The 121896-nt window shown below is 41.5% G+C and overlaps 9 protein-coding genes and 1 long non-coding RNA gene across 20 annotated transcripts in view; 6 read left to right on the top strand and 4 right to left on the bottom strand.

The window, feature by feature from the left end:
• Positions 1–3987: 3987 nt before the first annotated feature.
• On the bottom strand, positions 3988–16429 carry hnf4g (hepatocyte nuclear factor 4, gamma). Of its 2 annotated transcripts, none has more exons than XM_079661747.1 (11): positions 16203–16429; positions 10862–11021; positions 10592–10686; positions 9592–9698; positions 9349–9498; positions 8759–8846; positions 7957–8109; positions 7189–7238; positions 6837–7023; positions 5726–5845; positions 3988–5342 (listed from the first exon to the last, which is right to left on the bottom strand). In XM_079661747.1, the coding sequence occupies exons 1-11, from the start codon at positions 16231–16233 to the stop codon at positions 5233–5235; spliced, it is 1251 nt and encodes a 416-aa protein (XP_079517873.1). In that variant the 5' UTR covers positions 16234–16429; the 3' UTR covers positions 3988–5232. The 2 variants fall into 2 exon arrangements, with proteins under 2 accessions (XP_079517873.1, XP_079517872.1); XM_079661746.1 differs by lacking the exon at positions 16203–16429 and adding an exon at positions 12653–13092.
• Positions 10897–35117, top strand: LOC307026387. Of its 2 annotated transcripts, XR_013804389.1 has the most exons (7): positions 10897–11032; positions 27724–27796; positions 29809–29923; positions 30416–30589; positions 32079–32225; positions 32546–32633; positions 34978–35117. It is a non-coding gene; the product is annotated as an uncharacterized lncRNA (long non-coding RNA). The 2 variants fall into 2 exon arrangements; XR_013804390.1 differs by lacking the exons at positions 10897–11032; positions 27724–27796; positions 29809–29923; positions 30416–30589 and adding exons at positions 30618–30757; positions 31317–31379.
• On the bottom strand, positions 16748–19385 carry gpr141 (G protein-coupled receptor 141). Its single transcript, XM_079661748.1, has 2 exons — positions 19097–19385; positions 16748–18335 (listed from the first exon to the last, which is right to left on the bottom strand). The coding sequence occupies exon 2, from the start codon at positions 18333–18335 to the stop codon at positions 17373–17375; it is 963 nt and encodes a 320-aa protein (XP_079517874.1). The 5' UTR covers positions 19097–19385; the 3' UTR covers positions 16748–17372.
• Positions 26433–38523, bottom strand: pign (phosphatidylinositol glycan anchor biosynthesis, class N). Of its 2 annotated transcripts, XM_079661744.1 has the most exons (29): positions 38383–38523; positions 37767–38018; positions 37485–37606; positions 37150–37248; positions 36803–36909; positions 35529–35653; positions 35301–35431; positions 35072–35191; positions 34811–34851; positions 34184–34243; positions 33976–34068; positions 33660–33715; positions 33339–33417; positions 33031–33213; positions 32786–32925; positions 32346–32445; positions 32118–32210; positions 31405–31496; positions 30655–30760; positions 30465–30573; positions 29795–29897; positions 29591–29693; positions 29000–29086; positions 28793–28848; positions 28160–28235; positions 27942–28015; positions 27721–27763; positions 27557–27609; positions 26433–27400 (listed from the first exon to the last, which is right to left on the bottom strand). In XM_079661744.1, exons 2-29 carry the CDS (start codon positions 37991–37993, stop codon positions 27277–27279), a joined length of 2802 nt encoding a protein of 933 aa, XP_079517870.1. In that variant the 5' UTR covers positions 37994–38018; positions 38383–38523; the 3' UTR covers positions 26433–27276. The 2 variants fall into 2 exon arrangements, with proteins under 2 accessions (XP_079517870.1, XP_079517871.1); XM_079661745.1 differs by lacking the exons at positions 37150–37248; positions 37485–37606; positions 37767–38018; positions 38383–38523 and having other exon boundaries at positions 36798–37040.
• A 387-nt stretch (positions 38524–38910) lies between these two features.
• Positions 38911–73332, top strand: relch (RAB11 binding and LisH domain, coiled-coil and HEAT repeat containing; the record flags this gene model as incomplete). Of its 6 annotated transcripts, none has more annotated exons than XM_079661739.1 (31): positions 38911–39565; positions 45404–45493; positions 47878–47949; positions 48100–48155; positions 48316–48429; positions 48625–48813; positions 49109–49203; positions 49560–49665; positions 49891–50048; positions 51025–51100; positions 53136–53231; positions 53933–53956; positions 57123–57235; positions 57335–57425; positions 58002–58073; positions 58172–58312; positions 58613–58777; positions 59149–59296; positions 59387–59543; positions 59729–59852; positions 60064–60112; positions 60704–60783; positions 61205–61311; positions 61770–61869; positions 64011–64093; positions 66087–66150; positions 66250–66388; positions 66478–66594; positions 69811–69899; positions 70762–70832; positions 72170–73332. In XM_079661739.1, the coding sequence occupies 31 exons, from the start codon at positions 38911–38913 to the stop codon at positions 72288–72290; spliced, it is 3762 nt and encodes a 1253-aa protein (XP_079517865.1). In that variant the 3' UTR covers positions 72291–73332. The 6 variants fall into 6 exon arrangements, with proteins under 6 accessions (XP_079517865.1, XP_079517864.1, XP_079517868.1 ...); XM_079661738.1 differs by lacking the exon at positions 64011–64093 and adding an exon at positions 63346–63428; XM_079661742.1 differs by lacking the exons at positions 47878–47949; positions 64011–64093 and adding an exon at positions 63346–63428.
• A 2608-nt stretch (positions 73333–75940) lies between these two features.
• tnfrsf11a (tumor necrosis factor receptor superfamily, member 11a, NFKB activator) lies at positions 75941–89573 on the top strand. 2 transcript variants are annotated; one of them, XM_079661586.1, is made up of 11 exons: positions 75941–76311; positions 80727–80814; positions 81693–81818; positions 82149–82295; positions 82382–82472; positions 83065–83141; positions 83615–83716; positions 83816–83865; positions 84094–84949; positions 85726–85796; positions 88229–88352. In XM_079661586.1, the coding sequence occupies exons 1-10, from the start codon at positions 76246–76248 to the stop codon at positions 85785–85787; spliced, it is 1665 nt and encodes a 554-aa protein (XP_079517712.1). In that variant the 5' UTR covers positions 75941–76245; the 3' UTR covers positions 85788–85796; positions 88229–88352. The 2 variants fall into 2 exon arrangements, with proteins under 2 accessions (XP_079517712.1, XP_079517711.1); XM_079661585.1 differs by lacking the exon at positions 85726–85796 and having other exon boundaries at positions 88229–89573.
• A 1621-nt stretch (positions 89574–91194) lies between these two features.
• LOC307025983 (retinol dehydrogenase 11) lies at positions 91195–96042 on the top strand. The gene is made up of 7 exons (XM_079661021.1): positions 91195–91583; positions 91939–92054; positions 92374–92529; positions 92610–92714; positions 93021–93230; positions 93746–93938; positions 95716–96042. Exons 1-7 carry the CDS (start codon positions 91570–91572, stop codon positions 95816–95818), a joined length of 897 nt encoding a protein of 298 aa, XP_079517147.1. The 5' UTR covers positions 91195–91569; the 3' UTR covers positions 95819–96042.
• Positions 96043–96191: 149 nt separating this feature from the next.
• LOC307025984 (retinol dehydrogenase 12) lies at positions 96192–105113 on the top strand. Its single transcript, XM_079661022.1, has 7 exons — positions 96192–96623; positions 97267–97382; positions 99467–99622; positions 99787–99891; positions 101665–101874; positions 103174–103366; positions 103508–105113. The coding sequence occupies exons 1-7, from the start codon at positions 96613–96615 to the stop codon at positions 103608–103610; spliced, it is 894 nt and encodes a 297-aa protein (XP_079517148.1). The 5' UTR covers positions 96192–96612; the 3' UTR covers positions 103611–105113.
• A 318-nt stretch (positions 105114–105431) lies between these two features.
• sec61g (SEC61 translocon subunit gamma) lies at positions 105432–107149 on the top strand (the record flags this gene model as incomplete). Its single annotated transcript, XM_079662281.1, has 3 exons — positions 105432–105590; positions 106003–106106; positions 107043–107149. Exons 2-3 carry the CDS (start codon positions 106013–106015, stop codon positions 107147–107149), a joined length of 201 nt encoding a protein of 66 aa, XP_079518407.1. The 5' UTR covers positions 105432–105590; positions 106003–106012.
• Positions 107150–108863: 1714 nt separating this feature from the next.
• The window catches only part of tpk1 (thiamin pyrophosphokinase 1), a 59900-nt gene continuing 46867 nt past the window's right edge, over positions 108864–121896 (bottom strand). For both annotated transcript variants that reach the window (XM_079662279.1, XM_079662280.1), the window contains exon 9: positions 108864–109149. In XM_079662279.1, the coding sequence (XP_079518405.1) occupies positions 109004–109149 (146 nt within the window). In that variant the 3' untranslated portion in view covers positions 108864–109003. The remainder of the gene's footprint in view (positions 109150–121896) is intronic.

Here is a 121896-nt window from a genome sequence, read left to right as displayed (position 1 = left end):
GAACAACAATATACCTGGCAAACATCCCTATGTTAGCATTAGCATTGAGCTCAGCACAGCGTTGCAGAGCTGCTAGCATGGCTTCATGTTGTTCTAAATAGAGATGTGAACTGAAGGTCATGGGTTGGACCCCTGCATTAGCAAGTGAATCCAATCCTATCACACTGAGGCTGTTGGGTCTTCAACTCAATGCTTTTAAGAAGGGTGTCCCGGAAGGTTTCTCATTCTTCCTGAACAAGCGCCTAACTTAGCCGGAACAACAAACCATTAACCGAAAAGCTGCTTGTTTGCAAAGAATGACAACTGGCCTGCATGTCACATGGTCAAAACAAAGTGAAGGCGTTTTGAAAAGAGAGGTATCCAGCCTTACTTATAGCTTTGATTCCACGCTGCTTAGTGTTTAAATAAGGGCGGTATTCATACACCCTTATTACTCTTTGATATCACCTCTTATGGTGCAAAACACAGCCCACCTACACGCTACAATTTGCAATGCATTTAGTGTTATTGACCAAGGTCCATATGCACCCTATCATTTAAGGAACCGAACACTGACTGTTACTGCGCTTCACTACAGGGTTCATAGTGTCCTTTGGATTGAAGCTGAAGGGGGAGAGAGGTAAGCATTTCCTTGATGCAGATGGAGTTATCTGAAGTCATGGCTCCAGTATTTAGTCCTCTCCCACCTTCTTCTCTCCTCTTCCCCTCCTCTTCTCTTTCGCCCCTTCTTTCTCAATTGTGTCCCTCGCCTCTGGCAAATGGGAGTCATTTGTTTGTGTGAACTTCCCATAACCCGCGGCGCGTGAGACACTTATCATTCAGAGTGGGGCTGCTTCGTCCTGAGTTGCAATACCTCCTCTCCTCCTCGTCTTCTTCTTCTTCTCCTCCATTTTTCCCTCTCACACCAGTTTGTTCCAGCTGACATCATCTTTCTCCATTCTTTCACTGCCTCTCATACTACCTTCTCTCTCTTTTACATATGCCCCCTTCAGCCCATCTCCCCCCCTTCTCTCTCCAATCTCATCCCCCATGTAATCTCGGGGTACACAGGACCGTTTTTTTTTTTATTACTGCACTACTCATCTTATCATCCTCCCTGTCATTTCCCCTTGCTCCGGACTTTTTTATATTCCTTTATTCTAACAAGCCTGCATCTCTGAAGCCATCAGTGGTCCAGCCCTTTTCATTTCCCTAATGTACCCCCCCCCCCCACACACACACACACACACACACACACACACACACACACACACACACACACACACACACACACACACACACACACACACACACACACACACACACACACACACACACACACACACACCCTTGCCTGGCCCTAACCCCTAGTTTCATTGCCTTAACCTGCTTCCCATCATCATGATGTAGAGCAGCCCAGTTTCATGCAACTGTGTAAATCACCGTGTGTGTCATCAGCATTATCCGTGCATGTATTATCTCTGCAGGCGAAGTGAGCAGTGTCAACACAAAACAGGGAATGAGGGAATAAAAGAGGAAGTCAAAGAGAGAGAAAAATAAAGATGGAGACAGAGGGGTGAGACAGAAAGAGTAAAACAAGGAGAGGAAGAGAGTGATTTGAGGGAGGGAAAGCTGTCACTGAAGGCCGAGGGGAGCCTTAACCCTCTTGCTTGCTTTAATCCCTCATTTATGTGAACTCAGCTTTGGAAATGAAGCCGTCACTGTATTTTCCTTCCATGCTGTGGTATAATCAGAAACCACAAATGTATGCCACACACACACGCACGCACACGCACACAGAGACAGTGGCAGGACAGAGACACCGAAAATCACTCAGGAGAGGTTTTAAATTCATTCCAGAGTTGGCGGCAGAGATTCGTACAGCTCACCTTGTCTCCTAGAGGAGGTATCATCGGATATGTTGGAGACAGGGGGGAATTATGGGTAAATGCACTGGTGAGGAATGATAGCCTGCAATCTCCGGCTCTAATCTGGGATCGCTGACACATGCCATTCATTTCAGACCGTGCCAATATTCCCCTGCATGGTGTCGAGCATACGTGTGTGACTTTCTCAATCTTTTATGCCAATTTCAGACGAAACCGATTCAGAACTGAGTAGCTAAATCACAGAATGCTAAAACAAACAAATTACAATATGTGTTGTTAAGATCATTTTAATGTATAATACTTGAACTGCAGTTGCAAATATCCAGATGTAACTTTTTAGTATGTGTCTCACTTTAGTTGAAAATAGTTTCAAAAACAATAATTGTGATAAACTCATCTTAAATGCTGCAACCAAGCAATAAATGTATTCTAATGGCAATCAAATATGAAAACACATTCTTTTTTTAAATTATTTGGATTTTTCGGAAATAATTTTGACATCAAATTAGCTTAAGACATTGTTTTCAGCCATTAAAGAGATGTGTTTCTATTGTGAATCCACAGACCTATACTGCCATCTAGTGTTTATAAGAGGAAAGGGTGGATGGAGTGGTGATGAGTGGATGGATGGATCAGTTATTGATGGACAGATGACCAGAGAAGTGGAATAACCTTCAATAATACAGGTCACACATTAATTGCACATGTAAGCAAATCGCTATAACGATTACATAAAAATATCTCAAAATGTGAACCACTTCCCTAAGGTTTGGTACTTACTTTATGGAAAGAATACATTCATGAATCGATTCACATTTAGTGAGTTCTTATTATTGTTTAATGATAATCAAGAGCCTCTTAAAATGTATATACATTCTCAACAAATACACATTATCAGCACTTAGTCTGAAAATAAAATCGGACAAAAAAATCATATTCCTGTCCATCCTTCGCTCCTCCATCCTCTTCCTCCCCCTCGTCGCCCTCCTCAGGTGGAGCGAGCGTCATACTGGTGTGTAATATCGTTCTGTCAGTGTGGGCAGCCGTGAGGTGTGTGTGTGTGTGTGGGGGGGGGGGAACAGTGCGCCTCAGATGAGATATGTGACTGGCATGCTAACACGCAGTTTTATCTGAGGAAAAAGACAGAGACAGGGCGCCCACATCTCCTCACTATGGGCCTTTGATTAAAGCTCCCTGGGTACACACACACACACACACACACACACACACCAAAAACACACACACACACACACACACACACACAGGAGCACACAGATTATAAATAAATTGCAGGTATAGGAGCATACACACACATACAGTATACATACACACATCCTCCCACTGTGGGTGGTATTGTTTTGACCTAAGCCAGGTAGCTTGTCCATTATGAAGTTGATAGGAGGATTTGGCCATGTTGATTCTAGACAGCATCATATCCTCCACCATAAATAACCTGAGTGTTGTCTCCGACTCACACAACAATATACAGAGAATAAGAGCTCTCGGCTTTATCCCCCAGTCTCATCCACTGCACACACACACACACACACACACACACACCCACACCCACACACACACACACACACACACACACACACACACACACACACACACACACACACACACACACACCGATAAAAATGATTGTGTATGGATGGAAGTAAACAAAATAACAGATTTAAAAGTACAGTTGGTCCCGGCACGGCTCAGTTTCATCTCCCATTGTCGTTTAACAATCTAGTTTGGCTTTAGGCTTGGTCCCAAAGTGTGTTTTCTCAGGTGGATGGAAAGTCGTTTGATTTTAGATGAGCAGCTGCATCCGGCAGTGCCGTCTCAATAGCGCCCAAAAAAGCTTTACATACACACCATACACACTAACCAATGGAACCGGGAGGCAGCATGATGAAGGAAATAATGGACGCACCACACTCTGTATTCTTGCATGTGGAGACACCATATTGAAATACATTCTATCAATTTATCATCATCTGTTTGTTTAAATTGTTTTTCCTTTTTGGATCAAATGTAAAAATGTCAATTTCCATTTATTCTTTAGCAATATCTATTGAAATGGTTTCCTTTGACTGCAGCGACAGATGCCTGTTTGATTGAAAAGCAATTTATCTTTTTCCATTTTACACTTTATTTAGTCCTATACAAAAAAATGAATCAATGCATTCTTATACAACACATGGTTTTCAAATGATGCACACTGTATACAATAAGTAGTCCATTTACATTTAGTACAATGCTGTATTTCCTCTTGTGACAGCAAGAGGGCGCTACTGAGCCACAACACACTGTGTCTCACTGTAGGTCTGACCCATAGACTGGTCTGACCCCACATTCAATGAATTCATTTCAAACCAAATAGTCCAAATGGCATTTTAAACAATTTACTGCATAAATTAAGAAATATACACATTATCAAAGAAATAACAGTTGATTCTAGAAATGTAAAATAGCAAAACACTTTTATATTCCACAAACTTCCATTTGTCTATATACAATAACAAATTACAATTTATCCATATTCCTTTTGCATTTATCTTGAGTTCTTTCAAATGTACAGTATGTATAAATTATAAGATTGTTGTTAATATCATGTTTACTCCGGCCACTCTGTTCCCATTTATATTGTATTTTAGCTGCTGAATACATGTATGTTTAAAATACTAGCGCCATAGTGTATGATATATGTATTCATGTCCCAGTATTAAATACAAACCAGTAAACTTTCAGAGTCTTTTTGGATAGAAAACCTAAATCCTGAAAATAAGCAACAATGTCCCTGAATGTCACACACATTTCATACACAATGACTGATGTATACATTCATTCATAATGTATAAAACAAAACATTCAATTTGTATTTGATGGCAGGAGGGATTTGTTGACAGCAGGCCTTGATTATTATCATTTCATTGCAGTTTTTTTAAGCTAGTACTTATACTTTTACTCTTTGTCAGAACTCGCCGTTGCAGTCTTTGCGGTATAGATAGACCGAAAGAAACATGTGCCCAGGGGCCATTTTTCTGCAAATATGTGCCTAATAAAGCAGAACATTAGTCAAGCAAACAATCAAAAACATTTGAGGTGTTTAAAAGAAGAATATCTAGTTGTAAAACAGAGATACTATTGTATTTGTTTAGGTAACCAGCAGTATGCACCGGAAAGTGAGATATTTAAGTAATTGTAGCTTTTATTACATCTGAGTAGTTGTTGCAACATGAGCAGGAGTCACAGGGGGGAGAGGCAGGGTAAAGTCTAACCACGGAACAGGGAGGTTTCATAATCTTTACAACATGACCACGCATGTTTAGAGGACACCGTGCCCGTGTCACGCTCTCTGACAGAGTGCAGGTCAGAGATCTGTCTGTGAGGGTGAAGGGCTGGCTGGAGGACAGAGGGGCTGGGGGAAGTGTTTGTACTTCTCTGGGGGGCTGGGTGATGGGATGGGAGTGTCAGGAGAGGCTGCAGGGAGAAAGAGACATTATATGTTTTAGCAAATATTAGGAAAAAGGTCATATTGTATGCACAAATACGGTAAAATGTATTGACTGTGGCCCACGGGAAATGTTACACTGCTTTATAGATACAGCCCCCATCAATCTTCCGTGGCCATTAGGTGGTGTAATATCGCCAAATGCATTTTTTATTTTAAATGAAATCATGCAATACTCATCAATTCTTCAGAATGTTACATTTTTATGGATTCACATTCAGGTGGCCTATTTATTCTCTTCAAGGTAATGGAAACACAACATGAGAATACTTTTTTGACATTTCACGCAGAGAGATGAATTGGACATCAATGTCGCTTTGATATTTCATGTGTGACTGTATGTGTTTCTTACCAATCTGTGGACTGTGAGTGACAGGCATGGTGCTGATGACCAGTGTGTGTCCAGTCAGAGGGTCCTGTGTCAGCTGGGTGTGTGTCGGGTGGTGCAGGTGTGTGGGCTCCAACGTGAGGCCTGAACACATACGTTTTAGTTAACAGAGAAATCTATATATTTATATAGATTTAATCAGGTTGCATTTAAGGGTTCACACACTTAACGAAACACTCCAAACACAGATTCCTTCTCTCACCTAACAAGCCCTTATCAAACCAAAAAGAACCAGTGCACGAATAAATCCCTATTCTGGACATTTTAATTAATTGAGGGAGTCAAGTTTTCCAAATGTATTCATAGTTTATTTCAAAAGTGTATTGGCATGTGTGCATGTTTTAGACAGTAATTGAGTCAGGCTGCCGTAACTTAATTTAAAAATCTGATGGATCTATGTAAGAAGCTCTGCATGCTAAAGTACATCCTCGTTTTATAAGGAAAAAAAGGAATTTGTTTAGTTTCACCTTCTTGATTGTGTGGCTTGGTTTGAAAATATATGTCAGCATCACATTCACATAACTAAATATAATCCCCACAATATTTCAATGCTAGTTGTTATCTGTGTTTGGTTTGTTCTGCATATCTACAGGATGCTGGAAAATAAAACACACATCTCTTTTTCTAAAGGTCTTCTAAGTCAGCTTGTCATATCGGGGGTTGTTTTTAGCGTATATGGAGAAGACATTTTTGGAGATGACTTAGCTTTTATTTCCCACCTCACCCGGTGCTTCTGTTGTCTGTCATGGCTCTGCTTAGAATATGTTTGATGCATTCTACCTTTAAATACAGATTTCCTTATTCATACGCGTTTCAATGTGTTTGCAGATGTCTATTTTGTCTGTGTTTGGATTATCTGAAGTTAAACCAACTCTCTGCAAACTTTTACCTCTTGTATATATCCAGGAAAACTTTGGAGATGTACTTTCTGTTTATGTGTTTCACTTCTTCACGCCTGCCCAGTTGCACACATTTATCATTGAATAGCTCCAGTGGAACTTTTGTTTTTCCTAGCTTAAGGTCACCCTATTTTTCTTTCTGCAGGTTTACAAGCAGTCACACGGGTTGCTCTCACCTCCCAGCAGCATCTCGTGCAGCAGGTTGTCTATCTTGGCCAGGCCGCAGAGCTTAATGAACTGGAGCTGTTCGATCATCTGCCATGTGATGCTCTGCAGGGTGGGCAGCAGGAGCAGCAGCTCTCCAAAACGACCCCTGGAGTCATACTGACGGTCATTAATGTAGTCCTCCAGACTCATCTGGACCTGCACAAACACAAGGCCAAGTCTCCTGGTAAGTGGGTGGATTAGTATCTATCAAAAGTGTTTGATACAATGCTAAGTAAAAGCCACAGTGGTAGTAAGGGGTCTCGTCGTAGAGCATATAGAAAAATAACCATCACTGCAATAAGAGTCAAATGTTCGCCCTACCTGCAGACGGATGGCCTTGATCTTCGACGGGTCCCTCAAAGACTTTGCATCTGCAGATTGAAAAGGCACGGTGTGGAAGTGGGGGGGTGGGAGGAGGGAGGGATTGAAGGACAGAAGGGGGAGAGAAGAAAAAAAATCTGAAAGATCAGGAATGGGATTGAGGATATGTGTGGAATTGATGGAATGATTATGGTCCAACTGGGGCATGGAGGTAGAATGAGGAGATTTAGTGAAGGGGAGAAAAAGGGGGGACAGGTAACACCAGATGGGGGAGGGGCTGCGCTCACACTAGGCCAGGGAGATAAAAAAGGGAAAGAGGGATTGGGATCTCACTTCGAGGGGAAATGTAACGAGATGAATAGGATTGGTTGGGAGAGGAGGGATGTGGACAGCAATATCAATGGGTCAAATATTTAGTTTGCTATTGTCAATACTTACTATGATATTCTGTCTTTAATGGTTTATTCTTTATTGTATTATCTATCTGGAGATGACACTTGAATGTAATGTTTTTAGCCCTTAGTATTAACCCTTTTGAAAGTCTGATAAATATTATACAGATGTGGGCCACTACTCAGATCAATCCCTGTGCCACGGAGATTACCAAGAGCAATTTACAAAATAGTATATATGAATCTTGCCTAAGTAAATTAATCTTGTTTTCTAAAGTGTTCAGAATTTACGATAAATCTAAATAGCAAACACAGACAATAGTTCCTGAAAACAGACGAAAGATATCTCTAAGAAGAGGGAAATCGTTTTAATTACCTGGGTCGAAGAAGACGATAGCCTTGAGCGCTGCATACTCGTTATCGTCTATTTGAATATCCTGAAAGGGATGCACCAGCTCACCCAGCACTCGGTTAGCAACCTTAAACATCTCCTGCTCAGGACTGTTCCTGTGGATCACACAGCCAGTTCCTGTAGACACAGAGAGAACCGTTTAGTACCGAGAGGGGGGGGGGGGGGTACGGTGTGAGAAGAACAGTTTTAAATCTGACTTCAGTGAAGTTATGGTCCTATATAGCAATAGACATTGTGTGTGTTTGAGTGTATGTATTTGATATATCTGCCTACACTATGATGTTGGTGAATGCCTAGGTAATGATTAATGTCGTTTACAAGAGACACATTTGAAGCTACAAAGAAATCACTTTTGGTTAATCATTCTCAGCTAATTCAACATTTAATCGCAAACACTTCACAATACAGTACTCACAACTGTTAGTAGTTGTCAAGGCAGGAGGGAAGAAATACCTGATGATCAATGAATTGCTAATAACTAATTCCTGGGTAATCCAAGGTCTATACTGTATAGTAGATCAAAGACAGGGGAATACTACATTGATGGATCATTAGCTAATGATTAGTTCAGTGTTCCTTCATCATAGCTGCTGAACTCAACGATTGATTAATGATCAGGTCGTTCCCCATTATTTACACGGTCGTTCCCTAAGAAACCACGCATATTTATGTTTACCCTAAAGTGTTACTAATTTGATCAGCCTTCAAACTTAAGAGTGCTTATGCCACGTTAAAATAAGATGCTTTTCTACTGGAGAGTTCATACCTAAAAGCAGGAAGTCCTTGAATGGCATTGACCTTTTAGCGACCCCGAGCAAAAGGTGTTCACCTGCATGAGCCCTGAGCAAACTCACCTGGAAACACACACACACACACACACACACACACACACACACACACACACACACACACACACACACACACACACACACACACACACACACACACACACACACACACAGACACACACACACACACACACACACACACACACACACACACACACACACACACACACACAGTTAAGCACAGACCCCAAGCAATGCAACAAAGCCCCCACTTTTGCCCTTACACACATCACATAGCTGTAGTTTAGGTACACTACTGTATATTTAGTCAAATCTATAATGTTGTACTTATATATTGCTTTTAATAATCTTTCATTTAATCTTTCTTTGATCCAAACTGAAAGTTATTTTTTATAATAAACAACTTGTTAAAGATGCAGGCACAAACATGACCAATATTCAAAGAAAACACTTTGAAGTCTGAGAGGTAAAACTAACAAGGAAGAATTATTTCCTGCAAGCGACAGAATAATCAAAGTTGACCAATCATGCGCCAAAGCCCCAATACCTGGTCATCCAATGGCAGTTCTCCAAATGCAGGAATGTACTTGGCCCACTCCACCAACACTAACAGCTGTTGTCTCATTGAATCACACACATCTCCCACAGTGGCCGACTTCTGCTCCGAGATGTCTGTTAATCCGAGTGGAGCAATGACCTGGAGGGAGAAAAATAATAGTTTCCAGGGTCAAAATCCACTGATTTCCTTGTCTAAGTAATTTAATCATGCACAGGAATAATGGATTGTCACCTGTTGGGCCAGTGATTCAGCTTGAGCCAAAATAGTAATGGGGGGCAAGTCTTGGGAGTCAGGGATACTTCTTCTGGAGCTGATCCGATCTCTCTCGTTCTGTACGGCTAAAACGAAACAGAGAGCTGTAAGGTTTCTGTGTGTGAAGCAGAAAAAGCAATTAACAGGAATTGCTAAAGTCCACTAACTTTTCAAACTGGAATACGTCTAGCTATCTTTCTTTTATTCAAGTGTCTGTCTTGGTTTAGTGTTGGGAATTTAGCTGTGTTAAAAGTTGGGGGTTAGTCCATAAATGCAAACGATGGGAGAGCCGCTATGGAAGTTAATATTTAAGAAAAATAGTTATACAGGCTGGCATCAGCAACCGGAGTCAAACGTTAACCAGTTGGATTCCAGAACAACATGTTTGAATAACACATGATTAGGTGTCATATAACTCCTAGCCAAGGTTATACCCCTCATAAATATACACACACACACACACACACACACACACACACACACACACACACACAGACACACACACACACACACACACACACACACACACACACACACACACACATACACACACACACACACACACACACACACACACACACACACACACACACACACACACACACACACACACACACACACACACACACACACACACACACACACACACACACACACACACACACACACACACTCACACACTAAGTAATCACCTAGTTTATTGCCCAGCCCATTTCAACCATCTTGAAGCAGCTTTCAGATTCTCTTAAGACAGCCTCTCCCTAAGGGCCACCAGGTTTATGTAAAGAGTCTACTTTGAGTCAGTGGAAAATATGAAAAATAATAATTTAAGATGAGCATATATAGCCTATACTTCTGACAATACGGAATAAATATCTACTGGGGTATCCAAATAGTTTAGACTTTCTATTTTGTTTATCTACATGTACACTTTTGGTGGAGTTTCAGGATGAAACATTGTTTAGAGAGGTTTCCCTACCTTCTTTCTTCATGCCAGCCCTGAAGCATTTGTTGAGTCTGCAGAAACGACACTGGTTCCTCTTATCTTTATCCACAATGCACTGCCTGCTGAACCTGAAGTAGACACATGTACAACGATATATAGGTAGCTTCACAGAGCAATACAACAATGTGCCATGCAATGACACGTTTTAGTTAGATCTGCAGGCTACAAGAGTATGTTACGTTACCTATGTAAGTGTGTCACGATATAATGTGTGCTCTCACAGTATATGTTTGCTATCTGTACCTGCAGGTGTATACGTGGCTCTTGCGTATGGAGCGTCTGAAGAAGCCCTTACATCCGTCACAGCTGGAGGCTCCGTAGTGTTTCCCCGTGGCTTTGTCTCCACAGATGGCACAGTTACTGCTCACCCCTTCTGGCAGGTTGGGCTCAGTCGGCATGCTGTCTGAAACACAGGTAAACACACAGAAACATACTCATACATCTGTATATTACCATGCAGAAGTGCCTTACACCTGCATTCTTTCTAAATGCCAGCAGGGGGCAACACCACTAATCGCAGAAAGAAGTGTGATTGTATAGAAGTCTATGAAAAGAGCAGTGCTAGTGTGTAGATACCTTATTGTTTGCTAAGGTGCTAATGCTAATGGTGGGCTGTCTGGACCTGCTGGGCCTCGTAACTCACCAGCTCCATTTCCTCAAAATATGTTTGCTTCTAAAAGTTTAGTATGGTCCAATGATAGGACTGTAACTGCATTATCTCAGATAATTGAAGCCACCATGTGCGGGATCTTAATACTCTAGTAAATGTATCCTGTGTAGATCCAATAGTGTAAACACAGAGGTTTGTTGGTGTTGTTTTAGGTATTTGAACGTAAAAGGAAAAAAATAAACATAAATCCGGGAAAAGAATGAATGGAAGACAAATCATCTGGCATTTTGATTATTACCGTTGCCAGTTTTTCCTCCTCATCTTCAGCATTGTCATAATCATTATCATCAGTGTTGTTATTATTATTATTATTATTATTATTATTATTATTATTATCAGAAGCATCATCATCATTACCAGAATAAAAACCATAACCATCATCAAACCTACCATTCATAGCAGGTAAAAGTTCATACTGCATTCACACACACACACACACACACACACACACACACACACACACACACACACACACACACACACACACACACACACACACACACACACACACACACACACACACACACACACACACACACACACACACACACACACACACACACACACACACACACACACACACACACACACCTCTCACCAGGCAGTGCAGATGAGTCAATGTTCGACTAACTTTCTGCTCACATGCTGAGGTGACATCAGTGCAGCGCTGCGTGCAAGCTCTTCAATAAAATAGATCTTTATGACCCATACCTGCCTCTCCTTCCTAAACACTTTCATGCTTTAACCACCGAATCCCAGCACTTTTCTTTCCTACACCACCACTGATTTTCACTTATACACAATACCTGTATAGCAATATAGAAACAACAGTGAAGTGAAATTATTTAAAAGTGTTAACAGGCAACCATGCACGCACTATTGCTCAACCTTCAAATGTCATGAGTTTCAAAATCAGTAAATATATTAATAGGAACCCACACTAATTTCCTTTTTCTGCAAATAGCACCTAATTTGCCTTTGTGCTGGTCTCACGCCACATCTGCAGTGAAGCCCCAAGTTCTTAAGAACACTCATCTGTAGATGCTTTAAGATGCTGCATATTCATTATATGCACAGTACATGACTCCTTTTATGTCTCTGTCCATATTAAGTCTCACTTAGTAAATGTATGATAAGGTGCTTATCATTCTGTATCAGTGATTATAAAGATGGTTTATCTAGACACCATTGTACTCTATGTAAGCAAATCTAATTTAACATGCAGGCTGAAAATCACAGGTTTTGTTCTCAAATAAGTGTTTTTACGTGCACGCCATGTATTGTGTGTGTGTGTGTGTGTGTGTGTGTGTGTGTGTGCGTGTGTGTGCGTGTGTGTGTGTCTGTGTGTGTCTACATGCACTTACCTCCTCCTCCTCCACAGAGCACCTCTGCATTCTCAAAGCCCAGGGTGCTGTATGAGGGATCCAGGCCTTCACAATAGTTTGCTACTTCCATATCTAACAGAGATTTACTCTGAGGAACAGACGGATACTTCATTACTGTTCTCCACCCTTTCTTCTTCTTCTTCTTCTCTTCTCAGACCACTCTATAGTCTCTCTTTCTGCTAGTCCATCTAATTCCTACAGACATGATAAGGGAGATCCCTCCCTGGCATAACAGATCTATAATCCCGTTTGATTGGGCCAGAAGCAGGGAGAGGGGAGGAGCCGTGGAAAAGACTGCTCACCTTATTGCACATTACTTATCTGTCCTTTTCTCTCGCACTTATCACAGGGGATGGATAGATAGTGTGGAAGGAGATATATCCCTTCACTCCCTCCACTTTTTTACATTTTATTTTCACCATGAGCTAGATTGTATCAGATTTTGAAGGTTGGATATGTATCTAGGGTGGGGGCGAATGGTGTTTTCTACAGGCACATACATTGTGTGTGTGTGTGTGTGTGTGTGTGTGTGTGTGTGTGTGTGTGTGTGTGTGTGTGTGTGTGTGTGTGTGTGTGTGTGTGTGTGTGTGTGTGTGTGTGTGTGTGTGTGTGTGTGTGTGTGTGTGTGTGTGTGTGTGTGTGTGTGTGTGTGTGTGTGTGTGTGTGTGTGTGTGTGTGTGTGTGTGTGTGTGTGTGTGTGTGTGTGTGTGTGTGTGTGTGTGTGTGTCCTTCCCAGGCCTCCTAATCTAATCAATAGTGGAGTAATAGCACCACCACCTCAGCAGATATAATCTATAAAGAAGTGGAAAACACTGATAACTTCCAGTACCTCTTCCACAAACACTCCCTCATCCAACATCCAACCCTAATTCATAAAAGTTAATAAAATATGTATTATGTAGGCCATTTTCTAAATGGCCACTGTAAACATCTCAAAAGACATTAACTCAGTTGAAAGACTGTATTTCTTTTTTTTTTGAATAGTTTAGTGGGTCATTTGTTCAACAATTTCTTGTGGGTCTATTAAAAAAAAAAAAAAAAAGGGATTGTATGCAGGTTTGCGTTAAAGTCATTGTTTGTAATCAGTAATTATCTACATTTGTATGTTGCTGCTGCTGAAGATGCATGAGCATTTTCAGACAGTGACACACTTAGAGAATCTTTGTTCTTTTCCTTTGATAATGATGAGCCAATCAGCTGAGGAAAACAAGTAACTACTGGAGAGCAGCCTGCATTATTGTTTAGCTGGAGTTCTAAAAATGCATGAGAGTAAGTGAAACTCAAACATACGGGTTAAACAGTTGGCTGCCTTTTCTTCAGTGCAGGAATGCTGTAAACACACCGTCATTTAGTACCATAAACCTGTAAAATGTCCCAACCCACCCATTTTACATCGGGAGTTTCATTGCACTAAATCTTATTTGTGTGGCTTACAGGTAATCAGTTTGGGGCATTTTGTTAGAGAGGGCCGTAAATGATAAGAGGCAGTATTATGGGAGATGGGATGCCCTACATCAGTAATGAGAGATAGCAACGCAGCCAGAAAGCGCGGGGGTAATATTGGCTGAGTAAATCAGAATGTACATTATCACAGATTACTTAGGGGACATAAAGGGAAAAAGAAATTAGTATCCGGTCACAGGGTAATAACTGACATCTTAGTTAATACGCAAGGCTGGGATAAAAGGGGTTGAGTGTCATAGCCAAGAGAGACAGATAGAGAGAGGAGTGATAGAAAGAAGTGAGAGATTACAGTTTAACCAGGCCTGCTGACTCATCAGGTTTCTGGAGGAGCAAGAATAATTTACTCTTTACAGCCACACACACACACACACACACACACACACACACACACACACACACACACACACACACACACACACACACACACACACACACACACACACACACACACACAGGACTGACACTGCAGCACGAGTGTGGTGGATTCAATGTATCGTCATCAAATATGGAAGTAAATCTGCATGAGGTTGAAAGAAGGGGTAAAGTGAGAATATACACTGCATGAGAGTGGTGTTTAGGGGCTATTGGTTTAAAATACAAAAAGAAAGCAAGGCGTGTTGAGTTTTCAGGCTTTGAGGACAGATGAAATTCCAGTATTCATTCAAGTGAAAATCATTTTTGCTTTTCTGAAAAGGTTAAAAGGTTTACAAAGCTCTTGCCGCCTCACCCTCCTCTTGTAAGTGCAAGGACAACACGCCTAGGAATTCAAGTCTTTATTATTCTCATGAGTGCATTTAATCTTTTTCTTTCTACCCTTTCAATGTTTGGCCAATCATACCCTCTTGATTTATCTAGATACAATGTCCCAATCACTCTAAGCTAATCAGCGGATTATAAAGACATGACACTCTGAATATTAACACTACTAGGTTAACATTACACACATTCATACAAATACTTGAAAACATTATGATTTCTTCAGCTGGAAGCCAAACAGGACGTCACTGAGAAACCGTGTCTGCTTAGCAACCAAAAGCTATACCAAGCCATAAAGCCCTGCGCTAAGAGGCTACCTCTGTGTGAACTGGCCATAATGCTGTCGCCTCTATTTAGATTAGAGGTTTTAATAGCTGCAGATGATGCTCTGCCACCAAAACTGACTCTAGTAAACCTCTACTTCCTGGTACCTGGGCAGCAGTAAAACACAGTAGAATATTGTTCACTCTTGAAACTCATCCGACTGATTAGCTTTTCTTTTGAAAGAGTTATTTGCTTTTTATTCATGTTAGCTGCTATGATATTGAGCAACTTAATAAAAACATATTAAAGAATCATTTTAAACAACACTCTTATAACACTTTACAATTTCCTGCATTCTTTATGTGTTATGCAAAAGGTCCTTAAAGTTCCCTCAAGTAACAACATGATAATAATATCAATAATAATATAATAATATCAACCTTACACTAAATTACAGGACTAAAAAAAAAGTTTTCTGTGCGTTTTATTATATTACACACTAATTTATCTATTTCACTTTTAGCATGTGTGTATTTTCAGTCGTGCTATCACAGTATAAAAACACAATGTGTCTGTATAACCATCTTTCTGCTTAGCAACCTGCTGCTCTGTAGCTGCTGTTCTTATTGATGACATCCCCTGCACAGGTGAACACGTTTATCACATGATCTTTACAGCACCGCATGCGGGACAAAGTGAGTCTCTTATCTTTTGTTTTACAAAATACTGTGGCGAGAACTCCATCTCATTAAATACACCGGACAAAACAAAACACATAATCTACACAATTTGGGCAACCCCATTGTTATCCTATAATTCAAAAGCATATTCTTTACAGAACACAAAACCAACTGAAGTGCACGGCGAGTAGAAGCATTACCTCCAACATATAAACCACGTGATTTAGCAGAAGCAAACTTCCTTCATTAAGAGCTCAAGGTAAGCTTCCTCTTCAAAACCTCATAATAACTCATAATGCTTACAGTTGGCGTGGATGTTTTGCATGTTTAGAACTATATATGTTCACGAGAGGGCTTTGACTTACCTGTGCTTCTGTTTCCGTCTGGAACGTGCATTTATCCAGGTGTACCGTGATCAGCCCTTCAGTGCGACATTAGTCTCCCGCTGAGAATAGGTCAATGATAAAACCGCTCAACAACATTAAAAGGGAAGGTTGGAGAGCTGAGCGGGATATCATTCATGGAGCAGCACATTGGATGGCGCCACCATAGCCCTGTCATTAGATCGATTTACTAAACAAACTCAAACCAGGGTGGGGATGTTAAACAGTAACCCAGAGCCATAAAAACCAAAAGGAAAGGATCACCAGGTGTGTGTGTTTGTGTGCGTATGTGTGTGTGTCAGTTAGGGCCTGTAACACCCCCTCTGAGGGCAGAAGGTAACAGATTCAAGAGGCTTGAGGTAATGTTTCACAAAATAATGGTGAAGAAGTAACTATTTTAGACGTTTAATTTCACTCTGTACACACACAGGGTTAAGTGTTAGCAAATATGTTGAAACACATGTCAACTGTGTATTTCATTCTGACTCTTATGTGTTTTACAATAAGTAACATATTGGATTAAACAATTAGGAAACCAAACAGCAATTTTATTAGTATAATGTTCGAAGCCTGTTATATCCACACACACCAGCAGATGGCAACAGTTCATTCATTTTGATCCAGGAACAGTTCACAGTCTCACATTCTTACAACATTTTCAAAGACCAATCCAATAAAAAGGCAAGAAACTGGAATATTATTGCATTTCTCACACAAAAAAAATACTGCAGAGGACACAACAGTGGTAGGATTTAAAAGTGGGAAAGCATGATAAATACAAAAAAATGCTCCAAAGAGATCAGAAAATAGCCACTGAGTAAAGACTATTTTTGTATGTTTTATACAAATCTCTTCTTTAATGTTTTTGAAGTTTTAATCCAATCAGTGGTAAAGATTGTTTGTAATTTGAGTAGTTATAACATTCAACTTTTTATAAAAATGCACAATGGCCATTTTGACCCTAACCTGATTCCTACTTCTTCCAAAATAAAGCAAATCAAGTATCCGGACCCCCTAACACATTACATTAGGGTGAAGTGTCTTGCCCAGGGACACAACGACATGCTGAGTGCCGTGGGGTTTGACCCTGTGACCCCCCTGATCCGAACACCAACGCACAACCCACTGCGCCACACACACTTCCAAGAAATGTCAAAAAGTCATTTTGGGGCAGCACATCAACCAGGTTCTCCTGCCCAGGAAGGTGAGCATGTCCAAGCAATTAAAAGTGGTCAGAGTCAGAAACACCTCGTTGACATTCTCCAGGTGGATGTTTTCTAAGTAGTTGAGCCGGAACATGTGGTAGGGCATGAAGCAGACGACCATGACGAGAGCGAAGCACAGACTCTTCTGCTGAGCCCCGTAGTCCTGCTGCGAGCTGCACCCCTCACGGTGCTTCTTGTATAAAACCCTCAGGGTGTTGGCTTGGAGGCCTGTCAGCACTGAAGCTACCAATATGATCGCTAGACTGACGATGTAGTTTAACACTTTTGCAGCAGCTATGTTGTTTCCAAACTTGAAGCAAGTGGTATTTGTGTTGTTTTGACTGCGCGTGTCCTTTCCCAGTGTGCCGTAGAAAGAATGCATGATGCAAGGGACCACGACGAGCACCACGATCCACACCGCTCCACTGATGAGGAGAGCGTAGAACTTCTGGAAGGATACCACAAGCTCAGTGTTGTAGTAGAACGAAATCAAGCGTGTGACGAGGATGATCACGTAGAAGAGGAAGGACATGTACATGTGGATGTGGATCATGCCGCTGATCACCCGGCAAAACCCGGGGCCCAGGTCCCATTGACGATTGGCGTAGTAGTAAATCCTGAAGGGCACGCTCAGGAGGAAGATGAAGTGGGTGAAGATGAGGTTGAGTACGGCTATGGAGGTGATGGATGTGGAGCTGAACCTCATGATGTGCATCATCAGGCTCAGGCTGACGATGCCACTGAGCAGAACCACCGAGTTGATGACCAGGAGGACGTTGTGGTACTCTTTGGAGTCTGACGTAGTTTCCAGGGGGGCTGCGGTGTTCGGTGAGGAGCTCAAGGTCATCATGGAGGTCATCATGGAGGTTAAGGCCGAAGATACCATGCTTTGGGGGACCGTGGTAGCCATCTTAGATAGGGAAAGAAAATAATAATATCTTGGATTTATATAGCGCCTTTCATGAGACCCGAGGTCGCTTTAAAAGGAAGAACAGGGCAAAACAAACATAACAAAACAAAAGGCAGTCAGACAGACAAAAACAACAAATAGATTAGGGGCCAAAGGCCTTAGTAAACAGATGGGACTTGAGGGCTCTTTTGAAGGCGTCAAGCGTGGGGCTGTTCCGGAGAAAGAAAGAGGGGAGGAGAGAGAACAGGAGGGATTGGTGATGTGATGGAGGGAATCAATCAGTTAAGGGCTTCTTTTTAACTATTTTGTCCATGTTGTGTGAATTTTTCTTTCCATGTATTCTCCTTAAAACGTTTTTTTAAGGGAGTAAAATTGTAAAATTGACTTGACCGTTAAAAAACCTCGAAGTAGGCTTAACCAAAAATAATACTAAATACAAAATAATGTAAAAAATTGGCTCATGTAGCTTATGTTTGAAACAACACCACATTATATTGACATACTCCACTGATGCTATTTGTTCATATTTGAACACAAAATCCAGATTAAGAGATTGACACCGAAGAATAAATTTGTCGGACATGCTTCAAGTGTTTTAACAGGAAACCAAACTTAAAACATACTAAAGATACTACATCTCAAAATACAAACCCTAAAATACAAAGATAAGAAACACACATTGTTCAGGCCACCAAAAGAACATTGTGAAACTGAAAAGGAAATAGCATTATAATCGAAAAAGAAAAAAAAGACGTACTTACTTTTTAGTTCTCAGAAGAACCGCCAGCTGAGTGCTCTTGAATGTGTGAAAGTGAGGCATCCAGAGCGAGTATTTCCTCTACATTAAATCTAATTATCTTTGTCATCAGGATTTGCCGGCACACATGAGGTAAGCTCTTCGTGTGGTAAACGCCTATGTGTGTGTCTGTGCACTTATTGGTAACAACTCATGTGGAAGTTGAAATTGTGAAAATCAACCTTGTCTGTGTTTCACCAACCACCGTTCTGTTTTGCATATAAAGTGTGTGCGATTTTATTTGTGCGTGTGTACTCCTTTAGCAACTGGAGGTGTTTCACACTACCAGGAACTTGGCTGCTTCCTCCTTCTGGTCAATACACTTCTCTACTTATTATTTTCTTTAATATTAAACTATATACAAACCATTATAATATGATCTGAAACTCTAGAGACAATGCCATGTAGAATTGTTGACTAGAAATAGAAATGTATAATGTAGGAGCAACATAAAAAATACTTAATGCAATAAACTCTATAAAACATTATGTTGTGCTTACTCAATACAAATCTAATAAATTGTTATCAAATGTATGAGTCCTTATAGCTATCTTCATTATGCCCTGTTACAAGCAGGTTATACCTAATCAAAACTATATTTATAATGCATTATAGTCATGTGCATAATAGAAAGGATACTGCTATTTGAAATCTCTTATGTGAGTTTTTTTGGATTACTGTTTTTTAGTACAAAAAGCAATCATATCTAAAACAGAAAGCATTCATATTCTGCAGAAGTCCTGTTTGTCTTGAGTGTCTAGGAACCACACAGAGTTCAGACAGATCACCCCTTACCCAAATAGTCTGCTGCTCTTAATTATTGCATGGAGGTCAGTGACACTGATACATACAACAACAGTTGTTTACTCTACATTACACTATGGAGTCAAAGTATTGGCCTGTGGAAATAGAAGAAGTGAGAGAGGATGTGGTACTGCTAGCTGTGATGTGGAGACTATGTTCATTCACTATTAAAACCTGTGCATGCACTTACTGTAGTTAAAAGGCAAATAGTGCCACTCCAGCTGGTGCAATGAAGCTGAGAACGTTTAGATATAAATATTTATCATATTCAGAAAAAACCCCACAGATGTAAGTACAGAACATCCCTTGTCCACAAAGCGAGTAGCAGTAATATTTGGCTATGTTCAGTCAGTTCATATTACTTTGCTACCCATCATCATGTCCCGAAGTTTGATATGGAAAACAATAGGTTACTTACGTAACCCCAGTTCTCAGAGTAACATGAAGTGAGATGTCTCACTATGGGATGCGCCTCATCGCGGAGCAAACAGAAGCATCAATTTCATTACGCTAATCCTGATTGGCTGGTGATCTTGACGTCAGCGTCAGGGAATCTAACCCCTATAAGTAGCTTGCGCTACGCCGCATGCATCATTCAAAATAAGCACCTCTTCTCGCTTCACCATAGCAAGGAGGGCCGTCTGGTGAGACATCTCACTTCATGTTACTCTGAGAACTGGGGTTACGTAAGTAACCTATAGTTCTCATTCGTAACACTCCGTTCGATGTGTCACTATGGGATATTGTAGCTCCCATATTGCCAGACGAGCTTATCTCGAAAATCACCAAACCCAACCAGAATTTAACAGTTAGAGCTCTAACTCAGCAGGGGGCCCAGCACTGCATGGGCCACACTGGGAGCAGAGACGTCTAATCTGTAAAAGCGGACAAAAGTGAGCGGCGAGGACCAGCTCGCCGCTGCACAAATGTCTTGGATGGAAACACCCCTGAACAAAGCCCAGGATGTAGCCAGACCACGAGTCGAATGAGCACGCAAACCCGAAGGTGCCTGCAGACCCTGACTCGTGTAAGCCAAAGCAATTGCCTCCACAATCCAGTGAGAGAGCCGTTGCTTAGTAACAGGCTTGCCCTTCTGAGGGTTAGCCCAGGACACAAAGAGTTGGTCATTATGACGAAACTCTTTTGATCTGTCCATATAAGTGCGTAAAGCACGGACTGGACATAGCAAATTTGGCTGCTGTTCCCCGGAGGGACACAGCGGCGGAGGAAATGCCTCAATGTCAATGGGGGTACACGAACCAACCACCTTAGGTATAAAGGCAGGGTTGGGCTTCAGCAACACTCTCGTTAACCCTCGGGCGAACTGAGTGCATGAAGGATGTACAGAAAGCGCATGAATGTCACTGACTCGCTTGGCGGATGCCAGGGCCAGTAACAGCACTGTCTTGAGTGACAGGTGCTTCATGTCAGCTTCTTCCAGGGGTTCAAATGGGGCTCGAGTGAGCCCATCTAAAACCACTGCCAAGTACCATAAGGGCACCAGTGACCTGGAAACAGGAAGGAGCCTGCGAGCTCCCTTCATAAAACGGCAGACCAGAGGATGCTGGCCGGCCGTCTTACCCTCAAAACCCACATGGCACGCAGCAATAGCAGCCAGGTACACTTTGATCGTGGAGAAAGCTCTGTGTTTATCAATTAGGTTCTGTAGAAATGATAAAATCACTCCCACAGGGCATTGAAAAGAGGTGTGCCCTTTTTGAAGGCACCAGTCCTCAAACACCCTCCACTTAGTCATAAAGAGACCTGGTGGAGGAAGCTCTTGCACTCTGAATAGTGTTTATCACCTTCTGCGGGAGACCCACTGCATTCAGATTATACCACTCACGGGCCAGGCCCATAGGGCCATACGCTCCGGATGTGGGTGAAAGATCGTCCCCCCCCGCCTGAGAAAGTATGTCTCTGCGTAGGGGGAGCTGCCACGGCTGACCGCACAGCAGCTGATATATCTCCGCCAGCCAGTACATTGCAGGCCAGTGCGGAGCTATCAGGATCATTGTGTGTCGCCGTTCCCTCACTCAAGCCAGAGTTGGGGGTATCAGCGCCAGGGGTGGGAACGCGTACAGGAAGACCGGAGGCCAAATGTGCGCGAGCGCGTCCACGCCTAATGGTGCGTTTTGATCGCGCATTGAAAAGAAAAGCTGACAGTGAGCATTTTCTTTTGATGCGAACAGATCTACCGCGGCTCGGCCGTAACGCACCCACAGCTGGCTCACAACATTTGGATGTAGAGTCCAGTCTGCATATAGTGGTACACCTCGGGACAGCAGGTCTGCCCCGAGGTTCATCACACCCGGTACGTGTGTCGCTCTCAGAGAGAGGAGACGGCCGCAGCTCCACAAGATCAGTTTGCGTGCCAGCATGTGTAACTGGAGAGAGCGCAAACCCCCTTGTCGGTTTATATACGATATTGTGGTCGTATTGTCCGTCCTCACGAGAACATGATGTCCTCTGAGAAAAGGCAGAAAGCGTTTCAGGGTGAGGAACACCGCTAAAAGCTCTAGGTAATTTATGTGCGACCGCTGGAGGTCTCTGCTCCAGAGACCCCTCACCGGACGACCTTCGTAAATACCTCCCCAGCCTGTCAGACATGCATCTGTGGTGACCACCTTCCGTGAAAGGACAGCACCCATAGGCACGCCCCGTACCAGAAAAGTCGGGTGCAGCCAGTGGCGCAGTGCCATTACGCATTTCACAGTAACCATCACTCTCCGCGCTCCATGACGCGCGGGGTTTAGTTTTAGAGCGGCTACCCAGCGCTGAAACTCCCTCATGTGTAACCGTCCCAGTCGTACAACCAGGATGGCTGACGCCATGAGCCCCAGTAACCGCAGGCATGATCTGAAAAGAACATGTTTGCGCAGCTGGAAATGAGCGAGGCAAGCTCTGAAAGCTTTCACTCTTTCCGCTGAAAGGCTGTAAAGGGCACCGAGTTCAGGTGTAAACCCAGGAAGAGTACAGTCTGTGCCGAGCACAACATGCTCTTTTCTGTGTTTATTATGAAACCCAGGTCGAGCAGGTGCTTTACGAGGACATTTGTCTGCGTAATAGCCTCCTGTTCCGACTGTGCGAGAAGCAGCCAGTCGTCTAGGTAGGTTGCCAGGCGAATACCCTGTTGTCTTAACGGGGCTATCGCGGCTTCCGTACATCGTACAAACACTCTTGGACTGAGAGACAGACCGAAGGGAAGTACTCTGTATTCGTAACAGATCCCCTGAAATGCGAACCTCAGATATTTCCTGTGTGGGTAATATACTGGGATGTGGAAATACGCATCTTTCAGGTCGACTGATGTAAACCAGTCGTTTTGTCGCACGAGACGCAGCAGAGATGTGTGAGTGAGCATTCTGAATTTGTATCTTCTTAGATATTTGTTCAGAGCCCTCAAATCTAGTATTGGCCGAATTCCGTTCCCTCCCTGTTTGGGAACGAAGAAATACTTAGAATAAAAGCCGCTCTGACTCCGCTCGGCGGGTATTATAGATATAGCCTTCTTTTCTAGAAGTGAGAGAATCTCTCTTTCTAGAATGTGGGCTGACTCCCCTCGGGCTTGTGAATACAGAACGCCCGAGAAGCGAGGGGGGGTGACAGCGAATTGGAGTCTGTAGCCCCGTGTAACTGTCTTGAACACCCAAGCAGACGTTGTGAGCATCTTCCACTGTTCGCTCCTTAGAGCCAGCGGAGATGTCACGTCTTTTGCCCTCTGAGTCTCTATGTGTTGTGTTATGGGGCCCTCTAGTGTCTGAACACGGTGGTACCCCGATTTGACAGTCCCCACCGACACTGCGCATGCGCGTGACGGAGGTGCCTTCACAACCCCAGCCGGCACTGCGCCTGCACGTGACGGTGGTAGCCTCACAGCCCCAGTCGTTACTGCGCATGCGCGTGGCGGCGGTGCCTTCACAGACCCGTTCATCGTCCGCCTTTTGAGAGCGGCCGTAGCTGCTCTCAAAAGGCGGGCTGTTTATTGGTTTTATTGTTTTTATTGTTTTCGCTTTCATTTTTCTGAGCTGCGCCCTCAGCCTGAGGCCTGGATGCGTCAGCGGAAAATGCTTTATCCGAGAAAACAGAACAATATTGTGACATGTGTTTTGGTGCACTTGAGGATGGCTTTGAGGCATCTCTCGAGGCAGCGGGAACACATCTGGAGCTGGGGAACCTTCCAGCTCCGTCACCGAGGGAAGAAGAGGAGGCTGTCAGGCCGCCCGCTTCTTCTTCCTCGCCTGCTGGCCGAAATTCCGGGTTGGCTGCGCCTGGGCTGCAGCCGGAACCGGAGACTTTCTGGGCCAATTCACCCTCGTCTCCTGCCTGGGCTGGGGACTCGGGGCGGGCCGTGACCTCTGCTGTTTCGGTACTTTAAACCGAGCAGCTGAGGTAGCTTGGGCGAAGGACTGCCGCTGTGAAGCGGCTGGACCCATCGAGGAAGACAGAGGTGGAGCCTCGTCTTCCTTCTTCTTGGACTCGCATCTCTTCTGCATAGAAGCTAGCGCAGATCCAAAAATCCCCTCGGGAACGATGGGCATGTCCAGCACATCCTCTCTTTCCCGGTCTGGGAGGTTGGTGAGGTTGAGCCATCTAGCTCTTTCCTGCACCACCATAATTCCCATTGCCTTTCCCGTGGCCTGGATGGCGCAGCGTTGAACGCGGAGACAGATGTCCGTGATCGCGGCTATCTCGTCCAGTACTGCCAGTCCAGGATTACTCGATAGATCCTCGCAGAGCTCCGCTTGGTAAGCGGTTAGCAGCGAGGAAATGTTCAAAGCCCTGGCAGACAATGCTGCGGCTCTGTAGGACCGTTCAGTCATGGTTGACTGGAACCGGTCCGCCTTTGCCGGCAGCGTGGGGTTCCTGCTCGGTGTAGTCGCCATCCTCAGGAGGAGGTGAGCTGCCACCAGCGGTTCCATTGGCGGTATGCGGAGCAGGCCGAGCCTCTCCATACCGTCGCAGTCTAGGGAGGAGGCACCCTGGATTGGGGCCTTGTTGCTGAAGGGCCGGTCTCTCCACGAAAACGACACCTCATCCAACATCTCCGGGAAGACCGGCAGGAGTTGCCTCTTTGTCCTCGTTGCTTGGGGCAAATTTTTCCCCTCGTAACGGGACCTGGAGGTCTCCTTGGCCATTTCGGGCCATGGGATGTCTAGTCTGGCTGCGGCACGCTGACACACGGCCTGCAGGTCCATACTCAGACAGGGCGAAGCTGGTGTGCTATCGCCCGGGAGAGCAGCCATCGCTCCCGGCTTTGCAGCCTGAGCTGATGACACGAAGACATCATCGTCTTGCTCATCAGTCGGACAGGAGGAATCCAGAGGTTTCGTCCTCTTCGTCCTCCATGTAGTCCAACTCCAGGACATCATCCGCGGGCGAGACCATGGTGAGGTCCAGTTGGGAGCCCCAGCTTGACACAGCACGGGGCTCCGCTCGCACGTCCCTCGCTGCCACCGAGTCCCAGCCTGACACGGCGCGGGACTCCGGTTCTGCAGCTGCCACTACTGATGAGCCCCAGACCGACACAGTGCGGGGCTCCATCTCAGTGGCGGACGCCCCCGTGTCCTGATTTCCGTCCGGTAAATCAGAGGACATGAGGGAGTCCTGACCCGACAAGCTAGCTTGGCGTGCTAGCCGTCGGTGGAGGCTCTTGATGGTGAAGCGGGCACAATGTCCGCACGAGCCGGGGTTGTCGATAGCCTCCTGGGCGTGTTCCAGCCCGAGACAGGACGAGCAGACCTGGTGTGAGTCTGTGCCTGATATCTTCAACCCGCAGCCGCAGAGCCGAGCCTCCGAGTCCCTGACTCCTCTGGTGTGAGGGAGAGAAGCGTCCATCTCGGTCGCCGTGGTGACGGCGTGGAGAGGACCCGCTCGTAACAGGTACGTTGCTGAGAAAAAATCCTTCCCCACCTGTCGTTAATCCGGAGAAAAAACGACGGTGTAGAATTTTATTCTCAAAGAATATTAACTGGTGTGTTAATACCCTTTTTATCTTCTCCTCCTCTGGTGTGAGAGAAAAAGAAAAAACCGTCCCCGCTACCTTGGTGTCGGTAGTGAGTAAAGGCAAGTTAGTAACAGGTGTGTTACCAGCTTGAAAAATCAAAACCTTACCTTTAATTCCGAAGAAAGAAACGGTGAGGTAGATTGCAACACTAACTGGTGTGTTAGTATTAACAGTCTTCTTGCAGAAGTATATATAGAAGTAGCAGGCGAGCGCCCGTCGACCGAAGTTAGCTTGGATAGCTTGGTTCCGTCTGTGGACTGTGTGAGCTCGCCCGGCTACCAGTAGAGATGTGCTCTGAAGCGAGAAGAGGTGTTTGAATGATGCATGCGGCGTAGCGCAAGCTACTTATAGGGGTTAGATTCCCTGACGCTGACGTCAAGATCACCAGCCAATCAGGATTGGCGTAATGAGATTGATGCTTCTGTTTGCTCCGCGATGAGGCGCATCCCATAGTGAGACATCGAACGGAGTGTTACGAATGAGAACTAAGTTGCACAAGAGAAAACCAGGTTTTTTAATTTATTTAAACAAACTATCCATAGGTTTTTCAAAACACATCTTAACAATCGTATGTACAGACATTTACAAGTTTGCTACCCACAATCCCTTTGCTGCCCACTGAGTGCAGGCTCTACACACAGAGCATAACATTGATACTGGCACCTGGTTTATTCTGTTAATGTTTAGTACAAAACACATGTCTCTTTCTGTTCATTCCTGTCCACAAACATATTATCACAATTTTCTTTAAATAAATCCCTTCTCCTTACCTTGTGAGCATGACACGTCTCGGGTAGCTTCCCAAGAAATACAAACTCAAGACAGTTATGAGTTGACCTTTCTTTGGTGAATCATGAATCCTTGGCAAAGGCATAAGTTACAGTCCGATATTCAAATGGCCTTAGTCCATCCGTCAATGATTAATGTAAAAACAATAATGTATCAACTCAGTGTACAAAAGAATACAGTGCAAACAGAACCTTGGACAACTCTCGAGCCACTTGAATATGTCCTATGTAAACCATCGATCTAAGGAGTTAGTGTTTGTTTACATTCATACAAGGAAGAACAAAGGAATAATGTTCTCAACCTGCACTAATTCACTATTGTAGACATTTTTAAAGCAGTTCTGAGAGGATAGTTGAAAGCATCTGACCATAAAGGATGTACAAGAGGGGATTTCCCTCAATCCAAAACAATGTAGCTTAGTGGACAGTACAGTATAATGACTCATAAAACAATATCCCATATCTCCTATAAACTAACCCTGGCTTCATAAGGTGAATGCTAAATGAAAAGCACCTATACACAACGCTTGGTTGCACTATACATGTTTAGGGGAAGTGGGTCTTGCGCCTCCTCCACAGAATGAGTCTTTGTGAGGTGAGAATGTGTGTGACCACGCTGAGCAACATCAGGAAGATGGTCATCGACATCACTATCACATAATGGCTGATGCTGAAAGAGACAGAAATACAGTTATAATCAAATGTATGCAGCACATTTAAAGTCGAGGCCGAAAGGATCATGAAGGAAAGTGGAGGGTAGTGTTATTGTGAGTCAAGTGATTTATTGGTAAGAATTAAGACACTTCAAAGCATGTAGGTAACTAACCTTGTTCCTATGTCCAACCAGCTGCCGTAGTCCTGCACCAGGAAGAAAAAGTGCTGAGGAGAAGAAGAATGAGTTGAAGATATGGAAAGTTAAAAGAGAAAAATGACTTGATAAAGAACAACAGTGCATAAAACATTTAACCCAAACATTTCAAACATCCTCACCAGAGCCATCAAGTCCGAGATGACCAGGACAATGAGGAACAAACTGGAAAACAAGAGTGGAAAGAAAGCGTCAAAAGTAAGATGTTTGAAATTATAAACCTCCACAACCACAAGTGTACGTCATACACAGCATGCATGGTAGAATGACCCCCACTTCGGACAGACAATAAATACAAGTATGTGAATAAATTGAGTTGAGCATCTTATTCTGGAGGACTTACCTTCTTGATGAAAGCTGTGTTGCAACCTGGATGGTCTCAAATGTACACATCACTATAATGAAAGGAATGATAACCTGGAAGTTCAGAGAAAACACATTCAAAGTTGATTTCTCAGACAGATGTATCAATGTACTACTCTCCTTTCTTGGGACATGTATTTCTTGAGTTATGATGATGAAAGTATACAGATAGGCAGCACAATCAATACACAATGGTACCTTCCACATCATCAGCCCTCCCATGATGAAGGGGTTGAAGACAGTGAGGAAACAATAAACAGACGCTGGGTCAAAACTAGACAAAAGGAGAAAGAAGGATTAAATCATTAAGAGAATAAATCTGTCTCCATTGTTTTTTTTAAAGTGTGACATTCGGACATACTGATCAGTGCAGTGTATGAAACCCCACATTAACACAAAGGCATTTCACAAAGATAGTTTACTGAGTCTACTGTCACTGGTTTCCTTTCTGTAGTGAAATGAAACATTGCTATTAAAAAAAAAAAAAAGCTTGTGTCATTGTTCAGCCACAAAGCAGACCTTCACATTGCCCAAGATGCACCCTGCACCGCCACACCACCCCCAAACACAACTTCCTGCCATCAACACACACACACACACACACACACACACACACACACACACACACACACACACACACACACACACACACACACACACACACACACACACACACACACACACACACACACACACACACACACACACACACACACACACACACACACACACACACACACACACACACACACACACACACACACACACACACACACACACACACACACACACACACACTTATATACAGTATTATGACAATGAGCTACATACCTGTTAATGGAAGCTATGTTCCCTGTCCCGAAGAACGCTGTTATTATAAAAAATACCTGAAGTGAAAGTATGGTCAAGGAAACATTTGGAGCATTATCTCAACTTTGCAAAATGATCATCTCATGCCATTTTCTAGTTCTGAACTAAAGTCTCCATTGGTACCAGTTTGAACAATGTCACTGTTGCAATATACTCTAGGCAGGATACAAAAAAATAAGATCTTCTGATGTCATCCAACTTCAGTTGTCGGATCTTGGTGATGTCGATGTTTGCAGAGAAATCGATAGTGGAGAGCTGAAAGAAAAAAACACACACAAAAGCATTATCACACATTCATTTACACACCCAGAGAGAAGATAACGCTAAGTTAGCACTCACACGTTGTGTACTTATGTAGAGCTTTATGTGTGTGTTATCACAAGCAGGGATTTCCTTGTTTATTTAACTAAGAAAATGACATTAAAGGAGTGAATCCAAAGTATAGAATATATATTTACATACACAAATATACAAATAGAAGGAAAATACGCTTACACAAGATCAGCCAGAGTATTCTAGTACATGCCATAAGGAAATGTGGCCGTTTTTGTTTTATACAGTTGATAACATTGAAATACTTGGATAATCTGCCTTTTTCCATGAAATAAAACATAGTGTTTCAGAAACCAAGGGGTGTGTAAACTATCAGTATATGTGATTTTAATTCTGTAGAAACCTATAGTCAAATATTTAGACACACACTTTGTTTACAGTGCTCTAAAAACTCTACATTTGGAGACAAACACTTGTCGTTTTCACCTCTTGTCTGCCAGAGACGCCCTGAGCGAGCATGGCTTCCTGTTCAATGTTGATCCACACAAACATCAGCCATGACAACACAGGGGGGAACAATGCCTCTGACCTGGGGGGGGGGGAAATACATCATAAATGATATAACTCTAAAATGTAATTTGACATGTAAGTGCAGCTGCATGATGTGTGTGTGTAATATTCGTGTCTCACCCGGTGCTGAGCAGCAGGTATGTGGCTGTGAGGGAGAGGAATATGCTGAGGAGTCGGTGGAAGATACGAGTAGAGCTCAACAACGGCAACAGCATGGACGACGCTGAGAAAACACAAGACACAAGTGAGGTGAATGCAATTGCAAAAAAAGGTTTAAAGAATTCCCCATGAATTTCCTTACTTTCTTTGAGTGACTGTGTAGATGGAATACCAGGCTGATAGTATGTATGTATGAATGTAAGCATTTGGATTTCAATCATGTGCCTAAACTTAAAACATACAATCAAAAATGTTCTTTCAATACGTTGTAGTCCTTTAAACTGTTCTTTTTGTAAACATCAGATGTTATGTCCTCACAGCTACATGACTATGATTGCCTGTTGCATTTTTCAAGTGTGCATTGTCTCAGGAAAGCAAGGTGGCTTTGATTTCACTTTTCAAAATAAAATGGTAGGCTGATATCGAGTAGTAAACTTATCCTAACCTCTTATTTCTGCATTTTTTACAGGCATTAATAACATATAGAACCCTGTGAGATCTAACCAGGAATTCAATAATTAGATTTCTGTCTTAGATATCTGATTATGTTTTTAGAAAATGACATAAATAACACATCCCCAGGAGATTCTGAGGTGTTGGACAGATGTTGGGCTCACTCACACCCGCCTACCTAACGTGGTCCAGCTGATGATCTGGTTCAGAAGCGGCAGGCCCTGTTTCTGCTGCAGGCTGGAGTGTGTGAGGGACGGCACGTACGCACACACTGCCACGTGGAGCATCTGTACAGTGAGACAGGTAATCATTTATTTCAGAAAATGCAATGACTCAATCTCACCCAACGTGACATGTGTTGTAGTTACCTGGGTGATGAACTGCTGCCGGTCAGTGAGGTGCAGCGGAGCTTTCTGCAGCGCGGACCACAGGTAACAGGTGGAGGTGAAGAGAGAGAGCACACCTGCACAGGTACTGAGCAAACACACAGAGTATGTTATTATAACAGACATGAGCCCAACACACAGATTAGTTTTGCACAATATGTTGAATATGTATTCTGCTGTTAATTAGCAATTCATTTGATAGTTTCTGCCTCTTCCACTTGACATCAATGTTTAGAATAATCCTCAGAATCTGAATTTATCCCTAGGAAAAAGTGGGTTTTGTTCAAAATGTAAAAAGTAATATTAAAGAAAAATATAAATATTTAGATGAACATAAGAAGTTAAGGTAAGAATGTGCATTAAAAATAAATTAAATAAAGGATATTTTAAGAAAAAACATAGGAAGGTAAAGTTAAATGTAAAAAAGAAAGATAAATAAAATTAATATTTATATAAAAATTGCATATTTTCTTATGTAAAGTACTGCTTATTACATTGTGATTATATACATATAATAATATAGGACAAATATTAGCATTAATATTTTGACATTGATTCGAACCATATCGCATATCTAAAAATGTTTAGCTAACATCACTCTGGTATGACATAGCGATATAATTATATTTCCTTGTAACCGACAGAGATTCTTCTGGTTGGAGAGTTTGGGCTAACGCTGGGACACTGTGGTTAACTTTCTGATAAATGTAAGCAAATAGAGGAAACACTCACACCAGATGTATGTTCGGCTCTCTGCCCACAACAGGCATCAGGGGGAAAGCCGCCAAACACAGACAGCCCAGACACCAGCTCACTGAGCGGAACTGCAGGGGGACAGAGGAAATGAGTTCAGATAGTTAGAAAAGGAAGAAATAAAAACTAGGTATTTATCAAAAAGAAGGCAGACTGTGAAGTGTGATGTCTTGATAAAACACTGATGTTAGCTACAAATCTATCAGTCACACCTTCTGTCAGCGGGACGTTTTGCTACTGTGTTCACACTCACAGATGTCATTTACACTGGGGACGCAGGGGACATGTAAATATAGAATACATTCATTTGCATGCCCCTAAGCTAAAAACCGACCCTAGCTGACTCAATATAAAAGGAGTAGTCTTTCATGCACTGATCAGTATCTGTACAAATGTTTCAGCCTACTTTTCAGTTTTTTCCTCAAATTCAACCTTCCGATTAAATTGCTTTAAAATATATGTTGTAGAGAATTTCAGCATCTTTTCTCCTTCTATCTCCCCTCCATTTTCAACACTAAGTGATGCCATTGTTCACGCTTCAGTTGTAGGAAACTGTACCCTTTTTTTCCCAAACTTTGTTGTGATACATCATTTTCCAAAACCTTTCTAGATAAGGTAATATTCAAATCCCATTACTTTTTCGTTGTGTACAGTGCTGTGAAAGCTGAAGCAGTAATCCATGACATAGTTACCTTGGCTTTTCCAAAAAGTCCCGAGAGGAAGGGCCAGAGCGAGAGGACAGCCAGGCCCACAGTCAGCATGGCGCGATGGAAGAAACTCACCACCTGGGGGCAGCAAAGGTACACACAATGACTACCCTTACATTGTTTGTCATATGTACTGTATGTGGAGGTCAACTAAAGCTGTATCAGTATCATGAAGCAGACATTTTTACATTAAAATACATGAAAGACTCCTACCAGTAGCTCGATCCCAAACGCCACCAGCACAAGATAGCCAAGACATTTCCACAGTGGCAGAGAGGGAGCCGAGCGAACCAAATCTGTCAGAGTTCTATACCTGAAAGGGATCATTAATTAATGAGACATTATTTTTCTGTTGTGAATTGCATACAAGAAAGAAACATGCAAAGACTGTCTGTCCTTTAATCCATTTCCAGAGGAGGAACATAAGTGGATACACTTCAAAGGATCTAATTAACACTTCACTGCCGCTGTGCCAGACGTGCATGAACATGTTTGTGTGAGGTAAAGTACAAATACAAATCTGAAATATTCATTGATTGTTGAGATGTCCATTGATGTGTGTTTGATATGTCTGACATCCTGTCTGTGTGAGGTGTTTCCCCACCTCTCTATACAAATCAGCATGCAGATTATTATTATGTGTATATACTCACTCTTTTAGCACCGAGTACCACACAGGAACAGGCAGCAGGCAGTAAATATAGTAGGTTACGGGGCTCCTTTGGATAAGCAGGAACACAGTGATCACCACCGTCACACAGACACACAGCCTCGTCAAAGTGTGGCTGCGATTCTGCACCGGGAAAAAAACACCAAAAATGTAATTTAGTGAGGCAATCAAGTAACTTTAATTTGCCTTGGTGGAGCAGAGAGAGAGGGATTGTTGTGTATGTCTCACCTGATTGAGGAGACTGGGGTGACGGTCGAGGCTGGCGTGAGTCTTCAGTATCACGAGCACAACATATGAGGTCCAGCCTACGAACCCGAGCACTACGCTGCAACCCAGGAAGAACCTGTCGTAGGTGTGGTAGTACACCAGGCCCTCCAGAGCATTCGATATCAGAGAGCGGCACAGAGAGATCTGACAAGAGGCAGACGAGGGGGGAAGAAAAACATCATTGGTGAATACATTCAACGTCATCCTAATGGATTTGTATACTTGCAAATGTGCCCATACACTGCACTATCCTTCTCCAAAATACTCACATAATCGTCATACTTCTCCAGCTGAATCAGTATTCTGGCCTTGTGGAAGAATTCAGCTTGTTTTGACTCAGTCAGGAGTCTGGGAAATCAGAGAGACAAAGCCATAAAGTCAGAGTGTGTGAAATTGCATTTAAATGTGGTCTGAAATATGGTGAAGAAATAAAACCGGTTTCTTTGCTTTAATACTCAGCAAACAGCGATAATATTAAACATGATCCCTTGGTAAAATAAATGCTTGAATTAAAAAATGAACACAGCAAATAAAATGTATGCAATTCATTGACAGCTATCACAATTCACAAACTCACTAATTGTACTTACTGGTATGGGGTGAAGAGAAATGACAAAGTTGTCTCCTTTTTCTGAGCCATTTTCATCTACAAAAACAAACAGAACAGCTCACTCACTATAGATTTAAAAATTCATTTATAATTATAAGACAATGAATGTAGGCTTAAAGAACTTAGAAATGCCAGAGTGCTTAAAACTATCCTTTTAAAGTTAGTCTTATTAATCAAATAAATAGAACAGAAAATAATACCAACATTATAGTATCAAGTATCATATCAACTTTAATTGATACTAATTTATTACCATAAATAAAGCTCAGTAATAGCATAGCTTAATGCATGTATACCTTGTACTGCTCCAGTACTTGAATAGCATTTGTGTAAATGCTCTCCGCCTTGAACTGGTCACTGTTGTTAAGGTAGAGAAGAGGTAACACACCCTGAAGAGACACAAATACACATAATTACTATTAAACAACTGATCCGTTTTTGACAACTTTCCTGATAGAAAGGACTAAAACATTTCCAGTTTCCTTAATTGATCTCTAGACTTACAACAGAGTTAACAGGAAATGGCACACCAATGAGAGAAGCCATGAGGGGAGCGATGTCTGCCTGTAAAAAACACACAATATATTTAAAAATATTACAATAACTGATTAAAGTGGACCTATCATGCTATATTTGAATAATATAGTGTAGGACCATATCTATATAAGGCATATTTATACTTTTTATTTTTCAAAATACCAAACAGATCATGCATTTTAGCCATTCGTCATTTCGCTCAATTTAACACTGTCTTTGCATCATGGGCTGATTCTGTGAGAACAGCACCATCTACAGGCCTGGCATATGTACTACAGCGTCTCCAGCGCTTTCCAACGGCAATGTCCGTGGCTGTCTCCTCCTGATTGGTGTAGTTGGCCCAATAGCCGTAGCGCCACTTCTGTGACGTCACAGAAGTGTTCAAATCTGGATCAGTCTGTATCAGATCCGTTGCAGCCCCTTTTTAAGAGATTTGGGTATGGAGGAAAATAGAGAGGGTTGTGTTTTCTGACACTTGGTGAGTTCCCTGGAACACCGGGGACACATGTTCATGCATAAAAGACGTACAAAGGTGCATTTTGCATGACAGGTCCCCTTTAAGCAAATAAAAAGTGACATTGCTATGAGCCTCACTTGATTGACGTCAACTCTTTGAAGGTGCTCCAGTTTCCAATCTGGAAGAAACAGTATGGATTAAAATCAGGACACAATAAAACATTTCAAATTAAACAATGAGAAAATGTGTGTTTGTCTTTCAAATTAAGCCGCTTTCACTAAATGTTTTCCTTTTTTTTCTATAGGTGTAGGAGAACCTGGGTCCTAAACTAAAGTCGAAAAAACACAGCTTGAGGAATTAAAGCAGGCAGTTGATAGAAGAGTAAATGAGTTTAGCACCTTGTAAGAATCCATCGTTGTATGGTTGGGCTGCAGTGACTTTTTGGGCATTTTTAACTCCGGCTCCCCACGCCACTAAGGGTGTGAGAGTCTCAGAGGGATGGCCTGCTCCGTGGGAACCTGGTGACACAACAGACGATACAAAAGGCTACTGTGAATTCATTTGAATAAGAAATTGTTTTTCCACTTGCTGACAGTTGAAGAACAACAACACCAACGAGAGTCCTACCCCAGTTTGTCATGCCATGATCAGAGGTGAACACATAGGCTGTTCTTCCATCATGATCAAAGAAGTCTTCCACCATAGACACCAGATCAGCTACACCAGTGTCTACCAGTCCAATATTGTCGAGGTACTCCCTAGATAAAGAACAGATACAAGACATTGCTTCTTTGTTATTTCATTATATCGTATGTGCAGTGCAACCTAAACAACAACTGATGACATTTCTCTCACTTGGACATTGGTCTGTGAGCATGTCCGTTTGTGTCGATGCCCAGCAGATGCAGGAATAAGATGTTCTGATCCTCCAGCAGACTGGCCCTCAGACTGGAGTTAGACTTGGCTGACTGGAAGAATGACTGGTGCAGAGAGAAAAATAAACATAGTAGGATCTGTTAAAGATGGCATGTGAAGGGGGGGGGGGGGTGACGACGTTGACATACACCGAGCAAAACCACACACACACACAGTGCATAACAATGGACTGCAGTGCACGCTATTACGGGCACTACAGAGCACGCACAAAAGTAGGCTATCTAGGCATTGCTAATTCCTGGCTACATATTACACAGATTCTGCGTAATAATGCCCTGCATCTTCTATTTCAATCTTTTTAGCAGATTTAGCGTTTTTAGTGAGAAAGAATTCCGAGATATGTTTTTGTGCCATGTCAGTCAGTGTTGTGCGTCACGTTAAAAGTAGCCGACTAAAACAAAATGCTTTTTTTCCACATCTTTTTTATTTTTCTTCCCTGAAACTAAATCTTTTACTATATAGTTTAAAAGTATCATTTGAATAATAATATATAATATAAAATATATCACAGACATAATCAAATTAAATAAATATATATATAAAATGTGCAGACAGAGGAGCTCCGCCTGCCTGCCGCTAGGGGGTGCTGCAGCGCCCTCAGCACCCCCCTTCCCGCGCCCCTGTCCAGAACTCTGCTGCCCGCCTCCTCACCCGCTCCCAAGACCACATCACTCCCGTCCTCCAGAACCTCCACTGGCTCCCCGTCCGTCAAAGAATCAACTTCAAAGTCTTCCTCATTACTCACAAAGCCCCCCCCCCCCCCCCCTCACAGACCTGCTGCACCACCACACCCCTTCCCGCTGACTCCGCTCATCAGAAGCCAACCTCCTATCCATCCCCACCCACACCAATCACCGGACCTGGGGGGACAGAGCCTTCTCCGTCGCTGCCCCCTCCCTCTGGAACTCACTCCCACAACCCATCAGAGACTGCACCGACCTCACCACCTTCAAAAAACTCACAAAAACCCACCTCTTCAATCTGGCTTTTAATGTGTGATTGCTTTTGTATTGCTTCTTGATTTTAATTTGACTTGAACTATATATATGTATTTGTTGTTCTTTTATTTTCACTATATCTTTAAAGCGTCTTTGAGCACATGTAAAAGCGCTAACAAAATTAATCTATTATTATTATAATTATTATTATTATCACAACATGCATCATTATTGTTAGTAACTCTACTACCATACTTTGACTTGAGTGAACACCCAGCTGTCCAGCCTGGAGGCGTCTGTGGAGGCGAAGTCTTCCTCCGCTGCTGGGTATGTGTGGGTATACACATGGTCTCCACTGGCACCTGCAAGAAACACAGCACAAAATACAATGATAGTTAGAATATGTAGATCTAAAATATCAGCACATTTAAGCTGTAATGAGTAATGATACAGTTTGTATCTGTAATATTTAGCTTATTGATTAAGTTGGTGGTTCTGTTGTGTGTGTGTGTGTGTGTGTGTGTGTGTGTGTGTGTGTGTGTGTGTGTGTGTGTGTGTGTGTGTGTGTGTGTGTGTGTGTGTGTGTGTGTGTGTGTGTGTACCTTTAGCAAACATTGGCAGAATATCAGGGCTGCCCCAGCACCAGGTGTGTCTGCTCTCATTAAACACAGAGTCAAACTCTACAGGATTCTCCTTCCAGCCTGAAAACACAGGTCAAATAAGGTAATTACACTTGCAGTCAAAAACGGACACAACAACAGTCACAAATACAGTACGAGTAGATTCATCCTTCACTTTGCATTGGGATACGGTTGTCGGTGTGGTTTGGTGGAAAGAAAATAGGTCCTACATGATACTACTAACACAGGGGTGTTTTGGGGTGAACTGTGCCTTTAATCTTTTACATAGCCAAATCTGTATCAACATGTACACCTACCTTTAGCAACAGCACTCACGTCCTCATAGAAGCCAGCGATGAGAGCAACGTGACCGGGACGAGACTCAGTGGGCACGCGTGTGTGTGAAACCCCCCAGGTACCTCTCTCCTCCATCACATTCCTGATATTGGGAAACACACACATACTTGTACTCTTATTCCTTCGTTATAACAGATGTATTAGCAAAGCATGGGAATAAAAGACCCAGAATAACAGTCACACACACAGAGGCACTTCAATGCAGATATATACACACTGCCTTCACTACACACACTCTCAACCTTAAGTATGGTGCTCTCGATGAGCCGTCGGGGAGCGGTGTGAAGAGACTGTCCGCTCTGAGGCCATCGGCCACCACCAACACCAGTCTGGAGGCAGGTGGGGCCAGCGGTGTGGTCTGGGGGGTCATGCCGTGGACCAGGGGAGAAGTGAAGTAGATGTCAAAGATAGAGACAAAGAAGATCACATGGACTATCAGTCCCACCAGGAGGAAGGTGATCATCTTCATTTTGAGGGTGAACACTGAGCTGGGTCTGCAGGGAAACAGGGGGCATGGAGAAGGATTAGGTAAGGTCTGATGTGTGTTCAGGTGAAATGGGAAGCAAGTATAAAGAAAGTATATAAATGACTGAGGAAAACATGGATACATATTTTGTTTTACAGTACAGGATAAAGAAGTTAGTTCAAATACGAAGGGAATACTTTATAAGGTTCAGCTTTGTATAACTAAGCCATAGTATGTAAGATTTAAAGACTGCTTAAGATCTGGGGTAATCCTTCTGTCACCATATGCCATTAGATAATATGCAAAAAGTGTAATGGTTAGTTTGGTACATCTCAATGAGTTACCCATCGGGCCAGCATCAATACATCTTTAGATCATACTCAAAGTATTACCTTTATGTGACTTCAGTGGGATCTGTCCATAGAAACCGGAGACTCTGTCTCGTTGACGAATGAATGGAAGAGCAGAACTATCTAAAATACTATCAACCGTTCAAATGGTTTAGCATCTTTTTTATCCTCGTAGTTAACTTATTATTATATATCCAGATAACACGACCGATAGAGGATTTGATTTACAGAACAGGATCCGCGTAATCTTTAAGTGCGTCCTTTTACAAAACCGACTGTCCCTCTTAATAAGAAGCTTAGTACAAGAAAACATGAGCATCCACTTCCTTGTTGTGACTCTGACGTCTTACGTTGACGTGTGTACTTTGCAGCTGAATTGTGGGTATTGTAGTTAAATACATTTATTTCATAGCGAGCACTACTTTTCAATTGTTTAAATGTCAAATAAATGCTTTGAGATCTTATTCTCTAAATATTTGTGTTACAGTGTAGTTTCAAAGGAAAGCGTTATTTTTGACAGCGTGTGGTTCTTTGACAACACATTAGCTAGCACAGGTTATCAGCTGTGAAATGTGCCCTGCCCAGTTTTCCTTTCTGTCTCGCCATTATCCAATCATCTCCTATAGTCCCATGAAAGAGGCGGGCTTTGGGACGACGTCTCTCAAAATTGACCAATCACAGCTTTGCATTTTCCCCCTTTTCAACCAACCTACCAAACCAGAGCTAGCATCCATTCAGGAAGAGGTCCGGTTAGCCAGGCTAGCTGAGAATCTTTATAGTGCAAAAATGGCGTCGGTCAACCCGTTTAATCTCAGTGACTCTGAGGAAGAGGCTGAACGGCGCCCCAATGAGACAGTTGACACAGAGAGAAGCCCGAGTGACGGGGCTCCAGGGCCTCCGCACGGTAACCATTTCTCTCCGTCCGCAGACACCGAGCCTCCGACGCTGTCTAGCAACCGGACCAGCCCCGGCGGTGAGGGCTCGGTATCGGTAGCGGTTACCTCCGCTATGGCTGCCGAGACACGGATATCTGTTGACGGTATCGCTGCACAGCTACTGCGGGACCAGTACATCCTCACGGCCCTGGAGTTTCACACAGAACTGCTGGAGACTGGCAGAGAGCTCCCGAGGTTGAGGGATTATTTCTCTAACCCCGGCAACTTCGAGCGACAAAGCGGCACTCCGCCTTCCAAGGACCAGGTACTCGGACCTGGAGGACCCCTAAGTAAGTACCTAGGGAAAGTCACGTAGCTACAATGTAAGGTTAGCACACTGGTTAGTTAATGTTTGCTGGAAGTCAATCGATCTTCTGCTAACGTTATCCGGTTTATGCACCTGTCCTCCAGGTCCAGGGCCCTTAGCCAACAAGAGGGTTTCAAAGGGTCAGCTGTGTTGGCTGGCATACTGACTGCATCACCACATTAATGTGATTAAGCTGAACCACACTGTCAGGATGGATCAGTGATACTTTGACAGAGCTGTGATAAACATCCTAATGTAATAAGCACAGTAGCTCTTAGGCCAGAGAGAGGTCAGAAGTCAGCATCAGCTACATGAATGGAAAAAAAGAGACAAGAGGAGAGGAGAAGGCTTGCACATGTCACTTTTGCAATACTGTATGGGACTCTTGCTGATAAAGCACATTTAAATTTGAAAAGAAGCCTGCAGTCAGTAGGAAATAGGAATGTAATGTCTCGCAAAAGAGGATGAAGCAGGATATGTTACATTCTACATTTGTTTTGAACCTAAATCCTCTTGCATGATCTTTTAGGGATATGTGTTGCTTTGTTGAGCTTGTTTCTCCTAGGCCAGGGACATGCATATTACTTTAGTATATTCTTCAAAGGTGTGTATCTGTAGTGTTCATCCAGCCTTCTGTGCAGGAATAACCTGCTGTATTTTATGGTCACTGGAAAGTCTGGACCAGTACTCAAACATGGCATGCAAATTGTAACCATGGTGACAGCCCAAGCCACAAATAAATAAAGCCTGCTTTAGAGCAGTAGGAGTAGTATTACCATAGACTTTAACCCAACGGTGACAAGGCACAGGAGCATGGCATTGAAGGGAAGGTGACTGACAACCACTTTGTTAGTTAAGCCATTTTACTGAGGTGAGTGGAGCAAATGTACAGTAAACATAAAGCTATAAGGCACAACAAATACAAACAAAAATACACCATGAAGGTATCATCATTATAGTTAAGCTTCTCAATGCTTTTAAAGTGTATGGACTGTTAGGGGAGGATGTGACTTGAAAGTGATATCGGATTATAAAATGCCCTTGTCTGCACATTATTTTTAATTGGATCCTCTTTAATTACTCTAAGGTTTTAATGGAAACCACTCAGCTTGGTATTCTCCATTGCCGTGATTGTATCCGCCCTGTGAAAGTATTTTCAACTCAGATCCAGGAGTAAGAGGATAGGAACTATCTCAGTCACCCCATTTATTAGATGTGCTCGGCCATTTTAGTAATTATTTAGAGAATGTCCTCCTCATCAATCCTAGGATCAGTGTGTTGGTTTCCAAATGGGTCACAGTATATAGCAGCGGTGTCATGAAAGTGGAATGTTTACTTCCTTTGTTGAAGATGAGCAACAAGACCAGATTATGGAATTGTCATTGTATAAACATTTGGAAGGTGTCCAGCTGAGGGATCCACAGCTTATAAATAAATGCTGAAGGAAGTGTTTTTTCTCTCCTCCTTTAGATGCAGTAGCAATTGACAATAACCCGATGTCTCAGGAGGCTTTTACAACCGGCCTGAGGTTAGACAGCAGATGGCAGACAGTCAGATTCACTGCAACCCATAGAACCCCGTAGAATTAAAAACTGGAATCCATTTTTTTTAGATACCGCAGCAGACAACTGTGAGCTGTGTGTGTGTTGCAAAGGTCTGCTGGTTGCATTACCATAGTAGCCCCCAAAGGGTTTGGAATACGGAAACAGAATAAATGTTTTATGATGATGTCTTTGAAAAGCATGACGGGACTCGACAGCACCCTGTTGTGAAACTGGAAGGAAGGTCACAAAGATCTAAGTCTTTCCCAGAAGTTCATGGGAAGTCAAATCTACCCTCTTGAAACAAACAAAGCATCTGATAGAAGTCATTGAGGGAGAAAGTGATGGACTCAAGGCAATGCCCCCTTTCATTCTAGCAGCATCTGATAGCCAAGACATCATGTGATAACTAGAGGGAATGTATGTTCCAGTGTTTGAGGAGGAAGAGATAATGACTGGAGTCTGTTGTTGTTCTGCAGCCAATTTCTAATCACATTTTTCAAACAGTTGTAACACAATTGAATTGATTTATTTAAAACAAGGGACGGTGTACATTAATCAACATATTAAAAACATGTAAAAGTACTTGAATTAACCAAAAGGCTAGTTTTCATCCATAGTCCCTTTGCCAGATGGTGATTGACATCCTAAAAGCAATAATAAAAATACCACAACATTGTTATACCATTGTATATATTTACAATAGATGACGGTACATTCAGTATCTTGCTTTTGGATGAGTGAATCTTTCAATTTTCTATTCATGCTATTTGAATTTCTGCTTAATTTAATTGTGACCAAGACCAACAGCAATCAAATAGGGAGAGAGCAAATCACACTCGGATTCTTAAGGAGACTTTTAAAGCCCTACAAAAGAGACACCCTTTCAGGAGGTCGTGAAAGGATGCATGGGGTTTTTATATTATTAAATTGAGTGTGTAACTCACTGAGACGTGGCGTGGCATGATAACCACACAGTGAGGGGTCTAGCTAGTGAAGGGCGTGATACATCATCAGCTGAGTGTGTTCCGTGGTATTGCACTAAAGAAAGGTTAGAATAAGAAAATGTTGAAATAAAATACACATGCACTCTAGCTAGGAACCCACTACAAGCTTATCTAAACATCTCACTTAAAAAGAACAATGCTAAACAAAATAACATGCATATCTTTTGAGCATGACTGTGTTCCAAGCATCTGCAGCTGTTGCTCTGAAGCACATGACACAGCAAGGCATCTCTCAGCACCTCGCTAATTTGCAGCAAAGGAGCATGAATGATTCCATCTCTTCACCCCTCAATGGCTATTCGGGTAGTTATTTGCTCATATGATGCGAGGAGCTTTTTAAATTTGCCATGCATGCGAGGTTGACGGTAAACAGCCACATGTAAGAAGCTGCTGAGGTTTGCCACATAAGGCTGTATAATCTCAGGACATGAATATGAAAGTTAATTTGTAGTTGCAGGCACCATCTGCTACTTCAAACAGAAGCTTCAAATGATAGATTTGATGTTGGGGTATTTGTAACTTGGGCTGCAACTAACCCTCAAATTGCTTATTGATGAATCTGCCATTTGGTCCATGAAATGTCAGGAAATAGTGAAAAATGTCCGTCCCACTTACTTCTCACTAATAGTAGCACTAGCACGGCCTATTAGGTGGCTCACCCTGACGTGCACTCTCTCTTTCTCTCATGTTTTCTCACTTTGTAATGTCCCTCCATCTTTTACTCCGACAGTGGCAGGGAGTTGGTTGGTTCTGTGTTGGAAGGCACTTAATGAGAGTTGGCCAGGCTCCATGTCGTGCTGGACTGGCACCGACTGGCCGCAGCTCTCTGCCTTTCATTAACTGCGTGTGTATGAATGCATGTGTGTCTGTGAATGCATGCATGTGTAAGTGTGTGCATATGCTTAGCAAGGGAGCAAATCCCCTTTGGGCTATTATTATTTGGAACGTTAGTTCTTTTTCAATTTGTGAATCACCATAGCATATTAACATATTGCCTATTAGCACAGCATATGTTGTGAGGTTCACGCAGGTTTATGTGCATGCCTGTGTCATCCTATGTAGGCTATATTTTCTAAAAAGCTCACACTCTTGCCAAAAGATCCTTCCCAGGAAAAGAGCTTGTTGACTGCCTCCTCCTGACCATCCATCTTCTCTCGTTTCCTTGTCTGTGTTTATATCAATCTTTGTAAATGTTCCACTTTGTTAGACCAAACAATCGCTACTCTCTCTGTCTCCAATGTATCTGCTTTGTTGTTATACTTACCAAAGCACAAAACACATCCTTCATCTTGTTTGCTTCCCTGCCTCCAAGAAGATCCTGTTGTCCTTCCAGTTGTTTTTGTCCGATTAGGATTTTCAATATCAGAGATACTGTGTGTGTGTGTGTGTGTGTGTGTGTGTGTGTGTGTGTGTGTGTGTGTGTGTGTGTGTGTGTGTGTGTGTGTGTGTGTGTGTGTGTGTGTGTGTGTGTGTGTGTGTGTGTGTGTGTGTGTGTGTGTGTGTGTGTGTGTGTGTGTGTGTGTGTGTGTGTGTGTGTGTGTGTGTGTGTGTGTGTGTGTGTGTGTGTGTGTGTGTGTGTGTGTGTGTGTGTGTGTGTGTGTGTGTGTGTGTGTGTGTGTGTGTGTGTGTGTGTGTGTGTGTGTGTGTGTGTGTGTGTGTGTGTGTGTGTGCAGTCAGTCAGTCAGTCAGTCAGTCAGTCAGTCAGTCAGTCAGTCAGTCAGTCAGTCAGTCAGTCAGTCAGTCAGTCAGTCAGTCAGTCAGTCAGTCAGTCAGTCAGTCAGTCAGTCAGTCAGTCAGTCAGTCAGTCAGTCAGTCAGTCAGTCAGTCAGTCAGTAGTGCAGTCAGTCAGGAGTGCAGTGAAGAGGTGGCCGTCTGAAGTGTCATATCTATCACAGTCCAGACAATACACGCCACAGGCGCACAACAGAAAGGTCACCCAGCAAGAAATACTTGTGTTTCTTACCAAATCAGGAACACACACAAAAGGCTGCTGTGGAACTACAGGTTTTCCCCCTCTCACACAAATGCATGCAAGCACTATATTGTCCATTGATTCACCCAATAGATTTCCTACACTCAGTGAACATCCATCACACTTAACAGGATTAACCTAATGTCAGCAATACACACACATACACACGCAAGCATGACATTACAGTGACACACACACACTCACTGTCACACACACTCTCACTATACAGTCACAGGACTCAGTGTGTGTGCTTTGTGAAGCTGCATGGTCATACTTAGCATTTGACATACGAAAGCACAGAAGCTTCTATTTGATATGCTTTTCTCCCCAACTGTAAGTTTTTTAACATGTGTTGGCTATGCAAACATTTCCTGTCAATCAATAAAGTGCGGTACCTATTGTCAAGCCTAGAAAATCATTAAGGGTGTCGGCTAATTTAGAAAGGCCTACTTGTTCATTAAAAAACGTATTTGGTCTTTAATGCCAAAGGTTTCTTTAAGCCAAAGGTTTCAGATATCAGTGTGTGTTTTACCTCAAGGCTAAATGCCAAATCAAAACATTCACTTCTGAACCAACAATGATTTAATTGTCTGCCTCATATTTTACACAGTCACTTCCCTGTAGCGTTGTAAAAAAAAAAAAGCAAGCTGGTTTTTAAATTAGTCTACATTTGGCTTGACCTTCCACTGTATCTTGATATCCGAGAACAAACAGTCCAATCTTGCACTTGTTTGGAGCTGGAGGAAAGCTAACACCATTGGCTGAGCTACCAGGCCAGCCTACCTCAGTGAAATAAGAGCACAGGTATGCTTATGTATCGGCTTCATCTGTTCTTTGAGTGAACAATGCTTTTGGCTGCCCTACTCCGAGATGTAAGGTTGTTGGTTGGAGTTGTTACTTTGGAAAAAGGCATTTGTCTTAAGTCGAGTTCTCAGCAAAGTTAACATTTTATGATTGATTTGATTTCCCAAATGTGCAGTGAGTCATGTTTCTTGGCTAAAGTGTAACCTTCCCACATAAAGTTCTCTGCTTTTAGCTGAATTTAATAGAGTTTCCATCTGTTTTGCTGAAGACTGGCCGTGTGGTTAGTCATCGTCCTTAAACTGAAGCCCAGTGTCAACTGGATTCCCCCGGTTAAGAGTCCTTGGGGAAATACTGAGTCCCTACCACAGTGGGGCTACTGTTCCATAAATCAACATTTCTCAAGGACCAGTGGTGCATTTATTGTCACACGTCTAGTGACAGTGGACTCATCGATGTGTGGATCCTCGTCTCACTGTTGTCTCTGTGTCTCTGTTCAGATCGAGCCGGCAGCATCAGCACCTTGGACTCTTTGGACTTTGCCCGTTACTCAGACGATGGCAACCGAGAGTCTGACGAGCGGGTAGTAGGTAAGATGAACCATACTGCCACAACGGGAAATAACAAGTCAGGAGAATAGGCAATGACAGAATGGGAGGGTGGCACAGAAACAAAGAAAATAAAACCTGACCGCTACACCAAAGATTGAATCGTGTCAGTGTTAGCCAAGCCCCAACAAATTTGCTTTGATTTGTCTCAGCGGTACTGCTAAAGAGACGTTTAATTAGGGATTACCAAAAAGAACAGAATCCACACAAAACACATTTTTACCCCATCATACTGCTCTGTTGCCATAGTGTTTTTAGTCTAAACAGGCCGAACTTAATTACGTTTATAGGCCTTTAAAAAATCGTGGATAATTGGCAACTCTTCCAACATGCTGTATGTTTCCTTTTTTCTTGGTTGAGGTGTTCGAGCCTCCTCCCATCACACTGTTGAGTCAGTCCGTGGTATTTTTAGATCAGGACCTGTCTCCGCATTGTTTAAAATGGCATCCCCCTTCCCTTTTTATTAGCTAGTGTTTGCAAAACATGTTAACAGTTAAGTTGCCCTATGACAGGCCTCATCATATATTGGTGCGTTTAAGAGCAGCTTCTCACATTTGGTTGCGATGAGTACCGATTGTGTTCTGTTACTTTAATCCGCCTACTGTTTCCATCTTTCTATTGTGTAACAGCCAACATGAAAACATCACTTTTTAGCCGTCCACACTTTGCCATAGTACAGTGGTTAACATGATCTGTTACCAGCTTTCTGTAGTCATCCTCTCATTCGGTCGGTAAGTGTTAGTCAATACATCCTGAAAAGCCCCAACCCATAACTGCAATGTGGATTTATTTAACTGTACACAAGTGTGGGATATTTTAGATTTATTATATATACATTATGTTGTTTTTCCCTCTGTACTTTACATGACTGATATTCATGTTACTAAATAATTATATATCTATAATAAGATTCACCTGTAGCGCTCAAAATCTGTTGTTGGAAGAACTCAACCACGATGTTTATTTCCAGAATTGATGATCATCTTTCTCATATTGGTAACAACATGCACCAAAACTTAAAAAAGATATCACGAACAATATGTGGTTTTAATTATTGGGGCGATGAGTTCCTTTTTTAAGTGAAGTAGATGAAAATACAAGGAGCTTGCTTTTGGTTTGGGGCTTTTGTCAAACATGAAAACATGCTGCACATTATTACATAGTAAGGGACACATTTGAAACCATGCAGCAGAGATTTTGGTTTCCATCCTCCCAACTACAAATGTCTTAAAAATGACTATTATTCCCCGATTTGGCACCTTCCTTCACCTCGTCACCCACCCCCACTACCATCCCCCCCTTAAAGATGCCTGCCCCCAGCTGTCTGACTGGGTTTTCTGGCTTCCTCCTGACGTTGATCAAACCCCAGTGAACAATACTGGACAAGTCACTCCATCCAGACTAGCCTTTTGCTTTTTTTTTATTTTTCTCCCCGTTCTTAGTTTTCCATTTTGTTGCGCTTGCATCCTGTGCACTCTGGATCTGCTAAGATAGGAGTCAGAGTTGGGGGGGATTTGGTCAGAACAAAATGTGTTGTTTTTTTTGCACACAAATAAGTGTTCTTAAAGTTATAACAACAGAAAATTGAGAATGACCTTTCAGGAAATGACAGTTGTTTGAAATAACAGTTGAATCTGCCTTTTGCACGCTCATACTGGCACGTTATGAATACCTGTTTACCCACAATCCTCAGCATTAGACGACAGATTTTCAGTGCACAGCTATGCAACAGAGTTTTCCTGCTCCATCGCTTCTTACTTTTTGCGTGTGTTTTTTTTTTTTCTAACTTGTCTAAGAATCTTGTGTGTTCTTTTTATTTATTGAGTATGAGTCTTTCAAATTTCAACTTCAAATCAGCAATTCTGTTGTAAGACATTAGAAGCAACATGCTATTGTCCAAAACATTAACTTACCACGTTCTAAATTACATTTTGATCCTAGACTTTTCTACAAACCAAATTATTGAAATACTTGTTACTAAGGCATTTGCCTGTAAAAAAAAAAAATCCTGTCAGACAGCTAATAGATTATCAAGGCTACATTTTTAGTAGCTTAAAAATATTTTTCCACCTCAGCTACATTTGAAGTAATATCCGTGTGTGCTGTTGATGGGGGGGGAAAAGGAGGGCAGGAAATCAGCATTACACACTCTTGTCATCCGGTCGGCTTTACCATGATCCTCTGCTGCATGCGTTTCCTTAGACTCATCATTTGCATGTGTCCCTTTTTCATTGTTTTATTTTATGACTCTTACAATCTTGCGTGTGGTTGTTTTGTTTTTCATGCCCATCTTTGTTTTATTTGTTTGTTCCCTGTCTTTGGTTGGATGCATTTCCTGTGTGTGTGTGTTGTCACTTCCTGTCCAGTGCTGGAGTTTGAGCTACGGAAAGCAAAGGAGACCATTCATGCTCTGCGCGCCAACTTGACTCAGGCAGCAGGTGTGGCGTACTTTTAACTTCTTCTCCACCTGAACCCTCTTATGTTAAAGTTTTCTCTCTTTTCTTTGAATCTAAGAGATGTTCCTCTTGATGAATAACACTCGGCATCCTTTTCAAACTCATCTAAAAAAAATCTTCTCAATTTCTCAGAGAGCGAAGTGCCCTCTCACGAGAGGAAAAACTACAAGTCGAGCGCTGAAATTCAGGTGGGAAATCTTCAAGTGTTGAGAATGAAAAGATTGTGGATTCCTCTCCTTTTTTGAACGAATCAAGGGAATGAAACTGTTCCTTTAAACCCCCTGTGATGACATTACTGCGAGGCTTTAAGTGAATCATTTCACAGCTTCTCTTCTCCCTCTATCTCAGGAGCCGATACGTCCGCTGGAGAAAAGAGCCTTAAACTTCCTTGTGAATGAATATTTATTTAAAAGTGAATACAAGCTCTCGGCCATCACCTTCTCTGATGAAAATGATGATCAGGTAAAGATTATTACTGCTGTTGTACGTTTTATAGACATGTCTTAAGTTAACCCTTTATTCCAGCAGTTATATCTGGCTGCTTCTTGAAACCACTTGAACTGTGAGCACGCGGGCATCTCTTTAACCAACAATTGCTATGCAGATGAAACGCCTACTTCCGCCACACATTCATATTGTTTATTTGTTTATTTCCAGGACTTTGAGTTGTGGGATGACGTTGGCCTCAACATCCCAAAACCCCCGGACCTCTTACAGCTGTACAGGAACTGCGGGGCCCCCCTCGCCTCTCCTCGGGACATGGCAGATGTGTCAGTAGGGGTGGAGCTTACCGATCTTCCAGGAAACTGCATCGATCCCTCAAAGAAGCCCGACCTCTCACATCAGGTGTGTGTGTTAATGCGTATGTCAATGTAAGGGGTGTAATTCATCAGAAGAGTATTGCTGATCCAAAGTAGAGAAAGATATTTCATCATAGCCACAAACACCTTACTTTATTTATTTGCATGATTTAAGTTAGTATACTTGAGACTGTGTTTCGAGTGGAGGCTGCGATACTAAATGATAGTGGCTGTTTGCTTTTCTAAATATGGAGATATCATGAAAAACTATGACTTGGTGGATTGCCTACTCTTAAGCAAAGGCTATAATGTTTCTGTATATTATTTGTGTCACCCTATAGCAACAGACAGAAGTGGTCCAGGAGTTGGAATACCAGATAAGTCTCCTCAACACTGAGAAGCAGAGCCTCGCTGAGCAGATCAAGAAGCTGCAGAGGTGAGGGCTTGCTTGTGCTGAACGATCCAGACCTCTACAGCTAGTATGCTCTGATGCTGACATCTTTTTATACAACAAGAACATTTACCACAACAGGAAGAATTAGAAGCATTCTAAAAATCTAGAAATGTGTTGTTTCAGTCCACAATAAATCCATAACTTAAACAGGTCATGGGGTAGAACCAGTGTGGAATCTTTTTCCCAACGCTTCATTACAGAAGAAATCTTGATGGAAGACATCTTTCTTCCATGCTCAATTTAAGATTCAGACAAATTGGCTTTACAATGAAAAGCTTAGAGCCAATTTGCTGTTCTACTATTGGATGGATCTGATTTATTTTTCTTACCTTTTACAGTGACATTCAAACGCTGAAGAGGACAGTCTCCTCCTCAACGCCGTCCTCTCTGGACCTGGGCACCCAGAAAACATCCAACCCCTTCTCAACAGACCCTCTCTCTGTGGTATGTGTGCAATTTGAATGTGTAATATACAGACGTCCGGTGTCCTGCCATTAAAAAATATTGAAATTGAACTATTAAGAACATTTACATTTTAATACAATTCACTATTTTGTCATATTCAGTAACTATTCCTTCAAGGCTGGTGAGCTATCTGTTCTTTGTGTGCTGAAAATCCGATGAGTCCTGTACTGAATGTTATTGACCTATAACTTTATCTCATTTCAGCCTCCTACAGATAACGGCCAGTATCTGGACATCCGAGGGGATTCGGTGCCTGAAACTAAACAGGACCCCCCGTCTGCTCAGATCATTTCACAGCCCCCCACACAGCCCCACAGCAAGCTAAAGAGTCGACCCCCCGTCAAGTTTGACCAGCCTAACAGGTTAGTCCTTAAAAACCTGTTCCACCCATAAAGATTGATATTGATAAGCAATACATTCCTGAGACATTTCCTACATTTTATTTATCTTTCTTGGTCCACAAATGTAATTCTCAGATATGTTCCTGTGAGGATTCTAAAACACAGAAAAGGATATTTAACATACTCAGTAGTACCTGTTACAGACACACAGCTCTTCTCAGTGTAGTTACGGAGTGTAACCACTAGATGGCGGTATTGATCAGCCTTTGATAAAGAACTTGTTGTGTGCCCTTTTGACTACAAATGGAATTTACTCAATTTATTCCAGTCCACAAAAACTTCCCTAATCTAATAAATGTGTTTTAATATTGAAATACTGAGAAGAATGTAAATTCAATTTGAATTTAGGGCTTTGTAAGTGGTTTCATTTTTAAAATGAAAGGCCAAATGCAGGAACTTTGATTACAAACAGTTTGATTTTAAATTGTAGATATTATTAAGATGTTAAGGGTTAATGTCCCCAGAGCACATAGCTGGTCTTAATTTAAATTAAACTTTTGACTTGAGCTCATGTATAAACATTTCATTCTGCTGTCACACACATGCTGTAGTATATTTAGCAATCCCGCAGTTAGTGAATATGATCAATGGGATACTGTGTTTCCCATTTATTCTTAACTCTAAATGTCCCCTTATCAGATTTATGTACGGCTCCAAAAAATGTGTGGTAAATACAGTTAGTCACAGTGTGCTATTGTTACTCATGTATTGTCTTCTAGCCAAACTCCATCTATCTATAGATAAAACATTTTTATTGCACTGAATTTTACAGCGGGGACATGGGAGAGCGGCTGCACTGAGCTCTCTGGCAGGAAGTCCCAGTCCAATCCTAAATCATTCAGTGGTCAAGGCAACCAACAGAGATTTTGTGGCGACACATATTAAGTGGTGTGTGCGGTGACTGTTTGCTGGTCTCTTGTTGTTTGTGGTTTCGCAGGAAGTTGTCCCCGGCCTTCCAGCAAGCCCTCCTCTCCTTCTGCAGAATGTGCACCGACAGTCGCCTGGGAGCAGAGGTTAGCACACTTTTTTAATCACAAACCTTACATTATATTAAAGGTCCCCTATCATACTGTTTCTCTCAATATATCACAGGTCTCAGATATATACAGAACCTGTCTCTGATTGGCTGAAACACCAAACAGATCCTTGCAGCATCCCATAATCCCCTCTGTTTCAGCCCTGCTTCAAAAGTGCTGATTCTCTGTCTGTTACTTTAGATGAAAATAAGGAGCCCCTCCCCACGCCCCTCTGAGAGACATTTGGTTAAACAGAACTCAATGGTGCTCTAGGAGGAGTTTCAGGTGATAAGGTGGGGGGGGGGGGTTCTGATTGGCTAATGGTTACTCAACATCATAAAGTGGCCAAAATCTGATCGGCTCATTTTCAGACAGGTTTTTATAGAAATGGATCAAAAAGAGAGAGAATCTTTGATCCTGAAACTTTCAGAGTCTCTTTCCACAGAGGGGACACATGTTGATGTAGAAGAGACATGAAGAAGAGGGGACACATGTTGATGTAGAAGAGACATGAAGAAGAGGGGACACATGTTGATGTAGAAGAGACATGAAGAAGAGGGGACACATGTTGATGTAGAAGAGACATGAAGAAGAGGGGACACATGTTGATGTAGAAGAGACATGAAGGAGAGGGGACACATGTTGATGTAGAAGAGACATGAAGAAGAGGGGACACATGTTGATGTAGAAGAGACATGAAGAAGAGGGGACACATGTTGATGTAGAAGAGACATGAAGAAGAGGGGACACATGTTGATGTAGAAGAGACATGGAGAAGAGGGGACACATGTTGATGTAGAAGAGACATGGAGAAGAGGGGACACATGTTGATATAGAAGAGACATGAAGAAGAGGGGACACATGTTGATGTAGAAGAGACATGAAGAAGAGGGGACACGTGTTGATGTAGAAGAGACATGAAGAAGAGGGGACACATGTTGATGTAGAAGAGACATGAAGAAGAGGGGACACATGTTGATGTAGAAGAGACATGAAGAAGAGGGGACACATGTTGATGTAGAAGAGACATGAAGAAGAGGGGACACATGTTGATGTAGAAGAGACATGGAGAAGAGGGGACACATGTTGATGTAGAAGAGACATGAAGAAGAGGGGACACATGGTGATGTAGGAGAGTCATGAAGAAGAGGGGACACATGTTGATGTAGAAGAGACATGAAGAAGAGGGGACACATGTTGATGTAGAAGAGACATGAAGAAGAGGGGACACATGTTGATGTAGAAGAGACATGGAGAAGTGGGGACACATGTTGATGTAGAAGAGACATGGAGAAGAGGGGACACATGTTGATGTAGAAGAGACATGAAGAAGAGGGGACACATGTTGATGTAGAAGAGACATGAAGAAGAGGGGACACATGTTGATGTAGAAGAGACATGAAGAAGAGGGGACACATGTTGATGTAGAAGAGACATGAAGAAGAGGGGACACATGTTGATGTAGAAGAGACATGAAGAAGAGGGGACACATGTTGATGTAGAAGAGACATGAAGAAGAGGGGACACATGGTGATGTAGAAGAGACATGAAGAAGAGGGGACACATGTTGATGTAGAAGAGGGGACACATGTTGATGTAGAAGAGACATGAAGAAGAGGGGACACATGTTGATGTAGAAGAGGGGACACATGTTGATGTAGAAGAGACATGAAGAAGAGGGGACACATGTTGATGTAGAAGAGACATGAAGAAGAGGGGACACATGTTGATGTAGAAGAGGGGACACATGTTGATGTAGAAGAGACATGGAGAAGAGGGGACACATGTTGATGTAGAAGAGACATTGTGAAGAGGGGACACATGTTGATGAAGAAGAGACATTGTGAAGAGGGGACACATGTTGATGAAGAAGAGGGGACACATGTTGATGGAGAAGAGACATGGAGAAGAGGGGACACATGTTGATGAAGAAGAGGGGACACATGTTGATGTAGAAGAGACATGAGGAAGTGGATTTTGCACAATAGGTGACCTCTATAAATACAGTGCATAACGCCCCTCTCATTTCCAGGTGTCCCGTATAGCCGACAGCGAGGAGAGCGTGATGTTAATGCTCGGCCGCTGCCTCCCTCACATCGTCCCCAACGTCCTCCTCGCTAAACGAGAGGTAAGCACACTTCTGCTGCTCCTCTTCCCCTCCTTCCTGCACCCCTTCCATTATTGTCATCATCACATCGTCTGCTCGCAGGGTAATAGATACACACAGAGCAGCAGGGATGAGCTTCAAGGGGAACACAGTCATCTCCAGCTTGCAAATCTTCCACGCAGATGGGCAGCGGTCCACATCTAGACAGCCTTTGCTGAAGGGGATAGACATCATTAATGAGGCTTTCTCTCTTGGCAACTTACTTATTTTCCAACCTGCTATTCTTTTTAAATATGGTTTCCTTAGAAAAAGCGCCACCCTTTTCTTAGCTTGAGCCACAACGTATTCCCAAATTGCTTCTAAGTACCTGCTAGCGACATGTAGAGGCTTGCAGGATCTAATTGGTGTGATTGCTTAATATAAACGTACTAATGTCTTAAACCCTAGCACCTTTCCCCTTGTTTACCCACTTATCTAACTGTCTTCTGCCTGTAAGCTGTATATATATAAAGAGATCATCAAGACATCTGCAAGTACCTGGCTGACTTGTGTCTATCTATTGATTTCACCGTCTTCTATGATGGCGTCAGTGTCGACATCATTTCTCGCTCCTCTGCTGTTGTTGTCCCCCACTCACGTATGTTGCCTTCACTGGTTTTTATTTTGACTCTTCTCTTTTCGTCTCACTCATTCTCTCACTCTCATGCATGCCTCTCTTCTAGAGAATGGTTGCACATCTTTGCCAGGTGAGTCTTTCACGCACTCATCTGCATGGTTATCACATGACCTGTGGACCTTTTTAATATGTAACTAACGCCCAGCTCCTGTTGGCTACAACTGCTGCCACTTTAGGGTCTAACATGAAAGAAGTATTACTTTTTTAATCATTTGCAGTAGCTCTGTAAAAGACAGTATTTGTGCTATCTTTTAATGTCATAAACGGGAATATCAGAAGTTATTTATGGCTGATATATGATTAAATGTGCACATATGGCTTAAGGTATGCAGTTTTAGCCTTTGCAGAAGGTGGGTCATGAACTGTTTGTTTCTTAAAGCCAGCGTGTGATTACTCTGTCCTCTCCTGATTGGATCCCTGTGTGATTTATTTGCTGAACTTCTAAGTGGCTTGTTAGATTCTGGAGTGATTTGTTATTCATCTTATAACATCTTCTAGCAGCCAAACAAACGTAATTGTTGTTGTTTATGGCTTCTTTTCTTAATTCCATATGAGTTGTGACGTAATTCCAGGTCACTTAATGTAAGCTTTTATTTACTTCCTAACTATTCTGGAACATGTTTGCTTTTATTTGCACTATTTGAATATGAATAGCTTCTGAGGAAGGAGATTTGAAAACAGAAAAGCAATTAACAAGCTATAATTAAGACAACTGTCTTCATAACTGCTTGCATGCAACGTTCTTGTCTGTGTGTGTATTCATGTATATACAAATACTTGTGTGTTAAAGAACAACATGGCGTGTTTTTAAAGAGGTAAGTGTTGTTGGAGTAGTTCTCAGTTAGGCTGCTTTGCATACCACCATTAATTGTTGTTTAACTCAACCTGACAGTTATGGAGAGCCTAATCTCTTTGCAAAATCAAGATTAACTAGAAAGGTTGAACAGACCTTTGCCAGCTGGGTCTCCCTCTACTTCCCTAAAACAAAGAATCTCACTCAAGTGTCCCTCAAGGCCCCTTTGCAGTCAAGATATTAGCAAAGATAAGTCCAATCACATAATTGTTCAACTGTTTAGTGCCTAACGTAACATATCACGTATGTTATTAATCTGCCGGTGCTCACGGTTAATGAGACAGCCTTAGCTGCTGACACGCAGACGAACACAGTTTATTTTGCCAACAAAAACAAACTGGTGAGAGGATGACAAAGATTAATACACAACATGTTGGCCTCTGGCTCTGAGTGGGGTGGACTTTGTACTATATCCGTTAGATTCACCAACCATGACATTGCACACACACAGCTGCTCACACTTCCATCTTGCAACTTGAAGCTTTCTTACCACCACACACCTCGAGACACACCTTTGTCTGAATATGACACCCACTTAAGAACAAAAGGTGTTTGACTTGAAACGTTGGAATGATGCAAAGAAACTCTGCCTGCCACCTGGCTGTAATATCAGTCACTGTAAATCATTAAACATGAAGTTTCTTTAATAACGGTGCTGTATTTGAATGCAATGTCCTATTTTCTATTTCCTTTAGTGTAAAAGACTTATCTTTAGGTCATTTGCTACGGCACTATTTTTTCTTAATCCTTTTTAATAAACCTTTTATAAGCAGTGTCCTAGGGAAGTGAGTAAATCTATGCTGCAACAATTAACTTCCTTTTTCTACCGGCCACATTCACTGTGATCTTTAACGAACTTCTGGCCAGACAAAGACACATTGGCAGTTTTATCAGGGCTGTTACAAGACAAAAGATTAGAAGCTAAGTTAAATGACAGTGTTTGCAGTATGCCATTTTTTTAATCTGATACGCTTGTAGGTCAGTATGGATTGAACACAAACGTAAAGAGAAAAAGCTCCTGGGACAGAATAAAATATATCCTTCTATAATATCATAATACATAAGATATAATAATACTGTCATGTAAGGACATTCAGCCCTTTTGGGGGGGGATTCTCCTACTGATGTTAATCTCAGCAGCCTACGCACTTCATTTGATTATGTGAATGTTTGCTTTATAAAGTAAGGGTTTGATAAGACTTATTAAAGTGGAATGTGCTACATTTGGATGCAGGTGCTTGCACATAGTGGCGTCTGGACATGAAACAGTAAAGTTGCTTTGCTCTCTGAAGTAATGCATCATGCCCTCTTGGCCTCTGGGTCCTGGCGTCTCGCTGTCCACTCTACCTGCCCACAATATTTATCCAGGAGCGGTCAGGAGTTGAACTCCTGAAGGACTCTTCACATCAGAAACACAGGAGTTCACACAGGAATAGAACAGGGCCAGCGTGTGCTTTTCAGATGAGCACTGAGTTCCTCTTTGTTTGATCAGGACAGAGCTGTTGGTATTTCAAAAGACAGGGCAGAATGTTATTGAACGTGACATTTCCCTGAATAGAGTTAATTTAAAGGTTGTTTCTTCTATTTGACGTTTGAACTGATTTTCAACCCCATTGATGTGTTCATGTCAACTCTTTAAATCACACTCAGATACATAAACTCCACATTTCCACTTTTAAAAAGATGGCCAACATGGCACTGACTTCAGAGTTCAGTGTGGATGGAGTGACTCATCGCAGCCTATCTTTACCCAAGTGTCTGTCAGGTCCGTGTGTCCGTCCAGCGTTGGGGTTTTGCTCGTTCTTCCAGCGCTTGGCAGGAAACTATGATATCTTCGTAGAAAAAAAACCGAGTTTGTTTGAAAAAACATATTTTTAACTCTGTGTGCACTCTCTAATTTGGGTGTGTGCAGCGGGAATTTAGAGCTGACCACAATTTGGCCATGGAGGCCCGGTATTAAGGGCAGCTGAGCTCTGCCTGGATGGGCCGTAAACTCTGTCTGAACTCTGGGAGAGAGTTGTGTCGCTGAGAAGCCAGCTCAAAACGTGTGTGTCTGAATGCAGCTGTGTCTGGGTGTGTGCATGACCCTACAGTACGTGGCTTTCATTGTTACCGTGTGACTCCGAAGCCTAAAGGTATAACACCAACAAGGTATTGAAGGTAAGCATGGTTTCCCTGCAGTTGATTCCAAAGGTGACCCCCTGTGGTTCCTTCTCCCTGTTCCCTCTCCCCTTTTCCCCCTCATCGTTTTCCAGACCTGCTTGACTGCCAGCAACAATCCTTTCCCTGTGCGTTTTCAACCTCACTCCAACCTCCTTTTTGCAAAGTCATCTCAACTAATGCCACATCTCTCTTTTTCCCTTTTTTTATTTTTGTTCTTCAGGAGTTGATCCCCCTCATCTTGTGTACTGCCTGCCTTCACCCAGAGCCTAAAGAGAGAGACCAGCTCCTACACATCCTCTTTAACCTGATCAAGAGACCAGATGATGAGCAGAGGTGTGTATCTGTACACAGAGTATTTATCACCTGACTCATACTCCTGTTATTCAGCAACTAGACGTTTCTCAAATGTTTCTGTTTGTCTGTTTTTAAAAGACAAATGATCTTGACGGGGTGTGTTGCGTTTGCGAGGCACGTTGGTCCCACGCGTGTCGAGGCTGAACTACTTCCTCAGTGCTGGGAACAGGTACAGTACACGCAGTACACCTGTATAATTGAATATGCTGTCTTTTTTCTGCTATGGTATTACAAACACGGCTAGACTTACACTTTCTCCGTCCTATCACAATACAAAGACTAGAGCATTTCTATGAAATATGACACTTTGTGCTGTAGATTTGACAATAATTATACTTCAGTTCTGCAAAAATGCTTAAATGCTCTAAAGCAAAGATGTTTCCTAGTACGATACATTAGAACCAAATCTCAGTTGTGGCTTGTACTGTTTTTATAAGCACACACTGTTGTTTTGATTATATATTCTGACTGACAATCACTACTATGAGCTCCACGGTGTCCCTGACTTGTATGTGATAGCATTCTAGTTTTCATCACCACCTGTGTCACCTCATTTGAGACATTGATGGCAACAACAGCTGCCAGAAGTCTGGAGGCTGAGAATCTGCTTAGAGGGCCCAATAGTGGTTTCCACAGGGTCAGCATGTCGATGTAACTCCAGTCGTTTCCATTCCACTGTGGCTGCCCTCCAGTCAACTTGTTTTCCTGAAGTACTTCTAACCTTATGTCCTCTCCACGTCTGCAGATAAATCACAAATATCCAGAGAGGAGATTGTTGGTGGCAGAGTCCTGCGGAGCCTTAGCGCCATACCTGCCTGTAAGAACATATTGTGTATACATAATTAAAAGGAGATTTCACATTTAGAGGAATAAAATATGAATCAATTGTGGGTCTCTTGCTTCGTGTCTCTGCAGAGGGAGATCCGTAGCTCCCTGGTTTTGTCCATGTTGCAGCAGATGCTCGCTGAGGATAAGGCAGACATGGTCAGAGAGGCTGTGGTCAAGAGCCTGGCTATCATCATGGGTTACATAGATGACCCTGACAAGTACTCCCAAGTACGTGTGTCAGATCATTTGTATCAATAAGGGAATAAAGACACTCGTGCAATGGCATTTGTTCTCTCTCTGTAAAAAGCTCATGGTGTGTGTGTGTGTGTGTGTGTGTGTGTGTGTGTGTGTGTGTGTGTGTGTGTGTGTGTGTGTGTGTGTGTGTGTGTGTGTGTGTGTGTGTGTGTGTGTGTGTGTGTGTGTGTGTGTGTGTGTGTGTGTGTGTGTGTGTGTGTGTGTGTGTGTGTGTGTGTGTGTGTGTGTGTGTGTGTGTGTGTGTGTGTGTGTGTGTGTGTGTGTGTGTTCCAGGGCTTTGAGCTGATGCTGCTGTCTCTCGGGGACCCCTCGGAGCGGGTGGTCAGTGCCGTCCACCAGGTCTTTATTCCTGCCTTCGCTGCCTGGACCACAGAGCTGGGCTCACTGCAAAATACACTAATCCCTTCTCTGTTAGCACGGATAGAGAAACTACTTAGTGTAAGTGCCTTGCCTTCATAGAGAGCTTTTCTCACTCTTATATTACAAAGACATCCAAACAATGTGTAGTAATTTGGAGGAAAGGGGTAAAAGTACGGCAATGATACAAACACTAACTGTGTCTGAAACTGGAGGGATGTGCATGTTTAATATGTATATCAATGACTCTAGTTGAACACACTTTATAACTAACTGTTGCCTACCTTGATCCTGTATACAGTACAAACTAAATTGACAAAAAAAAAAAAAAAAATGTGTGTTGATTGCAGACACATGTTTGTGTTTTCAAGCTTCAAATGTCCGCACCACAAAAACACTTACCGGTACTCACTCATTGCTCTGCTCACTTCTTTACCGCTGTCTTCCTGCAGCAAGGAGAGCATGGTCTGGATGAACACAAGTTGCACATCTACCTGTCGGCGCTGCAGTCTCTGATCCCTCCTCTGTTCGCCGTGGTCCTGCAGAACGCTCCCTTCACCAGCAGAGCACAACTCAACGGAGACATACCTGCAATAGAGGGTAAGACAACGACACAAAACAAACATGGAAGTCACTCGTAGAAGTTGTAGTACAGTTTCTGAGTTTCCTCTCTGGCCGTGTGTCCTGCAGTGACCCGGTTTCCGAGGCCAGCTTCTCCCCTCCAGGATGTGGCTACCATCATCGGCAGCAGGGAGATGCTCAGTGCGCTGCTGCTGCTCTACGACTACCAGCTGGAGCAGGAGGGAACCACCGGGTGGGACAGCCTGCTCTGGGTGGTCAACCAACTGTAAGAGAAACACACACACACACACACATAATACGTTCTTTAAAGCTTTGTTCAAAAAGTAAGGTTGACTTTTCAACTCTAAATCAACAATTGCTCAACAAACGTTTTTGAATATAAAGAAAAAACAGCCCTAGTTTCACCAAATCACTCACAAACACCTCACACTGATTCCCATCCGTCTCCAGGCTTCCACAGCTCATAGAGATCGTGGGTCGCATCAACGTGTCTTCCCCGACCTGCGTACATGAGTTCTCTCGATTCTTCTGGAGGTTATGTCGCACCTTCGGCAAGATTTTCACCAACACTAAGGTAAAGCCTACTAGCCAACATTAAACATTCTCGTAAGAGCAAAAAACTCAGCGACCACAACCCCCTCCGTTTTTTTAAAGTTCACCTTTTCTCAACAAACAAAAAACTACCCTCACATATCATTTAGTACTTGATGCATTCTGTAAAGCTTTCTGTGACATTGTATAAATATGCATGACATTTAGTTTACCCTGTATACGACACATTTCAGGTCAAACCACAGTTCCAAGAGATCCTCCGACTATCTGAAGTTGATGTTGGTGAGTACAGATTAAATGTGTGTACACACACACACACACACACACACACACACACACACACACACACACACACACACACACACACACACACACACACACACACACACACATGTGCAATTGTTGTCAAATGTTCTGGGCTCCCTCTGTGTTGTTAGGTGGAGTTGAGGCACAGACGCTGTTGATGTAAACAAACTATTTGTAGTCCTTTTATGGGTGTTTCCCTCGTTTCTTTTTTTTTTAGTTCCGGACATGTTTCTGGGGTTATTATAAGAGGTGTTTGGTCTCAGCTTCCTGCCAAGCAATTTAACTTTGGTATTGTGGCCATTTATAAAATATGTGTTTTTGTACTGGGTCCCAGTCTGTGTTTAGGTCACTGGGACTTTACATTTAAAAGTGTCCTTTTCAGTCGATGTTTGTAAAACCACAGCGATGTAATGGTCCCCATATTACAAACCAAGTGCCAGCCACAAAGTAATGAACTGTTCCTCATCCCTTCTTGTCCTGTCATGTTGTAATGTACAGGAGAATATAAATGTCTGAATTCTTAACATGTTTTTAACATATTTCATTCTGTTTTTATTCCTCTGTCAGATACTTCTTCAGCGAACGATATTCTCTGCAAAGCCACTGTCCCCATCTATGCCACCGGAGTTCTGACGTGTTATAATCAGGTAAATGAATATCAGAAGACAAATAAGAAGTAGCTTGGTCTTCTTAACAAAAAAAACATCTATGATTTCCTCTATACTTATGGCCCCTATTCTTCTGTGTATGTTATAATATGAAGAGTGTGAACCACACTTATTGTTTCTTCTCATGAGGGAAAATCCAGTCCGCACATCATGCCGCAACATGTTTTTGTTTTGAACTTAGATTCACAAAACGATGCAGCACTTGCAAAACACTGTTGGCAAGTCAAGCTGTATTTTGATTTCCCTTTCAACACCATGCTTCAACAAAACATGTGTATGTTGAAAGTGACAACATGTCTGCTGTACCAACCTACTGATCTGCAGGAAGACGGACACGTATTCAAGTATTGATGTATTTTGTGCGTACATAATTGAAGAATATGTTCTTAATTCTGTTCAGGATGAGGATCGCAAGTTGCTGGTGGGTTTCCTGGAGGATGTCATGACGACCCTGTCTCTGTCCCGTGCACCTCTGGACAGTTTAAAGGCTTCTTTTGTAGAGCTGGGGTGAGACACACACACACACACACACACGCACACGCACATGCACACACACACACACGCGCACACCCACCCACACACACACACACACACACACACACCTAATCAACAGTGGATTATCAGACTACACTCAGCAATTTTGAACCCATATCTCTTGTCATTTTCCAGTCCTTTTTTTATAGTGTAACCGTTAAGTATAGCTGAACTGTTAACTATGCAAGCAGAGAAAGCTTTCAAAGGAAAATCAATTACGGTAAATGAAATACTATTACAGGTGTTTACAAGCAGTGGTGTTTTAAAGTGGATTGAATAGGTTGTATTTTATTTCATATCTTTCTTAACACAGTATATGAAATGACTCGCCTTGCTGGTCTCAAAATAATCTCAAAACACTTTGGAAAGTCAGTTATTGTTTGACAGCTGCCCCAATAACAACCAGTATTTATGTTATGCTCTCTTTCCAGCGCCAACCCAGTGTACCATGAGCTGCTGCTCACTGTGCTGTGGTACGGGGTGGTGCACACCTCTGCACTGGTGCGCTGTACTGCAGCACGGATGTTTGAGGTAGGAAAAAGACACACAGATACACACAGATAGTGTATTGACCAAGCACAGATTGTTTACAAAAATACTACCTTAAAAATGTGTCATTGTTGAACAGTTTCTCTTTCTTTTTGAATTTTAGCAAGCCATACAAGTAAATGACTTTTCTATAAAGTGTATAACACAACATGGCTGCACAATTATGGATATCATTGTCATTTACATATTGTTTTGCATATTGTGATTATCTTGTTAAAGCATATTGATGTTATGAGTACATTTGAATAGAATTATACATGCTGTATTATTGAGCTAAAATATCAGTCATACACAATATCATTGATGCTATGTTGAAGTTTATCTATTTGCTGTCCATGTGCCAGCTCTGCTTGCTGTTGCTGCTGTTTGACATGCATTGTATATTTGACTCTGTCTTAAGACTAAACACAACTGTAACTTACAAGTGCCCGGTTCAAACTGCTTTACTAGACCCTCGCAGAGTTAACATCAGACCGCTCACTGTGCACGGCTCTCAGAACGCACTACATAAATATCTGCTGCATGTCAGCGAGAGGCCAAAGTCAGCAACCTCAAAGTATAATCAAAAGAGTCCAAGGCCTGTTTCTTTTCAGTGTTGTTGGAAAGTATCATTTAATCAGAAACGTTTTTTTCATGAATCTATTTTTCTTACTTATTAGTATTTCAGATCTGTTGAAATAAAACTACGGTTATGTTTCAAGAGAGACGACTATTTCCCCATTTTTGTGCTTGCCAGGTTGCCAAGGCAAAAGTCCTGTCCTAAACACCCAAAAGAAACACGTCCTTTGAGATCCGTGCACACTGCAGGTCACATATTGGACAGAGGGTCTAGGTATAGCTGTAGAGCCGGGCCTATGTTGATCTAAAGTTTGGGGGGGAGGAGGAGGAGGAGGAGGAGGTTTAGGCTGTATTCATGTCCCCCCTGTTTTGTGGAGTACTTTCCCAACACCCCCCACTGTCACCTCTCCATAGTGACTAGCTGTCCACCCTTGCAGAGGGTTGTAATGTGGTCCTCTTTCACAGATCCCAGATCAGATTTGTCAACTATTTGATCAATTAAAAGCTGAAATGAATGCTAATCTGACCTGGAGTCTGTGCACAGAGCCCACAGCTTTATGCTCACCATACTGTTAAAGTATTTGTGCAGTTTAGCTATGTTGGCTTCACATTCCTTCTGCATACATGCGTGTGCATGTGTGTGTGTTTGTTTGCGTGTGTGTGTGTGATTGTGTACTCATTTGCTTGATACATGCAGTGCCGTTCCGTGCCTTGCAGCTATGGTTTTGTCATTGTATATCACTTTCTTCCTATCTTTTTGTTTTTTCTTTATCCCTCCCCCCTTTTTTTTTTTTGCTTCTTTGTTTTTATCTCTCTATCTATTGGCGGTGTTGCTCGCTCTTGTCCCAATGCCCCGCCCACCTCTGTGACATCACGGCTGGCTCTGTCCAATCCGATCAGCTGCTGGTGAAGGGGGTGAATGAGACGCTGGTAGCTCAGAGAGTGGTGCCGGCTCTCATCACACTGTCCTCCGACCCTGAAATGTAAGTGGAACGACAACGACAATAAACCGCGCCGCGTCTCTCCTCTCCCCCCTTCTCTTTGCCGCTTGAGAACCATCACACTGAAACAAGTCTGTACCTGCCAGGAGCAAACTCAGCACAAAACTATTTCCCAAGACTCCAACTACATCGATATCTAATTTAACCCATTTCATTTTGAATCACCTTCTCCTTCCTGAGGCGTTGTTTGCTCGTGTGCAGGTTTAGGCTGGCCGTGTGGTGGTTCATCAGCATGACCAATGTTAACTGCATGCACGCACTAACCCCCGCCAGCTCTTCATCGGTCTGCAACTCTAACTAGTCCATCATTGTGCCTGCATGCAGCAATAGCACCGTGCCTGCTCCTCCTCCTCCCCTCCCTCACCGTTAAAGCAGAGCCTCTCCTCCTGACCGACCGTCAGCTAGTGGTCGGTTCTCCTCACCCCGTCAGTTTTATCCTGTCACTCTATTTTCCTTTCTTTCTCTCTGTTATCCATACCATCTCCTCTGTCTCTACCTCTTTCCTTCACCCCTCCCTCCCTCCCTCCCTCCCCTCTCTCATCCTGCTGTGTGGTGGGTTTGCAGTTGGTTCTCCGAGGCATGAGTGAAGCATTAGTAGATCGCCGTGCGGCTCCGGCCCTTATTACTCTGTGCAGTGGGCCTGAATTGTGAGTCAAACGACACAAAAGAACCTCTCTGTAAACATTGTCATTTTGAGGGCTGCATCCTTACAGTGTTAATCAGTGTCAGTCTTCTTGGAAATGTGTCTGGCTGAGCTTGAATGAGCATTACAAATATGTGAGCATGTGACACCAAAAGCCTTTTCTACATCTGAAGTGTATCAGCTCCGTTCACCACAAACATTCAGTGGAAGAGGAAGTTAAAGCATGGAGTAATTTGCCTCTCTTCCTTTAATCTGCCTTTAATTGTCCTCTGATGTGAAGCCACAGTGAAAGGCTAAACAGCTTAAAGTTAAATGAACACTCATCTAGTTTAATCTTCTGTCTTTTCAGTACAATAAAAACATGCCATGCTTTTAAAAGACGTTTAGCTCTCCTATAAGCAAGATAACTGCATCTAGTTTGTGATTAGACAAGATGATTCAATTAGTGGAAACACTGTTGGAATGCAGCCCTTTGCATCTCATTATTCTCTTTATTGAAAACCACATGCTATTGGGGACACACCAGACCCCAGATTCAACACATATATTGTTTTTATATGTCTGGCATGATATCCTTTACTTACCTCAGCAGATAACCGAGTCTATAGAAATGCCTGAAGTACCTTTTGGTCTGTCCTGCTCCTACTGACATTGGAATGAGTATCTAACATCACCCTAACAGCACCCAAATAATCTGCTTATTTAATATAATCATCACGTTTTGTCAGATATTTGACTATGTATTATGTTTTATGAATGAAATGCAATGATCCCCTTAAAAAAAGACCCATTATATGTCTTGTTAAGCTTAGTTTAAGAATGCTGAGATGAATATTCCTTATTGATGTAATCAATTTAGATCTGGGTTAAAATATAAATAGCTAGTTTGGTCTAATCAGGATGCACCAATGCATTTCAATATAACAACTGATCTACTTAAATCAGGAGTTACCAGATGATCATCATTGCAACTATCCAGTCAAATATAAACTTGAACATCAGAGCGGTTAGCTGTAAAACTGGCAGTCCACTATCTGAGGAACCACCTCAGTCTTCACTGCGGTAACTGACATGTCATTACTATGTAATGACTATATTTGGATAAAACCGAGAACATGTGTTCGCTAAAATAGTCCTACCTCTTTGTGGTTTAGAGTAAATGCTTACTCGGCATTGTAATTACAGATGTGCAAAAAATACATCATTCTAGTTAGGTTTGTCTCAGTAGCAGTATTGGATTTTGTTGTGGTCACTTGTTTATTTGGATAACAAACTTGAGATCATTAAGCACATGTGGAACTCCACTGAGGGATTTAGTCAGCTTAAATAGAAAGTTAAATGAAATGATGATAGTTTACATTAAAATGTCCCATAAAACTAAATCGGGTAAACAGATAATATTGTATTATAACTTCGCTTAAAGGGGACCTATCATGCTAAATGCACTTTTGTACGTCTTTTATACATGATCATGTGTCCCCGGTGTTCCAGGGAACTCACCAAGTGTCAGAAAACACAACCCTCTCTCTTTTCCTCCATACCCAAATCTCTTAAAAAGGGGCTGCAACGGATTTGATACAGACTGATCCAGATTTGAACACTTATGACGTCACAGAAGTGGCGCTACGGCTATTGGGCCAACTCCACCAATCAGGAGGAGACAGCCACGGACATTGCCGTTGGAAAGCGCTGGAGACGCTGTAGTACATATGCCAGGCCTGTAGATGGTGCTGTTCTCACAGAATCAGCCCATGATGCAAAGACAGTGTTACATTGAGAGAAATGAGGAATGGCTAAAATGCATGATCTGTTTGGTATTTTGAAAAATAAAAAGTATAAATATGCCTTTTTATATAGGTATGGTCCTACACTATATTATTCAAATATAGCATGATAGGTCCACTTTAAAGACCCACTAATGGGAAACTGAAGAATAGCTTAAATATGGATGCTTAGACTGTGATTGGTCAAACCCGTGTCTCTCCTGCTGCTTTTAGCTCAGTGAGGATATCCACTATCCCTGCCTTTGGTACCATCATGGAGACGGTCACACAGAAAGAGGTAGGAAGCGCACACCTGTCTATTATGCTGACTTATTACTAATAAATACAAAGAATCACTATAAAGCATGTATTAAACAATCTTTCTGTGTGTGTGTAGCTGCTGGAGCGTGTCAAAATGCAGCTGGCGTCCTTCCTGGAGGACCCTCAGTACCAGGACCAGCACTCTCTGCACATAGAGATCATCCGGACCTTTGGAAGGGTCGGTCCTAACGCAGAGCCACGCTTCAGAGATGAGTGTATGTGAAGGACATTTCAGTCGTGTATTTCTTATCTGTTATCTTTGACTGCTTCGTATGTAGGCTACTAATTATTTGTCTTCCTCTAGTCGTGTTGCCACATCTTCACAAGCTGGCGCTGGCTAACAACAGCCAGACGACGGAGATAAAGAGGATCGACGTCGCCACGCAGCTGTTTGAGGCCTACAGCGCCCTCTCCTGCTGCTGTATCTTTTTCAATCAAACTCAATGGTCTGTGAAAGCTGGGCCAAAACACTGGTCAGCATGGGTTTAGCTTCGTTAGGGGGACTTTAATTTGTAGTCATAAAACTAGCGATATACTGATAACATTTCAGTTATGCGTAATATTAAAATTGAGAAAAGGCCGAGTACGAAGGCCATTTTGCTTCACGTTTTTAATAATGCTGTCAAAATTATCGCGTTAACGGCGGTAATTAATTTTTTGAATTAATTGCGTTAAAATATTTAACGCATTTAACGCATGTGCAGAATGGCCTGCCCCATACATCCCACCAGTGGCAGCGCTGGGGTAGGCTACAGCCATTATACGAAGAAATGGCTTAGCCCCACCATGAAAAATGATGTTAAAGTAAACAAAATAAAGTCCGCCAACTCGCGCCGAGTAAATTGCACATACGGCAGTTAGTAAGATTGATTTCAGTAGCCACTTGTCTGGAAATACCGAAGACTAGAAACGGTTTTGAAAACTTTTGTCACGTAGTGATCGTCTTCTCAATAGAACATCTTTGATAATGTCTTCTGGCCAATCAGAATCAAGATAACGGCGTGGTGTTGTTGCAGAAAGTCCAGACGGAGAATACTTTTGCTGTAGTACATCTCTATATACATCGGTACAACATTACATGTTGATAGAAATCAACACTGAAATAAGACCCCACGGTTTGATGATTGATAGGTGTGTGGGCTGTCTTTCATTTTGACACACAGAACAATGTTATAATAAACATACTGTATGTTAAATGGATATACCCGCCTTCTTTCATTTATCTTTTCATTCCCACAACAAGATACATAAAGAAAAGGCATATTTTGGACATAGTTCGAATGGTGATTAATTAATTTTTAAGCTGTGATTAATCTGATTAAAAATGTTAATCGTTTGACAGCCCTAGTTTTTAACGATAAGCGCACGTCTAAATTACACATCCAACTTTTAGCTTTTGCTGCTAAGCAACTTCTTTGGATGTATAAAACCTCTTAAAGCCCACATGGTCTTTTTATGCAAGTCAAATAGGCCTGTTGCTAACTGGCAGTTAGAGTAGTTTTTAAGAAGGATAAAAAAGAGTGTTATGTCGGTATGCCATTTGTCGTAAAGCAAGCATTGTAGCGAGAGTGGATGACGTTCATGCTCCTGTGTACGATATTCATACTGGTCTAAATGTTCTTTTTTGATCGTGTTTCCTGTCTTTGCTAAACAGGAGTTTTGTGCTTAAGGAATTAGAGTCCACTATAATTGTTTTCCCAAATATACTGCTTTGATAACCCCGAGGGGGAAACTATGCAGTTCCAAGAGTTCAGCTCACACACACTTTTTTATAACTACTGTATGTATTTCCAAATGATTTACAAGAAGTCTGTGTCAAGGCTGGCTGGAGCTCAGGGTTATCTGTCGTAGCAGTGAGTCAGTGGGACGGCCGTTAGAACAACTGGTTAGAGGTGCTCCTGAATGCCTATAGCTGTGTGGTGCGTATCAGCGCGGCCCCTCCATTCAGAGTGTGGTTCGGTGTGTGTGTTGGCAGAGCTTGCCTGTCATTTGGCAGGAGGAGAAAGGGAAAATAAGCTGCCTCCATTTTTGGGGCTGAGGTAATTACAGGCTTGGTTAAGCAAAGGAAAGGATGAGAGAGGGAGAAGGAGCGTGAGAGGAGGAAAGGACTGAACATCAACTCCAATTCTTAGAAACAGTTCCCAGGATAAGACTCACGTTTACATTACCTCTGTCTCTGTCCTGCTGATTGTTTCTCCTTCTTGCTGTTACTGCTTTCTCACAGTCTTTTTTTCCCTCTCTCTACTCCACTCCAGCAACCCCACCCCTCACACACACACACACACACACACACACACACACACACACACACACACACACACACACACACACACACACACACACACACACACACACACACACACACATACTCGGAGGAGAGCTGGTCTGAGGTTCATTCCTGTGGATCTTTGTCAAGCAGTGATTTCACAGTGCAGTAGTGTCCAGGAGGTATAGCCCTAACCTCAGAGGCTTTACCTCCCACTGCACTCCTTTCTCATGTAATCAGTGCAAAAACCTCTGAAACTGTGCATATCTAAAAATATGAATGTATGCCCTCCCTCTGCCATATAGCTCCTCTGGCCATGACAGGTGGCAGAACACATACAGTCCTGTACAAAGTACTATTGTGCTGGAAACTTCATTTGGTGCCATATACCAATAAACTTATTTCAGGAAGGCTTGTACGTTCGAAGACAAATATTTTCTCAACTATTTTGTTTTTAGTGAGACATATTTCTTTAATAGTTTGAAGTAAACTCCTCCCTTCTGGTAAAGCTTGGAAGCACTAACCCAAATGGTATGTTTAACTGCTTGGCCTTGAAAACACCTTTTTTTTTTTAGTTGTCTATAAATGTAGTGATAAAAACGTCTGGAAAGATAAGGCATTACATATCTACTCCTAAATTAAAATATAAATGTGTTTTCTAATCACATCTGGACTATTTATCACAGTCCTCATTAACTTTGTTACCATCCGCCTCCCTGACTGGTTACCAGCAACAGTGCAGCTGGTATTGTTTTTCCTATTCTGTGTGTCCCATCATTGCAAAATATGGTTCTTGAAACACCTTCTGCAGCGGGGCCTACCACAAAAGAGATTTTGCATACACCGCTAGGTATTTCCATCTGCCTACGAGTTTGTCACAGCGATAGGAACCGTGTTCGATGCACTCCGTAGTTTCTCTTTGAATAAAATCACACTGTATATTTAGATATTCAGTTTAATATTTAATATTCCATCCGTCACATACTTATCTATATATAATACCTGGCTTTATATCTTGTTATTGTTCATTTTGTAAATTGTATATTTTCTACTTTCTTGTCTTTTCATTTGTATTGTACAATGCCATGCTGCTGCAACACAAACATTTCCCAAATTGGGATCAATAAAGAACCATCTTATCTTAATCACGATATGTGTAGTTGTGATCAACATAAGGGTTGAATTTGAAGATGGGTGTGGTCTGAGCTACCAATTTACACCCCTGGTCCGATTTGGCCATGATTGCAAGGTGGTCTCTATTTAAAATATATGTTTAGTTGCAGTAGGTTGTTTTGCTCTCTTGTCCAACGGAGATGCACGGTGCTTTGGATCCACGGGTTATTTCATTTCACTCCTTCACTTCCTGTGCAGTTATTTCTGAGGAGGTGATGCTCAACCACTTCCTGCCGGGCCTCAGGTGTCTCCGGACTGACATGGAACAACTCTCACCTGAGCACGAGGTCAGGAAGACACTCACACAGGGGAGGGGTTGATACACATATTCACACACTCACAATGCACGCATGTTTTTAGTGTCCCGTCTGCATCCGCACGCACTGATAGGCCAGACTGTCTCCCTCTTCATATCTTTCTCACACACTCATACACCCACCTCTGCAAAAATTTTTATTTGTGTCTCGGAATCTCATGCGATCTATTTCATGTGAGCATTTTCCCAAGGTGACTAATGATCAGATGATTGTTTTTCCTCTGAACACATCTGTCTGCATACCAGATTCTGAGACGGGAATTATTTTTTCCTGGAACTTTTCATGCATAAAAAAAATAGATAAAGATTTTTTTATTGTTGCCATGTTTGGACAGAATTACACCCCTTGTCTTTTAACACTTCAGTAGTTAACACATGTTTTGTATTGACATATTATGAAATATCAAGATTCTACGGAAGCCCTGAGACGCAGTTAGGTAACATTGGGTTTCTAAATGAACAACAGGGAGAGTAAAAAGCTGCTTTTAGTGGTTGGTTTTAATTTCATTAACCTAAATGTATCTTGTGTGTAGACTTTATGGATGGTTTAAAACTCACCTAAGAGAACAAATGTAGTGGGCTAGCTGTGCTCTTCATCCTGTTGAGGCAGAAATGATTTACTATAACAACAAACGTTTCGGAAAAATTATTCTAAAAATAAATCACCTGCCAAAACCTATAAAACCGTTTAGTTTCCATCTATTTAGGGATATGGCAAAATGATCTGTATAAAACCATCTGTTCTTAAATCATAAACAATTAGCCTCTCAGTGTTTCCATAGGATCCAGTCTGACTCCTTAATACACGTTGTCTCTCTTTGTATCCTCAACAGGGTATTCTGAGTTCCATGATCAAAGAGTGTGAAATCAAGATTGAAAACCGAGGAATGGCCGACGCGCAAGGGTGAGAAAAGGCAACGTCCCATTCACACCATCACACCTTCTTTAACACGGTTATTTTTCATTGCATGAGACGCAGTGACGGCAACAAGTGATGACTTTAAGTAGCAGTTAGGGAAAAGTGAGAAGTATTCCTTCTGTGAGGAGAGGGGTCACCTAACAGTGTTGGGACTGGGCCCATTTTGTGTGGGTTAATACTCCGGGGGAAAGGAGAACATGTGAGAGTGTTGGACCACACTCATTATGCGGGCATCTTCACAGAGAGAGAGCAGAAAGCGTTTGGACCCCAGCCAAACTGTGGGTGTCCTTTTTTAAAACATGTTTCTCCCATCTTGTTAACATGTGTTTGGGCTCATTAAAAAGCGTTCATATATGGATGTCAGAAGTGGCTATGTGTCCGCTTCTCCAAAACCCTCAGTTAAACTCTGAGGTTAAATTCTCTGTGTTTGTGCCGAAAAAAATTGTGTTCTCTTTCATTTTGGTCAGACAACTCTGTCTTTGACGTTTAACACAATAAATGATCAATTGGATCTTTTGAGGAATGTATTTGCCCCAGTGCGATCGTTGCTTTCACCCTGGGATGAAATGTTCCAAAGCACTCAGGCTTCACATAGCAGAGGTGTAATTCTGTGTAGCTTTTATACATGCACAATGGAAACTAAATCACAGTATAGTATGTCCATAATGTTATGAACTCCAGATATTCATGTTGAACACTTTCATGCATACAAAAAATTTATATTTGTAGAAAAAAAGTCAGTTTGTTCAATAGATTTAATTGGAAAGTTAGTATAAAATGTTTAAGATATCATACATTTTAATTAAATAAATTCAGTTTATATGTTAAAAATTCATTTCACTTGTTCATGGACCTTTCTTCAAAAATAAATTATCTGTTTGAATAATATTGGCAAAGTGATACACACAGCAATACACAGGAAAGTTAAGCCCACAAAATATGATCCAGACAAACAGTTCTGTTCTTGTTTAGTAACTAAGTGATGGTGTAATTCTGTCAACACCTGTGACCTCTGCGATTATCCGTGTGTGAAGCAATGCTTGTTATTTAGCCGTTCCTCTGCATCAGTGTGAACACCAGCTAACTAAAAAGAGGAACTTGTGGAGCCGTTAGACTGTAAAAATCAGGAGGGGCTGTATTAGCAAACAGCTTTTCCCTCTAAAGAAGTAGAGTAAAGGCCGACTGAAGCTCGTCAACAGATAGGAGGATTGTCTTGTTGTTTCTGTTATGCTTTTATTTCTGTGTTCCACTCCAGATAACCTTGCGTCCTCATGGTCAAATTCATCCTTTTTACGCCATGTTTTTTTTTTTTTATCTCACAGCTCAATGTCCATTGCCTCCAGTTTGGTGGGCGAGGATGCCAAGACCAAGTTCTTGAGCAAGATGGGTCAGCTGACCACGTCTGGAGCCATGCTGGCCAACGTGTTCCAGAGGAAGAAGTGACCTCTACACCGACGACCCCCCCCTGCTGGCTTCGGGAGCTTTTCATTCTATTGGAGAAAGCAATTGGTTCAGCTTAAAGTAGACATGTATTGCTTTTTCAATCTCAAGAAATGAAGGTTTGCTGAAAGTTGTGTTGGTTTCAAATCAGTGCAGCAATACTTAAAAGCTGAAAATCAATGTTTTTTTGCAGTGAACGTTTTTCCCCTCTGCTCATATTCTTCTACTTAATCATGGCGATGGCATCGTCCAGGACAGTGTAGGGATGCACCCAAAGTGAAGGCTTCCTGGACGTTTCTGGACTTGAAAGTATGAATTTAAGTTGATTTCAGTGCAGTACTTCCTGTATGAGAAGAGCTTCACTCATCTCTGAGAATCTCTGAGAAACGCTCTGAGCACAGCTCTGCTGGATTTAATTGAGAATTTCAAACGGCAGTTGTGCGATAGATGCACTGACGTAGAATAATGATTCTAATTGACGACAAAACGGCTCTGCCTTGTACAGTGTATCTGTACTACTCGGAAGTATCGCATACTTGAAGCTATAAATCTTATGTCTTGCCTTTATTTCATCAGTCTGTCACTGGTTTTTTGTTTTGACAGGTTCTGTTTTATAACTTATTTATGTCTTAATGAAAAAAACCTTATTCCAACTTCCAAAGAAATTTGCACTTCACTTGTTCTTTATTATATACACTATATATATATTTGTTTTAATTCAGAGTCTTATACATAATGAACATTATCACTACTTTTGTTGGATTTATTTGATCCGTTTTGGCAATGTGAAGTTGAAGAGAACACTGACCTTGTTATTCCCTCAGTCCGTTGCATCTTGTCTGTGTTGCAGTGTCTCTGATAATTGTATTTTTTTCTGAAGTGGGTATTTGGTTCGATTTTTTTTTGTTGTTCTTTTTCAATATGCTCTACGAGAAACGGTAAATAACTGTATCATACACTGAACTAAAGAGTATGGTACTCATTGTGTATATTTGAAATCGGTGTCATGGTTTAATAAAAGATGGACATGAGTTGTGTACTTAAATAGACTTGTGGAGGCCTCATTGAATGTCTGCACACTGTTTTCAAGTTCTGATTATGGCTCAAAGTGTCGGCAGGTGTTGAAGGCTGTAAAAGAAGTCACTCCACAGACAAACACGCACTCCGTCTGTCCTGGCCCCCTCACATCCAACCCTTTGATGTGCTCTATTGTCTGCTTAGTACAACAAACCAAAGTCCATCTTAAGGGGACATTCCCAACAACTTACTACAGATATGAGAACAGAAGTAAAAGCTCAGATCTGCCGGCAAGATTGCACTTTTTCTATCCATGCTATCTGTACTTTAAACAATGAGGTTAACTATGGCCTGTATCCTTAAAAGAGGACTATTGTTTCACCTCAAAGGAATTAAACGAAGCTATCAAAGCACAGTCAATCTTTAAGAGCTGCAATTATGTAGTGGTTGAACAAAACGAGAGTGAACACACACTTCTTGATAAAAACACGATTTGCATATTCAGGCTAATATTCAACCCTGATCACTGATAACATGGCAGGTGGACAAATAATTGATTCACGTGTGTGTGTGTGTGTGTGTGTGTCCCTGTATGGGTGTGCCTGTGTATTCCTATCTGTAGATATGTGTGTCAGACAGATGCCTGATATGTGATTTGCATTCCTAGTGAATGGTTTTGTTCTTTGTGTGTCAAAACAACTTTTCTGCTTGCCAAGACCTTTGCATGTCTTTTTTTGCCATTGTGTTTGCACATCTGGGTGAGAGCATGTTTTTCTCAATATTCAATGTGTGTGTCTTCATGACATTTCTCCTGGCATTTTTGGCGCTGCAGAAATGGCATCAGGAGGCACCTCTTACTCACATTGGTGACTCTGGTGACTCATAGATCACATCTGTTTCCAAAGCAAGCACATCCAGCCCAAAACCAACCGGAACACGGTGGCTAAGCATAACGTTTTTATTCTGTTCAGTTCTGTGTGTGTGTGTGAGGGCAATAAGCATGTTTTCCTGCCTTTTGTGCTTTTCAGGGAGCCCATGCTGAACCTCTTGAAGCTTCCTCCAAAGATCATGGCACCAAAACAGGCTGCGGCTGCTTTCTTCTCTGAAACGAGTGTTTGTTACTTTTAATGGAAACCATGGCGTGTGTTTTTGTGCATTTGTGTGTATATGAGCCGTCTGGAGCAGGCCTCCTTCGTGAACTTTGACTTGCTGTAAGTGATGCTTAGCAACACAATCCATACTGACTCAGGTCATTTGAAGTGTGATGCTTGTAAAGCAGCATGCATACGTTTTTTGTATACATAAAACAAGCTGCATTCTATGTTTGAAGTGGAGCCTAACAGTGACTTCTCTGTGTTTTCTGTTCGGTTTTGTTGGTAGGGCCTGACTTTGGATGCCTGGCTCTTAATTGCTACTGTGCGAGCTGCAGAGGCTCCACCACGAAACAGCTTCTCTCAGCATGTTTTTACAGGAAGAGGGGGAGGATGAAGCCCATTAGCTCCAGTGGTTCAGCCTAAAACCCGCTTAATATTTCCTTTTTTCAAAGTTCTTTCTTGCTCGTCCCCCTTTTCTTTTTTAGGTCCACTTCTATAACTCTTTTCAAGTAATGAAGATGTCCTTGCATCTGTTTTTATACCTTGTTTACCTCTTTTCTCCTAACGTGCTGACCAACCCTTTCCCACATTCGAGGTATTTGCATAACTGTCACTTTGAAAAGAACATGTATTCTCCACTCTGCCATAACCTTCCCTCTATTGACTTGCCAAGGTGGGCTTGGTCTAATCTCCTATGCAAATTCTGTGTGTTTTCTCATCTTCCCTGGGAGCAAAAGAACAACCAGCTGTTTCCTGGAGGCAGAAAGCTTTTAAATAATGGCTTCTTTAAAACTGATCAGGGTTGTTCCATTGCAGGACAGACACTCCAGGAACTGCTGATGCTAATGCCTCCCGTGACGAATGGCAAATGATGTGAGATCAATACAAATGACTACATGCCTTCCCTCCAGTTTGTGTCATCTGAATTAGTCGATGAAGTGAGGTCATAAGGTACATTGTTGAGCAAATATGGAAAGTGCCGCATGTCCAGTGGTGTAGAGTACGAAGTACATTTACTCAATGACTACTTGAGTACCATTTTGAGACACTTTACTTTCTATATTTTGCTACTTTATAATTAAAACTAGCTGCACTTTTACCAGCTTTGTTCAGCATCAATAATTATAATGAAAACATCAGATATATTATTCTGAACTGGACCAATCTGCAAAATTAGTACTTTGGTACTTTAAGTATATTTCGATGCCGATACTGTTGTACTTTTACTTGAGTAACATTTTGATTACAGGACTTTTTCTTGTAACATAATATTCCTACACTCTGGTATTTCTACTTTTACTTGAGTACAAGATCTGAGTACTTCTCCCACCTCTGCACATGTCAAATCAGCATAGGTTGTGCAGGTTGTTTGAACATTAGGTGTATAAAGGTTCCATGATGCTCTTACATCACTGACGACAATGAACTCAAACTGTCACAAACACACTCATTCATTCAGAGGTAGAGATAAGTGTTGAGAGCCAGGGAGGGAGGGAGGGAGGGGGGGGTGTAATCTTTTTCTTTTTTTCTTCACATATGACATCGTGGGAGGAGTTCCCTCAGTCAGTTTTTACAAGCTGTTGCTTGCAGCTCACTCCACAAAGCGTGGGTGAAAGCAGAAGGAAGATGAGAGGAGAAGTAAGGTGGGAACTGCAGCTGCCTAGAAGGGAATGAAGGCGCAAGAATGCCCTGTGAGACGGTGTGGAGCCCCCGCCACATTTACGCACTCAATAAGTGATTTACTGTGAGGGAATCTGAAGGAGAATCGGATCGTCGTGTTACGAGTCGTCATTTTGCCTGAGAAAGAACAAGTTGCCGTCAGAAGTTGTCTTCACTAACCAGCAGAGATGAGATTTAACTTATTGATACTCCGAGGCTGGATAACATGTGTCCTGGTCACCTTTTACGCACAGGTAAAAACACACTTTGCTAATACAAAGAAGTTCTTTTTCAGATAACTTTATCTTTATTTATGACTAAATAAAGAACCTTGAACTGCATTTAATATTCACACGTTGATAACTACTTTGCTGCAACTGCTGTTCTCCTATTCATACTTTTTGGAGCTGTCATGTTTAAAACTGATCATCATAATGTTTATTTTCGCGAATAGATGGAAAATAGGGTATGTTAGAGTAAACCATAATGTGTCATCACATCAGATGATTGGTATGAGCTGGTCAGAGGAAGAAAGAGAGGAATGGGGGTTGGCTTTTACGCACGGACACTGACTGGAAACAGTTTTGTTTTGGTGGAGTCCTACTCCCCTGTTCTGACCACAAAAACACCGCTGGCAACTGGATGCTGTTATCCCTTTACCAAGCATTCTCTCCCGCGTCCTGAGGGGACTGGCACGGGCCAAATGGCTCACCACTCACCAGGAGCCGTAATAGCTCTTCCAAAGTGAGAAGCAGAGGCCAACAAGGGTTCAGAAAGGAAGTCACTACAAATAAAGATACAATTATCCTAGGTTTTTATTCCCCTAGATCCCCTGATTAGCGCAACTATTTCACTGTCATTGGCAAATACCATTGCAAGGTTCGAGGCACTTACTTGATCCTTTTTTTGTTGACAATACCTTAGTATTATGAGAGCTACAAAAAGTCTCAGCTGATCCACAGTTTAAATGAGAGGAAAGTGAATGTCCCAGGGCACGTTGTTGTCCATGTTGTTTAGTCCGAGGAGCTAACTCCGTCCAGGTGGAGCAGTTTATGAGATGTGGTTGCAGTGGTGGGACTGCTGGGCACCAGTGAGAACTGCTGTTTGCCTATGTTACCGTAAGCAAGCATCGTTATGACTTTGACTGGAACAGACTGTCTTTCTTCCTTTTTTTCCCTTCTCTGCTTCACTAAAAAGTTGTGCAATAGATAATACCCAGGGAGGGCATTGCATATTATTCATGCTGAGATCTAAAGAGGTATATATGGCACAGAAAATGGAGGTTTTTCACGGTCAAATGCAAGTCTCGTTTTGTTAAGTATCGGCAATGCCAGGAAAAATAGTCAGTGCCTAAAAGGACTGAGACGTATTTTTCATCTACGTTTTAAGGTGACACTGCAAACCCTTGGCTTTGGTTTGTTCTTGCCATTACTGACTCACAGTATCCCCTAAGAATTCCCCTTCATATTCTTGGTTTTCAACCACTCCATCCTTTTCTTTCCAAGTGCATTTCTAACTGTCTGTGTGACATTGAGCAACATAAAATGACTTCAAGATGTTGAGATTTTAAAAAGTCAACACATCCTGAATAAACAGAGTTTTGGTGGATTAATGTACTCGCCTGCGGACATGGCTCCTTTGCTTTTTATTAGCTGGCTTGTTTAGCCACTCTGACCATCTTTCTCAGATGCAGTCATCCAACAGCAGCACGTCTGCATGTTAATTATTCTCTTAATGATGGGATCTAACTTCATAGCTCCATCACATTACTCTACATCAGTGACCAGTCTACCTCGGCTTTAGAAATATCAGGCCTTCAGATCCCAACTTGATTTAACTTTACAGATATTTAATGCATAGATAAATCATACTGTGTTGTTTGAAAAAAGAGCTTTGTGCAGAGACAGGAGGAGAAATTAGAAGTGTCCATGTGTCTGGTGATTTCCCACTTTTTCTTTTGTGATAAGCCAATCTTTCGATAAATATTAAGTAATTTTCCGTGCAAATTTTTAAACTACATTGTGTTTTTTGCCCCTCAGATATGGAAACATCCTGCTGTTTGTTATCTTAAAATCTTAGAAAGTGAATATCTTTGGGTTTTTCACTGACAAAACAACACATTTAGAACGTTAACTCGGGCTTTGAGAAACTGGAATGGATTTGTTTTTGTAATATTATCTCTGACATCTGACCGAACGCTTCAGAAGTCTGAAAATCGCAAACCGTTTTTAAGATAAGGCAATGCAGAGTGAAATGATTCACACCTTTTCAAAATCCTCAACCAGTATTGTTAAAGTTTTGAGAGTTTATCTTGGGAGATTGTAAAATATCATAAATGACTGCAGGTGGCATTTCAAAGGGATTGTTGAAATGCCTTTTTAAAGAATGATTCACATGTGCAAACGCTGTTCAAAGATCTGTATGGAGCTTTTACAGCACCTTATCGTGGAAAAAGGTGATACTGGGTAGAGTCACGCTGTGCTTCTCTTGGCTCCGGACCAACAACCGTTATGCAAATTCTCTGGAGCTCTGACAGCAAAGGAATGTGTGAGGGGATCACAACACTGCTGAGGGATAATCAGGACATCAGCAACACAGCTAGGACAAGAGTTTTAAAAAAGGGCTTTACTAAGAATCAGGGAAGCAACAGGACATAGCCCTTTTCTCCATTTAATGTCCTCTATATCCATCCAATTCCCCTCCTCTTGTCCTTCTCTGTTAGACTCACATTTAAACAGAAGTGCACATTTGAATCCATATGGCAGATAAAGTTAGCTTTGAGGTTGTTCTATCTTGACCGTCATGATAACCTACAATCATATAGGGTGGATCAGCTCTTTTCCTCGCACATATATATATTTAGTGAGTCGAAACGCATAACTGGGACCAAATGTTTAGATGTGGCGGTCACAGAAATACAATTCCCAGCATTCCTTTGGCTTCCCGTGCACTCTGGCCCAGTTGAACGGATTGACCACCACTTGTGTCTCCACATCTCTGCCTTTCTATCTAATCCACCTATCCTCCTGCACCGACATGAGCCTCTCTCCATGGGAACCTTCCCTCCTCGTGTCACTTGTGTCTGCTGCAGCACATGTTCCTCGTTAGGGCTGCGGTCCAATCTCTGAGCGCTGCATCATTATCCCTCCGCCTGATTCTAAAGACTCTTTATGTGTGAGAGGCTCAGTGGAGGTAATTAAACATTCACCAGTGTTCGTGTTGTGCTGCCTGAGGCCTGACCAACAGACACTGAGAATAAACAGGGTTCAACATGTACAGTAGGTGTGTGGTGTAAACAACAAGGGAAAGAAGAGGAAAGACCATTTAGAGTTAGATCACATTCATTTTCCATAAAAAAAAAAACAATGTGAATATTTGAGGAAGGTTGAAATTCGGAGATAAAGGAATGTTTGAAGTTTAAGGCTGGTGAAGATTTAGACATTTAAATGAGATTAGAACGAATCACGTCAGATTAGATATTCTTTATTGATCTCAATTACTTTTTTTGGTACAGTATCATGCAAACAAGGCTTTGCACATACTGTAAGTGAAACATTGAAAATAAACAGTACATATATTCATACCATATATATTCATTTGAGAGAGCAGGAGGATTTTTCACATTCTCTCATCTACACTTCTGCAGTAGTATTTCCTTCACAGTATTAATTAGTATAAATAACTGAATTAATGTTTAATTTCATGGGAAAAGATCTCAGGATTGCTGATTGAGAGAAAGCCTGAGGTTAGCCCGATGTCAAAGGATGCAGTCAGGCCTATAGGTCGTGTTTTTCTACATTTATATAAAGACACTGTGGCTTTGGCATAGCTTCTGTCATAACAGCCAGATTCTGTAATTCAGCAGTGTGGTATAGGAGTTGTGTGTGTGTGTGTGTGTGTGTGTGTGTGTGTGTGTGTGTGTGTGTGTGTGTGTGTGTGTGTGTGTGTGTGTGTGTGTGTGTGTGTGTGTGTGTGTGTGTGTGTGTGTGTGTGTGTGTGTGTGTGTGTGTGTGTGTGTGTGTGTGTGTGTGTGTGTGTGTGTGTGTGTGTGTGTGTGTGTGTGTGTGTGTGTGTGTGTGTGTGTGTGCATTGCTTACCTTTGTGGCTTCTGTACTAGAGTTATAATTAAATAATGGACACATGTTCACTTTAATCTCCAATGCAGCAAGGACTCCATGCTGTATCTTACTGTTGAATTACAGCACGAGATTTAGCATTTTAACAGGTTAAAATAAAATGAACCCACCATTAACAGCTGCCTCAAGTTTTGTTTATATTCTCAACACTTATTTCATGTGGGTAATCTTACCAAGCGTGCCAAAAACATGTTGATTGATGATCGGGATGCAGCCAAGGGTTTATTAACTCAACTTGAGTTGATGCATTAAGTTGCATTTGGTTCTTCTTCTGTGGCCTTTCTGGAGTCAGGGCTGATGGAGGGTGTGCATGCTGTGGTCAGGTGCTTCTGAGAGGGTGGAAAGAATTCCCGGGCACATCTTGGAAATGTTTTAACCATCCTCTTCCTCTCATTACTCACCGCCATCTCAAAATATCAAGTGTGGATTTGAAAGATGAACTGAAGAGGAATGGTGTCTTAAAGGGAAATTAATGTTTGTTTGTTTACTTTACATGATGACAAAACTAACTCTATGTCTTGATATCTTTTTAGAATGGGGCGTCAAAATCTATCAACCAGTGTGAAGAGGAAAGATATTATTTAAAAGGCTCCTCCAGATGCTGCAAGAAGTGTCAACCAGGTAATGACACACACACACACACACACACACACACACACAGACACACACACACACACACACACAGAGATACAAACACAGATACACACACACACACACACACACACACACACACACACACACGCGCAGACACACACACGCAGACACACACACACACACACACACACACACACAGACACACACACACACACACACACACACACACACACACACACACACACAGTCACACACACAGTCACACACACAGTCACACACACAGTCACACACACACACACACACACACACACACACACACACACGAATGGGTCAGCGCTTTAAGCACCAGGAAAAGCGCTATATAAATGTCATGTATTATTATTATTATTAAAGTGAGGAAGAAAGGGTAGTACATTGCACACAGACACACAGACAGACAGACACACACACACATACACACACACACACACACACACACACACACACACACACACACTCACGTATGGGTCAGCGCTTTGAGCACCAGGAAAAGCGCTATATAAATGTCATGTATTATTATTATTATTAAAGTGAGGAAGAAAGGGTAGTACATTGCACATATTGTTTACTCAATGGAAGAAGCATGAGATACAAATAGATTTCCATTCACAAATGTCCTGGATCAAAAGAGGAAGGATGTTTAAAAACGGAACATATCGGCTTAAAATATCTCAGACGTGCACATGTTTTGACACACACACACACACTCTCCATTTATGTTGACATTTGACCCACTAGAGATATACCAAGTTATTTAAGAAAAGGAAAAGGACTAGGTTTCCTCCTTCCATAGTGGTTATGTACGGTTTGTTAACTCCATCCGTGTTCTTACTCCCTCTGTCTCTCTCTTGCTCACTTTTTTTTAGGCTTCCATGTGTATTCCGACTGCACAGAATCCGAGGGCACTATGTGTAGAAAATGTAACAGCGGTGAATACCAGCCCGGATGGACCGATGAGAACCACTGTCTCCAGCAGAAGATCTGCGACGAACGTCAGTACCTGCAGTCTCAAAGATTTGATTATTTTTGTCAAACATATTCTTTTTTATTTAATTGTTTTTTGTCCGGGGGCTTCTGTTGTCTTTTGGGAGGGAGTTTTGTGTCTACTGGAATAATCTAAAAAGATGGATCACTGTACTGTATATACCAAACTGATGATGATTGTGCAAACTGTAATATAAATACTATGTGACCAGTGCAACAATGCATCATTACTAAGATGCTATTGCAACACCTTTCATTAGGTCTCGTTAAGATTTGTTTCATTAGTAGAGATTTAGACATATCTTTGTACTGAAACACGCTCTTCTTTTGAACACCAGATAAGGGTTTCAAGAAGCGGCTTGAGAACTCGATGGCGGAAGAGCCGTGCAGCTGCCGCTCCGGCCTCCAGTGCAGTCCCATCAACTGCGAGTTCTGTGAGAAGATACCCACCTGTGGCGCTGGGTATGGACTGGAGGTGGACCCCGGTGAGACACACGGACACAACACGCACCTCAAACAATTACAGCAATGTCACTTAGCCATTTACTGAAGCGTCTGTCATTATCTCCAGAGTCTTCTGATGAAATGAAGACGTGTGTTCCGTGTCAGAAAGGCTTCTTCTCTGCTGAGAACAGTGCCGAACAATGCAAACAATGGACTAGGTAAGTGTATACAGTACCAGTCAAAAGTTTGGACACACCTTCTCATTCAAAGGTTTTGATTTATTTGAAATATTTTCTACATTGTAGATCGATACTGAATACATCAAATCTATAAAAGAACACATATGGAATTATCGAGTAAACAAAAAAGGTGGTAAAAAATCCAGAATAAGATATATTTTAGATTCTTCAAATCAACCCCAAATGTTGCTTTCCAACCGTCTTGAAGGACTTCCTTGAGGTGCTGGGCACTTTTTTAGTCTCAAATACTTTAGGGTTTTGAAGGGAGAAGGCAATTAGGTGGCTGTTTTCCGTCTCACCAGAAACCAGCTGTTATGAGTAACACTCACACCACTTCCCCTGAAACCCCTGACCAACCACCAGCCTCCAGTGCCAGCCGGATTCTTAATGATGATGATGACGAAGGATAGAGAGAAGATTTTGTTATTCTCTCCATCTGTTTCTCTTTCTCTCCTACGTCATTGCAGATACCACCGTAAAGGCTGGCAGGTTGGCGTGTAAAATGTAGAGGGAATAGAATAGAACAAGTGTAGGTCAAGTTGTAACTCTCTTTTTGTGATTTCTCTTCCAGTTGTAATGCGGAGGGCAGGAGTGAGATGCAGCCCGGCAGCGCCCAGGCAGATGCAGTGTGTGGACACCCTGTCTCTGGTAAGACATGGACGCATTCACTGCTGACTGTCAACATGCAGAGACAATTAAAGGCAGAACAAATGTCTTGATTATTGTATTTGTTTTTGTTTAATTTACTTACTGAAGCCAGAGGGGCAAATTATGAACTATTTCTAAGCTCCTTCATTTTTTGTGTTCATTGTGATTCTCGTTGTAATACTTATTTTGGCCACAAGAGGCTGAACTGCACCACTACCCAATATTATAAAATTAAAAGCAGTTATATTTTCTTTCAGGTGAGTTTTAATCTCTCCATTAACACTTAATATAAGGTACATTATACTGTGTGGTAGAGGGTTAAGTTACACTACTGTCAAGTTCATAACTGTAGGAAAGCTGTTTCATAGCAGATTTAGAAAATAGATTTTTTTTCTCAGGTCTTCTCTATGTATGATTGACAGTAAATGTATAGTGTAAAGACAAGCTCTGCCCTCCTCTTTTTTCTGGTGCAGCCCCCTCCTGGGTTATCGTTTCTGTTCTGTCAGTCATCACGGTGCTGTGTCTCCTCGTCCTGCTGCTCTTCTGCTACAAGGACAAACTGAAGTTACTCTCAGGTACGCCACAGCCATTCATTATACAGTTCTTCTCTGAACATGTTTTATTTATTTCAGTTCTATTTCAATTGACATTATTCTGTTTCTTTTTCTTTTTAGTAAACCTGCGATCATGTGTCCAGAATCTGAAGAGGACTAGGATTCAACAGGTAAAGTTGGATTTCAGTTTAAAAGACGATGGAAATGGAAAGTTTTTGAAAGCGATCCCACCTACTTATTAGATTATGAATTAAATATATGATCAAATGAGACAATTTGGATCAAATACATATCTTGTGTCTATTCCTTAACGGTGTAGGGTTTGGACAATCACATATGTTTCACTGTTTATGCACAGAAAAGCATTTGTTTACCTTTGTTTGTTTCTGTTGTTCTAGGAGACCTTGGCCCCTCTTTACCACAGTGTAGCAGGAGTAGGCCACAAATCTACTCCATGTGAGATGACTAAACTCGTCTGCCAAGCGCCCCACAGCCCCGCCAATGACCTCCAGTGCACCTTCCCCACCTCTGTCCCAGAGGTCAAGGTCTCCCTGCCCTTCACGGGGGAAATGACGGAGGAAAAAGGGTCCAAGGAGAAGACGGTGATGGAGGATCAGAGCAAAGGGTCTGGAGAGCCCGAGGAGGTGTCAGAAGATGAGGGCATCGTGGTTGCGTCTCCTCTCCTGGCAGGCTTGTGTGTGTGTGTCATTCCCGTCAGCGAGCCACTGGAAGTCGGGGAGAACGAGGACTGCAGTCAGGCGGTGAACCCCGGGACCCCAGGAACCTGCTCCTGTGGAGGGCTGGACGGAGACTGGGAGAGCGGGAGAGAGGAGAAAAGTGGGGATTCAAATCAAGAAAAGATGGCTTTGTCCCCTGGTGTTGCACCTCTTGTCTCTCTTTCTGCTCCACCCCTCCGCACCTCCTCCGATGTCCCTTCCTCCACACTTGAGCTCTGCCTGCCGTTGTCTCAGGCTCAGGTGAGGCCAGAGTTTAAACCTCACCTCACTGACAGATTGCTGGTCAAACAGGAGGACTTATACAGACTGAAAAGTACAGACTCCAGTTTAACAGACACTTCGGTCAGCCCATTGCTGACTTCCTCCTCTGTTGGAGATCTCTACCTGGACCCTGAGACCTCCAGCCCGGAGCAGTGGGGGGTCAGCAGGGGAAACAAGCTCTCCTCGGGGGGGTCGGAGCTGGAGTGCTCACCTGAGAGCCTCCACAGTCAACTGGCTGACCCAACTCCTACCTCAGGTGGGTGTGAGTGTGAAAGCTCAGAGGGTTAGTCTCCTCCTGCATCAGAAAGGACTCTAGAAACCCTTTTCTGACGGAAACTGAAAAACGAATAGGAACTACTAAAATAAAAATACTAAAGGTGAAACACTATGAGATAATTATCTATAATGTATAATAAAATAATGATCACTCTTTAACCTTAAATAATACTAGTCTTGCTATCTATTGCTATTTTAATAAAGCATGCTTGAACTTAATATTGTATTGTAGTCAAAAAGTCACATTTATTGGTGTACTTTCTTTTCTACATTCAAAAGATAGTCTGACTTTATTATTGAAGAAGCTTGACTTCGAAAGTCAGTTTCATAATGGAGATTAAGTCATCAGTCATTATTTTCACTTATGATCATCACCAAATGTTTTAGTTTGTTCCTGTTTTATGGAACCTCCCTCCTTTTTACTCATGGCGCCAATGGGCTGTTATACAACTGTGTGTTTATCCCCTAGAAGTCAAACAAACTCTTTTTTGGGGGACACAAAGACCCTAAGGAGCTCCATATATCCTGGGTATTTCTTCCACCTCATTATTTAAGCAACGTTGTTCTTGTTGATGCAGGCACTCACCACTGTCTTGCCACAGGATCATACCCATTCGGGATTTAATTGACTTCATAGCAGCGCTCTCTGTCCGCAGAGAGGGTGGGACGACTGACCAAAAACAACAAAGTGAATTTCATGTTGGTTTAAATGGAAAGTTTTACAGACCCATTGTTGAGCTTGTATTGTTCTCACAGAAACCTTTAGACACTGCCAAGGAGAAACATCTCCGGGAAACGGATTGTGGCTCCAACACTGAGGGGTTATGGTTAGTACAAAAGCAGTATTATCAGAACCGATCGGGTATTATTAGGTGACCAAGCTGAACGCAGCTAATACAGAGGATTGGTTTCATAAGACGAGACGTTTATGTGATTGTTTCCAAGAAATATGTTTTATTAAAGCCAGTTTTGACAGTCGGGGGGACCACACATGAAGCAGGAATAAGATATGTGAGTGTTTGATGAGCTAGTGAACCACCAGAACCGCACTGTGTGAGTGTGTGTTTGTGTGAGTGTGTGTGTGTGCATATGTGTGTGTGTGTCAGTCAGTGCGAACTATACCATCTACAAAGCTCCTGTTTACCCAGAGTTCCATTGGGTTGCGCAAAGTGACCGCAGCTTTAATTGAAGCAAGATGTGCGAAGCTTGAGTAATACTTTTATAGCCCTGCCCACTCAACAAAACACACACAAACATTTGAAGAGTTTTTTTTTACTCTCACTGATGACTACATCCTTTAATTACACTCCAGCTGGCCTGACATCAACACCATTTCCCATCATGCAGTAATACCTGGTAATTAAATGGACTTTTACCGGACTATTCCTATTTGTCTTGCATGTTTGGGACTTAGGGGTCATTGTTGAAGGACACCTCAGTAGTAGTAATGACCCAGATATATATTTTACTGGTTGAGCATTTAGCATCCAGTTGAGCACTGGCAGCTGTCCATGCAAAGTGGTCGAGATTTTGGGAAGACCTGTACACAATTGTGGTTAAGTTTGAACAAGAGGGGGGTTCAACTCTAGTCCTTAGAAGACTGTATTGTTACATTTCTTGGGTATCCAGAAAAATCAGCTTGCTATTAAGAAAGCATAAACAGAAGAACCCAAGCAGATTCTTTAGAGCTTTGTTTTCCAAGTTGTGGTGAAACATATTTTCAAGCTAGACCTCTCAGACTGGTATTTCAGGAAAGGCTGTCAGATTGGGAACACGGAGAGAGACACACTTTCCGAGTGTGTGTTTGTTTATGTCTGTCTTTGCCACTTTAAAGGCCTATATGTGCTTTATGGTGTGTTTAGGTGTGTCTACCAAAGGCTGTTTGCTTACATTAACTGTGATTGTGCTTGTTCGTAAGTGTGTGTGTGTGTGCACAAAGCATGAGGTGTGAGTCACAGAGGGTCGGCTTGTAAACTCAGACAGGAGGCTGATCAAATAGGGAACCAGAGGCTTAAGGTGGTGAAAGATGGCTTACAAAACAATACAGACATGTATTTCCTAATTCACCTGGTTTGGCTTGAATCAGTTTTTTGCACAGTACAAGGACATCAGAATATCAAGTTTGTACAATAATTGTGTGGCAAGTATCACATTGTAGACTTAAAGTGGAGATAAATCATGGAAAGTTATTTCTGGAGAAATCCGCTACAGTTTTGGACAGAAATAAGGGTTGGACAGAGTTGAACAGCACATTTTTGAATTTATTCAGCCATGTCTGTAAAACCAGAAACCCTTGACAAATGACTTGTTTTCAGAGGTCTTGGATTTCTCACGCTAAAAAGTGCTGGACTCAAATAAGGCCGAAAAAATGTGATATGGCGGTTTGAGTAGCTGTGGTCCTCCTGCATGGTCATTACACCCACTGTCCATTTGTCATCTAAGGTTAGCCAAGATGGAGTCCCTTCTTGACAGACAACGTGAATAGGGGAAGCTCTCTGTGTGTGTGTGTGTGTGTGTGTGTGTGTGTGTGTGTGTGTGTGTGTGTGTGTGTGTGTGTGTGTGTGTGTGTGTGTGTGTGTGTGTGTGTGTGTGTGTGTGTGTGTGTGTGTGTGTGTGTGTGTGTGTGTGTGTGTGTGTGTGTGTGTGTGTGTGTGTGTGTGTGTGTGTGTGTGTGTGTGTGTGTGTGTGTGTGTGTGTGTGTGTGTGTGTGTGTACTGGAAAGCAGTGTCTTGCACAACTGTACCATATATATATGGTACACTTCCACACATTTCCCCATAAGATGTCACCACAGTCGTCATTTTCTATATCAGTGAGATTGGGAAATGTTTATTTTTCATGAAACCCAGACACCAGCCTATATATATATATATATATATATATATATATATACTAGCCTACTGCTTTTCCTTTGAAAGTGTGCATGGCAGAAAGAATAGCTCCTGATCTGAAAAGTGCGATAATGCTCTAAACCTGCATTGTTTCAAGTTGTTGATTTTATAGAAGTCTATGAAAAAATTACCAGTACACATTTTCCTGACATGTTTGTACTCTCAATCCCTTTTTTCAAGTCTGCTTAAATACAAAATGACAAAGTCTAGGTTACAAAACAATAGTCTCTAAACCAATGGGTGATGGCACAGTGATTATTTCTAATTTCCATCAAAAGTGTTTTCACTCTTTTACCTCTCGTTTAGGTCTATTTTCTACTTCTCACAATCTCTAATATTTCTCCCTCCCTCCCACATCTTCCCTACAGGTCAGGTGTCTGGGAACAACAACACCACCTTCATCTCCAGCGGTCAGGTGATGAACTTCAGCGGGGAGGTCATCGTGGTGTATGTCAGCCAGACATCTCTGGGCAGCGACGAGCAGGGCAATTCCTTCGGGAGCCCCGTCCAGGAAGAGGCCAATGAGACGGCTCTGTTCTTCCAGAGCAGCCTGAGGTCACAAGGAGACTCCATTTCCCAGAACACCTGGCAGGAAGAGACACTGCCAGTCCAGGAAGTGGTGGAGGAGCGGCCGCTGGGAAAGTGAAAAGAGACCGATGGCTGTTTCTTTCTTCAGTACAGTGATCATCTCAATCAGTTAGACTTTCAAAAAGGACACGTTGTGTTGCACCTTGAATATGTTCGCTTTCAAATTACATTTCAACAACTAGTGAATAAAAACCACAATGTGCCCACCATACCAGCTTTAAACAAGGACAGGAAGGCTTTCAATTTAAAATGTTGATGTGAAGCTATCGATCTATGCCCACATAATGAGTTTAGACTGTAATATTCTATAATTTGACCAGTTTGAAACATAAGTCACTAAATGGTTTAGTATTTTTCTCTTTGGAAGGCTTCGTGCCTTTTCAAATGGAAACCCCCTCCCTTCCAGACGGGAATTTTTATTGGAGGTTGGATGTGAAACTTCAGTCTGGAAGAACGTCATGTTTTCTTATTGTTGTATGGAAATTGCAGCTGGCTGTTGATTTAAAGGAGTTTTTATTTCCCACCTTCCATCATCGTGTAGCCCAGGTTGAAGTCTGTAGAATTCTGCTTTTGCTCCTAATTTGACATTTGGATGATTTCAAGAGTTTCCTTTGCATACAAAATATCCACCATGTGGAAATAATTGTCTCTGCACTCACAAAATCATCCCATAAAAGTCAATATTTTTATGCAATGAAATTCCATCTTCATGCTACATTAAGAAGTTGCTTTTCACTGAGTGAATGTTTCTCTTTTCTGCTTTGCAGGGTTTGGAAAAAGCTAATTAAAAGTAAAGACACAGCCAGTTCTGGTACGATGCTTGTTTATCCCAAATGTAGAGATGTGTTTTATTCTGTTCTTATTGCACCACGAGTGCAGTGTGTGTCTAAGAAAAAAAATGCTATGCATTTGATAAGCTATTTTATTACTGTTTCTTTTTGTTTCAATATGTTTTAATGTGCAAGCCTTAATGAAGAAAAGTAAAATGTCTGTTTATATTTTAATTCATTTCTCAAAGATGATTGTTTATGTATTATTTCAGCAAATGCGTATGTGATCAATGTCTGTAAATATCTCAAAAGAAGGGTTTGTGAAACAAGAATGAAATTCTCTTTGTGCTTCCTCTTTGATTTGAGGTGTGAATGATTTGTTCCGTGGAGCCATGAACAACATGCAGAACACACACTGTAGGAGTTTCAAGGGACTGTTCAATTACAACCTCGCCAAATGTATGCAGCCTTCAAATAATCATGTACAAAACAATCAAACATTTTGCAATGAATGACTGAAAGAATATTTTTGTTTGAAATTAAATATGTTTTGCATCTAATCCTTTTAGGGATGGCTGCTATCCTACATTCTGTGGTTTCTCTCCGTCAGCTTTCCTATTCTGGGTTAACAAATTACACTGAGTCGTTCATCTCCTCATGACGATCTATAATCTTCATAAAGCAAAGCTAATTACACATGTGGCACGGCCTCTCTTTGTCCCGTGTTGACAGACAGACAGACAGACGGCCTTTCATCAGGCGCTGGATGGTGAGCAGCTGTGAGGGGAAACCGAGTCAGCGAGGCCGCATCACACAGAGACCACATGAGAGGCTGGCAGCACTCGTTTAGGCCTGGTTTGGGTCAGCAGAACTGTGTGTGTGTGTGTGTGTGTGTGTGTGTGTGTGTGTGTGTGTGTGTGTGTGTGTGTGTGTGTGTGTGTGTGTGTGTGTGTGTGTGTGTGTGTGTATTTTGTCTCAGCTTATTTTATGCTTGTTTGTGAAAACAGGAAGTTATGACTGGCTTTCACATGGTTTACATGAGACCTGGCTGCCAGGCCCCCCCCCCTTCCCTGTGAGAGAAAACAGTCCCTCATTGCACTGAAGACAGACAGGCAGTCCTGAACCTCTGCATGCTGCTACACAACGCCACCTACTGTCAGGAGTAAACAAGGCATGCTCAGCTTGTCAAATGTTTGAAAGCAGGTCCTTTGTTGACTAATTATAGTCTGATAAACTCAAATGTGAATGTGATCCCCCCCTCCCAACGGTCAAACACAATTATTTATTTTAAACGTTAAAGACATTTCCACTCTTTATTGACGCAAAAAGTAGGCTTGAATTCGACCACAAAAAATCCAGAGGATGCAAAAAAATGAAATGCTTGATTGTACAAAATGTCCCAAAAAGAAAACCCCCAGAGCCAAACTTAACATGTACCCCCCCCCCCCCCACCCTTGGTAAAATGAAACCTACTCCCGTGGTTTGTGGTCCGATTGAAACATACTTGTACAACAATACAACATTTTCCACCGCGCACACACAACTTTAAATGCTGATGAAATAAAACAACCCTGAAGAAAGAGTGGAGGGATCTAATTTTTGAGGATCAGATTAAGAGTGATGATGGTCATTCCAAATCAGAAATTAGGCTAAAAGCCTCACTTACACCCAGGTGATAGCTTAGAGCGTCCTGTGGAAAGCACCAGAAAATCCACAGTGGTGAAATGCTGAAATCACAGTCGGCTCACCTGTGGATCGAGGTTTTCAGTTTCACCAGCAGGAACTCTTCTGCACACTTAAAAAAGATTTGTTTTATTTCCCAAGTGGTGTTTTTCTTTTTCTTTCAGGGAATACAGTTTCTGGTTACTTCACAGATGCTGATTTTGCATGCAGGAAATAAGAGGAGCTTAAATGGGTAAAACCCAACCACCAGAGAGAATTAAAAAGCAATTTCACTGACACACCAATGAGACATTCAATAGATGTGTTTATGGGGAACAGAAAAATAGATCACACATTACACCAATCGGAAGGTCAGGGTCATTCTACTATTAATAGTAAGCATTATAAATATGTAACTAAATATACAAACAGTTCTCTGTTACTTGGGTTTATTGAAATATAGCCTGTGCCATGTGACCTCTCACCAGTAATTGTATATCAGTATTTTAAATCCTGCCAAATTGATTGGTTACATTAACAGACTTTTAAAAGAGGAGTATTGATTCACCAACGCACTCTGAAGTTAAAAGTCTCTTTCACATCTTGAACCGGAGTCGTGACACAACACCCTCAAAGCAAGGACCCACTTTTTTAGGAGATTTTTCCATTTGTCCTCATCAACTTCTAAAATGCAGGCGCTCAGGTATGAAAATGATCATTCACAAATTAAATGTATTTACCAGGATTTGGGTAAAAGATGGTTGGAGATGACTTTGGTCAGTTTAGACAGATGCTGAAATGTCAAAGGAAATTGCAAAGTGACCTTTAACTTAATTTGATATGATGACTGTTGTGTCTGGCATTCACTGTTTAGCCTCAAATGGTAAACCTCAGGCACCTTGTAATTAAGTTACTGTAAGCTATGTCACATAAACAATCATTTATTCCCTCCACTAGCCTTTTGTTATTCGATCGACAGTACAAGTTGGATTTAATCGGATGCTTGAGGTCAAGATCTCCCTCTCTAATCTAGTTTACTTCATTTCCTCCCTCCTCAGGTCTCAGTTAATCCCTCAGTGGTCTTCAGATGTGCGTCTAGAAGGGAAGACAGCTATAGTGACGGGGGCCAACGTTGGAATAGGCAAAGAGACGGCCAAAGACCTGGCTGGCAGAGGCAAGTAAACAAAATAAAATGAATATCATGATGATAGGCAGTTTGTATTAATATCTTGGCTGTGCAATTTAGATTTTCTGTGTGTGCAAGATATCATGCAAGATTATCAAACATAATGAGGTGGCTCCAAGGTCCAAATTAAATTATATAAATAAACCTAACTTTCTTATGGAACGAATACTGGTTTCAATAAAAAACAGCAGATACATTGGAATTACAAATATTGCCTTTAAAAGTGAGCTTAAAACCACCTTACTTTGTTCAGATTTCAACATAAATGGATGCATTCATTCAACATTAAGAGAGTTCATCTCTGCAGGTGCGCGGGTGATTTTGGCGTGCAGAGACATGGCGAGGGGGGAGCAGGCGGTTCGGGACATCATGAGGGAGGTGAAGGGGGCAAAGGTCGTGGTCAGGCAACTGGACCTGGCCGACACCAAATCCATCTGCCTGTTCGCTGAGAATATCTACAACAGTAGGTGGCATGCACACACATGAACTCCAGAATACTGCATACATTTTTCATAAAGTAATCCGGTAACTTTTGTGATCCAGATGAGAAGACTCTTCACTTCCTGATCAACAATGCAGGCGTGGCCATGTGCCCGTTCGCCACCACAGTGGATGGGTATGAGATGCAGTTTGGAGTCAATCACCTAGGTAGGAGTTTTTAAGAGGTGTCCCTTTGTTTAGTGAATGCTGGGGATGTTTGATACATTCTAGCTTCTCATTGATAAAACAAATCTAACAAAAATGGTATAGGTCCCTGACAGCAGCCACTCTAATTTTCATTTTAGAAATGAACAATTTGCATTCTAACCATAGCTAACTAACAAGTTCATTGTGTGTCTCTAAAGCCTTTGTGTATTTATTTAAACGTTGCATATTAAGTTGCTTCGTTTTGTCTTCTCTGTGTCTCATTTCTTCTTCTTTCTCTCTACTTCTACCCATGATCCCCCTACTCAGGTCATTTCTTCCTGACCTTCCTGTTACTGGACCTTCTGAAGCACTCGGCCCCATCCCGGGTCATCAACTTGTCCTCACTAGCTCACACCATGGGCAAGATCCAGTTTGATAACCTGAGCGGAGACAGAGCCTACCACCCGGTCAGGGCCTACGCTCAGAGCAAGCTGGCCAACGTGCTGTTCACCAGCGAGCTGGCCAAAAGGACTGAGGGTAGGCTGTGTGCTTCTGTAAGAGAGGACAGCACTATGCACATGTATGTCGGACTTAATGTCTGTTCTGTGCCTATCTGTCTTCTTCCCTGTGCGTAAAAAATGGATCTGCATCTTTCTCCAGTGTGAGAGTCTCATGCCTCAACCACAACGGCTCCGGGCTAAAAACATAGCATGGAGAAACTTGTTTGTAAAAATAAAACTAACTTTCATCGCTCCACAGATAACACCTTGTTTCTCAGTCTCACTTATAATCTAATCATTTATACAGAGATGCTTTCAAGTGAAGGATGGCTTTATTAAATATTTAGCCTAGCATTTATTTACCAAGATTCTGATATTTATCTTTAAATACTTCACATTTGTCATTTGTGTTTGACTTTTAATGGGTTGTCGTAAGGGTTTCCTTCATTTCAGGTTGACCAAAACACTTTTTTGATTGTATTTTGTGGGTTTGCCATCGGCATCAACTAATTTTAAACAAATCCTGTATCTAAAAACCTTCTTTTGCCTCAGCTCTAGGTGTGATGGCTTACTCTGTGGACCCTGGCATGGTGAACACTGAAATAATGAGGCACCTGGGGCGCCCTCTTGTGGCCATAACCAAGACCATGGGATTCCTGTTGAAGACCCCGGCAGAGGGAGCCTACACCAGCATCTACTGCGCCGTCACTCCTGAGAGCCAGCTGCTCACTGGAGGATACTACAAGTCAGTCTGCAATGACAACACAGCTGCAGCGATACATCAGTTACATCAATTTAAATCAGCAAAACCAACAAGCCTCCTAAGAGGTCAAATCCGATGTCGGGTAGCATCATTACACATTTAAAGAATCTGATGTTTCATAGTGCATAATGTTGGTAATTGTAGTTGTGCTTAAAGGTCCCATGTCATGGCCATTTCTACTGATCATAATTCCATTGTTGAGGTCTACTAAAATAGATTTATATTGTTCAATTTTCCAAACTCACATTGGTTTCTCATACAGCATCTCTGTGAGACCAGTGGCCGTCTGCGAAACAGTGAGACACAGCGAAACCCAGCTCGAATAAACACACACACCCGCAGCCTGGCTGGCCTCGCCGCGCCCCGCCGTCTCAGGCGGAGAAATCGGCGGGTCTTCAGCTGAGAAAAGATTGAGTGTGTGTGTGTGAGGACTTAACGTAACGGCTCCGCGGACGTAGCCACTATACCCAAATACGTCACTATACCCAAGAAGAAAACAATGGAAAAAGAGAAATCTCCAACAAGGCGTTCTGGGGCAGCATAGACATGTCTTTTCTGTGTTAGAGTTTTACTCGCTACAGGGTGTACTTTGAGGGTTTGTGACTCTGCAGATCGTTTACGTGCAGAAAAAGCCACATAACACACAAGGGGACGGGTCATAACCAGTAAAGATGAATGAACGGAGCCAACACTGGTATTGGCAATTTAGCCAGCCAGCCTGACCAAAACCCCTCTAAACCAGCCAACCATTCCAGCCTAATATCTACTGGCTGGTCAATTTAGCTGACCAGCTGGTTTAGTGTGTGTGTGTGTGTGTGTGTGTGTGTGTGTGTGTGTGTGTGTGTGTGTGTGTGTGTGTGTGTGTGTGTGTGTGTGTGTGTGTGTGTGTGTGTGTGTGTGTGTGTGTGTGTGTGTGTGTGTGTGTGTGTGTGTGTGTGTGTGTGTGTGTGTGTGTGTGTGTGTGTGTGTGTGTGTGTGTGTGTGTGTGTGTGTGTGTGTGTGTGTGTGTGTGTGTGTGTGTGTGTGTGTGTGTGTGTGTGTGGGTGGGTGGGTGGGTGGGTGGGTGGGTGGGTGTGTGTGTCTCTGTGACATAAATGTGAACCTGCTGCCCCTTTCATTTTCTCTAACTTTCAAACTGCGTCTTGACCTACACATTCCACTATTGTAATAACCAGAAAAGCATGACGTGGGACCTTTAACACATTTAGCCCCAATTGAAGAAGAGATAGAAAGGACGTGACTTGTGTGTCAGCAGGAGAGTTTGCAGAACTACTGCACACACCACACACCACACACAGTCTTCTTAAAAGATGCAAAAACATGTTAATCAGCTACATTACAGTTAAGACTAAAAGCCTTTACAGCAGTTAATAAGGCACTGAATGACCACCAGAGACTTTATTCATAAGACACACATGAATGGATCTAGATTCTAGAAGCTATCATGCATCATTGATTTTGTTTTATCTCACAATGGAGGAGGATTAAATTACACACATTTTTAAAACTCTAAAATACAAGCATTCATCTGTTTGCATCAATATTCCAATTACTGTAGACTATTCTGCACTGTTCCTATGATATTATATTTGATTTACCTACGTACTATTTTATCTGTTTTATTGTGTTGCCTGTGAACTTAGATTTGCATTGTCATAACTACAGTGTAGCTATATGCTCACATGACAATACAAGCCTTGAAACGTTGAATAACTTGCATGTTGAAAGGTAATAGTGTGTGTGTGTTTCCTCTCATTAGGGACTGTTCCGGTGCAGAGAGCTCCCGGGCCGGACAGGATGATGGCACCGCTTTGAAGCTGTGGGCTGTGAGCTGCCACATGCTAGGCATCCGCTGGAGATAAACTCATATTAATGTGCTCTCCTACAGGCTTTGAAGCACTGTATACAAGCACACAAATATATCCTTAATGTTAACAGATATTATGCTGATAATTAAATTTAGTGAATTCTGAACCTGTGATAAGGGATGGGTCATAATCAGGTAATGATTAAAGAGATGATCAAAGGTTGGGGAAAGCAATGATCAATAGCTGTTGCTAATAAACACTATCACTGGTATTCCAAACGGCCAATGTACTCATCTTTTGTTGTAAATCAGATGTCAGCATTAAGCATCATATTCTAAATGTTCACTGTTGTTTTAATAACTATTTTTCTGAATATCTTATTTGATAATTACCAATAATGTGTTTTTTGTTACAGTGTAGGCCTACACTGGGATTAGGTATTGACAAACTGGTCTAATTTAATATTTGAGAACCTCGAGATAAACCTCTGATAGGAAGCCTCCTGCTACAATATCACTTTAAGTGAGTTAATCGTGAGGGTTGTTTTGGCCTCTTCCTGATGCTTAGTGTCAAACACAGCAACAACAAAAAAAGGATTATGTTGACAGTATAGATTTGCCATCACTGTTCTGGGGTCAGTTCGCTGTGTAACTTGAGTTTCTCCGGCTGTGGAGCAATTTGTCGATCAATTATGCGTCCGCTCGCTCCTGATTGGCCAGCCGCGGAATGTCACGAAACAAACCGCGGCGGGGTGGGGATGGCAGGCACGAAGTGTGGGAGCACTAGAGGAGGTGGTTCAGTCTGGATAAAGTGCTTTCCTGAGCTGAATCTGTTGCTCCGGAGGAACAATGAAATGCAGGTAGGAAAACACACACAGCCGGTGACACACGGTAGGACGGTGGCTCTATTATGAACGGAACTGTTAGTAATTTTAGGGAGATTACGTTGCACCGTGCCAGCAGTAAAGAGACCTGTGTTCAAATGTGTATTCTGCGTCGATCCAGACCGTTTTGCTTTGCTTGTTAATCATACGACTTCATTTATTTGGTAAATGAACCGTTGAATTAATCACTCTGATTTTGTTTGATTATTGATACAAACTAAAGATTCTCTGTTATTCTTATAGAAAATAGCCAGGTGCATGTCATTATCACATACAAAGAATATAATAATACAGGACCTATTACAGGATACAGCAAACATGCCTAAATATAAGTGCTTACATGTAACAGAAATGTCAACATGTGTTTAAAAGTCACTGAAATCATCAATGTGTGGGATCTGTTTTGCAAAGTTGATTCTTCTCTAAAAATAATTCCAAATGTCTTCACTCTTTTGGAAAATTCCTCAAAGAATCTTGTTTCTGAATGAATGTGTGTAAATAAACAAAGCAGATTACAGTCAGCAAAAACAGGGGGGGGGGGGGGGTTGCACATTTAAATACTAATCTTGAAGGGAGCAACTGTTTTTGATTGATGTGTGTTGTCCTGTGATTGGTCCAGACATGTGTGCTGTTACCGCTGGTCCTCTGAAGAGAGGTTGGATGGGAAAACCGTCATCATCACCGGAGCCAACACCGGCATTGGAAAGGAAACTGCGAGGGACCTGGCCAGAAGAGGTACTCACTGCTGAAAAAAGTGTGTGTGTGTGTGTGTGTGTGTGTGTGTGTGTGTGTGTGTGTGTGTGTGTGTGTGTGTGTGTGTGTGTGTGTGTGTGTGTGTGTGTGTGTGTGTGTGTGTGTGTGTGTGTGTGTGTGTGTGTGTGTGTGTGTGTGTGTGTGTGTGTGTGTGTGTGTGTGTGTGTGTGTGTGTGTGTGTGTGTGTGTGTGTGTGTGTGTGTGTTCTCTAACTTTCAAACTGTGACTTGGCCTACACATTCCACTTTTGTTCCCTGGAGATAAGCACCTCTAATGCTTTGGGTGGTCTTAGCTACACATTGTGATCTTTTGTCCTGACTACACTATTGAAGCGTAATCCCACTTGTGTTCCTGTTCAATGTGCTCATGCTGAATACGTTTTGGTCGGACTCTCAGAAGCCTCAGGTTACCTTTGACTCATTCTGAGACGAAAACCCAGGGCAGAAGAAAAAGAGATGCCAAAAGAGAGCTTTTTGCTTAACACCAATCCAAGTGAAAGACCACTGGCAGTGATGGAAGGCAGATGATGCATCCAGGGGACAGAGGGAGCATTGTGAGGGTCTGCTGCCCTCCGAGCCAGACAGGAAACAAAGAGAGATTGGAGGGTGAACTTTAAATGAGTCTCAGCATGGCATCTACCTTGAAAAACAACCCCACTGTGCATTTGTCTAAGTGCATGCATGTGGGTGTTTTGTAGATCAAAAGGGCAACTAGAAATCATGATTCTGTCCATTAATCTATCTTGTAGTAAATAGAAATGAGTATATTTGCAGAGCAACATGAGAAATGAATGGTGACAAAGGAAAGACAGGACAAAAAGAATCATTACCGCCAGAGGAAGACAATAACACTCTGGTCTCGCTTCTGGAGAATTCCCTGTCGAATAACAGTCTCCCATTTCAGTAAATGTGATTATGTAATGACATGATGCCAACATGATTTGATTTGCAGTGATTCATAACAGAAGGCGGTTCCTGTGGGCGACGTATCAGGACAACCAAACTGAATCTTAAACTTGTTTTAATAATGTATTGGTTGGGTATAACATTAATTTACAATGTTGACAAAGTTAAGTAGGTTGGAATCTGAATATGCATGATCAGATTTAAATATGATTTTCCTCTCGTCCTTATTTACATACTGACATTATTTATGCATGCATCTGTTGGAGGGTCTTTAACTTGACTCAGCATAACCTTCCATTATCTCTGTTAGTTCCTAATTTAATTGAGTGAGCTTGGCTACCGGGAAATGTGGGAACGATTGTTATTTTCCCACATGGGAACAGCGGCGGGGAAACAAAGACACTGTGATGGGATGCAGACGCTACGCTCCAGCTGATTAATGGCTCTCCTATTCCGTAATTGGTGGGCATAGCATCTATTTTGTGTGTGTGTGTGTGTGTGTGTTGTGGGGGTAGTTGTCTATGTATTTGCTAGTTGGTGTGTGCACGTTTGTGTGTTAGAGAGTGTGTGTCTGTGCCCCTATTTTGGGCTCATTAAGGGGATGCATAATAATCTGCGTCAGAGGCGAATGAGAATGTCACAGTTGAGAGGCTCTTGTGTCTATGCGGCTAAATGAGATGCTAAATGAGAGGTTAGAGAACAGTAGGGGATGATCGGAAGTACACCGAGAGATTTCCCCCATTCCTCCTTGATTGACGTAGGTAGCTGTGTGTGCCTGCCAATGAGCTTTTGTAATTTAGAGTTTGGAAACTTTGAAGCCTTAATATAGCACTGTAAAGTTTATATTCAGCAATTAGTATTTGTACTCTGTCTTGGGATTTTTCCTGAGGTGTAAGATGTGCAGCACAAAGAGAAAGCCTCGAGTAAGGCCAGAGTTCATATTGAAATGCTCTATCCATCATTGCAGTTTCTAAATGTGGGGTTTCTACAAGAACATGTGGGAGCTTCGGCACAAATAAACAAGTTGTAGCTCTTGGAGTTTTAAAGTTCCTCGTTAACCTGAGCTGTGTTTATTCAGACTGTGGGGATGTTGATGGCATGGGCTGGAGAGAACTTGATATTATTATCATAGGTTGTGACCTTTGGCCCCTGGTTTTTTAGGTGCACGTATCGTCATGGCTTGCAGGGACCTAGAGAGGGCAGAGGAGGCCAGGACGGACATCATGGAAGACACGGGGAATGAGAATGTGGTCATCAGAAAACTGGATCTCTCTGACACCAAGTCCATCCGAGCGTTTGCGGAAATCATCAACAAAGGTATGACACTTAACATTAATGTCATCATATATCGGACAGTTTGTGGTTCAATCCCTACGTTCTCCTGTCCATATGTAAAAGTGCTATAAAAGCAGTCCATTTCTTGGATTTTTGCCGAATAACTCCTTACATATTATTGTGTTTGTGTGGGATGATCTTTTCAGAGGAGAAACAAGTGAATATCCTGATAAATAATGCAGGCGTCATGATGTGTCCCTACTCCAAGACTGCTGACGGGTTCGAAATGCAGTTAGGCGTCAATCATTTGGGTAAGTCATTCTAGAAATTGTGGCGTCTACCTGGATTATAAATGTCATGATAATGAACATGACAACAAAATGTGGCTCGTGTTTGAGGGATTTCATAATAAGGTCACAGGCTGGATTTTCCTTTTTGTAGATGGTACAAATATTGTATTGCATAATAGTTGGTGTACACATGTAAAACCAAGCTGTCCAACATGTCAGCCAGGAAAATGAACCAGAGTCACTGTTATCTTCAAGCTGTCAGTGTTTTTTTCCCGTTTTGAACCATGGCTTCCCTCCAAAGTATCCTATCCACCGTGGTATTTTTGTCACAGCCTGAGATGGTGAAGAACAGTCTGTGCTCGAATATGATCACCCACACACATATGCCACACACACACACACACACACACACACACACACACACACACACACACACACACACACACACTCACACACTGTTTAAATAACGATAAACTCTGCTTAGGTCAACGTGAAACAGACATCAGGACAATAGTCAGGAAAGCAAAAACCACATCCCACAGGATCTTGACGTTTCCTATACAGAGGAATCAGTATTGTGTATGTGCATCCTGAACAGAAGGACAGCTTTTGCAAATATTCCTTTGTATTTCCGTTTGCATACAGTTCATTGTTGGTCACATTAAATGTACCTGGGGTTGATATCAACTTGAACTGAGCTGAGCAAATGTAAGGAGACAAAGGCATGTTTTCTCATGTATTGTACATGCAAAGCATCAATCCATATGTTCTTTACGTCAGGGTATCCAAGTGTGGTCCATAAGCTAGAATCATGACCTCATTATGAACAACATACTTTATGTTTACTATGACAAGCAACCACTGCAGCAATGCCACCATTGTGTTAGCACTTCATAGGGAGTTGTGATTGTAAGAGGTTGAAATAAAGAGATGAACAAGGAGAGACAAAGAAACAGAAAGAGACCTGGTCCTCAATATCATGATAGCAAAAGTTCTGTAAACCTGAACATCAGTGCAGTGTAAGGGATAAAGAATATTGAAAAAAAGTAGAAACATTGTAAACTAGCTTTGTATACATATGCAGGTCAACGGGAAGTTCATTCATTCCTCTGGGAACATCTGTGATCTGGAATAACATTGTGAAACTACATAAGTTTTTTTCCTGTCTGGAATTTGAGTACATTGAATAATTTGAACTGTTGCAGCAGAATTTGGACTGTCCATATGCACTGTACTTCATTCAATTCAGTTGTTTGACTGTGTTGTAAGTGAAATGGTGTTATTGTGTGATTTAAAAAGAAACTAGTTAAGCCAACAGCAACATTTGAGTTCAATGCATTTTGTTATGAAATAAATCACAGGAGCCTCTGTAAACAATAGACGAAGAGATGCTGGTCAGGGAAAGCATGCTTGAGTTGGAATGATAAAAACATGTTGAAGAGGACTACAGCACTCACATTTAAAACAATTTCTTTGCTACTAAAAAAATATATAATTGCATTATTTCTGAATATGAGAACAAAAAACCTTTGTTGAGTGGATGAAAGGCACAGGGGGAATTAATGAGGTGGATTTTCCGAGCTGAATGCGGCATGGTAAATCTGCAACAGCTACTGTTGTGTTTACGATCTTAAACCCTTCAATCTCTCATTTATATCCCTGCGTTTCCCAGTAAAATAAAGTTTACCGGATCAGAGCGTTTCATGGTGTTAGTGAAATCCATCACAGCTTAAGTAAGGATTTTTACAACGTGAGACAATAGCCTGAAAGCATGTGTCTCATGGCTTTACCCAGGTCACTTCCTGTTGACTTACCTGCTGCTGGACCTCATCAAGCGCTCAGCCCCCGCCCGTATCGTGGTCGTGGCGTCGGTCGCCCACACCTGGACCGGGCTGCGACTCGATGACATCAACAGCGAGAGGAGTTACGACACCATGAAGGCCTACGGGCAGAGCAAGCTGGCTAACGTCCTGTTTGCACGCTCGCTTGCCAAACAGTTACAAGGTGAGGTGAGATGATGCATTTATAAGCACATCAGTAAAAACATATAATATATGCTGTAGCCATGATATAAGGATACACAGGATTATGTGATCGCATTAAGGAGGTTCAAGTATTAATGTCTGGTCTTGAAGGATTGTTACGTCCCGTCCCTCTACCAAGCGGTAGTGGCTCGTGGGAAGACCCGCAACATAAAAACAACCACGCCAAACACAGAATTTAGTTATCGACGGGCATTTATTTGTGGCACAGCCGTCACTCACATGCATGCCTACTGGCAGAAATGAACCAAGTCTGGAGGACAGCGTAAAACAAACAAGAAGGGGGCCTGGGCCAGCCACAACATGAGCTGTAGGACCCAGACTTCCCTCCTCTACCCAGAGGTCCAAACACAGCCTACTGGGAAGGAAACAAAGCCACGAAAAACCTATACTAATATCCTCCAGAGTTCACACAATAAATACAGCAAATATATATATATCCACACGAGGTGAGAGGAAAGCCACGGTCGTAGTCCCTCGGTTTCAGGACGGGAAAAAGAGACCTCTTCTCCTTCAGCTTCTCCTCTTTAAGTCATCCCCAGCTGAATGTCATCAGGACACCTGGGGAAGGCGGAGCCAGGGGCGGACCAGGTGTACCTGCACAGCAGAGAGACAGAGAAAAACACCCAGCACGTAACAAGGGTGAATGTATTTTATAGTGCACTTAGATAATAATAGCCTTTGTATTTGCTAAGAAAGGCATATTAAAAAAAGCCTTTTATTCACTCATACTGAACAATAGACTTATGTAAGCATGTAAGCATGTCCAAACTTGCCACTACTTCTGGATTAGAACGCTTGCCAAAGTGTTCGTTCTAGTTTATCTTTTCTCTTTCTGGCAAAGTCCAGCATTTCAATTTATATAAAAATCTGTCTTTCATTTTAAATGAGCCATCACGTTGCCTCCATCTGTTCATTTTTTCTTTTTTGATAAATGGTCAAGAACTAAAAGAAAACACCGTGTTATGACAACACTGCAGGCTAATGGTAACTCTCTACATCTGGAAGAAAGCTGTCACACAAGACCATTTGGATTTAAAACAAAAAGCCATTTACAGGAAAGAACATTACAAATAAAATACGTATTACATTGCTCAGTCATTGATACAAGTGTCAAAAAGAAGCATGTTCTGCACAGAAACATGTGTAAGTTGTATGAAAATCATAGCAGAATATCAAGATGTTAGTGTTTTGCATGTATAAATAGTACAGTGCTGTATGTGTGTAGGTGACTGTGTGGGTGCTGGTTCTCGTGTTGCAGGTACAGGGGTGAGCGTGTTCTCTCTGCACCCGGGGGTGGTGCAGTCCGACCTGTGGAGGCACCAGCACCAGTGCATCCAGGTGGCAGTGAAGATCTTCAGGATTTTCACAAAAACAACCCTGGAGGGGGCGCAGACCACCATCTTCTGCGCTGTGGAGTCGGGCCTGGAGAGCCAGAGTGGAGGCTACTTCAGGTACTATTGGTTATACAAGAGCTTTCAGAGTGCCTCATGCGGCTTAGTATTACTTCCTGCTGACTAAATGGAAAGTAATCATGTAGGCAGCTGAGGGTCTACTTTTTTGTGTGTGTAATGTTCATTTTCTGCTCCTGACAGTGACTGCGCTCCGGCAAGGTGCTCTAGAGCGGCTTCTGATGATGAGACGGCCCAGAAACTGTGGGAGATAAGCTGCAACCTGCTTGGCATCACCTGGCAGTGAACAGGAGCATATCAACCCTGCCAGCGTGTGCTATATCATATTTTAAAGAACACTTTTACACACTCTCATAGAGATATTAATCTTACTGTTGTGAGGGGGGGTTTTATTTTATGACTCAAAGTACAGAACAGTCCAAAAGTCGTTTAGTCACTTCCAAGAGTTCCTTTATTTGTAAAATATCTAAAAATTAAACTGACATTTTAGTCATTTTGTAATTATTCAACATTCCTCATGGGCATTCTTTGCAAAGTCACTTTTGAGTGCAGATGGCGTTTATTTCCTGTACAGCTTCTTTAAAAGACGTCCATGATCTTTCTTTGGATGGAAATGTCTTTACATTTGAAAATGAGAAACAAAGTTCTGGTTATTCTTAGGATCATTTGTGTGTGTTCGTTGTTGTTATACTAATTTCACCAATTCTAGAAAGAGGTGTAGGTGGAAAACTACTCCATGTTCTAAATATGAATCAAAACACTCATGTTGGCTTCCTTCTTTAAAAAAAACGTGTTTATTGAAAAGAAAAAGTGCATGGAGAATTAAGGCTTACCCATACAAATTTAAAAAAGGATCCCGACAAAAATATGCAAATGCGAAAGCTTTTTAGTTTCTTAGAAAAAAGATTCTGGTAAAACCATAGACTTACAGAATCAAAAAACATGTTTCTTTCTCACTTGTTTCTATAGCGCACATATTGTGGTTAATCTTTAAAGCAATTTGTGACATTTAATAATAACTGGGTTCTGTTGTTTGTGAAGTATTATAATGTATATTTATTAATCAGTAAAATACAATCCATTGATCTAAAATTGTTCATTTAACTGTTTCATTAAACAGCTGTTTATCACATTATCTGCTGTTTCAGATGCCTTCCTTTTAGCTGAGCGTGTGAAAATATGTTCGATTTAGAAAAAATATAATCAATTGACACTTAACTGGATTCAAAGTGTGCATTTTATGTAAAAGTTACCATGTGCTTGAGTTCGGAGTGAATGTATTAATGTTAACATTTTCCAAGCTTTTAGGTAAAACGTAACGTGACACTGGAGGAGAGAGTTCAGAGAGATTAGGTAAATTCACTGTATTAATAATGAGGAGGGAACGAAGGGTCTTAAAGTCTGAGCGATGTCACTCAAACAGATGACTACATTTCAATGTGACTCATTTCAAGGACAAATGAAAATGTGTTGGAATCCTGCAGTCGAAGGGTCACAAAGATACTGTTTCTGCAAATGTAGGACTCAATCAGTATATTGTGGATCAGCAGAAAATGAATTGTGTTTAGAAACAGTATCTTAATCCAAATCACATGACAGAGTAGTTAAGACTTAAGGAATGTGACATGAGCTAGTGGAGTTAATAGCAGGAGTCTATCGGACCAAGGCTCCCCCTTTATGTACCTCCTATTATTGGCTTCTGTTACATTGGCCATGTGTATTTATGTTTGGAGTTATCATGCAACAACTGAACTTCCCTGCTAAGGACCAATAAAGGTGTATCTTAATATCCAGAGATACATATTATTCTGAAATGGGTTATTTTATGGAATGAACTTTTCCACTTCAGTACACTTGATGCTGATAATATTGTAAGTAGCTAAAGGTAATAAATACATGTAGTAAAATCACAAAGTTGCATACAATCAAAATGTAAAAATATTCCAAGTCCCTAAAAATTGTACTTAGAAGAGTACTCGAGTAAATGTACCGAGTTACTTTCCACTGTACGACGGTCAGAAAAATATTTTAACCCATGCTGCTTTATTGTGTATGTAAACATCCCGGCCTATAGGTGGCAGTATGGTCAGAAACTCAAACCCAAAATAACCGACAGTGATGACGAGGAAAGATACTGCGCATGCGCGCATGCGCGCATCCGCGCATTTAAATGCTACGTCAGCCCTTCTCTAATCTCAAACTTCCCAGAAGCTACGTGTCCTCATTCCTCCGACTGTATTCTCTTCTAACACGACCTCACAGATCGGTAAGCCGAGCGATATTCTATCAACTATTACTATATCTCTTACTTGAAGTTAACGCATTAGCTGGTTTGGTATTTATTTCGACTTGTATTCGTTTTTGTATTCTATTTCCAGCTAAACTAGCGTAACGTCGACAGGTTAGCTTTTTTTACGTTAACGTTAGCTAGCATGTTAGCTAACACAGCTGACTGTTAGTTTACACAGCTGACTTCAAAATATGTTTTTTAACGACAAGAACACACCATTGTCAACATAGTGGTTGATATTTGATGCTTAAAAAGACATTTGCAGTATTGTGTTTTACAGTAGGCCCGTTTTGGGAGTCATGATAGACGCAGGCTTCTGAAGTCAACGTCATCACTCAGAGCAGCAGTCCGAGATTTAACACTAAATCAGGTTTTATTCTGTCTGCAGCTTGAACATCATGGATCAGGTTATGCAGTTTGTGGAGCCCAGCCGGCAGTTCGTCAAAGACTCCATAAGGCTCGTAAAGAGATGCACGAAACCCGATAGAAAAGGTAAGATCATATTTTGTTTAAATCCATTTGGCCCAGTCTCTGTTGTGTTGGCATCTCTGTCGAAACGTTATCAATTGAGTTTAAGTTGGTCCACATCATCCTTAGCTGAAAACATTTTTAACATACTTGACTCTCACTTTTCTACATACTATACTATGGTTTCTGACTTATAATAGGCCTATGGAATTGTTTTGTAAAATGCAATACTACACTATAACTTCGTTTCCTACGATTGTTCTGATTTAATCAACACACCATAGCTTTTTCTCACATACTTGTACTATGTGATCAGAACAGACTTTTTTCCCACTAACAATACTATTACTTCTTCTACATAGTATACGACTTTTTTTTAACTTTTATACTATATGTTGAAATATTATTATGTATACACTATAACCCTTTTCACTACGGTTTGTCAGATCTAATCTACATACTATGCTTTTTGCCATACTTTTAATATGATTACTGTATGTTTTTCCTTTCATTGTATTATTTTAACCCATAACAACCCGGCCTCATTTCTACTTTTGGGGAAATTATTGGGTACATCATCTAGACTTAATAGACCATATAGAACACATTTCTGACAAGTAACCTCCCCTAGTGTCAGAGATCTGAAAAGTGACATATATGTCACACACACTCTTACCTTTTAGCGACAAAAAAACAAGCTTTTGAAATATAGCTAGTTCTGTCACATTGACATGTTGTTATGGGAACACAAAGTCACATGACCCACCAGACTGTTAAGTGTGTGTCACTTAGGGACTTCATGAGATAAAATAAAGGCTAAAGCTGTATAATAACTTTCCAGAACATTTAACTGTCATGTAACATTTGTGTCACCGTGGGTTCTTGTGGGTTACGTTTGATTTGATTTCCATTATTATTAAAAGCCCTTTGTCTTACGTCGTTGAATTGTGCTTCCTTCAGAATTCCAGAAGATTGCCATGGCCACAGCGATTGGGTTCGCAATCATGGGCTTCATTGGTTTCTTCGTCAAACTCATCCACATCCCCATCAACAACATCATTGTGTAAGTAACAGTAACACTTTACTTAGATGGACGGTAATCTTTTCATACTATTGGGTATTTTGACTGATGTTCCAACAGAAATGCATTTGCCTTGATGAAAGATTGTGGTTCGCCACTTTGTTCAGGGAAGCTTTTGCCAAACACTTGATCCCTGTGATGATATCAGAGGTGGCCCTTTAGAGAGAGAGAGAGAGAGAGAGAGAGAGAGACTTTGTAATGACACTACCACCTCAGTGTTTGATGACATGCTTTATTGTCTCTGTATCTACTCACTGAAAATATGTTTAAATCACAGTCAAATTAACATTGGAAGAATTAACTAAAAGGCTTTTAAATGTCTGTCGAGCCCTCATATAGTAAAGCAAGTTTATTTTATGTCCTATCTTTTACAATTATGAACTGGTTTTAGCCTAGAGTCAAGAATCAAAAAGCAAGGGAGTCTTGATCAATAAGGGTTGATGTGGTTAGGTTTCTTCATAGAGGTCAAGGACAAATGGTTAGGAAAAGACATGGGGCGCTATATTTAGATTATTTAATTGTACCCCATGTCTCATTTGCTAAAACCTAACTATTTTATTAACAATCTCACAGTTTGCTGCTGACTCTATGACTTAGACTTATAGTATACTCCAAGTGGTATGATGCAAGATCTGCTGTTGTCAAACCAACTACTTTAATATTTTCTATATTCACCATGGTGGCATGAAAGAAGAATACTGTTTTTTTCATAGTAACACTATGTAAATATCACTTGTATACCAGAGCTGGAAATTCTCACATTATTTCAAACTACTGTTCAAGTGCTTACTCATTAGTACGATCAACATTGACATGTATTTTTTAAGTTATGATTGGAATTATCTTTTTGAACAAACACTTGTTTTATTGCATAATAGACAGAAACCAACACAAAAGACAAGGGAAAAAACGGTCACACTTGTGATTTTATTTTGTACAGTATGTTAAAACATCAAAATAGCTTTAATTAAGGCTGGTAAAAGTCTCAATATACATTATCATACGAGAAGTATGATTGTCTGTTTTTGAAAGGAAATTGTTAGTACAGCGATGAATCAAGGTGGGTCTACTAATGCAAACAAGACTTGCATTTAAGGGATTGTCTTTCTCAGAGCAGTTTTTATTTATTCATTGCTCTTTCAAACTGAATATTACAGTGCCATGTTTCTGTTCGTGTACCTATAAGTTTCTCTCATCACTAACACTGCCGATCTCTTGTTTCCCCTCTAGTGGAGGTTAAATCCTGGACAAGAACAAACTCAAACTTCAAACTCCTGGGGACAGAAGATGGCAATGCAAGGTGTTAGTGGGCTGGTGTGATCAGGGACTGAAGGGATGACATTTTTACATTCGGTGCACGACATTTATATTTCAATGTGTAAATAAAAAAATATGGAAACCACAACTGAATGCTTTCCTCCAGTCTTTTTTCAATATCCTTGATATCACTACAGTATGTTTACACAGTTTGGTTTGATCATTGCCTGACATTCAGAAATACAAGGCACACATAGTTTGAAGTTCAGTATTTTTCATATACAAGTGGGAACAGTGGCACTTATTTAAAAAGGCACATTCTTTAGGCTTTTGAATTTCAGCTTGCACAGTGAAAATCATAGCCACGTGTTGCATAACACCAGTTAAAATACAAATATTAAATATCCTTGGCAGAGATGGCATTAAAATAAAACAAAACAATCTGTTGGTTTGAAATGTTCTTATAAACCAAGAGAGCTAACCAGATATTGATCAATCAACAGGTTTTTGGCCACATAGTAGCGTTTCAACTTTTTCCTTCATTCTTTGTGAGACTAATGAGAGTTAGGATATTTCCTGTCTGTCATTCCTCCTCCTTACAGATACCCATACTCCAGAGCAGAGGCTGGTCTGTTGTCACGGTTACAGGCTTCCTGGGGTTTCCAGGGGCAACAGGTTCGTAGGTGTTGGAGGTGCTCACCAGCTTCCCAAACTGCAGGACCTGGTCATCTAGAGAGAGGAGACACATGATTGGATTCTGCTTCGAATAGTCTGGGTAAATTATTGAGTGGGTAGAATTAGATATTTGGTTTCCGGTGTCACTAGTTAACTTTGTAATGCACACCGCCGGTTATTTGAACATGAATTAAGAATCTTTATATCAAGATCATGATATTGATTTGTCTGGTATTCAGAGGCCAAGCAGTTCCCAGCCAAATAACTCCAATTTATAAAAAAAATTAAAAAATAACATGTCAGTATGTCAAACCAGGGCATCATGATATCGTATGAAGATAAGGGTCCTCCCTCCCTTAAATGACCGAAAAGTAGTAGTATACCATGTCAAAATAAGGCGCAGTATAGTGTTTAGAAACCAGGCGTAGTATATGTCCTTAAAAATTACAAAAACGACATAATATACTATGTCGAAAAAAGTAAAACAAACGACATAAGGAATGATATCGTAAAAAGGGGACGAAAAAAATCTCATGAAATTGCATAGTAACATATATAGTATATGTTGAAAATGTTAAAACAAATTCAACATACTTTCCGATTAATCATATTTTCGACATACTATACTACGGGGTTTCTTCCAGATATTTTCGACAAAATCACATTTTGAGATACTATACTATACCTTCTATTATTAAACATTTAAATTACTATATCATGTAGATTTTCTCTGATATTCACCCGTTAGAATTGATCTATGTAGCCCAGGATATTTGCCACTTTAAAATATTATTATTTAAAGGTTAAAACATGCGAGTAGTTGGTGAGATATATTCTTCAATTATATAATGCTATTTCTTTGTGCTCTATTGGAGCTAAAATCATACTTGGCCAACACTGACATCAAGTGGTCTGACCAGGAAGTGCAGTAGAATATCTAAGAGGGGCATTAACTTTACCCATGAGACAATCATTGTTCAACATTTATCACCAGACCCCTAAATAAGTAATCATTCTTCACTTATTGCATTGTAATGTTAGACGGGTAAAAATAAACATAACGTTACAAATAAACACCTTAAATGCTTATGTCTAATATATTATATGGAAGTTTGTTTTGAGGAATTTAGTCAATATACAAGGAAAGTAACAAAACCATTGGGTGTGCTTAAACAGGTCTAAATGGCAGGGCTGTGCGTGTCACTTTTCCCATTAACAGTTACATTTATTTATGCATCGTTGACTGGGAATAAGCTTGTTGTACCCTGAGAGTGGAGCTGTTGGATCGTGTCTAATGTAAAAGGGCGAACTCGCCTCAGGAGACTTACACCTGGGGCTCTCTATTATTCATTCGCTATTATCTGTCACTGTGTTCTCGCAATCTACAGCAAATGAAACAGTAAAACATTTCTCCCCTACAGGTCAGGACATGTGGCTTTTATTGAGTTCACAAGTGGTTTGTCATACTTCACAGAGAAGACTGCTTTACTCTGATCTCTTTTTGGAAAGTGTTCACCTGTTTATGTCTCAGCAGCGCCGTCATAAACAGAGACGCACAGCACTCTCAGCTCTGACTGCTATGAACAGCGAGTATAGTTTTTAGCCATCTTATCTTATTATCTGGTTTGCTTGTAGTCAGTGAAGAGTAGGGATGGGAACGATTAATAGAAGATTTCAAATTATTCAGGTATGAGAATATGAGTTATGAATATTTTTTGGGGAGGGGTGCCTGAGTTGATTACATATGATCAAATGGAATAATTCAATGTATACGACAGTGCCATAGCTAAGTGAGGTCTAAAGGTGTGTGTTGCTCCGCTCACCGGTCCCTCACAGCGGGCAGAGCTGCAGGTGCTTATCTCTCTCTCGCGTCCGGTTATACTTCACTCGCGTTTATGTCCAAATCCATCAGATCTAGCTAGTTCTAGCTAATGATATGGCTGCTGCCCCTCCCTACACGCAGATCACGCAGACTCAAATCTCATCTTATGCCCAAATCCCAGCTGAGAGGGTCTTCTCTACAGCTGGCCTGATCTCGCCTCAGCCCCCGCTTCTCCCCTGAGTAGACATGCTCATATTCTTAAAGAAGAATGAGTATTGAATAGCTGCATTCTGGGAAAGGCCCTGTTATAGGTTGATCTCTGTTGTGATAGGGTTACGTTACACTAACCCGTTATGTTGTTCCTGTATGATCCCTCTTTCATTTAACAAGTTATGTTTTAAGCATGAAAGCTGTAGGCCTGTAGCTGTCAACTGTTCAAACTGTGGTCACCAGTTCAATACATTTCACAAATTCGACTTGGTTTCTATGTAGTTATTTTTTTGTCAACATTTTTTTTATAGGATATGTACATTTTGGTTAATCGGTTAACCGTTTTTTTGGGGGTCGAATATTAATTTGCTTTCAAATCCCCATCCCTAGGGAAGAGTGTCTGAAAGTGAGGGGGATTAGCTCTGCTCTAACTAGGCGGGCCACATGGACTTCTCTTCATGTCAATCATCCCATTTATTCCATTAATTACTCTCTTTTCCTTTTACTCCAATCTGCTCTTCTGAATATATATTTCCCAGATGGAGGACCTTAAAAGGCACTAATTTGTAACCATTCACACTTTCATAGATAACAGAGAATACATTATCTTCCATGATTGCACTCTTTTTGTGTAGTTAAGGGTTCATATATATTATTAAGAAAAGAAATGAAATACAGATGGACATAATAACGAGATGATTAAAACCTATTAACTGATTTCACCAGAGAGCACTATACAAACTAGTTGTAAAAGAATGCAGTTCAGTCCTACACTTAAATATTTTATAATATGAGTATGAAGTGTACATGAAGTAGAGTTAGTTTTAATAAAATGTTCCTCATCCATTAAAGGCATTGCTTTAACAAAAGAGCGAATCATTAAACTGCAAATCGGGAGTATTTAAGGAACCATGTTCCTCCGAACATTGGGAATCAAGACAACTGTGGAGCATCATTAGTATAACAATATCTTAAATTAGTCCAAGTTCCTTTTCAATCTGCATATTTAAAAAAAATGCCATTTATTTCTGGGTAGATTTTCTATATTAGATTAATTTCCAAGAAATACAAATTATATTCCCTTTTGAACATTACAATACATGACATGTTACTTGTTAGATGCTTTTATCCAAAGCGAATTACATACTCAATACTGTGGACAATCCCCACAGGAGCAATTTGGGGTGTGTTGCCCAGGGACACAACGACGTGCTGACTGCAGTGGGGTTTGAACCTGTGCTCCCCTGATCCCAACATCACTAACGCACTAACCACTGCGCCACAGCCCCCCCAACAATACAGAGACTAATTAACGATACACACGCAACGCCTCAAACATCCTAATGTACAGTCCTCTTTAACCCAAATCAACACCTGACAACTGCATTGTTGCAACATCCTCAGAAGAGACAAAAGTAAGGAGTTTATAATTGTACAAAAATAGTTGTGCAATCACTTCACAAAGAGAGCAGAGAATGAAGCAAATGATTTGTCCACAGGCGCTACACGCACATCAAACAGCGACACAGAAAAAAGCTTTTTTGCTTCAAAGGCCGCCTCATAAGCATTGCATTAGACCAGCTTGACTTGAAACAAAGAGGAGAGAAAGCTGAATGTGAGGTTACTTAATAATTGAGTGAACCCAGAGTCACAGTGTGTATGAGAATAAGGTCTGACTGTGTTAAAGTGCCTGCCTGAGGTTCTCACTCAGCAGGGGAATGTGCTGTAAAGTTTGGAAAGATGAACCGTATGTGATCAAAAGGTTTCTTAATATGAGCCAAATGCTACAAGACGCATTTCATTTTATGTTACTTAACAATCTACGTTTCCGTTTGGTTTCTGTACTCTTCTCATTGGTGTGGAGTGTCTGGCATGGCTCCCAATAATTTAGTCCTGATGATAATGATATTAAACTTTGATTGAAAAAATTATAGCTTCTTCAAAGACACCAATTGTCACAGATATTATGTTACTCAGCAGGCGGCCATTGCTGCATTGCTTCCCAATCAGTGCGTGCGCTCACTGTGATCGTATTACAATCTGAGAGAAGATGTGTGGTGTAACTCACCAAACTACCACCAGGGGCAGCAGAGCACCACAGCAGGAAACATTAGGAGTCAACAGGGTGGCATAGTGGCGCCTACATTGACAAAAACACATTATCTCTTCTGTCTCTCAAACACACATCCATTTACTAACATGTCCACACACACACTGACACTAACACACATATATGCACATGCAAACTCTTCAACGTACAAAAGGCTTTTAGATGGCTTCATTAGTAATCCCCTCCTCAAAGCTGATGCCGATCAATAGCGGCCCGTTACAGAGGGGAGCGAAATGAGCGTCGCACCCTCCAGTGATAACAATGGAGATGTTTGCTGCCTGTAATTGCATTTCCAGCGCCACAGCCGAAAGGGCCCGTCAGCAGTAAGTAGACCGTATTTACACAACAAATTACCCAGGAGAGAGGGTCGGCGAGCAGAGAGCCTCACACATACTCACACACTCACACTGCAGTGGACAGGTAGAGGGGCATTATGAGAAGTAGGAGCCCCTTTATTTCTTCCTCTCAGTGTTTATTTTTGTAAACGGGATATGATAAAGGTTGCACCATGAAGCATTTCAAGCATTGAAAAACGTGTCAAATTATCAGTGATATATTAATGAAGACCACAATTCAGTTTTTAAGCTAAATGTAATGTAATTTGTCTTTATATAAAGCTACCAGTCACAGTGAGGTATGTGGAAATAAATTAAAGGAGAGCATGAAGACATTTAAAAATATATAAGGAAAAGTCATATTATAATATGCTGACAAATATAAAAAATTAATACAAGAGCATATTAAAGTAAAGCATTTAAACAAAACATAAAGTATTAAATCAAAAATATATTAAAATAGTTGTAATAAATTATGTTAAAAAGATTTGCTAGTATAGGTAGTCGACGAGTAAAATCTGCTTTGAAGTATGTATATTTAAACGATGATATTGCCGGGAATATTTGACACATCAGACATTTAAAATAACTTTGATCTGTTGACTGTGATCCCGTGCACTCCAACACAAACAGGCGCATCATTCTCCCTTCACATCGGATCTGATTGTGTTTAGCGTGAAACCCTTTTTGTCATCGAGAGGCAAATTGAACTCATTCAGTCAGATCCTCCACTCCTTTAGACTAGCGCGATATCAAATTGCATCGCGCTTCACAGTCCGAGAGAGACAATCATTTTCTATAAATCATGTTTGTTCAATACTGAGCTGTCCAATTACTAAAATGAGGTGAATGTAAGACTGTGTTTTGCACCAATTCTACCGCACCTTCAGAAAGACTCCGTTCATCTTTGCAATAAATAGACTGAACAGAATCAGAGTCTGCCAGAAGGTATTTTTTAAAGTTAAACCCACCAAATATTTCTCAGGAATATACTGTTTTCATTTAAAAAAAAAGCTGAAATGAATGACTTATAAGCTCACAGTTCTGCAGTTTGCATACAGATGAGGCAAAGACTTTAGTTAATGCATACTTTTCGGTGTGCAGCCGAGCTATATCTTACTCTAACAGAAGATTTGTGCTGGGTTTACCATTCAGATGCAAAACAACATAAGAGCCTCTTCGGGTTTTGTTTGCATAGTTGATTCAAATCCTTTTGGAGAGCGAGCATTGATGGTACTCCATGACAGAAAAGAAACCTCACACGTATTATATGAAATGTACAAGTGCTTCCAATTTGTGGTAAAGAACTAAAACTGAGAATGCTGCCTGTTCTATTGCATTCACTGCACATATTATATCCACCCTGTGATTTCTATACATGTCCTTCACTTTCTCTACCTGACTGTCTGCTTATATCGGAGGCTATTTATTGGCGCTGACAAGAGCCAAGGCGAGCGCTAGCAGCGTTAGCACCATCTGCTGTGTGATGATAGCCGCTTCTATTAAATGTTTATGATGGCGCTGCTGGGTTTGACTAAGAGTGTGAGGTGACAAAGGCTGGCTAAAGTTGACCTTCAGATAAGAAAAACTCAGCTCTGCTTGGCATGAGTCAGGCAAGAGACATAAACAAACAGACAGGAGAGGACATAACATACTTTGACGTGATCGTGGCGATGTCATGTGTCTTTTTGATGGATGGGGTGATTAGCTAGTAGTGTCATACATTAATATCCTGTAACGAATCCTTGAGTTCACTTTTCTAAACATTATGCTAGTGCATGTTTGGTCCAAAGTATGTTAATGTTTGCACGCCTCTTCTTGCAAGTCTGCAGCTCCACTGGGGGTACTAGCAGTAGTTCACACCAAGCTGCTCTTCACCCCCCCCCCCTGTGTGATGTGCACAGCGCTGGAAATCTACAGATCCATAAATAAAAGCATAAAACAGCAGTTTTCCCTCCCGCTGCACCGCTACAGAATACATACACTTTTCATTTCCCCTTCTCCAGGACCTTGAAGAGGGGAAGCGAATGAGAGAGGGAGGAAATAAAAGGGAAGGGGGGCAGAGAAGTGAGGCGTTATTATGTAGAGAGGTGTAGCAGGGAGAGAGAACATGTATAGAAAGGGATATGAAAGAAAAAGCCAGACTGGGAGATAAAGGAAGAATAGATGAATTTCTTTAGAATGAACCCCGGAAACAAGGATACACTAGGCGAGAGTACGGACAGAATAACATCGCCAGGGAAATAGAGATATGGAAAGAGTAGGAGAAGGTCAGGGTTGCATCTTGGGAAACAGGAGGAGAGGAGAGATCTTACAGTCTAGCTCTGGCAGGGAAAGACCTCACTGAACCTAGTTTGTCAGACACATCTATCTGTTTGACTACAAGATCAATTAAAGTGCTTTACCTGTGAAACAATAGTTTCCAGTGTACAGGAGGCCTTGTGAATACTGAGTTCTCAGACTGCATGTACTGCTGAGGGCTGAGGGTGCATCTTTAAATGTCCTGTCAACATATTCTCAGAGATTTACGGTTTCTAAATTCACATCAAAATAGTTGATGTTTGCAGTATCACAACTAAGAATGGGAACAAAATCCCTCTTCTCTTTTTCCTATTACGCTGTGTTTCTGCAGAGAGCCAGACATCCTCCCATCACAACCACCGCTCTAAGATGTTTCCAGATGTACTTTTACTAGGGCTGCTCGATTATGGCAAAAATCATAATCTCCATTATTTGGGTCAATAATTGTAAATGCGATTATTCATTGACTTTGAAAACATCAATTTATTGAACTTTAAAACAAATACAAATAATAATTTCAACTTTTTAACTGTTGAATTATACGTTCAGGGTAATCAACTGAAAAACCAATACAAAATAAAATAAATTATACATTCATGTCTACATTTAAATAAATAATATCAAAATAATAAATACCAATAAACAAGATCAACAAACATGTTGCAGTGCACTTTCACAACCTGAAAACTCCTTAACATATAGCCAACATTTTGCTAAAACATATTCCACTCACTCCACTGGGTCAATAATTGATATCACGATTATTAAAAACGATTATCCATTTACTTTGAAAACATCAATTTATTGGAGAAAAAACATTTGAACAGTATGTTTTTGACAGTTGATTACCCTGAACCTGAAGAATAATGCAACTGAAAAAAAAAAAAAAAGTTATAAAAAAAAAAAAAAAGTTATAAAAAAATAATCGTTTTATTTCGATTACGTTGTGTTCGTAATCGTTGGAAGCCATAATCGTAATCGCGATTAAAATACGATTAATTGAGCAGCCCTAACTTTCATGAGTTTATCTACTTCAACAATGAGTAAACATGCTTATATGCCGACGTGCACTCTACCTGTTTCCTCTCACACTTCACGTTCAGAGTGTTGCTAAAAGTATGGAACACGCAGTGAAGTCCTTATTAAAAACACTGTCTCATTTGCATGCCGATGTGTTTGTGAGGCTTGCATTTCAGAAACAGAGCGTTCTCATTAACAGTGAAGACAAGCTTCCTAATCTTGCCCAAAGTTTACTTTTAATTAAGATTTCTCAATTGCTTCAGCTCTCTGTGAGACTTTGCCGCCGAAATCCATCTGTGTTCACGTGTTTGTTTTTATCAAAATCAGCACCTGTTTGTGTTGGATGAGTGTGTCTGTTCAGTCTTATTGCACTACTTCATGTGTTATAAGTATTTTGGGGAAATAAGTTAAGTAACCCCATCTGGTAGTTTTTTACCATTTTCTCTGACGTCTTTAAAACATGGTGTTTTTAATAGCATGTATGTGAGAGTAGCTTATCAGTAGCATTTCTCCTATCTGTAGCTAAAGGTGGAAAGAGGTAAAAGGAAATAATACACATGATAGGTGGTGTGTGTTTTGCTCCTATGTGTGTACGCTTGTATGTTTTTATATTGTGCAATAGTGATACAATCTTCTATCATGGTATACTGCATTACAGACCACAGTAGAGATATAGTATAGTACCTTTTCTAAACATCGCTATGGCGAACAGAAATAATCAACTGTGATTAGGAAAAACTCAAATATTGCAATATTTCAAACAAATACCTTGATATGGAAATTAAACTAATTGAGGTAGGATGACTAATGGTGCAGATGGTCATCATGGGATTTGATCAAAATCCAGTTTGTTGCTTCTTACAATGTCAGGAATAAACTTTTAAAGCAATGTGGACAAGAGGTCGTTCAAATGCTTAGTAAAAAAATATATGACAACTGTCCATGACATTATTAAAACAACAGGACTGCATGCATCCTTTAAGCCCACTGATACGGATGTGCCCTGATCAAACATGCAAGTCATGCTCTGGCACCTTTTCTGTATCCAGTTTTCAATAAACGTGCATTTCACACACAAATCAACAAGGATTTCAAGTATTTAAATATCGCCCAACTAAGGCGTATGTGCATGTTTCAGTTTGTGCTTTTGTGGGCGTGTAAGAGTCAGGTGCTTGTTAGTGCATGGTCCTGATGATACTGAGGTTATGAGGAGCAGTGTTGTGGAGTGCTAGCAGCTCATTTGCATATCAAGCTATCTTACAGAGGAAAGCCTCCTCAGCCTCTCTGCCATCAGTGAGGCTGACAGCCATTGTTCATGCTTCATTTTCTTTCACACACACACACACACACACACACACACACACACACACACACACACACACACACACACACACACACACACACACACACACACACACACACACACACACACACACACACACACACACACACACACACACACACACACACACACACACACACACACACACACACACACACACACACACACACACACACACACTCGTAAGCAAAGCACATTGACACAAGTGCACACACAGAGTTGCACAGTTGCAAAACAAAGCAAGTGGATAAAAGAAGATACATTCATACCCACCCACACACACGCTATGCAGGGAGGAGTTGGTTTTTAGATGACAGCAATTCAAATTTGTTGTTCATTATGATCCATGTTGAGCCGAAAACATCATGACGAAGCAGGTTTTAACACCCGCAATCTCACACACACCGTGCCAGAGGCCATATTTCAGCCTGTGTTGCTGCAGGATGAAGGCTTTTTAATATTAAGCTGTCGTACAGGGGAGGGCTGAGTCACAAAGAAATTAATAAGGAGGTTTTTCCGCACCCCAGCACATAACACACACACTCGGACACACACGCAGGATAGCACTCCTCTCAGTCACAGATGGAGACATATTGTCTCGCTGACCTTCTCAGCAATAATCGTCAATTGCTTCTTACTTGTTGGAATAAAGTTCTGTGGTGATTTAAAGTCCTTTTAAAAGCAGCCTTGGAGGAATTTCATTCATACAATACAATAGCTCTTTACTTCTTAAGAGAACATAATAGATGGCAGTACGAGACATAACAGGAAATGAGTGTTCAAAGACAAAGCATAAAGCCTCCAGCATGTGTTGGTCATTTAAACTGTGGTCGGTGACTGAGCTCCACATTTGATTTCTGCACCACTGGAGCGCTGTGTGTAAGAGTCTAGATTAAGTGTTTGTTTATTTCAAAGTCCAGCAAGTTGCCGTCAGGAAAAACGCATCAGCAGAGACTTCTGAACTTTACTCAGGAGAAAAGCTGAGCTCATTAATCAAAATTAAGATATCATTCAAAACCGTAGAATATTAGAAAGTCTTGACTAGAATGAAGTTTGAAAAATAGCTTAAAAAGTGCATAACAAGAGCAAGGGTTTCTTTAGACTAGATATTTAAACATATTTAAGTAGCACTGTAATGAAACTAAGACCATGACTTAATAAGGTCTTCGTCTTCTTGTTTTTAGTCCTAAGAGAGGGCAGGTATATTGATTGAACTGTTAAAGATAATCACACTGAATAAATAAATGAATGATTTTAAGTTAAACTCACACAGGTCATAAACGCTTTGGAAGTAAGCCAACTCTAAAGACTTGAAGCCAGAGGTAACAGACTTAATGCATCAGCTATTTAAACCGAGTGTTTACAATGTGTAAGACTGAAACCAGCCAGTGATCTTATCAAAGCCAGCCAGTCTTTTTCAGATCTTCAGCTCACATTGCATGTCTGCTTAGTTTGAGCTATTTTGTTAATGAATATATAAACTTTTTACAGGTCCTTTTAATGACTGCCTCGGAACATTTAGAGTCTCAAAAGTAGTTTTCATAAAGTAGTAATGTACCAGCACTGAGCAGCTCTACAAAAGCAATATCCATAAAAGCAAATGATAGAGGGGAACATTAAAATGTTAAGCTATAACCGAGCCCAGGCTTTTAAAATATTTGGGAAATTTGAAAATAAAAGGTCTGAATAAAAGGATACAAAAAGTGTCAAAATGACTGAACAGGCTTATAGTGTTTCCAACCATTCAACCTTTTCATTTGCTTCTCAGAAAAATAAATAGTTTTTCTAACATACACTCATAACGGTTGATGAAAGCTTAGCATACACATTACAGGACATTTAACCTCTCAGAGATACATTAAGTTGTTATTTGGATAAAGACAACTGGTTTAATTAGAATACTGATTACATTAAATTCTAAATAACAATGAGCTTTGTCAAGTTAAATATATAGCTCCTTTTTAGCATGCTTAAAATTCATAAGCAGCTAATAAAGGGGCTTTGCTGCATGCTTATTGGATACCTGTGTCTGGCCCTCTAGATACACACACTTGAAGGGAAGAGAGCATTTTGCTGTAGGTGTGTGTAAGGAAAGGGATAATGACCTTGACTTCATTGGTTTGTCACAGTCGTTGCTAACCAGAGATGAAAAAATAAAATAATACAGGTCATTAACATCCCAACTACAGTCCTGCGTGACTTCAATAAGTGATATCTGTGTGGGAATTGCTGAGCTGAATTTTTTTCTCCAGCTCTGCAGAAAGTACTGCCAAACACTGCTGAACATTATAATCAGTGTGAATAAATCCATAATGCTAGAGAGGGAGAGAGCAGCCCCCCATCTCCAAATCACTGTTAACCGTTCACACACACACACACACACACACACACACACACACACACACACACACACACACACACACACACACACACACACACACACACACACACACACACACACACACACACACACACACACACACACACACACACACACACACACACACACACACACACACACACACACACACACACACACACACACACACACACAGTGTGATTTGAAGGTTACTGTGCAGAGAGCGGAGCATGTCAGTGGTTTCCATCGGGTAACTCCTACTTTATGGCAGTTTGAGACTCAATGACATCCCTTTACGTCAGATTAATGTTACACTGGTTATTGGCTGTAGGCGGTCCACTGCCACTCATTTTCCACAGGGCAGAGCAAGGGCAATGGGATGCACAACAGCAGAGGAAATGAGCGGGGTAAAACGGAGGTTAAGGCTACTTAATGCAAATAAATTGGCGTCTTCTGCAGACATCACCAATCAACAAGCAGCGCCCGGCCAACAAGAGCCTGTTTATGTTCCCCAGAAACACCAATCCAGGGAGCTCAACCTTATTCTGCATAATCATCGGTATCAGCAACTACAGTAGAAGGTATGAGAAGAACACTGTATGCCTGAGTCTGCCCTTGCTTTTGCTACAAATATTAACACTTGCAAAAAAGGGGTAAAATACTGCCGTTTTTTTTGGGTACAAAATATTGAATATGAGGTATACGTTGACCATTGCTGACCCTCACTTTGTCTTTATCCCAAGAGCAGTAATGAGTTGCACTTTCACAACTGCATTTACAACTCAAACACTGCAAACAGCCTTTGGTAAAAGCCTGACGGTTAATGCAAAATAGCTGGGAAGCTTTTCCTTTTAAATGTTTGTGTGAATATATTTAACGGTAAAGCCAAACAAAGTCAGTGAGTGGTTCATCCTGAGATCTGAATTTGAATGTGTAGTGTGACTTTAAGTGCCTTAGTACACACGTCATGTATTTGCAATTATATTAATACATCTTATGGCTGAATGTGCAGGTGGAACAAACACGTGAAGCTAAAAACAAACATCAGGAAATGTCCCACAGATGGTTGCTGCCATATTTGGTCCAAGACTGGAACAGATGTACGGTCTGACATTTAGAATAAGGGCGATTTGAGCAAGCGCAACTTCTAGGGAGAATGAACAATATTGCCGCAAAGCAGCATTTCAGAGGGCATACAATTAACAAAGGAGGATGAGTTTAAAGAAAAGCTGGAAATCCCTTTTCTATCTAACAATGGCTACGGAGACGCAGATGGAGAAGAAGAATCAACCACATTTACAT

This window comes from Notothenia rossii (assembly GCF_949606895.1).
Source record: "Notothenia rossii genome assembly, chromosome: 12".
In the NCBI taxonomy this organism is placed as follows: domain Eukaryota; kingdom Metazoa; phylum Chordata; class Actinopteri; order Perciformes; family Nototheniidae; genus Notothenia; species Notothenia rossii.
This window is presented reverse-complemented; position numbering and strand designations above follow the sequence as displayed.

Coding starts and splice junctions, on each gene's coding strand:
- hnf4g (XM_079661746.1), bottom strand. CDS start 12,785: ATGAAGTATCCGTCTGTTCCTCAGAGTAAATCTCTGTTAGATATGGAA. Junction 5,846..6,836: donor GCACGAGATGCTGCTGGGAG/GTGAGAGCAACC, acceptor GTATGTGTTCAG/GCCTCACGTTGGAGCCCACA. Junction 5,343..5,725: donor CACTCACAGTCCACAGATTG/GTAAGAAACACA, acceptor TTCTCCCTGCAG/CCTCTCCTGACACTCCCATC.
- pign (XM_079661744.1), bottom strand. CDS start 37,993: ATGAAGATGATCACCTTCCTCCTGGTGGGACTGATAGTCCATGTGATC. Junction 35,654..36,802: donor GGGTGTTCACTCAAGTCAAA/GTATGGTAGTAG, acceptor TCTCTGCACCAG/TCATTCTTCCAGTCAGCCAA. Junction 31,497..32,117: donor GACTTTTTGGAAAAGCCAAG/GTAACTATGTCA, acceptor GTCCCCCTGCAG/TTCCGCTCAGTGAGCTGGTG.
- LOC307025984 (XM_079661022.1), top strand. Junction 97,383..99,466: donor GAGGGACCTGGCCAGAAGAG/GTACTCACTGCT, acceptor CTGGTTTTTTAG/GTGCACGTATCGTCATGGCT. Junction 101,875..103,173: donor GCTTGCCAAACAGTTACAAG/GTGAGGTGAGAT, acceptor CTCGTGTTGCAG/GTACAGGGGTGAGCGTGTTC.
- LOC307025983 (XM_079661021.1), top strand. Junction 93,231..93,745: donor GCTGGCCAAAAGGACTGAGG/GTAGGCTGTGTG, acceptor CTTTTGCCTCAG/CTCTAGGTGTGATGGCTTAC. Junction 93,939..95,715: donor CTCACTGGAGGATACTACAA/GTCAGTCTGCAA, acceptor TCCTCTCATTAG/GGACTGTTCCGGTGCAGAGA.
- tnfrsf11a (XM_079661585.1), top strand. CDS start 76,246: ATGAGATTTAACTTATTGATACTCCGAGGCTGGATAACATGTGTCCTG. Junction 82,296..82,381: donor TGGACTGGAGGTGGACCCCG/GTGAGACACACG, acceptor CATTATCTCCAG/AGTCTTCTGATGAAATGAAG. Junction 82,473..83,064: donor CAATGCAAACAATGGACTAG/GTAAGTGTATAC, acceptor TTTCTCTTCCAG/TTGTAATGCGGAGGGCAGGA.
- gpr141 (XM_079661748.1), bottom strand. CDS start 18,335: ATGGCTACCACGGTCCCCCAAAGCATGGTATCTTCGGCCTTAACCTCC.